We start from the raw sequence: 124,469 nt of genomic DNA on the forward strand, positions 1-124,469 counted from the left end.
ACTCGTATGCAATCCCACTGAGCTGAGTTTATTGGTGTTGGGTCATGCAGTTGAGAAGCTTGCACTGCACCCTTTAGTTCTGGTAGGATAAGGATAATCATTTTTCATCATCCTTTAGACATTAAAAAGAAAAATTCAAGAGGTCACATTTAGGGCCTGTCAATCTTCAGTGACCCTACTGACAGCTGAAATGGGTACATTTTCCTTTTTGTCTTATGAATAGCAATACTCAAAGCCATGCAGTGCTGGAATACATTATTTTAGCATCTCAGGGAAGATTTTGGCCTTTCACAAACTTTGTACTCATTTTAGATGTCACTGTTGTATGAATGCCTGCTTATTTATTGAAGAGTGTAAGTGACCTTTAGTAGTTCTTGTTTATAATGGAAACTTTGGACTAGGCAGACGTCTGCTTAAATTTAGGGCTTAATTACAGCAGATAAAAGCCATTTCACACAATAGTATTGAAAAGATTGTAACTTCTATTTGTCCAGATGACCTATAGAATTTGACTGGCTTTTCTAATTAAACTATTCCAACAGTACAAACAAAATAATTGCTCATTTCTCAACTGCAAACTGAATGGATGCGAACAGATTACTTGTACTTTAAATCAGCTTTACAAAATGGTCATGAAAAATTATCGGGCACAAGATCTGCTTTTCAACACTTTACCTTGATGATGGTGGGGTGGGGGGAGAGGAATTAAATTCTACTTGCCGCTGGCATGTGGGAGACTATATTTTTGAAAGGCTGATATAAATGTCAGTTTTCTGCATATTTTAGGCTATGAAATCTTAAGAATATCATGCTAACAGCATTTCTAAAGCCCCTGGCGCCATAATATCTAAGAAGTGTATTTGAATTATACAAACCCAAGAAAGAAGTGCCCAGAGAGCAGTAAATTCTCCATCCCATGTGAGATCTAATAATGGGCCTCTAATTTGAGATTGATGAGAGTTCTCTGTTAGTTCTGACTTGTGGAAAATAATAAAATTAAGATATTACTTCCAGATACAAAAGGTGTCTGACTATGTACATGTACAGGGAGTTATGTGAATAATTAGTAGATGGAAAGTGCCTTGAAAGGCTTGTCTATATGAGATCTTAATATTCAGATAAAAATTAGTTATGTAGTTGTTGGACTAGACTATCCTATATCAACCTTGGTGTCAGTGCTGTATTTTGCTCAGTCCTACCCAAACCTGCATTTCAATTTCTTTTAATTACTAGACCATTACCAGGCATCTAAATCCTGCTCCAGTCGCTGTAGAGCTTGGGCTCCAAAGTTCAAACATCCCTGCTGCAAATACTGTTGCACAAAAGGTATTATCAGGTCTTGAGGGCTGCCATTCACCATCATTTGAATAACCAACAGAGAAGGTTTTGAGGAGAAGCAACAGGGGGCACTACAGGAGAGAGCAGAGGACAAGCAAGAGGCAAGAGAAGTTGCCAAGTATGCATTCTTGCAGGAAGCAGCTGACACAGATAATAGAACATGGGAAAAAAGTGTTTGCATTTTTGAAACTGCTTCCCCACGTATTTGTGTGTGGCTTTTCCTTCCACTTCCTACATATGGGCAATACATATGGGGAGGCCCCCACATGCCCACGATTGAGATTAGCAGCACAAACTGATGTAGAAACTGGCCAGAAACATTGTTTGGGGGAGAGGAAAGTTCAAGAGATGTGAGCCACCAGGGGAAGAAGAGCAGCAACAGCGTCAGAGAATAATGTGGAGGAAGGAATCGTAGACTCATAAACTTTAAGGTCAGAAGAGACCACTGTGATAATCTAGTCTAACCTCCTGCACGTTGCAGGCCACAGAACCTCACCCACTCCTGAAATAGACCTCCAACCTTTGGCTAAGTTATTGAAGTCCTCAAATCATGGTTTAAAGACTTCAATTTACAGAGAATTCACCATTTACGCTAGTTTAAAACTTCAAGTGACCTGTGCCCTATGCTGCAGAGAAAGGTGAAACCTACCCCCCAGAGTCTTGGCCAATCTGACCTGGGAGAAAATTTCTTCCCAACCCCAAATTCCAACCTTTTGACCAGTTAGACCGTGAACATGTGGGCAAGATCCGCCAGCGAGAAACTTTGGAAAGAATTTTCTGTAGTAACTCAGTCCTCCCCATCTGGTGCCCTTACGAGCACCACCAGATGCTTAGAGGAGAGGATAACAATGTGGTGGTGTGAATTCAGATAGATGTACTGAGTGGGTAGCAAAAGGTGCAGTGCATGGAAGGAGAGTTCTTACTATATTAGTTAGTGCCAAAGATGGCGTGGCACCTTACAAGTAGAAGATAAGGCAAGATTCCTGCTTCAATCTGGTAATAATTATTTTATTTTATTTATGCTGACGTAGTGCTCCCATCAGGCTCTGGGTGCTGTACAGATATAAGTTTTGTTTCCTGCTCTGAAAAGCTTGATGTAAGGCTGTTTCTACAATTGAATTGCATGGGCAGATTCCCGTGCCCATAGAGAGAACCCCATAGATTAGTGGACCTTTGGGTGGGAGTCGGGGGTGGGTGAGGGGAGGATCAGGGTCTAACAAGGTCTATAAAAGTAGGAGGGAGAGAGGGAGGATGAAGATAACAATGGTAAGAATAGGTAGATTTGTGAATGTCTTGGTAGGTTTGAGACATTTAAATCTCATTGGCAGTACTCACGTACACAAGTTGTTGCAGGATCAGGGCTTATGTCTGTCTTTAGTGTCTTTGCATTTTATGTTTGTTTCCACTTGACATCTCTCTATATGCCTTGGGTTAATGTTGCTCCTGTCTCTGTTTCATTCTTAGTTCCCCATCATCCTAGTCTCTGTTCCTTTTGAGTAATCTTAAAAATTCTTCTCCTTTTTGTTTACTTTCTTCCTCTTTCTAATTTCTGCTTCTCTTTTTTTTTGACTGATCCTGCTGTAGATAAACCAGTCATCTGAATATGAACACTTGTTTTGTGAGACTCTGCCAGCTAACATCTCCAATATTGAATTTAATCCAAATTTAGTATTTTACCTCAAGATTTCTAAAACCTGGTTCATACTAAGTCCTTTATAATGGGCAATTGCCCAGCAACTCCTTTTTTGTTTAGAGAGACAGTGGATCTCTCAATATATATTGGTGCTAATACATCTTTTTGTCTCCATTGCTTTGAGAACAAACAGACCAGAAAGCAAGAAATAGAGAGCTAATTAAATCATGTACAGGAAGCATGAAGGAAGCTATTTAGTAATTGACATCTCGAGTCAAATTTTTCACTGCTCTGCTTTTAAGATTGAAGTTTTGATCCTCTGACCACACTAGGAACCAGTTTTAAAACCTCCCTGTTTTTTCCTTCTCTGATTAGCCATTCAACAGCTAGATATAAAGTAGGTAACTTTTTAAACTTTTGGTTTGAAAGAAAACTTAATTCAAAATCTTAATGGACTCACCCCGGACCATGCTACCAATAGAACAAGAAAAGCTTGAGAAAGTACACAAAACAGGATCAATATGACAGCCCATTTATGGAATTTTGGAGATAGTGTGAAATGTGCATTCAGGAAGATGGGGCGGGGGATTCTAACCAGCAAAACACATTAAATAATTCTAATGTCTCCTAGGTTGAGAGCACTCAGCTTTATATGCTCCAGAGCAGGGTGGCCCAATGAACTGAGCTGGGAATACCTACAACAACTGCACTGGTGGTAGCAATAGTGAAAGTGCTGGTATGCCAGTCTTTTACCAATGTATCACCTGGCCCTGCTTTGCACAGTGTTAGAAGACAATGATTACAATACAGTTGGCTTTTCTACGCTAGTGCTATCGCCAGTGGAACTACATAAAAAGTATCAATAATGGGTAATTTTACACAGAGGGGAAGCTACTGCAGGTAGTCAGAAGGTATCTATGCTCAATTCAGCCTCAAACTCTACCATTGCCTCAGATAGTTTCCCCTTTTTTCAGCTTCTCAAAAACTTTACCGAACTACTTGTGAGTCAAACAGCACTTCTAGTTCTTGGAATCTGATTTATTAAAACATCACAGTTCAAATGTCAATGTAAATCTAAACAAGACTTTCCCTCACTCCACATTTTCATCAGTCCCTTACTGGACTGAACATTCTTTCCCCAAACCCAGGTCCTTCCACCTGGTGTTTCCTCATTCCTCTTTGGGATTCAGCACCTCCCTGCAGCTTTCGCTAGGCCTTTTCATCTGGCTGGTAGGGAGAACCTCTTTCCCGTGGCTTAAAGGTTGTGCAATATTGTTCAAAGCTCAGACTAGCTTCAGTCAGCGGATTCTCACCCTTAAAGCACCCCCTTTCCCAGGGGCATTTCCCCTTCTTCATTACTCATCTTGCTAACCTGTTTTCTCCTGTCTCAAGTAAGCAGCCAAAAGGTGTTTTTCAGCCATCTCTACTTCCTTATCTCACTAACGATCCCCACCAACAGCTCTTTTACTAGTCACAGTATTGCTCTAAAATCTTTATTTTTAAGGCACAACTCGTAACCTGCACAGTTCTACAGGTATTCTAAGCATGATTCTTAACAGAAGGTTACCAAATATTCTATGAGAGAGAGAGACCTTGCTAAAGGAGCTTGGTCTAAAAAAGAAAAGAAAGCTTGCTCAGGTCTGTGCCTCAGTTTCCCTACTCCACAGCAACTACTCAACAATTACCATGTGATTAGGGTCACGTCTTGCCCACATTTCCCCACCGATTTGTTACCAGATTTGCCTGTTACTTTGGGGTACATTCATTTATTAGGGTTACTCTTCAGGGTGTGTGTGTCCGTAATTCTATTAATGTGCTGCTTGTGTCACTTGTGTTTCATACGGAGCTCTACTTCTCCTTTCTGCAAGTCCCCTCTCAATGGAGCTATCCTGCAGGGCCCAGGTTCCCCAGGACTGGGTTCCTCCAGAAACACACACACACACACACACACACCCCTGAATGGACCGGGTCAATCACCCTTATATGCCCCTGGACTCAGTGGGCTGGGTCAAGCAGCACTTTCAAGCTGCAACCCTTATATGCCACAGGTACTGCACCGGAATATAGTACACCTGAGCAGGCTGGATCGAGCAGCACTTTCAAACTGCCACCCTTATATGCCCCTGGACTCAGTAGTCTGGGTCAAGCAGCACTTCCAAGCTGCCATCCTTGTATGTCACAGGTTCAGCATGTCCCTATCCCCACTTTCACATTACAATTGTACTGGTAGTAACCCACTTGATGAGCAAACCCCATAGTATTTTTGGGTGCTATAGGGATCTTTAGCTTAGGTAAGACAAGCGTTGCTGCAGAGTAAATGGGGAAGCTAAAAACACAAAAGAGTAAAGTTCAGAGAGAGAGAGAGGGAAGCAATCAGCTTAACCATAAAAGTTATTTATTGAATAATAGTGATAACTACACAAGGAGAGCCTAAACCACCATAACAGTTACATTATTAACAGTTACAAAAGTCATATGTAGAAAACTATACCTGATCAAACAACTATACCTGATCAGGGTTAGAAAGTTATACCTGAGGTAGAAAAGAAAACTGACAGAGAGTGGGATTTTACCAGTCCGTGAAGCTTGAACTGGTTGGGGTTCCCAGGTGATGGTGGTAGCTCAGGGTCCTGAGTGCTGGAGATAGGCAGAGCCCCCAGCACAATCAGTCAGGAGAAGATGAAATCCCAGTGGAACTGTTGCAGAGAACACTTACTTGAACATAAGTAGGGGTTTTTGTAGAGAAAGAACAATGGTTCAAGAGAGAACACTAGATTTGTTTAGGTAAACTGATGACTCAAGGGTTTTCTTTAGGCTAGACAATAGAGGCTGATTATTCCTAGCTATGGGTGGTGTTCCCTTCAGGGAGCTCACAATGCAATTAGGTTGCTTCAGTATTTTGGATATCAATCAAGGATTCATTACTAGAATTGGTCTGATAAACTGCTGAGCTGAGTATGTGCAGGCGTAGGTTCATTAACATCTCAAGCAGAGATCCCTGCTTTTCTGGTTGCATAGTTCAGTGGGGTTCTTGCCTTGGAATCTCTGTTCTTCATTCTGTATGTTAATGGAGATACCTCCCTGTCCCATCTTTGATGCAGATGAGGCAAGGGGAGTTGCCTTAATCTTATCACCCTTGTCAGGAGGGTTCTAGGTGTGTCTCCCACCACCCTTCACTGTTCTCTGCAAGGGCTTGGCTACACTTGCAGATGTGCAGCGCTGGGAGTTACAGCTGTCTTCGTACAGCTGTGTAGGGAAAGGGCTGGGGTGTGGCCACACTGACAGCTACCAGCGCTGCAGTGTGGCCACATTTTCAGCATTTGCAGCGCTGTTGGGAGTGGTGCATTATGGGCAGCTATCCCACAGAGCACCTCGTCCCATTTTGGCGCCGTGGGTTGTGGGAAGGGGACGGAAGGGTGCGGGTCATTCCGCTTCCTGTCCCAACGCCCCGTGATGCATCGCTTCACATCCCAGCAGTCACTGTTTTTCCGTCCACGTTTGGCGCCATTGTGACTCTCCCAACAGTTTCTGTGCAGCGTGATTTCTGTGGGAAATGGAGCCCGAGCTGCTGAGGAATATGCTGATGAGTCTCGCCAGCACATCACGTTTGGCAGTTGAACTGTGCTTCCCTCCTTTCCCACCCCTCCCGGGCTACCTTGGCAGTTATCCCCCCATTTGTGTGACAAATTAATAAAGAATGCATGAATTTGAAACAACAATGACTTTATTGCCTCTACAAGCAGAGATCAAAGGGGGGAGGGGAGGGCGGTTGGCTTACAGGGAAGTAGAGTGAACCAAGGGGGTGAGTTTTCATCAAGGAGAAACAAACAGAACTTTCACACCGTAGCCTGGACAGTCATGAAACTGGTTTTCAAAGCTTCTCTGATGCACAGCAGATTTGCATCAACCTCCCACCCCGCCATAAACGTCTCCCCCTTACTCTCACAGATATTGTGGAGCACACAGCAAGCAGTAATAACGATGGGAATATTGGTTTCGCCGAGGTCTAACCGAGGTCAGTAAACTGCGCCAGCGAGCTTTTAAACGTCCAAAGGCACATTCTACCACCATTATGCACTTGCTCAGCCTATAGTTGAACTGCTCCTTACTACTATCCAGGCTTCATGAGCCATGAAGTAGCATAGCTAGTGGGGTGCAGGGGACGCAGTCGCTTCCCCTCAGCACATTTTCCCAAAAGCGGTGCCTTAGTTAGGGGTTACCATGGTGCCAGCGGGCAGGGCCCACGCTCAGCTCTGAAGCTTGGCCTTCCAGGCTGGCAGAGAGAGGGCAGTGGCAACAGCGAAGATTACTGGGCATGCTCAGTTCGGGTGGGCATGCTCAGTACACCCAAAGTAGGGAATTGGGAGCAGGAGCTGTTTGTGTTGTTACACCGGCACTGGGCTCCTGCAGGCAAGGGGGGGCGGTGTGGCTGGAGGAGCGAGGGGGGGGCATAGTATGGCAGCCCGCAGCGTGGCCGGAGGAGCCATGGGGAGGTGGTGCGGCTGGAGGAGCCATGGGGGGGCGGGGGAGCAGCATGGCAGCCCGCAGCGCAGCCGGAGGAGCCATGGGGGGGCAGGAGCACAGCATGGAAGTCTGCAGCGTGGCCGGAGGAGCCATGGGGGGGGCAGCGCGGCCAGAGGAGCCAGCCATGGGGGCGGGGCAGAGTGGCCGGAGGAAGGGCCAAGGGGGCAGGGCCAGAGGAGGAGCCAAGGGAGGGGGCGCCTTTTTTATGTTTGCTCCCCCTGCTTTTAGAACCTGGCTACGCCACTGCATGGGACCAAGGGGTAGGCTGGGGTAGGTGTGACCGTGTGGTGCTGCCAACTGGGAGAGCAGCCTGAGGCAGAAGCCTCCAGCTGCCATGATATTCCAGGCAGGACTGAATCTCCATGAGACAAAACTTAAAGAGGATGACCTGGAGTCATTCCCATTTTTGTCCAGGTGCCCCCAACCGACCTCACTGAGGCCGGCCAGAAGCACCCTTGTCTGCTCAGGCGCCCCCGACTAACCTAACCTTTCTCCACCTTCTGAAATAAAAAACTGTCTCCAATACATTCCAAGCACTTGTTAAATAATCGGTGCCCTGCTTTGTTATTTTCTTAACAGATGTCTGGGTAGTTGAAGTCCCCCATCACCATCAAGTCCTGTGATGATCATGTTAGGCCTGGTCACCTGACCCAACCACTGGCCTAAATCCATCACCTGGGACCAGATGACAAGGCACAGGTGGGGCTGAGAATAAATCCTGTAAATGGCCAGTCAATCCTGTGACACAGGATCTGTAAAATAGGGATAATATTCACCAGTGTTATAGGTGCAGTAAGTGCAGTAAGGCCCCTGAACATACAGGAACTGTTTAAGGATCATATTTTATCTTTGTATCAGAGGGGTAGCCGTGTTAGTCTGGATCTGTAAAAAGCAACAGAGAGTTCTGTGGCTCCTTATAGACTAACAGTTGTATTGGAGCATAAGCTTTTGTGGGTGAATAACCACGTCTGACGAAGTCAGTATTCACCCACGAAAGCTTATGCTCCAATACATCTGTTAGTCTATAAGGTGCCACAGGACTCCTTGTTGCTTTATATTTTATCTTTGTTCAGCATGTATAACTCTAATTGAAATACGTAGAAGTTGTGTGAAAGATTATGGGAGATAGTAGAGCCTTAGCTGTGAAAGGCCAAATTTCACCTCAAATACACGTTCCCAAAGCATATGAAAGCTAATGGGAGGTATACGTATGTACATATCTGAAAAGAGAATTTGTCTCTAAATATTATTCCAAGTAGACATTCTGGGAATTCCAGAATTATAATAAAAGGAGACCTTTTTGTCTAACCAGAATGTAAGGGAATAACAGTCATTGTATTATGGAATAAAATGCTTCTTATAACTTTATCCACAAGAAAGTGACTGGTGTGATATCAAATTGTTCAACATTCTAGAGTGGGCTCCATTCTCCGTGTTGCAGATAGAAAACAAAGGACACTTCTCACTTTATGAATCTACAGCTATTAAAAGCAACCTGCAAAGGAACAAAAAAGAATATTGCCCTCTTTTTTTCTTTACAGTATATAAAGAAGGCCTGACATCTTTGGGGTTTTTTATTTTTATTTTCCCCCTCTTTTTTCAACAATAAATTCAGATCTTGGCTGCTCTGTTTTCCCTAGAAGACTGAATTGCTGACTGGAAAATTAGTATGATTATGACATCACAAGTATTATGCAGACCAAACCTGCTTAAATGTGAAAGGAAATAACTTTTGTTCACTGTTTTTAAAAGTTAATTTTATTTAACTCCAATATCTTACAAATGGAATAAAAGTTCTTGTTGGTAAAGAGGAAATTCCTAGTACTCTGAGTCCTCCAAAGCAGACTTGATATTCCTGATATTCTACGGTTAAAAAAAGGAGAGTTAGGGATTTTTTTTAATTTTTTTTTTTTTAAAAACCACCCTTACAGGCTTCTTTATACATCATAAATAAGGCTACTTTTTATTCAGGTATTCTAGTAAAAGTCATGGACAGGTGATGGGCAGCAAACAAAAATTCACAGCACATGACCTATCCATGACTTGTACTATACCCCTGATTAAATTTTGTGAGTGCCACAGGTGCTTGGGGGGGCGGTGGCTCGGGGTATGCCACAGGTGCACGGGGGGTGGGGTAGTTTGGGGGGCGCCATGTGGGGTGGGGTCACAGGTGCTTGAGGGGGGCAGTCCAGGGGGCACCATGAGTGCTCACGGGGTGGTCCAGGGGGCGCCATGGGTGCTTCGGTGGGAGCAGCTCGGAACCCCCACTGGTTCTGGGTGGGGGTTGGAGGGGCTGACAGGCTTCCCACCCAGCTTCTCGGAAGCGGTGACATGTTCCTTCCTAAGATCCTAGCTCCGCATTCTGCCAGCTCTGCAGCTCCCATTGTCTGGGAACCGTGGCCAGTGGGAATTGTAGGAGCGGTGCCCATGGGCAGAGGCAGTGTGTGGAGCTAGGAGCTGAGGGAGGGACATGTCACCACTTCTGGGGAGCCCCACAAGCTAAGCACCACCCAGAGCTCTCACCCACTCCCATGCCCTACCCCCAGCCCTAAGCCCCCTCCCACACCCAAACTCCTCCTGCTGCTACTGGGTGGGGCAGGAGGCGCAGTGACCCGAGACTGCCCCAGCAGCAGCTAGTGCGACTGGCCCATGTGCTGCCCGAGCTGCTTGGGCAGCCCTGGAGCCAGCCACACCTGCTGCTGCAGAAGTCAAGGAGGTCACGGAAAGTCACAGAGTCTGTGACTTTCCGTGACCTCCATGACAGACACGCAGCCTTAATCATAAAGAAATAAAAAAGGGCAGGTTAGTTTGAGATCCCTGAGTGTGGGATAGTGTAGGAGTGTAACAAGGCCCGGCCTTGGGCTTCTCAGTGTTGCCAACTGTCATGATTTTATCACAAATCTCGTGACATTTGGTGGTTTTCTTAAAGTCCCAGTTCAGGAATAATGCACTTACATGAACGTCTTAGCTTTTATTTAAAAAATAGTTTCTAGCAGTGATGGTTGCTGAGAAAAACTTAAAAATGTTAAATAATAGCACCTCAAAACCCAGAAGGCAAATAAAAAATCCCCCAGGTGTGTGTAAGTATATATATAAAATTTAATCTTTTTTTTTTTTTTTTTTTTTCCGGGAGGGGAGCAGGGGGAAGGCATCCTATTAAGTGCCGGGCAGGTGCTCAGGGCTGTGGAGGGGAGAGATTCCTCTTCCCCAGCCCCAGCCCAGACCTCTTCCCCAGCCCCAGCCCCAGCCCAGACCGGCCCGAACCTGCTACGGCTGTGGGAGAGACACCTCTCCCGTGGCCCCAACTCAGCCCTGGCATAGACCTGCTGCAGCCATGGGAGAGGTGCCTATCCCGTAGCCTCAATCCAGCCCTGGACCTGCCACGGGAGAGGCATCTGTCCCATGGCCTCAACCCAACCTTGGCCCTGCCGCAGCGGTGAGAGGCTCCTCTCCCCACCAGCCAGGTGCTGCTGTGGGAAGAGAGAGCTGGGGGGAGTCCTCTCTCCCTGCCACAGCCCCGGGGCAGCCTGCACCCCAAACCCCTCATCCCCGGCCCCACCCCAGAGCCCCCCCTCTCCCTCACCCTCTGCCCCAACCCTGAGACCCTCATCCCTGGCTCCACCCCAGAGCCTGCACCCCCAGCCAGAGCCTTCACCTTCCCACACACCCCAACTCTCTGCCCCAGGTCACACATCACCTCCATACTGGTGCACTTAACAGAATTCATTCCGCATGTGGATGGGAAAAATTAGAGGGAACACTGGTACTGACCCATAATTTTTGAATACTTGGGCTTGGCAATGCTAGCTTCTTTTCTTAGCCCTGATCCTGTTCTCCCTGGCTGGGATATAAATCAGGAGTAACTGCACTTAAGTCAGTGAGTTGGAGCTGGCTTGGTTTGGGCCACAAGGAACAGTTTACTGCATTTTAAATTCACAACCTACCTTAATCAGCATTAACTTTGGGAACTGGGGTAGGTGGGTCCATAGATTCATAAATTCCAAGGCCAGAAAGGACCATTGTGATCATCTAGTTTGACCTCCTGTATAATACAGACCATAGAACTTTCCCAGAATAATTCATAGTGCACATCTTTTAGAAAAACATCTAAGCTTGATTTTAAAATTGTCAGCAATGGCAAATCCACTGTGATCCTTGGCAAATTGTTCCAATGGATGAAACTGATAAAAATGTACACCTTATTTTCAGTCTGAATTTGCCTACCTTCAACTTCCAGCCATTGGATCATGTTATACCAGGAGTGTGGAACCTATGGCCTGCAGGTCAGATCTGGCCCACTGCTTCATTTCATACGGCCTGCGGCAAGTCTCTGCGCTGTGGGGAGAGAGTCACTCCTTAACCTTCTCTTTGTTAAACTAAACAGATTGTGCTCCTTGCATCTGTCAATATAAAGCATGTTTTCAAATCCTTTAATCATTTTCGTGGCTCTTCTCTGAACCTTCTCCAACTTATCAACATTCTCCTTGAACTGTGGGCACCAGACTGGTCACAGGTCAGATTCCAGCAGTGGTCGCACCAGTGCCAAATGATAAAATAATCTCTTTGTGAGTCCCTTATTTATGCCTTCTAGGCTCGCATTAGCCCCTTTGGCCAAAGCATCGCACGGGGAGTTCATGTCCAGCTAATTATCCACCACCAACCCCATGTCTTTTTCTGTGTCGCTGCCCCCCAGGACCAAGCTCCCACCGCATCTGTACGTAGGGTGACCAGATAGCAAGTGTGAAAAATCGGGGGTAATAGGAGCCTATATAAGAAAACGCCGTTCGGGTTGCGCGTGTTGTAGCCCCATCACTGCCCCACTGCCTGGCGCTGCCGAGAGGCCCTGGCTGCAGGGGGCACGCGGGGCAGGGCCATGGCCCGGCTGCCAGGTGCGGCGGCGGGGGGGGGGGCAGAGTGACGCGGGGTCCCGGTGGTGGTGATGCTGCTGCAGCCCCGAGGGGCGGGGCAGGGGCACGCGCTGCTTTGGGGGCTCCCAGCCGGGGAAGGGCCTGCACCGGTCTCGAGCCTCACGCCCGGGTCGGGTTAACCACAGCGCGGTGCTTCCTTCCTCCCCGCCCAGCCCACTGTGACGCCTCGCCGCGGCTGCTGATTGGGCAGCGGCGCATGTCAGTCTCCTCGCCTACCCCTCCTCGCCGGCCGGCCGGGCTGTGGCAGCAGGAAGTGTCTCACGCAGGACGGGGTAGGTTCGGTGCCTGCGTCCCCCTAGGACCGGCCCAGCGCGCGGGGAGGGGGCGAGCTCGCGGGAGAGGCGGGCGAAGCGACCCCTCGCGAAGGGAGGCGGCGAGCAGCTTGGCGGCTGCCGCCTCCCGCTGGGGGAGGGGCTGTTCCTGAGAGAGCGCTCCCTCCCCCCGCCCGCTCTCAACCGCCCCCCCACCCCGCCTGCTCCACGTGCGGCAGGAGACCCCGCGCGCTGCACGGGAGCCCCTCCTAACGGCCGCAGGCCAACGGCCTCCGCGCGCGCGGGTGAGGGTGAAAAGCTCTCGTCGCTCTCTGCGCTGGGGGGGCGCTGCCCCTTCACCTCCTCCCCCTGCTCCCAGGGCTGGGGGATGGATGCGCCTTAAAAGCGGGGGGAGGGGGCACCGGCACCCAGAATGCGGCCCTGCCCCGCCCCCCAGGACCATCCACCCCCTCACGCCTCATTGCCCCCTCTGTCTGCGTCACAGCCCGTATCTTGTAGCATTGTGTGTCAGTGGGTGAAAACCTGAAAGTGAAACTGCATGTAAAATAAGTGATGATAATGGGCTAGTTCAGGGATTCCCAAACTCCTTTATAACATGTGTGTATTTTTAACTGTCTTTAGCGTGATGTTTTACCCTTTTGAAAGACATTTTTGGATTTAATTCCTTCTCCCCCGCCTATCGGTTCTTTCTCATCTGAAAACAAGGAGCGCTAGCACTCTGCAGCGACACCAGAAAGTGCAGAGACCACGTATACTGGATTTTCATTGTGCAAACTTTAGGAAATGCAAAAATAAATGAAAAGCATAATAAGTATTCTTTTTCCCATTCTTTCATGAGAGACAGTGTAGCCTTTGGGACTGGATTTCAGATGGAACTCCTCAGTTCTAGTTCCATTTTAGGACTTGTCTATACTTCAAAGTTAATGCCAGTTAAGGTAAGGTGTGAATTTAAAGGGCAGTAAGCTGTTCCCAACCAACTCCATGTATGTACACTCATATTCCGGAACAAGCGTGCCTTGTTCCTGTTTAGCATTGCCCCCAGTGACGCTCTTGTTCTGGAGTAAGGGCACATCTACCCTGGAAAAGTTACAGTGCTGGCAATTACAGCGCCACTCAGAGAGTGCTGAAGGGAAACCGCTGTTGTGTGTTCACACTGTCAGCTGCCTGCGCAATAGCGTGTTCACACTTGTGGCACTTGCAGCGGTATTTGGAGCAGTGCACTCTGGGCAGCTATCCCACAGAGCACCTCTTTCTTTTCTGCCACTAAGACTTGTGGGAAGACGGAAGGGGTCACGGGGCATCCTGGATCCTGTCCCAATGACCCATGATAAATTGCTTTGCATCCCAGCAATTGTGTGCTTCCGTCTGCATTTGGCGCCATCTTTCAACGGTTTGTGTACTGCGCACCCTGCCTCTTCTGAATGCAGGAATGGATCCTGAACTGTTGACCAGTGTGCTGCTCGCTCTGACCAACTCATCACGAGTGACAGTGGAGTTATTCCTTAAACTACAAAGGCAAGAGGAGTGTGACATTGATCTCGCCATGTGTAGTAGCTATGACACAAGATTGCGTGTGGTATTCATGGAGGTGCTGACCACAGTGGAATGCCACTTTTGGGCTCGGGAAACAATACTGAGTGGTAGGATCACATTGTCATGCACGTCTGGGATGACGAGCAGTGGCTGCAGAACTTTTGGATGAGGAAAGCCACATTCATGGGACTGTATGATAAGCTCGCCCCAGCCCTGCGGCGCAAGGACAGGAGAATGAGAGCTGTCCTGCCGTTGGAGAAGCGCGTGGCGATTGCACTGTGGAAACTGGCTACTCCAGACTGCTACCGATCGGTCGCTAACCAGTTCGGAGTGTGAAAGTTGACCATTGGACTCATGTTGACTGAAGTGTGCAGGGCTATTAATTGCATCCTGCTCTGAAAGACTGTGACTCTGGGCAACGTGTGTGACATTATGGATGGCTTTGCACAAATGGGCTTCCCTAACTGCAGAGGGGCGATAGATGGCACGCATATTCCAATTCTGGCACCAGACCACCTAGCCACCAAGTACATTAATCACAAGGGGTATTTCTCAATGATTCTCCAGGCACTTGTGGATCACTGTGGGCATTTCACAGACATTAACACAGGCTGGTCCGGAAAGGGGCATGACGCACGCATCTTTCGGAACACTGGTCTGTTCAGGAAGCTGCAAGCAGGGACTTTCTTCCCAGACCAGAAGATCACCGTAGGGGAAGTCAAAATGCCCATTGTGATCCTGGGAGACCCCGCCTATCCCTTAATGCTGTGGCTTATGAAGCCATACACAGGGCAACTTGACAGCAGCAAGGAGCAGTTCAACAACAGGCTGAGCAAGTTCAGAATGACTGTTGTGTGTGCTTTTGGACATTTAAAAGCCCGCTGGTGCTGCCTCTATGCGAAGCTGGACCTGGCCAATGACAATATTCCTGTGCTTATAGCCACATGCTGTACGCTCCATATTTGTGAAGGGAAGGATTAAAGCTTTACTCAGGGTAGGACTGCAGAGGCTCAGTGCCTGGAGGCTGAGTTTGAACAGCCAGAGACCAGGGCTATTAGAGGGGCACAGCACAGGCTATAAGGATCAGGGATGCCGTGAGGCAGCAATTTGAAGCTGAAAGCCACTAATATTTGTTGCTATGGTCGGGAGTGCAGTGCGTGTAGTGCTAGGAGGTGATTGGTGCACATGATGTAATAAGTGGGTGTAACATATGTTGCTTTGCAGTGCTCTTTTTGCTTTCAATTAATAGAATAAAGATTGCTTTCAAACCAACAATTCTTTTATTAAAAGACAACAACCGGAGGAGAGAGTTAAACAAAAAAACCCATCAGCAGTGAGAGGGATAAGGGTAGGTTCCAGGACGAGGAGGGGGTCCCAAGACGGCTAAAGATTTGTGTATGTCCAGGGATCATATCCAGCCTTCTCTTTTGGAATACAATGCAGCGGGTACTGTACTTCATCAGGGCCAACTGCAGAGGGATGGGTGTTGAGTACAGTTGGAGTCCACAGTGCTGGACTGGGCGGAGGGAGGAGTGGAATGCCTCAGTTATGGACTGGAGCCAAGAGGTTGATAAGAGTGTGTTGGTGGTGTCTGGGGGGTGCATGGGAAAGAGTTTTGCGACAGCAGCTACAGGGGAGGGCGGGTATGGAGCTGCTTCATTTGAAGAGCTAGTATCGCCTGGAACGTGTCTGCTTGGTGCTCCATAACCTTTAAGAGCTGCTCTGTGGCTTCATTCTGGCATGCCGCATTCTCCTTTTGGTCCCTCTTCTCGCTGTCCTGCCACTCCTTCAATTCCAGTTTTTCAGAGGCAGAGTACATCATAACATGCAGAAAGTCCTCTTTAGATCTTCTTGGCCGCTTTCTAATTCTGCGCAGCTGTTCAGCTGCTGATAACAAAGAGGGAGGCTGGGCTCCCAAGGTCATCTTTGTGAAGTTTAAACGGAACAGTCTACAGAAGCAGTATTGTTTGCAACACAGAGAACACTGATTCAGTGATTTAAAACACAGCCAATACTCTCACACCTGTCACTAACTGGCTGACCCCAGGCAAGCACACATGAGCCACAAGACCCCCAAAATGGTGGGTAGCCACAGGGAAAGGGTATCACTCTTCCTGGACCCTGCTTACATTGGGCACGTGGCTCTTGGAGAGAGCCAGCACCGTAGTGGGGGCCTGATAATTATTCCTGTCCCCACACTTTCCACAGGATGTGATCATTATGGAAGATATCTCACTGCTGAGGGTGAGCAGGGAATCAAGGGAGGGTCTTCTCCAAGCCTGCGGCTTCTGCCCTGGCCCCTATGTGGCTCGCCTGTGTGCAGCAATGGTCTCCCACGCCCATGACGGCACAGTAGCACGGGAAAGTTACTATTAATGGGGCAAGAAACAAAGCACCTCTGCCCAAGAACTTGCGGCAGCAGATTGCCCAGTATCTCCATGAGAGTTTCCTGGAGATCTCTGAGGAAGATTCCTGTGAAGTGAGGGAGTCTGTCAACAACCTGTTTGGCCGCTCAGACTAGGCATGTGCTGGGAGACAAGCCTGCTTTCTGCAACCCTTCTGACCCCAACAACTCGCTTCAGGAATTCCCCAAATCAGATCCACTTACCAGGTGCCTCCTCTCCTGTTTGCGCTTTGCCAAGCTCCGACAGCTGTGACTGGCTACCCTCCTCTGGGGTAGAAAAGAGCTCCTGGCTGCATGCACCTCTGGCCTCCGAGTCATCCTCTGCCTCTGGGTCCCCCTACCCCTCCACATCCTCGTCCCAGATTTCCTCTTCCTGGCTCGGTCCACTCTCGACTGGCACGTGAGCCACTGAAGTATCCATAGTGGTCTTCACAGTGGAGGTGGGGTTGCCACCAAGTATCACGTCCAGCTCTTTGTAGAACTGGCAGCCCATGCGCGTAGCACTGGAGTGGTGGTTGCCTCCCGCACCTTGTGGTAGGTGTTCTGCAGCTTCTTCACTTTGACCCTGCACTGCAATGTGTCCTGGTCATGGCCTCTTTCTGTCATGCAGCGTGAAATCTGTCCGTAGGTATCATAATTCCCACGGATGGAGCACAGCTGGGTCTGGACAGCCTCACCCCCTCCCACGCAAATACTGATGAGGTCCAGCAGCTCAGCATTGCTCCAAGTGGGGGATCGCCTGGTGCGTGGAGTAGGCATGGCCCCCTGGAAAGATGTGCCGAGACCACTGCATGCATTACCGAGCAAACAGGAAGGGGACTTTCCAATTTCCAAAGGAATGTACGGGGTGGGGATGACGGTTGGTCACCTGAGGGCAGGGCAGTAGAGTTCAAACTGATGACCAGAGAGGTGAGAACAGGCATTGTGAGACACCTCCCAGAGGCCAAACGCAGTGCTGTAATCGCCACGGTGTCTATACTGGCACCGCAGTGCTGTCGCCCTGGTGCAGAAAGCTCTACGCCTGTTGTTGGGGTGTGTTCTTAAAGTGCTACAACTGCACAGTTTCTGCGCACTTAGTGGCTTGGCAGTGTGTACACCTCGGGAGTTACAGCGCAGAAAGCTGCTTTACTGCACAGAAACTTGCCAGTGTAGACAGGACCTTAGTTTCTTCATCTGTCAAATGGCTGTAATAATGCTTTGCTCCTGGAGGCATTCTGCGCCAAAAAATTAAAAATTCTGCACACAATATTTTAAAATTCAAAATTTTGCAGATTTTATTTGTCAAAATAACACTACATAATCATGCCAGTTTCAATTATTTTGGTAATTTATTTCAAAATACCTGTCAGCAAGTATATCTGTAACAATACAGATGCACACAAAAATTCCCCCAGGAGTAGAGAGTTAAAGAAACCCCTATGACAACCCAGTTCCTGTTTCTCTGCCCCCTTCCCCTCAGAGCCCAGCCAGGAGGCCAGACACCCACAACTCCTCCCCCCAGAGCCCAGCTGCGGGGCCCCTCCAGCTGACACACCCAAACCCCCTTCCCCCACCAGAGCCCATCTGTAGGGCCCCCACCCTTGCCCAGCACCCTCCTCCCTCCAGACCCCAGGGATCCAGAGGGGGAAACAGCCTGATGGTTGGTCCCAGACTTGCACAGAGTTTCCTGTGCACTGCCCTCTCCTTCCTTCAGCACATGCTGGGAACTGCAGCTGCCAGGAATCCTGTAGCTCCCTTCTTCTCCCCCCAACAGTGTATTTTATGTGTGAGCTGGGCTCTGCCTGGCCCATCAGCCTTTAGTGGTGGCTAGCAGCCCATTTCTGTGGGGGGGAAGGAAATTCTGCACGCACAATGTTGATTTCTGCAAAATTCTGCATTGTGCAGTGGTGCAGAATTCCCCCAGGAGTAATGCTTGGTTCCCTCCTTGAGATGTTGAGGATGGGTTAAAAGTTTTGAAAACAAAGTACTATCTAAAAGCTAATTATTAATAATCTAGGATATTAGGCACACAAGTATATAGTATTCTATACATCTGTGGTCATACATAAGTAACTAAGGAAATGTTTAAAAATTATTTTTAACTTTAAGTGAAACTCCATATTTGAATTCCTATAAATATCATTGTCATAGGAAAGTTTGAGGCTTCCTGTTTGCAGAGTTCTAGGTACCTTCCATGCTCAAATTATGTTAGAAAAATGGGCTGCAGCTTAAAGCAGATGAGCTCCTTCTGCATCATTGAAGGTTTGAACTCTGGAGCAGGGCACCCAGGGTTAAATTCACACTGAAGTCAGAGCTGGTCTCCAAAGTAGACCCCTATATAAATATCTTTCTTTACTTATTCTGTAGAATCATAGAATATCAGGGTTGGAAGGGACCTCAGGGGGTCATCTAGTCCAACCCCCTGCTCAAAGCAGGACCAATCCCAACTAAATCATCCCAGCCAGGGCTTTTTCAAGCCTGACCTTAAAAACCTCTAAGGAAGGAGATTCAACCACCTCCCTAGGTAACCCATTCCAGTGCTTCACCACCCTTCTAGTGAAAAAGTTTTCCCTAATATCCAACCTAAACCTCCCCCACTGCAACTTGAGATCATTACTGCTTGTTCTGGCATCTGGTACTACTGAGAACAGTCTAGATCCATCCTCTTTGGAACCCCCTTTCAGGTAGTTGAAAGCAGCTATCAAATCCCTCCTCATTCTTCTCTTCTGCAGACTAAATAATCCCAGTTCCCTCAGCCTCTCCTCATAAGTCATGTGCTCCAGCCCCCTAATCATTTTTGTTGCCCTCCGCTGGACTCTTTCCAATTTTTCCACATCCTTCTTGTAGCATGGGGCCCAAAACTGGACACAGTACTCCAGATGAGGCCTCACCAATGCCGAATAGAAGAGAATGATCACATCCCTCGATCTGCTGGCAATGTGCATACTTATACAACCCAAAATGCCGTTAGCCTTACTGGCAGCAAGGGCACCCTGTTGACTCGTATCCAGCTTCTTGTCCACTGTAACCCTAGGTCCTTTTCTGCAGAACTGCTGCCTACCCGTTCGGTCCCTAGTCTGTAGCAGTGAATGGGATTCTTCCATCCCAAGTGCAGGACTCTGCATTTGTCCTTGTTGAACCTCATCAGATTTCTTTTGGCCCAATCTTCTAATTTGTCTAGGCTCCTCTATATCCTATCCCTACCCTCCAGCATATCTACCATTCCTCCCAGTTTAGTGTCATCTACAGACTTGCTGAGGGTGCAATTCACTCCATCCTCCAGATCATTAATGAAGATATTGAACAAAACCGGCCCCAGGACCGACCCTTGGGGCACTGCTTGATACCGGCTGCCAATTAGACATGGAGCCATTGATCACTACCCGTTGAGCCCGATGGATAGAAAGCTGGCTAGATCATCTTGTAGGCCCATGCTTGTAGGCCCATCATCCAGCCCATGCTTCATTAACTTGCTGGCAAGAATACTGTGGGAGACCGTATCAAAAGCTTTGCTAAAGTCAAGGAATAATATGTCCACTGCTTTCACCTCATCCACATAGCCAGTTCATTTGCAAACTATTCTTTATTGCTTATTTATTCTTCATATTTATATTCATGTTCTGAAGAAGCAGGAAAATTGTGTTGTCCATTATGAGCTCTCATTGTACAAAAATGCTACCTGCTGGCATTTTTATCAGGTCTACTCATGTTCATTGTTGCACTATCCCTCTGGCCTGGAAAGTGAAGTTCAAACAAAACACGTTTCAGAGCCAGTTCTGAGTATCAGGAATGCACTCTGTAATAAAGAAAATAATATGCATTGGCAGCAGATTGTTTTGCATTTCAGCTAGCAAGGGCAAGGTGGCAACAGCTTCCCTGATTTCACTATTTTGCCCATAATGTTAGTATTAAAAATAGAATCTGATGTGTGTGGATAGTTACTGAGAGAAGTTCTGTGTGAGCTTTCAGATTTCCCGTGTGAGCTTTCAGATTTCCCAAGTGAGCCAAACATTCCTAATTTGGTGCTCAACTTTTTGAATGTTAAAAAATTTAAATATATCTTTTTGCAAGTGTAGACTGTATATACATATTTCTATCACCACCAAATTACTTGAGTTCTGACAAGTTTTACTAGGGTTAATGACACATGTTGTTTTGAAATTACAAATCTGCATAGTTACTCATTTTCCTAATACCTCAGGATCGGAAAAATACAGCCTACATTTCCATCTAAGTCCTAGGAAAGAGAGAATTTTTGTATTTCACGTTGCCCTTTTGACTAAAGTTTTTTTTTTAAAAGGAAAAAAATGATTTAACCATATGAATCTTCTTAAGAATTGGATGTTGTAGTCATCTGAAAATCTAGCAGGCATTCTTTCAATGAGAGGGTGACCTCTTAGAAAAGCAGAACAGAGAGGAAACATTGATCCTTCTTAGTGGGAGGCAGATCAAATTAATAAATTGGGTAAAGTTATTGTTATTTTAAGTTATACTGTGTCTGTAACTCCGACATATCTGTCTTTAAAGCAGTAATTTTGTTTGGATTCTGAGTTGTATGCTATTTCCCTTAACATGTCCACTGTAGCATATCATCAGTAATATTACTTCTCTCTGAAATGTTTGAGTAATATTGGGAAAAGGGAGAAAATATCAGGTAGCATTCTTATTTTCTCTTGTTTTTAGAACTCTTTAAAAAAATTAATTAATAATCCTTGAGAAAGTAGTTCTATTTGAAGAAAATGACTGGCTGTGGCTAATAGCTAGATGCTTTGCTTCTAGCCTTCTTGGTGAAAAGATTGCTTAATTTTCATGAACTTCTAGCATTCTAAAGTAAATGTGACCTGTTTAGAACTTGACTACTTATTTTCTATTTGGCAGTTATTGAAAGTGTAAATATGATCAGAATGATTACTTTATCTATACATAATTGTGAAACCCCATAGAGTATTTGAGTTTATTACCTAAATATTCCCCAATATCCTTTCTTTGTGAAAGTAAATATGAAACTAATAAGTCTAGTCAGTTTCACTGATGATATTTACAGTGCTGGGCAATGTGAAACTGACAATCATGTCAATTTCTCTCCTGCTGTTTGGGCAGGATGTGAGGTGCAGTGGAAGCAGGCACTGGAATATTGATCACAGGATGACTATGAGTCGCCAATGTGATATGGCTGTGAAAAAAGCTAATGCAGTTTTGGGATGCATCAGATGAGGTATTTCCAGTAGAGATAAGGAGGTGTTAGTACCCTTATACAAGGCACTGATGAGACCTCATCTGGAATACTGTGTGCAGTTCTGGTCTCCTGTTTAAGAAGGATGAATTCAAACTGGAACAGGTTCAGAGAAGGGCTACTAGGATGATCCGAGGAATGGAAGACCTGTCATATGAAAGGAGACTCAAAGAGCTTGGCTTGTTTAGCCTAACCAAAAGAAGGATGAGGGGAGATATGATTGCTTTCTATATCAGAGGAATAAATACTAGGGAGGGAGAGGAATTATTTAAGTTTAGTACCAATGTGGACACAAGAACAAATGGATATAAACTGGCTATCAGGAAGTTTAGGCTTGAAATTAAATGAAAGTTTCTAACTATTAGAGGAGTGAAGTTCTGGAACAGCCTTCCAAGGGGAGTAGTGGGGGCAAAAGACATATCTGGCTTCAAGACTAAGCTTGATAGGTTTATGGAGAGGATAGTATAATAGGATAGCCTTGGCAATTAATTCATCTTTGACTACTAGCGGTAAATATGCCCAGTGGCTTGTGATGGAATATTAGATGGGGTGGGATCTGAGTTACTACAGAGAATTCTTTCCTGGGTGTCTGGCTGATGAGTCTTGCCCACATGCTCAGGGTTTAGCTTATTGCCATATTTGGGGTCGGGAAGGAATTTTCCTCCAGGGAAGATTGGCAGAAAACCCTGTGGGTTTTTCGTGTTCCTCTGCAGTGTGGGGCCCAGGTCACTTGCTGGAAGTTTCTCTGCACCTTGAAGTCTTTAAACCATGATTTGAGGACTTCAGTGGTTCAGACACAGGTTTGATACAGGAGTGGGTGGGTGAGATTCTGTGACCTGCATTGTGCAGGGGAGGTCAGACTAGATGATCATAATGGTCCCTTCAGATCTTAAATTCTATGATTCTATGATTTATGAGGTGGGGTTAAAAAAACTGGGTGAGGAATAGAGTTGTGTGGACCCAGCTCTTGTGGTAACCAGTTGATTGGGAAAAGACTAAAGTAGCAGACACCCCATACAGCCAGGAGGCTCTGGACTTGGGGTCCGAATGAAGATGAATCTGCTTCTCCCTTCCAGGTGTCAGATGGGTATAGGAGGGGCTTCACATTTATCATGCACTAAACCCATTAACAAGAGGGGGAGCAAGTCTTGGTACCAAAATCTTGGTAAGAATCTCAGCAGCTTGGGGGTAATTGCTGTGCTTCTTTAGTACCAACCTATGGCAGGTAGATTTACTCCTCTGACAACCAGGTGTCTGGTAAATTGTCATGCCCCGACTAATAATAACTGCTGTTACTGCTCAGGAAAAAAGAAAAATATTCATATGCAAACCAATTCCATGAAACCTATTTAAGGTAATCTCAGTATCAGAATGAATTTAAGTCTTCCATTTGGGAAAACCTGACATTTTTATAAGGAATTAACATTACTGGAGAGATGTTGGATCATGCACTACAAACCTTTGCTGAAGTTTAATTTAAATGATAATTATATTATTTCCTAGATTTTAAATTTAAGCAGGTTAGAGATTATAGCAGGAGATCTGTATTATATGTGCAAAATGCCACTGGCAAAGACATTCTTGCATCATAAATATGAATAATTCATACCACCCACCTAAAATCTATAAACGTATTAACATACGAATGTAAAACCTACAAACCTCAGAGGAAATAAAGCAAATCTGGCAGGGAGAGAAGAGTATAGGTTTCACTTTATCTATTGGAGTGTGGGCAAAACTCTGGGGGGAATTATTGACAGCCACATAACTCTGCCTTTAATCTTTATGTACTATGTTATGAACAGTTGTGTGGATCCTACAATTGGTATATTTTCATTCTCTTTCTTTTTTGTTGAATGATAGCTATTCTGTTAAGCTCTTGCATGCGATTTCTGGGCAAATATAGTACAAAGGTTTATATCACTAGACTAAATATATTGCAGTCTCTATGTATTGCCTCACTATGCTCTTGTTTGTTTCTCAAGCACAACCACTCAGTGATGCTTTCAGTTGTCTGTGGCTTTGTCCTACTCAGTCATGCCATAATTCTTAGTCCTCCCCTAAAGATGATCTGGTTGAAAAGTGAATGTATGTGAGTTACTAATGTTGCAGTCCTTTTCATACATGCCTGATGGATCAGCCTAAAGTTCTTCCTTCCTTTCTGTATTTGTGCAGTAGCACAATATATTCTTAATTTTAGCACATACCATGCTGCTAGTTGAAATGTGTTGCAAATTGTATGAATTTACACTGTAGGTTTTGCAGAGTATTTATACAGAAATTGTTCTGTTTCCCAGTATTTCAGAGATTAATGAGCTTCACCACAAAGATCCAGTGATAGTTAGGCAATGGTACTTTACACACCACACTCACCTCAAGGAGAGTGGCTAGTGTCTCAGTAATCAGAGTAACTGAGAGAGAATTCAGATATGTACATATTCAAAACCTGCCATTTTATTAATGTCATCTAGTCATGATTTTTAAAAGGTGATCATTTACACCCATTAGTAATGATAGGGGTTCCCAAACTTTGTTCATGGCTTGTTCAGGGTAAGCCCTGGTGGGCCACGAGACACCTTATTTACCTGAGCTTCTGCAGGTATGGCCGCTCGTTAGTCCCAGTGGACGCAATTCGCCGTTCCCGACCAATGGGAGCTGCGAGCGGCCGTACCTGCGGACGCTTAGGTAAACAAAGTGTCTCGTGGCCCACCAGGGCTTACCCTGAACAAGCCACGAACCAAGTTTGGGAACCCCTGAGCTAATACAATTAAAATAATGTCAAATCTGTTATGTGATGGAAAAAGTCACATTGCATAGGTTGAATTCTAAAATTCTCTACAAGTCTACTAAGTGGGGTGGCATAGCGTTTCCTAATTCGGTTTATTATTATACATCACAATTAAAAGATGTGATGAGTTGGGTTAACAATAGACCATCCAAACACTGGATAAAATTCAATCAAGAAAGGAGCTCAGATATAGCTATTCACAGTAATTGTTGGTTTAAAAAGAAATTTAGGTCACCATAAATAAAATGTCACTCACTCATCCAGCCCACATTAGCAGCTTTGGACAAATTTTCTAAATTCCTGTCACCAAGACCCTCTCCCTTAGCTACTTTAATAATTAGGAAATTATTCCTATATCAACATGACTATCTATTGAGGGTAAAATCTGAGATTATTTAATTCAGACAGCTGTTTCTGGGTCCTGATTGCATACCAAGGGGTATGTAATAATGTAAATAATATAAAGATCAGGTATTTACCAGTCATTTTTACTGTGAAACCTGGATATGAGGTGGCTCTATCTAGACCTTTATCCACATTTGTGGAGTTGACGTAAGAGAAAGGTGGAAAAGGTTTAAATATCCAAGATATATACAATGTTGATTTTAAAAAGATGTTAAGAAACAACCCAGATGAAAAGATGGGACAGGGATTAGTGCAAAGATCTCTATTTGGGAAAAGGGATATACCTCTTCAAATTGTATAGCTCATAATTTTTTTTTATAAATTACTGTAAAGATGGCGTTTAGCTCCAGTGAAGATCCATCATATTTTTGCTACTAGGGTGGCACTCTGATGGAGTAATTATGGGGAAAGGATAACCTACTTGCACATGTAGTTCTTGTCAGGGAATTAGATAGTTTGGGCAGGAAATTATTAGAGAATCATCTTATAACAAAATGTCAGTTTGTTAGAGATCTTTTTTGTTAGCAGCTAGACTCTGTATTGCACATTATTGGAAATGTGACCCATTCTCTTGGGAACAGTAGTATAGAAAAATGTGGACAGTCCTTCTAATGAAAAAGCTTTCACACCAAGTATGTACACAAGAAAAGTGCCAAAAATGGGATAGGTGTCTAGAAATTTGCTCACCCTTTCTAGTGTATTCAGGAGGGAGGCTTCCCGTCAGCAAGCCAGAATCTTTAGCCAGGATCTTTGAATATTAACTGGAGCTTGAATAAGTAACGTATGGTGTAGTATGTTAACGTTTTATTGTAACTTTGCCGTAATAAAATGTTTTTTTAAATGTTGCATGTTTCTGCATGTGCCATTCTGTTGTAGTTAATGGCTGCAATATCATACACAAAGGAACCTGTGGTTCATGGAGAAAGTGGTAATGAGATGATCAGAGATGGACCAGACCTTCTGATAGGGAGGTCAGTGGAGGAGGGGGAAGGAAACAGGAGCCACAGGGAGTTGAAAGGAAATGAAGAAATTACAGGAGGAAAATCAGCAACTTAAAGGTGCGGTGGAGAAGGAAGCACAGTAGGAGCCAGTAGAGTTGTGATACAGGGAGGGAAGCACAGAGGGAACTAGTGGAAGAGTTGGAAGGAATGTGAATCTTTTGGAATCCTCTAGCTAAGAGCTGGATCTTGGACTAGTATCCATTACTGCTGTTTAATTTTTTTTTTTAATTGTGCCATACATTCATTTGGAAGTTATGGTTGACTACCCAATTGTTCAAGGGTTGCTTTAGTGGTTTAAGATGTCACCATAACCATTGATGAAATCATAGTTCTAGATTCAGAATTGCTTGTTTCTTCTATAAAAATCTAAACTACAAGAAGTGCCCTTTATTCATGTGTAGGCTGATACTGAGTATTTGATTTCATTTTCCTTTGACCTTCAATGGGGGATTTTTCTTGATAACAATGGAATTTAAAAACCTCCCCAGCAATCTTTCCTGTACTTTGATTAAGATAGTTAATTGTTAATCATAATGTACAATTAAACAGTATTTGTAGATTATTCTGTATAGATTAGGGAAATGATTAACTACAATATTAAAACAGAATTAGATATCAGGCATGCTTGTTGTGAATTGCTAATATGCTATGTAAATCTTGTAAATATTTGAACTCTTAATACCACAAACAAACAAACAAAAACAAATAAATAAATAAAGCTAAAACCAGGTATACAAGCCTGTACCATATCAAATATAAGGATTGTGCAAATGGAGGATATGTTATAAAGATTAAAATGTAATAGACTATGAACAATAACATAGTAGTTAAGAAACTTTTATAGTTAGTGATCAGCCAATAAAACGTTTGAGGCCCAATTATTTCATTTCTGTTTACAGTTATTTATAGCTTTCTCTTTAATTACCCCTGCTTTAGCCTTCTGACTTTTAAGATTCTGCAGTGATGCACCTACCTCCTTGGTCTAGAAGGACTAAATAAGACACCTTTCAAATTTTATTAACACTATTCCTTAGCTGAATCAACAAGTTTATTACCTTCTCTCTGTGGTGTGAGTGCAGTACTCCCCAAGCATCTTTAGTCCCTGAATACAACTGGTATCAGGAATCTAACTTAATAGATGCTGTGATGTAAAGGCCAATTATGCGTTTACCAGAACTTCTTAAATCCCCTTGCATCTGTGATATTTCTCTTTTTGTGTACAAGAGTATTTGTAGTGGCTGAAAGATGGTTGTGCCTCTGAAGTGACACTCTCAGGTTAAAAGTCATATTTAGTTTTTACCACTTATGTTGTTTTGCTTGCTTTTTTATTTTTGCATTTCTGTCAGCTTGGATGATGAAAATAGAGAATTAAATTTCTAATCATTTTTAAGTTCTTGAGCTAGCATAACCCTTCATTGTTTGGGTTGTAGGTTTTAGATTTTTTTTTTAATTGTGGCTATATTGCTGTTAGACTTAATTTGTAAAAGCTTGTTCTTACAAAACCAAAATGTTAGCCCAAATTTGATTTGAGAAAAAATGTTTTTTTTAAATGGATGCTGTCTTTAACAAACTTGTCAAATATATATTTTTAAGGAAAAAAATCGTGAAGTTTCTAAATTGTCTGGCTGTTCTGTTAAATTATTTAGGATTCAACAATTAAGGAAAAATTCATGCAAGAGTACAGATAAAGAAGAAAAATCTAACCATTAGAGAAATGGCAGGATTCCTAGACAATTTCCGATGGCCAGAGTGTGAGTGTATTGACTGGAGTGAAAGAAGAAATGCAGTTGCTTCAGTGGTTGCAGGTGTACTGGTAAGTATTCAAACTACACAAATGAATCCAGATTTGTCATCTTATTTAATGTGGTGTTAATACTTCATTAATCTTTGAAAATAAAATGTTCCTAAATCAAATTTTGTTAAATTGCAGTGCTAACTACATTCTTAAACCAATATATTTCTTCATATTTTTCAAGTTTGTTTAGGAAAACCTTTGCAGTTCACCTGGATGTGTACACTATGTTTGAATTTGATGTTCCGATACTACTTTTTCTTTTTCCGGTATTGATTTTCTTTTAAAAAGTGTTAAATTGTTGGAAGGTATGTATTCACGTTCAGAGACCTTCATGGCCCTATCCCCATCCTACCTATCAAATCTAATGTAGTATTGAAAGGTAGACTCCTGCCTCTGATCTGCCTATTATGCCAGCTGCCATCGCCTACTTGTTGACTTTTCAAACAAGCACCTTCATGCTTTCTCCCATGTTGCCCCTTGCACTTGGGAGAAGCTCCGTATAAACATCCGCAAAACTAACTCATTATCCTCCTCCAAATCTGTCCATAAAACTCTCCTTTGCTGTGAGGCCTACAAAATGCTTGACAACAGCTAGATCGTTTGTGTGCTAAGACCACAGCCCATCATACTGACCAGTATTGTTTCCTTGTATTCCCCCTTTGGTCGGTCGATCTGTCTCCATCTGTCGTCTCTTGTCTTATACTTAGCATCATAAGCTTGTTGGGGCAAGGCCTTGTTTTTTTGTTCTGTGTTAGTACATAATCTAGTACAGGGGGTAGGCAACCTATGGCACATGTGCTGCCTTCGGCACATGAGCTGATTGTCAGTGGCACTCACGCTGCCCGGATCCTGGCCACCAGTCCGGGGAGCTCTGCATTTTAATTTAATTGAAGCTTCTTAAACATTTTAAAAATGTTATTTACTTTACATACAAAATAGTTTAGTTATATATTATAGACTTATAGAAAGAGACCTTCTAAAAACGTTAAATGTATTACTGGCATGCGAGACCTTAAATTAGAGTGAATAAATGAAGACTCGGCACAGCACTTCTGAAAGGTTGCCAACCCCTGATCTAGTATAAGTCCATGACTAGGACTCCTACGTGATATGTGTGTGTGTCTGGCATAACAAAGTATGTTACAGTAGTTACATTTTACCTGGCTAAATCCTGCATATATTGGGAATATATGTTCAAGTTTTTAAGGCAATGAAGGTAATCTAGCCATACCCTTTTCTTTAATTTTAATAGAAGATTTATGGCTAAATCCCAAACACTGCTTTGAAAATGTCAGCAGTAAGTTTCTTTTCAGCTTCACTGGATTACAGAATATACATGTCAGCAAACTTTTTTAAGAGCGTATTTGTGAAAAGAAGAAATTAAGTTAGCAATATGCATGAAGTGTTAGACAAAGAATACATGCTGAGAGTTTATCTTCACACACCTCCAGCTTCATAATACTGTGTGATGGTGTCATTGTTTCTCTAGTTTTTCACAGGCTGGTGGATAATGATAGATGCTGCAGTAGTTTATCCTAAACCAGAACAAATGAACCATGCATTCCACACCTGTGGAGTGTTTTCCACATTAGCTTTTTTCATGTAAGTATGCTAATGATAATTCTATATTTAAAAGGGTACTTCCTTCCTGTAAATGCATAGATGCATAATTTTACAGAGTGCAAAATTTAACCAGCATTCTATATAGTCTAAATTTGAACCATCAGCATCATTACTTTTCGATAATCCACCAGTACCTCCTTCGCGTAATACACAAAAGAAGGCAAAGTTCTTGGTCTCTGCTTCCTTTTCTCTTGGATAGTTACATGGTTATTTGTTTCTTCTCTCTGCTGCCTTTAAGTTTTATCTTTAAAAATTATATATATCTTGGCTTAATATAAGGCATGATCTTTTCATTTTATAACAAGTGCTCATATTTGGGGGGAGGGATAGCTCAGTGGTTTGAGCATTGGCCTGCTAAACCCAGGGTTGTGAGTTCAGTCTTTGAGGAGGCCACTTAGGGATCTGGGGCAAAAAAAAAAAAAAAATTGGTCCTGCTAGTGAAGGCAGGGGGTTGGACTCAATGACCTTTCAAGGTCCCTTCCAGTTCTAGGAGATTGGTATATCTCCAATTATTACCTTTTATATTCCTGGAGAAAAACCTCTGATATATTATGCAATAATGCTAACACAAAGCATATTAGGCCAGATTGGTCCATGGTGTAGCTAACTACTCCTACAGCTCTTTCTTTGGGTCTGAAACTTAATTTGATGACCATTTTTTTTCCCCCAGGGTTGCATCAGAGGTGAATTTAGATCATTAGTAGTAGTGGGTAGTTGAGTGATTCATGCTACTGTCTTCATCACAATCATCCCACAAATCTATTTGGAATGTCTTTAACTTTAAAAAATGCATTTAACTTAAGCCAGGAATATATTACAGATATTTCAGTTATTTTTAAAAAAGGCCACTTAAACAAGGCTCAGATGCTTGTTGCCTTGGAGCAGACCTTGCACCTGAGAAGATACCATGGACTTCACTGAAGCTCTGTGTGGGTGTAGAAATCTGCCCTTCTGGATCCAGTTGCAAGATCTGGTCTAAACAAAGAGTTTACAAACTGTGTGACTGGAAGGGAACAACCAGCCTAGTAACTTTTTCTGAATATTTTTCACCTCTCTTAAAAACGTTAATTTTGTTTATAACCATCATAATTTTCAAATGGCTTTTCTAGTAAAGCTTTAGACTTAAACTTATATATTTGAGTTTGTTTTTTGTCCCAGGATAAATGCTGTATCAAATGCACAGGTGAGAGGAGATAGCTACAGCGATGGATGTCTAGGAAGAACAGGTAAATGGTTTATTTAATCAGCATTAAAAGACCTGCATGAAAACAACTACAGTTTGTAATGAATTTCATAACCTCAGAGAATTTACAAAAAATGTTCTTTGCTCATTAACCTCTGAAAAAAAAATATATATATTTTGCCATTTTTGAGCCTTAGAACATGAATTCTGGATTTCCTACTAAAGATGAAATTCAGGAAATACATATAACTAGCTTGAGTAACTAGCATTTATCTGTGCATCCTGCATGAGCACTGAGGGAATGAAATCCCAATCCACAACCTGAGATGGTTTGATGAGGCTGCAGTACAGCCACTCTGAATCTTACACCAGTCTGTGTAGATGTAGGTTGGAAAAGGGGCTGCTGCCCCTCCATGCTGTCTGTGTGGGGAGTTTCTGTGGCTCCAATGGCCCTCTCTCCTGTTCCACCCCAAACACTTCCATTAGTGCTAGGCTACTTCAAGCCAGCATAAAGCCCATCTAATTGGCCTTGGAGAGTGTAGAAACTCCCTGGCATGGTCATTTTGTATCATCTGTTTGCTCAGAGCTTCTACATGGAGGTAGGGCTGCTATGGGACTCCTGTGTACAGGTTTTAATTTCACTTTGTACCCATCTATGCATTTTTTTTTTACACAGGGCATGATTTTTTAAAACCAGTCCAGATCCCCCAAACCTTCTATCACCTGTCCATGTACCCACTGACTATTAATATTGGCCTGGAGTGACCCATATGTCTGTGCATGGAGGAGATCCTTTGCATATAGCTATACCTTCTCCCACTTCCACAAGGTACTGTTCTCCCTCCTTCAGAACTTCCAGAGGCTGTTTTGTGTCTGGAGTTCCCATGGGGTGGAGACTGAGTGGGCACGGACATGATCCCCTTGGAAAAGATAGCACAGCTTAGGGGTTCTGCTATCTTTTCTGTTGGGATTCCTCTCCCACTGCAGGAATTCCATGGGCTGCAGTGGCCGAGTGGAGTCTCTGGCAACATAGCTCCACTTGGAGATGCACTGCTAGGAGATGAGGAATGCTGTTGGGTCCAGAGCCATTGTGGAGGCACGGGGCCTGTCCACAGATGGCCCTGGACTTCTGTGAATACCTGAGGGATCCCCAGATTTGGTGGCAGACCCTACAACTTATTACATCAGGAGAAGCAAATCCTGCCTTACTTCTCTCTGGTGGGATGCTGTGGTAGAAATTCTGCAAGGGTATCCTGGTGGAGATTTTTCCCTTCAGAGCCTCCTCCCATGGTCAGGATGGGATGATTTGGGCCACTCTGTTTTATGATACATTATTTCCTACTGATCAGAAGATTATTTTTAATGCTTTTAATATATTTCTTACAGGTGCTCGCATCTGGCTCTTTATTGGTTTCATGCTGATGTTCGGTTCACTTATTGCTTCAATGTGGATCCTTTTTGGAGCATATGTTACACAAAGTAAGGCTCCTTCCGTATTACATTTTAATGGAGGGGAGGGGACATTTCCAAAGTGGCAGCAAAAAAAAAGTCTACACATACAGTGCAAAGTGACCTGCTCCAGTTTGTACTGTTGACCTCAGTGGCAAATTCTACCTCCATTACACATGTACCTCTTGTGTTGATGTTGTTATTGAGAGTTTTGCAAGTTCAGAGAATAGAGATCTGGTGAGTAAAGTAAGGAGCCATAGTGCTGCTCAAATTAAGAGAAACTGTAAATGAAATTCTTAACTCTTTACTGTACTGATTTTAGTGACTTATTTTGAAGAAGAAACTATACATATACATGTGCTGCTATGTAGTCTATAGTCTTGATACTTGAACTGTAGTCTGTCTGCTAACATAAAACTCTCTATCCCTGTGGAACTTCAGATGTCATTTAAGCATACAAAACCAGTATTTACTTTTCAAGTACACCTCTACCCCGATATAACGCGACCCGATATAACATGAATTCGGATGTAACGCGGTAAAGGGGCTGGGGAGGGGGCGGAGCTGCGCACTCTGGTGGATCAAAGCAAGTTCGATATAATGTGGTTTCACCTACAACACAATAAGATTTTTTGGCTCCCGAGGACAGCATTATATCGAGGTAGAGGTGTATTCTAGTGAAGCCTCCATTTCTAAGGGTTTTGTGAAACTCTATTAACCAATTCCTTTTTTAACTAATACACTTATGGTCATTACTCAAGTTCACTAACTATCTCTTATATTTTGCATATGAATAAAACTTTCTCTATCCGATTGGAGGGAAACCCAGAACAGAACAAGTCATGGAATCCGTTATGGTTCTGGAGACTTTTATAAGAATTTGAACATTTCCATTTATTTGTTGTGACCTTGTTTTTTTCTCTTCTTACATGGTCATCCATGTAACAAATTGAATTGCAATGGCTATGTTCTAATTTACAATCACTTGTGTAAATACTGGAAGTGACAGTTGCTCTCTACCTTTGGCACTTATGTGGCTTCATTACCATAGCCTCTGAGTGCTTCACTGTCTTTAATGTTTTATCCTCACAACAGCCCTGAGAGATAGGGCAGTGCTGTCTTTCACTGTCCATTCCTCTTCAAAGCAATGTATGCTTGGTTTGTGTCAAGATGGTGACTCCATGAATAGTCTCAAATACACTTTTCCAATATGAAGCTACTAAACTTAATATATCTTGCACTTTTATTTTGTAGACACGAATGTGTACCCAGGATTAGCTGTGTTTTTTCAAAATGCATTGATATTTTTTAGGTAAGTTGTTTTTCTCTTGTGCCCAAGTATTTCAAACCATTGCTGGCATCTATCTTCTTCTACCCACAGTCATGTTATGAAGCAGGTAACTTACATGTTTTCATGCCAAACTGAAGGCCATTTCTGTTTTACTCATTAAGTATGTTTCTCTCTGCTCACAGGAATACAAAGCGTGTTTGTTTTCATACAATTAAATGCTGTTAGTAAACAAATGTTAAAGGCAGACGCTAAAGTTTTTTTTAAGAAGCCTAAAGTTGGGCTCTCACATCCATATTTAAGCACTACAGTAAGTGGCCTGATTTTTAAGAAGGTTAAGCCACTCCTGTTGACCTTAGTGTAGGCTACTACTCTGTCAGCATCCACAACCAATGTTCACCCTGGCCAGGGGCGGCTCCAGGCCCCAGCACGCCAAGCACGTGCTTGGGGCGGCATGCCGCGGGGGGCACTCTGCCGGTCGCCGGGAGGGCGGCAGGCGGCTCTGGTGGACCTCCCGCAGGCGTGCCTGCGGAAGGTCCGCTGGTCCCGCGGCTTCGGTGTAGCATCCGCAGGCAAGCCTGCGGGAGGTCCACCAGAGCCGCGGGACCAGCGGACCCTCTGCAGGCACGTCTGCGGGAGGTCCACCGGAGCCGCGGGACCGGCAGAGCGCCCCCCGCTGCGTGCCGCCATGCTTGGGGCAGCGAAATGGCTAGAGCCGCCCCTGGCCCATCCCTCACCCTATGGCCCATCCTTGCCCCTTCCATACTTGAAAAATGAAATGTGGAGGTCTTTCCTAGTTTTTTTTTAAACCTGGTCTCTTCACATTCTAGCTGGTGAAATCCTTCTGACACATTTGTTAATGAAAACTTCTCTAAAATGGGATTTACTTGCCAAATCCTCCTATTCTCAAAATATGCAGGTTATGAAACGCAGTATAAGGGCTCATCTCTCTCTTCTTCAAAAGAGTCTTGCAAACCTGGAGCTGGCCCAGCTGTAGCTGATTACTGAATCTGGGCCATTCGAGTCCTGAATCCTCTTTCCAACCATGGTCAGTGTCAGAAGCTTCAGATGAAGGTGTGAGAACCCCACAGTAGGCAGATGTGGGAGTAATCTGCCCCCCCCCATTAGATCTCATCCTGATCTTGAATAGATAATTAGGCCTAAGCCCTGAAGCCTGGGGTTTAATATCTCTTCCAAAAGTGCATCATTAATTATGATAACTGTATATTCTTGCATCTGATGAAGTGGGTATTCACCCACGAAAGCTTATGCTCCAATACATCTGTTAGTCTATAAGGTGCCACAGGACTCTTTGTTGCTGGATATTCTTGTTATCAATATGTCCTAGTTCCTTTTTGAATCTTCCTAATTTCCTGGCCTCAATGACTGCCTGTGGCAATGAGTTCCAAAGTCTAATAATATACTGTGTGAAAAAGTATTTTATCAGTTTTGAATTTCTCGCCTTTTTAATTGCAGTAAAAGCCCGCTTGTACTTGTGTTATGAGACATTGAAAACAGACGTTCCTGATCTATCCTCTCTAGACCATAGTCATCTTTTTTCTAAGGTCAACAGTCCTAGTCTTTTCATTCTCTCATCATAGGAGGCTTTTTTCCCCAGGTCCTTGATCATTTTCATTGCCTCTTTCTGAACCTCTCTAATTCTGCAGTAACCTTTTTGAGATAGGATGACCAGTACCGCACCACTGATATTATGTAAATATATAATAGTGATTGCTGTATTATTCTCCATCCCACTACTGATACAGCCTAACATTGTGTTTGCTTTTTGGACTGCAGCTGCTCATTGAGCTGTCTACAGTGACACTCAGGTCCCTTTCCTGAGTTACTAGTTAATTTAGAGCCCTATCATAAGTATGAGTAGTTTAATTTTTTCCCTTCAGTGTGAATTACTTTGCATTTGTCAACACTGAATTTCATTTGTCATCATATTGCCCATTCATCTGGCTTGTTTTGGTCTTTCTGAAGTTCCTCTCTGTCTTCTCTGGTCCTGTCTAACCTAAATAACTTTGTGTCATCTTCCTCATTGCTCACCCCTTTCCAGGTCATTGTTAAATGTTGAATAACATGGGACCTAGTACAGAACCTTCAGGCATCTGCTAGTGACTTTTTGTCATGTGGGAAAGTCACCATTTATTCCTATTCTGTTTTCTCTGCCCTAGCCAGGTTTGAGCCATAACAATGCTTGTCATTCTCTTGCTCCAGGAATGTTTAGCTTTTTTTAATAGCCTCTTGTGCAGGGACCTTGTAAAAGCGTATTTGGACACCTAAATAAATGATCAGCCAGTTCTCCTTTATGGCTTGTCTATTGATGTGTTTCAGAGAATGCTAAGAGATTGGAGAGGCACTATTTTCCTTTGCAGAAACTGCTGGTTAGCCCCGGTCATAACATGATCTTTCACATATTTTGTTCTATTTTTAATTTTCAAGCAGTTTGCCAGTTACACCTGTGAGGTCTAGAGTTCTGTGGATCACACCTAGAACTTTTTTTTTTTTTAAATTGGTACAACATTTACTACCCTCCAATCCTCAGAACTGTGGCTGTTAAAAGAGATTCCATAGTAGTGTTAGCTCAGCCACTTCATAGTTAAACGCCACCAGAACTCTTGGATATATAGCCTCTGAGCCTGGTGAGTTATTGCTTAAGGGGATTAAATATATGTAAAAGTAGATTTTCAAATGAAAGATGTTAAAGTAGACTGAACTAAGATTAGTAGAGGGAGTCTAAATGTACTGTAGCTAAAGAATTAATATTTTACACTTTGTTTCTTTCATCCCAAATTATAAGTGCAAAACTTGAGTTTAAAGTATCCTCTGTTCCTATGTCAAGTGACCTTTTTCCACATTACATGTAAACTTCTATTTTTTTACAGTACTCTGATCTACAAATTTGGAAGAACCGAAGAGTTATGGGGATAATATAATTAAAGTTAGCATTAAGTCCATGCCCTTTATAGTGTATCCAGTATCTAGACATCTTTGTTTTGTTTGTTTTTTACATTTTGCTAAATATTCAGATGTTGCATTAAATCTTTGTTAATGTTCTTTTGCTTTCTCTAAATTGAATGAACTATGAGATTTTCAAAAATGGTTTAAGTTTTCTGTAATTAGTTCCCTTTTTTCATAGGACAGATTTGTGAATATGTACATTATATGGCTGTGTATGTATATATCTTAAAGCGAATGTTAAATTTTTTTATTTCTGAAGTCTTTATTTCTGCTCTCATACATGAACTTGCAACACCATGTAGGATCTGATCCTGCAAACCCTCACACATGTGAGACAAACGTCAGTTGAACTACTCAAGCAAGTAAGAGTTTGCAGGATCAAGCCCACACTGTATCAGATCAACTATTACTTTTATGTGCTGGTGAGCTGTAGCTGATTTTACAAGCTATGCAGCAATGCCTAGGTGGATACCTCAAAGCAGAAGTGAGTCCTTCAAAGTGTCTCAGCTAAAATTCTAGATAGCTAAGAGGAAAAAATCTTGATTAGATCCTGGGCTAAGAGTGAGATTTTAAGAAGAATTTTATATAAAGGTTTGAAAAAGTCAAATACAGAATAGCTTTTGAACTATTTTTAAAAGGTGAAGACTTTTTAACAAGGTCCCATAATAAAAAGACAATTTGAGTGACCAGTTTTATTTTCAATCCTGTCATTATTATAGCACAAACACAATTTAATGACATGATTCTTGTACAATTAAACACTAATGTCTAGTGTTCAGTAACTTATAATCATTAGCTATATTTACCATTACATTCAAGAAAAACCTAAATTCATCTGAAACTGATATTTTAAGTATGACGAATACATGAAAGACATTAACTTTTTAAAGTTACATTAATGCAGCTTTTCTTCGGGAATCATTTTGCTGATGAAATATATGTGGCAGGATGACTTTTCTTCATTTTTATGAATTTTTTTTCATGTATATTTCTTAGATCTAATGAGTACACACTTAGAAAAGAATTGAGTTGAAATGGTTCCATTATTATTGGAGTCCGGTGTGTTCTAACTGGAGAAGACAAAAAGGGAGAATTATGTTTTTATATCTATATTGGATGACCTTGTACATGTTCTACAGTTTTGGTTACATGTTTGACATCCTTCTCTTATCAGTTCTACCTACATCTAAAGCATTTAGCATAAAGTGAAGTGAGATTACTTCGTCTCACTCCCAGCTTTTATAATTTTTTTCATATACCATAAGCTTGCTCCACAAATAGTATTAATATAACTTTGACAGCGTGAAAAAATATTCCACATGTATGGCAACTAATTTTCCTGCTAATTTGGTTTCTTCCCATCCCACTCCTTTCTGGGAGTCTTTCTAGTGAGCATAATATGAAGCAAATGCCATAGCTGAGTTGTGCCATTGCCTTGACTGTTACTTCTGACCTGATTTGTCCACTAAACTGTGCAAGTTCATTCTGAATCGGTTACATTTGATGATGTTAAACTGTGTGAATTGTACATAGCTTATATTTGCTCAGTTATAACTTCACTGAAATACAATAAAGGCTTCCTGAGACTAATCTCTTGTTTGTACAGATCTTACATAAAAATTGCCAAACACCACTATACATTATTTAAAAAATTTAGGATCCTGTTTTATGACTGAAAAGTAAGTATGGCAGGGGGACTTTGCATAAGTCAGCCAATATTAAAACAAGTTATTTTCCAGACCTCTTGGCTTCAAGCTTATCAGACCAAGTGGTGGTAGCATGTCAGAACTGAAGCTTTCCATGAGCCTGTGGCTATAGCTGGTGATTTTCTTGCAAAGTGAAAACATCTAGCCTATTAATGCTTTTGTATGGTCTCCTTTTAAATTCTCAATTATATTTCATCTGCAAGACAGTGTGGTTAGCTCCACTTGTGTGTTTGAAGTGGCATTCTATGTGCATCCTAGCTCGGGGGCACAGAAGGGAATGTTATCCTGATCCTGCTGAAGCTCAGGTTCCCACCTGGGACAGTGCTGTCTTGAATACAGCTGTGGCTGTGGCTGCCTCAAGGCAGCAACTGGAGCTTAGGAAGGAGGAGCAGCAGCAATGGAGGGGCCTAAATCGAAGCTAGCTATGTTGTGTAGCTGTTTCTAGCTCCACTAATGTTCTTTTGCTTTTGAGTTTAAGCCCTCTCCCACCAGTGGGTGATCTCCTTTACTTCTTTCTACACTCCTATATCACAGGAGCAGCCCTGCAGTGGAGTATCAAGATCAATGCATCTCTCCTTTTCATACCATCCTCACTAGGGCATTTAGCCTCATAATTCTAAACATTATAAAACTGGTTTAAAATGTCACTGGATTAGCTGCCTTTGTTTTTGTTTTTAAAAAGATTGATGAAGAGAGGTAAATAGTAGTATCCCCCAGGAGTCTGCACGGGCTGGGATGAATGTTCAACATAGACATAAAGGACCTGGAAAAGGGTAGGTACTGAAGTGACAAAATTACTCAAGATAGTTAGTGCAAAGTATACTGGGAAGAGTCAGAAAGGGATCTCACTAAACTAGGTGACTGGGCAACAACAGGGCAGATGAAATTCAATATTGATAAATACAAAGTAATGCAGAGTGGAAGTCATAATCCTAGCTACAGTACACATACACAATGTTGGCGTGTAATTAGCTGTTACCACTCAAGAAAGAGATCTTGGAGTCTCTGTGGATAAGTTACAGGGAATCCACCATTTACGCTAATTTAAACCTTCAAGTGACCCATGCCCCATGCGGCAGAAGGTGAAAACGCCATCTCTCTGCCAATTTGAGCCAAGGGAAAATTCCTTCCAGACGCCAAATATGGTGATCAGTTAAACTCTAAGCATGTGGGCAAGACTGACCAGCCAGACCCCTGGAAAAGAATTCTCTGGAGTAACTCAGAGCCCTCCCTCTCTAGTGTCCCATCACTGGCTGTTGGAGATCAGCTACATGCCATTGTAGGCAGTCTCCTCATACCGTCCCCTCCATAAACTTACCAAGTTCAGTCTTGAAGCCATATAATTTTTTTGTTCTCAGTGTTCCCCTTGGAAGACTGTTTCTAAAGACAGTGCAGGATACACCAGTCAAAACTGGTAGCCCTAAGGCTGACCTACCCCGTTTCTGTAGCACTTTGTATATGCTTAGAAACTGACAGTTAAGGCGGTACCACCCCTGCCTGTGGACACAATTCTATTGCTATAAGGTGCCTTTCTACCACGAACAGAAATGATGCTATAGACATCTTATATTGATAAAATTGTGCCCAGAGGGGACAATACTGCTGCTTTAACTGTCAGCTTCTAAACATATACAAAGTACTACAAAAAAACATGTGCCCATCCCCAGGGCTGTCCTAATGGAGGTAGTCTACAGCTTGATTGAACTGTTCTGACTACAGATTCTACCATATTATAAAAATGGTGTAGACAAGCCCCCTGCAGTGGGAATAGAGACCCATCTACCCTTCACTTGAGAGAAGACCAGCAGCTTAATACCATTTACTCCCACGTACATGCCCACTGATCAGACAGACTCCAGAGTGTGGCTTTACAGCAGCTTCAGAAAACAATTGGAGAAGTAACTTATTTCAGAGGTGATAGGAGGGGTCCTGTATGTGAAACACTTCAAGATTCTCAGATGAAGTGTGGCACTGTGGAAATGCAGTGTTGTCAAGCTTCAGTACAGTCACCCCCAGGACTGGAGCAGCCCCTCCCCTTTCCTCTCCCCCCACCCAGGTCCCCCCCACCCCGAGAATCAAGGCCCTAGAAGTAGAGATTTAGCCAGGGGTATTTTTTGAGAAAAGTCATGTACAGGTCACGACTGTGAATTTTTATTTATTACCCGTGACCTGACCATGACTTTCATCCAAAATACCCCTGACTAAATCTTAGCCTTAATCAGGAGGATAATTTTAACATAGACCACATTACTAGAACTGGAAAAAAAAACAACACTATCTTGTTTAAAGCAATAAGTTAAACATGTGAGGTGAATGTATGGAAAATGTTTTATGAAGTCATTGAATTTGAAAGTGATGAGTCACATTTGATCATATACAGTTTAAAGTGAATGGAATTTTAGTTTGGAGCCACAGAAGCACTTCTCCTCATCCCAGACAGGAGCAGAAAGCCACTGTGCTTATTTTTAAATTCTGTCAAGAAACATAACTGAAGCTTATTTTCATATGAGTAAAGGGTCAATCTGGAAAATGAAGAAGGAAGAGTGGCACTGAAAGGGCATTCTATAATGCTAATTTACCATATCTTTGCACATGAAGCTCTGCTCTTCATACCTCTCATATGAAAGAAGTCCTTTCTTCCTAATTTAGGCACTGATTAGATTGTAAATGAACAGCAAATGACCACATGGAAGGAAAAAAATCATATGGAAACAAAACACATTAAACTACTTTTTCCATATTTAAATTATTTCTATTAATTGGCAATACAAATAATATTTCAGTACACATTATAGAGTTTTTAACAGCAAGATTTTCATGTATACAATAAAGTGGTGTCAAGAATTTCCAGATGCTTCATTCCCCAAACAGCCACACTCCACATCCTGGGTCCTCTCTTCACTAGCAGTCACAACTTGCTTGAGCAGGTGAGGGAACCATGGCTTTGTTCTTAGTGTCTACTAGTTGTGGGTAAACCCTATCTTTGACACATCTTGCCCATGTGTTCTCTGACTACACAAGAAGGTTTGGTTCTTTTGCATCAAAACCTGACAAGTTCAGTTGAATGACTGTAGGAAGGGCTCTTCAGGTAGCCAAACCTATTATATTTTAGTGTCTGATACAAGCTTTAGGATTTCATTTCATGGTAAAGGATGTGATGCCTACAGAGAGCGCGTCTCCACACTGCAGTCCTAGAAGAAATTAATGCCATTGTTGTGCAAGCATCCGAAGGCTCAGGGGAGAAATGATCGAACCTGTCTGTCCCTGTAAGCTCTCCTTCCATGACGGTTCCTTAACTGGGAGCGAATTATGTGCTGGTTTCTCTTCAGCTCATATAAATCTTTTGTTTTTTTTAAACTGGAACTTACTTTCTTTTCTTTTTTTACAAAAAAAAAAAAAGGGGGGGGGCACTTAAAATGGACACCTGAAAACAGGCTATTTCCATCAGACATAGAGCACCATGCGCACAGAGCAATTTTTCACATATGTAAAAGCTGAAGTGTAATTTTCTAAGTGCTAACTTACTGTGTGTTAAGGGACAGACTTTATATACAAGTACTGATGGGCCAAGACCAATACAAATTCATGGTGAGATAATCCGCTAATTCACTGAAAAATCTTTTCTACTACCATATCCTACCATAAAGTGCTACAGTCCACTAAGATTTGTTAGAACCCAGACAAACTTAACAATGTTCATAGTAATCGTGCAGTCTTTTCTGCAAAGATGTTAATGCAAATGCAGCCATTTTACTCCAGTCATGTTGTCTTTTTCCTGCCCTTTTAGTGTTCATTTCCAGTTCATATTCAAATCAGTTTTTAAAAAGTCTCTCCTGGAGAAGGTACTTTATATGGTGAAGTGCAGTAGAAACCATTAAAAAAACACCTCACCCAAGGTTACACAATGTTCTCAGGAAGTGAAGACTCCCACAACGTGGTTTGTTGATAGTGACACTATCATCTTTCTAGAGCATCAAGACAATGATGCTGGTACAGTGCTTCTACCACAATGTAATTAAGTTTTTTCACTTTCAATGGATCTGCTGTCTGAATGCACATTTGTGTTCAGAGTGTCTCTTATTAGGGCTTGACTTCCTTCTGCATTGGAAACAACTGACAAGGAGTCCCAGGGATCTTCCTCAGCACAATTATTCTGCAATTCTTCTAAAACAGGCATTTCAGGATCCTCTAAATACTAAAAAAAGCAAAAAACAGTAATTAGTTATAATTCTCTCTGCAGAACAAATGCTATAAACAGACCAATCTCATGCTATATGGTTTAGGAATATGTGTAATTACATGAGGAGCTGATATGCCACCCATAAATTAAGGTTACCCAACACTTCTCCATTATAAAACCCTATTTTCCGTTGTTTATAATTTTGCTGTACTTTAATTGTGTCAACCTCAGGCTGATTATTTGGTTGGGGTGGGGGTGGGGTTAAAAAAAATGCAGCCATTTCCAAGAAGGAGATTACAGAAAAATATGTAGAAGCAGCAAAGAATCCTGTGGCACAGAAAAATATGTTTTACATGTGTTAAAAATGTTCTTGCAACTGTTCTGCTGAGATGCTCTAGCCCAGAGGTGGGCAAACTACAGCCCATGGGACTGTCCTGCCCACCCTTGAGCTCCCGGCCGGGGAGGCTAGCCCCCGGCCCCTCCCGTGCAGCCACGCCGCCATGCAGGCAGTGCTCTGGGTGGCAGGGTTGCGCACTCCTGCCAAGCAGCACGGCAGTGTGTCTGGCTCCGGCCGGGCGGCACAGCTGTCAAACATGCTGCTCTGAGCAGCATGGTAAGGGGGCCGGGGGGAGGTTGGACAGGGCAGAGGTTCTGGGGGGCAGTCAGGGGACAGGGAACGTGTGTGTGTGTGGGGAGGTTGGATAACCGTGGGAGTCTCAGGGGGCAGGGGTGTTGATAGGGGGCAGGGGACTGGTAGCAGGGGGGTGGGATAGGGGGTGGGGTCCCAGGGGTGGTTAGGGGTCAGGGGTGTGGCTAGGGGGCAGGGCAGTCAGGGGACTGGGAGCAGGGGGGTTGGACAGGGGTGGGGTCTCAGGGGCTGGGGGTCCTGGGAGGGGGTGGTTAGGGGACAATGAGTGAGGGGGGTTGGATGGGTCGGAGGTTCTGAGGGGGCAGAAAGTGGGAGGAGTCAGATAGAGGGCAGGGACCAGGCTGTTTGGGGAGGCACAGCCTTCACTACCCGACTCTCCATACAGTTTTGCAACCCCAATGTGGCCCTCGGGCCAAAAAGTTTGCCCACCCCTGCTCTAGCCCCCTTCTGTGCTTTGGAGCAGGGACCTGAAATTTGGCCCGGAGGGAGGGGTTGCCTTGGTGCCAGGGATGTGCCTTTTGCAATCCCCATGAAAATTCACCCAAATTTGGCCAAGATATAAGCCTCTGAAAAACTGTTTGCGCATGCTCAGTAGAGGCTTGTTAGAGTCTGGCAGCTAAATTCTCTGATGATTACACCTGCTCAGAGCATGTTCCATCCCAAGGGCTGCAGAGGCTCTGCAGGACTTTCCCAGCAACGGCTTCTCCTAGCTGTTGCTGTGGCTCTGAGCACCAGAACGGCAGGGATGTTGTGTCTCAGTGTTCTTCCTGCTGGCACCGTGTTGATAGGGGGAAGGGGACTGGTAGCAGGGGGGCTGGATAGGGGGGTTGGCAGCATGGAGAAGGACAAAGCAAACACTGGAATGCAGATGGATGAGGAATCAAGGGGAAGGGAGCTAGAGACAGGGAGTGGCAGGTGGGCTGAAGCTATAGGGAAAGAAGGGCCTAATCATTAGACTACAGAATCCAGACTCAAACCAGGATTCCCAAATATCTACATTCCCCTGCTGTCAGAAGATCTCTGTGAAACCCACTGGCAAAATGTGTGGCTCATCCCCCTCTAATGACTGGCTCACAGAGAGGATAACAGTTACCTTAAGTGATAAAGTTCTGTGCTATGGATCTCAAGGTCTGAACCCAGCCCATGACCCAGCTGGGGGTAAATTGCTTCCACATGATGGGATTATTTTTCTTCATTGTTTAAAGATTAGGAAAATTACATTACAATACTACTTTAAAAGAACATTAGGGTGCCTTTGAAGTCAAGCACTCAGAAGTTAGGAAATCCCAGGATGAAGGTTGCCTGTACCCTTAATTCAGCCTTTCTATACATATGCGTTCTGATACAATATTTAATTACATGATCACATGCTATGTTTTCCACCTCAGTCCCTTCCCCATTCAGTGCACAGGATGGCCCTGCTCTGGAAATGAATCAGGGTTGTGTAGTGCATGAGACAGTTGTTTATAGGACCCGTGCCTTGTTTGTAGCAGAAGTTGGAGGGTCCGTGGTGAATGAAGCAGGGGATTTCATGAAGAGAAAGGATGGTCTCCTGTCCTGGTTAGGGACGTTGAATATCATCCTGGAGAACTAGATTCTTTTCCTGCCTCTGCCACAGAGTTCCTATGTGAAACTGGACAAGTCACGTAATCCAAAAATTTCACCGGTGGCCACTGTGATCTTGTCTACACTTACAGTGCCAGTGTAATGCTTAGTGAAAATGCTCCCTACGCCGACAGGAGAGCTTCTCCCAGCAGCGTAGGTACACCACCTCCCCAAGAAGTGATAGATGCGTTGATGGGAGAAGCCCTCCTCTGTTCATATTACTGTCTATTCTGGGGTCAGGTCAGTATAACTATGTGGCTTGGCAGAGGTAATGGATATATATCTATGGGGGGGGGGTACGTGGGGTCGCATGCCCCTTCCAGATTTCTGCCAGGGTTTATGTTTATATATTTTAAACAGGAGTAGGTTCAAAATATCACCTCTGTTGCTTGGGGCTGTGGATTTTCCATACCCTTGTATGACGCAATTTACTCCTGAGGGCATTCTGGCCCAAAAAATTAAAAATTCTGCTGACAGTATTTTTAAATTCTTCAAAATGTTATTTGTCAAATAAATGTGGAGGCTTTAGCATGGCATTGGGGAGCACAGGCCACTGGCTGCACAGAGATGGGAGATCACTATGCATTCTCCCCCACTCCTGGACACAGACTCAGCAGTGAGGCTGCAGCCATCCCTGACACAATGCAAGGACCGGACCTGTCCCAGAAACACCCCAGGGCCCTGGCCCTCCGTGCCAGGTGTGGGCAGGCAGGCTTAGCACGGCAGGATCCAAGTGTGCAGGGGATCCAGGTGTGAGTTGAGAGGGTTCTGTGTGGGGCAATCTGGGTGCAGCTGGCTCAATGAGGGATCCAGGAGTGGGGGGATCTGGATGCACAGGGGCTCTTTAGGGGGTTGCGGGTGAAATGGTAATGGGACTCTGCAGGGGGTCCAGGTGAAGGTGATTGGAGCTCAGTGGGGGAGGCTCAGTGGTGCAGTCCAGATGCTGGGGCTCAGTGGGGTGGGGAACCAGATGCAGTAGGCTGGGGCTCAGTGGGGTGGGGATCTGGGTGGCTCGTCATGGTGGTCCAGGTGTAGGGGGAGGGGGGCTAGGCTGGGGGGGTTCTATGTGTGCAGGGGGGTGAGGCTCAGGGTCTTGAACTCCCTGTACAGTGATCCTTCCCGCCTACAGCTGAGGAGCAATGGGCGCAGGAAGCGGGGAAGAGTTTGCAGAGCTTCCTGGAGCCTAGGCAGAAACCTGGAGGTAGGTCTGACCTGACTCTGGGTGCCGGCCGTGCAAGAAAAGAGGAAGTCCCATCCTCCCCAACTCTGCTGGGACTAGCAGCTGAGCCCAGCGCAGGGTAGGAGCCACCAGCCGGGTCTTCCCCAGTCCCCCCCTCTGCCCCATAGTGATTTACCTCTCTGTCGGCTGCCCTAGGCACCCAAAATATAACTACTGGGGACGGTCACTTGAAAGCCACGAGAGCATCTTTTGCTTCCCCATCAGAAAGTCATTTTTCTGCAGGGAAGCAAAGAAATCTGTGGGGGACATGAATTCTGCGCATGCACAGTGGTGCAGAATTCCCCCAGGTGTAACAGTTATACCAACATAAGCTGGTAATGGAGACCAAGCCTCTGTGTTCCACTTCTGGATGCCTGAAATGAGCCACTTGGCACCAGAGGTGCAGAAGTGCTAAGCATTCACACCAGCAATTGAAGTCAATGGGAACTGTGCTCTCAATACATAACATGTTATAAAAATACCAAGTTCTCTGAAAAATCAGGCCCTCAGATGTCTTCAGTTAGGCAACCAAAATTAGTGGACACTTAGTAATTTTGGCCTTATTCTCTCTGTACCTCAGCACCCCACCTGTAAAAAGGGGATATTACCAGGGACGGATCTAGCTTTTTTGTGGGCCCCAAGCACGGCAGTCAGGCAGCCTTAGGTGGCTTGCCTGCGGGAGGTCCCCGGTCCCGCGGCTTGCCTGCGGGAGGTCTACTGGCCCTGCAGCTTTGGCGTACCTGCTGCCGAATTGCCACCAAAGCCATGGGACTGGCAGACCTCCCAGATGCAAGCTGCTGAAGGCTGCCTGACTGCTGCCCTCACAGGGACCGGCAGGATGCCCTCCATGGCTTGCCGCCCCAGGCACGCACTTGGAGCGCTGGTGTCTGGAGCCGCTGCTGGATATTACCCTTTCATCTCAGGTGTGCTTGGCAGATAATTCATTGACGTTTGTGAAGCACTAAAGATACTATGGGGGAAAGCAGAGTTTGAAGGGTGTGCAGTAAATGAAGTGTGTAGGGCCACACACAGAATGAGGGGGATAAAAAGAAATACTGAATAACCCAGTCATTGAATGAGACAGAGAGTCTGTGGAAAAAGTCATGTTTGATCATGTAATTAAAGACTGTAACATCAGAATGCATACATACATGGGAATTTTGGGTAGTTCCCAAATTCTAAGTGCTTGACTTTGCAATATTAATAATGTTTCTTGCAATGTAGATTTTTTTTAACGCAAACAAATCCTCACAAACTAAAGAGCAAACCCTGCAGTCCTCAGTCACTGACTTTCCACTGAAGTCACTAAGAATTTTGCCTGAATTAGGATTGCAGAATTTGGCCTTCAAGTATTTTCATGATGACAGGAATAACTCTAAGAAGTTAATCTGATATATGATTAATCATATTTAAATGATCACAAATGTCCCAATGTACTTTTCTGTTAAATTTACTGGGATTCTGTTGCTTACTGGAAGATAGGAGAAAAAAACCTGCAGCATTTTTCATTTCATACTGAACTAGGGAATTTCCATTCTATTTCTTATCATCTGTTGATATCAGCTGAGAAAACTTGGCAAGGCAAAATGAAAGTAAATTCAGTAGGGATTTTCCAGCCTCTAACTACTTCGTAAATTTAGCCACGTATGCATCAGGAGCATTCTGTAGTTTCTTACCACTTTATCTACCCAGAGTAGGAATTTCTCCATGTTAAATTATCACTTTAATATAGAAGCATCCGAACTTACTTTCACTCTACCTACATAGTTAACGTACATTCCACGACTGTACTGTGTTTGCAACATATATATGGAGCAATTTTTAGTGCCATAATTTGGAGAGGGTGATCTTAAAAGTTGGCGCTATTTAGCAGTCACATTACAAAAACGAAAGCTACTATCAACAGTCCTTTCAAAAATGCGTCCATCACACAGAACTTGAGACTGCTAGGAAACATCAGAATCACACGTACACAGGAATCAGACTCTGTTCTTGTGAGCATAGATGCACACCTGTGACTCATGAGCTTTTAAAAAAAAACCAAAAAAACGAACAAAAACAAAAAAACCCCACTAAATCAAAGGTCACATAGCTATTTAAACTAACAGTACAGCAAACTAACTTTTTTTTCCTAATTTGATTATCTCAGACTTGACTGTTAAGTCATTTTCAGCAAAACACAGTGTTCTAATTGGTTTAAAAGGTTTCCTTTATGACAACCAGTTTCATCAATACACAGCATTAAATGTTTTTAAAGCCTGTTTCATTTCCCATCTTAGAGACACTTGTTTGAAAGTTGTGTTTCATGACATGACCTATTCTATCTATCTTTTAAAAGCAAAACACACCACAAATTAACCATTTGGCAGCCTGTCACCTACGAACAGAGTTCTGACATCACCAACAAAACTTTAAGTGTGACAGCTCTAAGTTGTAAAAGCAGCAAAGAGTCCTGTGGCACCTTATAGACTAACAGATGTATTGGAGCATGAGCATGCATCCGACGAAAGCTCATGCTCCAATACGTCTGTTAGTCTATAAGGTGCCACAGGACTCTCTGCTGCTTTTACAGATCCAGACTAACACGGCTACCCCTCTGATACAGATCTAAGTTGGAAACTTTTAGTTGCTGAATTAGTCAAAGTATCCAGTGATAGATTCTTCATCAATATAATGCAAATCAATAGAGTACACTATATGTTGATTAATCACAGCATTCTATTAGCTAGAGTTATCTAATTTCACAGGTATGTATTCAAGTTGGCTGACATCTCAAATGTTAAGACTGGGTGGGTCAAGTACAGGAACTGGGCTGTAATATACCTACTATATTTTATACACAGTATAAAGCACTATAGAATTGCCATCAGGCTGCATGCCTGCCACCAGAAATTCACTTCTGGATGTGGAGCAAACAAAAGTTTCATGCACTTTACATCAGTGGTGTAGGTAGGACAGGAAAACTGGCTGGGTCCTAGCTTTTGGGCAGGTGGGCAGGCAATGACCAGGCGGGGAGGGCAGCAGGGATGGGGGGGCCCACTCCCCCACATCACCCCTTACCACTCAGCAGGCATCTGGGGCACACAGGCTGCAGGGCATGCCCATGGGGCAGAGGGGGAGCCCCACCAGGGCTCAAGCTCCATCCACCCCTCCCAACCTTAGGTCGGTATCTGTCAGACTAGCTGCGTCCCCTACCTGCTGGCGACGCACACTGCTGCCCAGGTCTCGGCTCCAGCACTAGCGCCCCCTGCCTCCCACGGCACCCCCCCGCAGGGCTAGCACTGGGACCGTAGACCAGGGCAGCAGTGCATGGCGCCGGCAGGAGAGGGATGCGGTCGGACACTGAGCTGGGATTGGGATTCCCAGCCTGTGGATTCAGTGGGCTCCATGGATGGGCCTGGAAGCTAAGTGGGCTGGCTGTGGCCCACTCAGACCCATCCATGGCTACACCTCTGCATTCTAAGGGAAAAAGACCTGTGTCTTTGAATACATTTCAGTGGGAACAGAGGACGCTCAGCACCTCAGACAGCTGAACACAAGATTTTTATTGTTGAAGAGTTATTCCAGGGCTAGTTAGAAAGCCTAGAAGTCAAAAACTTTCATAACGTTACAAGCTACAACATGGCATAGCATTTTAGTTGGCTTCTATATTAACACAGTTTTAATTATAGATACAGGTGACAGGGCAGGGACAAGGAATAAGTTATTTTATCATGACACTTATCTCTGGCATTAATCGGATTCAAATTATTTTTTACAGGTAGATTTTAAAGACAGAGCAAATAAGTACATTTTAATGAACTCAAGAAATAATCAGTTTGTGATTTTTTTTGCTACACCTAAGGAGTGGGACAATATCAGATCTGCTTCCTGTAACTCAGATGCTGAAAGCCTGGAATTTGCTCTAAAGGAGGAACTGTGTGACTTTCTGAAATGCTAAAAAAATACATATGAAACAGAAGCCACTGCCATATATTAACTATGGTAACTTGTTCTAATGACAATCTTTTCACATATCCATAGCTGTAAGACAGGGGTGGGCAAACTTTTTGGCCCGAGGGCCACATCTGGGTATGGAAATTGTATGGTGGGCCATGAATGCTCACAAAATTGGGGGTTGGGGGTGCGGCACAGGTTTAGGGCTCCAGCTGGGGGTGCGGGCTCTGGGCTGGGACCGAGGGGTTTGAAGGGTGGGAGGGGGAATCAGGGCAGGGCACGGGAGGGAGTCAGGGGTGCAGGCTCCGGGTGGAGCTTACCTCAAGTAGCTCCCAGAAGCAGCAGCATGTCCCCCATCCAGCTCCTATGCGGCGGCATGGCCAGGCAGCTCTGTGCGCTGCCCTGTCTGTAGGTGCCACCCCTGCAGCTTTCATCGGCCGCAGTTCCCAGCCAATGGGAGCTGCAGGGGCAGTGCGCAGAGCCCCCTGGCTGCCCCTACGCGTAGGAGCCAGAGAAGAGACATGCTGCTGCTTCCAGGAGCTGCACATAGCAGGGAAAGTTCCCGACCCCGCTCCTGGGCTGAAGCGCCGGAGCAGGGCAAGCTTAAAACGTCTGGAGGGCTGGATGTGGCCCCTGGGCCGTAGTTTGCCCACCTCTGCTGTAAGAAGAAGAAAAGCACTGGGCCAGCTAACCCCTCTTGGAAAACAAATAATACAAGCAGAATCGTTTCTTAATATGTATCATTATCAGTGTTGTTTGCCTGAAAACAGGTTCACTGTTGCTGAAGCATTTGCCTGATTTCTGCTGCTTACTATCCAGCTGAAATTCTAATGACCTCCACACCAACTGAGGGTTATAAATTCTAATGGAGAGTAAGCATTAGAAAACAGATTAACTCTTACCATCCTTTCCATACTATACCGTGTATTTTTAATAAGTGAACATATTTAGGTACTTATGTGTCCCCCCGCCCATCATCATCATAATATCTAATTGCATAAAATTATTAAACTTATCCTCACAAAACCCTTTTGAGGTGGGAAATCATCATCTTCATTTTACAGATAGGAACTGAGGCAGACACAGATTAAGTGACTTGCTCAAGGTCATGCAGAAAATCTATAGCAGACTTGGAAACTGAACCCAGATCCTGAAGTCCTGATCCAGTTCTTTAATCACAAAAGTACCCTAGCTCAAAGGATTGTTTTTGATAGTAGAAGTGTTTAACCCATGATGTGGAAGATGTCTCAAGCCATAACTTAATTCATGATCAATGGAAAAACATTTCCTGTTTAAAACATTAAAAAGAGGAAGATGAACAGAGCTGAAATGTTCTTCAGTACAGAGACGCATGAGCTGCCAGAAAAAAAGTCACATGCATCTTTCGTCATTCATCTGTGAATTGCAAGAAACCATAACAAACAAAAGAACCCCACAACACCCAAGACCAAACCCTCCATCCCGCCAGGCCCTCAGAGATTCTGATATTCGGTCTCTACTCTTAAAATGGCATGTGCTCACCTGTAATTCAGTACCTGGATCCTTAAAAAGTCTACTTAACTCCCAAAGACACTACTAATACTGTACCACCTGCCATTCAGTCTCAGTTCTGTAATGAAGAATTGGTCTGCATCAACCCTGATCAATCAATATTATTTATTTTAAAACAAAAAATTGAGTATTTTTTCATATTCCGACAGTTTCACACAAAGGAGCACCACAATATCTGTACTTAAGTAGAGAGTGAGCAAGGGATTCCAGCTAAGTAAAATGGCATAAACTGGAGTAACATTACAGCCACACTAACTATGAAAAATAACAAGCTATACTGCATTTATGGACTTCAGATGTAAACTCAGAAAGGCAAGAGTTTAATATTTTGTAGCTTCTATGTGACCTCAACTAACCTAACCAGTTCACTCCAGTCACACCGCTACCTCTTTTGCTAAACAGAAAGATAAAAAAAAATACATACCTCTTCAATATGTGGTGGAATTTTAAAAGGAGGTTGAAACCAATATTTAACAACTTGATGAAATTTCTGAATAAAAAGGAAGCAGACAATTGCTAAGATCACCACAGTAACTGTGGCTGCAACAAATATTACTACTACAAATCCAGCTCTCATTGCATCTAAAAAGAGAAAAAAAAATAGTATCACTATGTAATGTACATATCAAAAGTTTTTTCTTTTTATTCCATTGGTGTCAAGTTTATAAACAAGTTTTGATAACTTTTTAATGTGAAAACTAATCAATTGTCTTGGATAATAATTTAAATTGCATCATAATAAGCAAGAGGCTTTTATAGACTTCCTTTGTTTAACACAATGATATAAAAGCTTCACCTATTGTGCACTGCAGTATAACTGCATAACTTATATGTCATGCGTAGCTTCTGCCAGAGGTGGTAAAAGTGTATTTAAGGCACATGTAACAGTTTTCCTAGAATCAAGGCTTAGACATGACAGTGACGGACACTATCAAAAAACAAGATAAAATAATACTCTCCAGCTTTAACATGGGAGTAAAAAAAAGCTATGGGAAACACAAACTTTATCAAAAATTGTTGGGAAGAGGAGGAGAAACACATCAATAGCAAGTACATCATGCTACGTCTCATACTTCTCAAAATTTTGTTTGAAATGAACACTGCTATCTTAAGCCAAACAATGCAGAAATTCACGGGCTGAGATCCAAATCCCACTAAGCAGAAGAAATATTAATATTAGGGTATTTGCCCTGGATAATTTGCATTGTTCTATTAAACAATGATTCAGTGTGAGATACCAGAATGGCAGACCCAGAGGCTTAACTCTTATTTAAATTCATCCACCTTGCCCTCCTAATGCACTCTCACACTGAAGCATGTACTTAACATATGAGTAGTTCCAAAGGTGTGCACATTGTTAGGTTCCAGGGAAATTTTTTTTGCCAGACAAAAGACTACATATACACACATACATTACACACGCATATACACAGTATAAGTTTTAAACAATTTAATACTGTACACAGCAATGATGACTGTGAAGCTTGGTTGAGGTGGTGAATTCAGTGGGTGGAAGAGGGTGGGATATTTCCCAGGGAATGCCTTACTGCTAAATGATGAACTAGCATTCGGCTGATCCCTGTTGTTAATGTAACCATATACTCTACAAGGCAGCACGAATGGAGGGAGGGGAGACAGCATGGCAGAGAGAGACAGAGACACACACCGTGCGTACGTGAGAGAGAGCGACCGTGTGAGAGATGCGCATTGCACCTTTAAGTACGCTAACCCCACTCCAAGTAAACTGCCTTTTTAAGTAGATCAGCAAGTTGAGACAGCAGCTGCTGCCAGCAAGCTCCCCCTGTCCTGAGCCCTGTCATGTCCCCTCATTGCCCTATGGAGATGGGGTACAGGAGTGGGGGAAGGGGGACACCTGACATTAGTACCCCTCTTCCACGACCCCCCCACCCCCAGCAAGCAGGAGGCTCCCGGGAGCAGCTCCATGGCAGAGGGCAGGAGCAGCACATGGCAGTGGGGGAAGGGACAGCTGAACTGTCGGCAATTGATAGCCTGCTGGGTGGCTGCCACACAGGGAACTTAAGGGAGTGGGGAGCTGATAGGGGGGCTGCCAGTCCACCCTGGTTCCAAGCCCCCACCACTAGCTCCAATGGGCTGCTCTTCCTGCAAGCAGTGGACAAAGCAGGCGGCTGCCAAACAACGTTATAAGGGAGCATTGCACAACTTTAAACGAGCATGTTCCCTAATTGATCAGCATCATAATAACAAAACAACCTTAACCGGGATGATGTTAAGTGCGTAGTTAGTGTGTTTTAAGAGCTTTGCTAGGTTACAGCCAGAGTGCTCAGCATCTTGCAGGATCACGCCCTAAAACAGCACCTTGTTTGACACATTTGTGTAAGGAGAGAAAAAGGAGTACATGAGCATGGAGCCTATACTGCCTTCTCATGCCTAGAGGTGATTCCTCCAGGTTAAAGTATGAGATGTAACATGAGAACCTAAGTCTACACAGGCCTTACAACAGAGTTTAAAACCAGGCTTAAGCTCAGATATAGCCAGACCAGATTCTAACATTGTGGCCAACAGTATAGATGGGACCAAACTTTACCGGTTTCTGAATTGTCCTTGCCCTCCCCAACCTTGTCTCACCCCTCCCCTCCAATCTCTCTCTCTCCTGCCCCTGTTCTCCACACAATGGCAGAGCAGGCGATCAGGTGAATGGGATAGGGCAGAGAGGGACATGGTGAGTTTGGGAGAGTACCATCATTTTCCCTCAAACAAATTTGACCCAAGGTGAGAAAAGGAATTACCAGCAAGTAATTTTCCCTTAGAATACATATATATACATATACATATATATATACATATACATATATATATACATATACATATATATATACATATATATTTGTACCTTAATAGTCCCATCAACAACCACCCAAAAAAAAAAAAATCTAGGAGGGGTGGGGAAAGGGAAGCAGATGCTCTGTTTTACTTTCTCTTATTTATTGAGCTGCTGAAAAAAACCTCATTATGTGAAAATGAATGTGAATATGCTCTTGAACTACTAAAAAACAGTGCCCTTTTAGAACTGAAGACAGGTACTGGTTGTGTGATACAGTAAATTAAAACAGCCAGCCATTTAAGACTCAAGTTTTATACCAGTTTCACTACACAAGAGATAAAAAAGGTGTTCATGAAATAAGATTTATACCACTAGCTGCAGTTTTGTGACAATTTGTTTTGCTTAATGGTCCAATGTTGTCATCGAGTACTTTGACTTTTGCTCGTATTTGAAAACAATACATCGTCAGTTGCTTTAGATTCAGAAGTCCAATTCGGGTATTCTTGGTCCATTCTGTTTCCTGTTTTTTGTTTTTTTTTAAAAAAAAAGTTAAGTTCTATGTTAGTGCAACTAATATTATTACAAAGATTTCTATTAAGAGTTTTCTTCAATACAATCAACTTGAAATCACGTTTCCATTCAAAAGCTTCACAATATTATTTTTCATAACTAACATTATGCAAAAGTTGTACACCTCTATCCCGATATAACACTGTCCTCGGGAGCCAAAAATATCTTAACGCGTTATAGGTGAAACCACAGTGTATATATATATATATTATATATAATATTATATTATATATACAGTATGAGCTTCTTATTGCAATGCATTTTAAATTCAAATTTTATTAGAGGCATTCTGCTTCAATGAAACAAAATCTGGCTATTTACTCTCCCCATCTACCACGGACATGATTATTTATTTTGTGAATGCATGTAGGTTAATGTAAAATTTCACTGTACACGAAACACCCTTAGAACCTCTGAAAGTCTGCAGTATATTTGTACCAATTCCTGCAGTAAAAGGTGATTTGGCAGAAGAAGTAGGAGTTGGAAAAACAACAAAACAAAAATATCGTCAAAAACAAATCTGCTGCTTTAAAATACCAGCTTGTAGGCTAGGATGCCCAGAACCATTATCTAGGGATTAAAGACAGACGAAAGTATGGTGTTCATGTTTTGCATCAACCCTCCACTCTTGACACTAGAGCCACTGGCAGCAAGAACTGAATTAGATGAAGTTCTGTCCAGTGAAGATCAAGACTTTCACCAATCTAGCAGAGAGAACTGTAGGGCAACGCTAAATCATAGAATCATAGAATCTCAGGGTTGGAAGGGACCTCAGGAGGTCATCTAGTCCAACCCCCTGCTCAAAGCAGGACCAAACCCAACTAAATCATCCCAGCCAGGGCTTTGTCAAGCCTGACCTTAAAAACCTCCAAGGAAGGAGACTCCACCACCTCCCTAGGTAACCCATTCCAGTGCTTCACCACCCTACTAGTGAAAAAGTTTTTCCTAATGTCCAACCTAAACCTCCCACTCTGCAACTTGAGACCATTACTCCTTGTTCTGTCATCTTCTACCACTGAGAACAGTCTAGATCCATCCTCTTTGGAACCCCCTTTCAGGTAGTTGAAAGCAGCTATCAAATCCCCCCTCATTCTTCTCTTCTGCAGCCTATTCTTCTTCTGTACTCTTATGTCCACAGTCCTAGCAAAGCTAGCGCTGGGTAGCTCAGTTAAGAACTTGATTCATTCTTAATGTCAAAGCTAAAAGCTATGACATGAGGGTCTGAGTTCTGTCTCATCTGTATGTCAGCTAGAGGAAGAGGAGTACACCTCTACCTCAACATAACACGACCCGATATAACACAAATTTGGATATAACGCGGTAAAGGGTCTGGGGAAGGGGCGGGGCTGCACACTCAGGCGGATCAAAGCAAGTTTGATATAATGCGATTTCACCTATAATGCGGTAAGATTTTTTGGCTCCTGAGGACAGCGTTATATCGAGGTAGAGGTGTATGTTAAAGGTGTGCCAGAAAACTCAATTTTTCTGGGAAAGGAGGGAGGTGCATTAACCTTGGCACTGTCTTTTTTAAAAAAAAAGCTCAGCTAAGCTTAACTGAAATGAAACAGGTAAGTAGTTGGAAAACCAGAGGCAGGGCCGTCCCTAGGGGAGGTGCAGGGCCCAGGGCAAATCAGCCTGTCTGGGGCCACCCTTAACATTTTTTATACAGATGTAATCTGGTTATAGTGAACTTCAAGGGCAGCTGCTGGCCGCAGGTTAAATATTGATAGCACCCAGCTGTATAATTATAGTGTTGTTATAAAAAAGAACTACAGTATAATAATGAAATTCATATAATTAAAAAAAAAAAATCAGTGCCATACCACTTACATTCTGAAATCCACCTTCCCTGACTTCCTCACAGCAAAACTTACTTCCCAGGTACATATGGTCTTGCTACCCTCAGTGGATTTTTTTTTTTTTAAATGCAATTACACATTTGCAACACTGAGAGTTCATGTCTCGGGAACTGGGTGACTCTTGGAAGGCCTATGTGTGCCCTGGTGCTGGGGGACCTCAGGACGCCCCAGCATGGAGGAGGGGCTCTAAGATCTGTTTTCTCTGGGGGCTGGGAGGGGAAGCAGAAAAGCAGATGGATGGAGGACCCCAGTCCTGGTTGGTGGTGGAGAGAGCAGAGTTGTGGGACCCCAGGTCCTGGTACTGCAGGGAGGGGAACCCCAAGGCTGGAGAGATGAAAGGCAAGGAGGACCCTGAGGCAAGGGGGTGATAAAGGCTGGCCCTGGCCTGGAGGTGGCACTGGAGAACCCCACACAGTGCTGGGAGAGGGGAGAAAGGGCAGTGGAAGGGGGAAGTGTGGGGCACTGGGGGGACACCTATGCTGGGTGATGGAGACTACTGGCTGGCACTCACCTGTGCTAGGGAACCCCCTGTGCTGGTGGAGGGTCCCGCTGGAAAAGGGAAGGGTCAGGGTCAGCCTGCCCAGGCACTAGTGGTTGGGAGGCGCTCGGACCCTGCGGCAGGAGGCGACACCGAGCCCCGGAGGAGAGGGTTGAGGCCGGGTCGCTGGCTGCTACCGCAGAGACTGAGCCCAGGGGGCTGCAGGAAAGGAAAAGAAACAAAACGCCTCGGCCAATGAGTGCGGGGGATGGGGCCGACCCCTGCTGCCAGCACCAGGCCCCCTGGGCCGTCCTGGCCTCCCCACATTCCCCTGAAGCACATGGCCCGGGGCAGTTGCCCTGATCTGCCCTATGGATGGGATGACTCTGGCCAGAGGCAGATAATTTCATAAATGAAAAAAATGGGTCAGTCTATGTCTTTAAAACAAAAATTCCTCATTTGTGGGCAGTTTATTCACCCCAAGGCCAGCCTGTCTAAACTGGGAATTTGCCCTGCTTATAGCCACTGGTAGTCCAAACAAAAGTATAACTATACTAGTGACTTGGAGTACACCTTATGTTTGCAAAACCTCTATAGATAGAGCCCTACCAAATTCATGGCCATGAAAAATGCATCACGGACCATGAAATATGGTCTCTCCCGGTGAAATCTGGTCTTTTGTGTGCTTTTACCTTATACTATACAGATTTAACAGAAGAGACCAGTGTTTCTCAAATTGGTGGTCCTAACCAAAAAACGAGTTGCGGGGGAGGGGAGGGGTGTGTGTCACAAGGCTATTTTAGCGGGGGTCGCAGTATTGCCACCCTTACCTCTGCACTGCTGCCTTCAGAGCTGAGTGGCTGGAGGGCAGCAGCTGCTGACTGAGGGCCCAGCTCTGCAGGCAGGAGCACAGAAGTAAGGGTGACAATACCATACCATGGCATCCTAACTTCTGCACTGCTGCTGGTGGCAGCTCTGCCTTCAGAGCTGGGCTCCTGGCCAGCAGCTACTGCTCTCAAGCTGCCCAGCTCTGAAGGAATTGCCGCCACCAGCAGAGTGCAGAATTAAGGGTAGCAGTACCACAACCCATTTCCCGCCCCCCCACCCCCCCCGCCCAATAACCTTGCGATCCCCCCACAACTCCTTTTTGGATCAGGACTCTTACAGTTACAACACCATGACATTTCAGATTTAAATAGCTGAAATCATGAAATTGATTACAGTTTTTAAAATCCTATGACCATGAAATTGACCAAAATGGACTGTGAATTTGGTAGGGCCCTATCTATAGGCCATGATTTGAACTGGCACAGCTCACCTTACTTGATACTGAACAAATCAGGTCTTGTAGCAGTTTTTCCCACCTGTCTACATTAAGGCTTTGATTTGAACCAGCACAGCTACTCCAGTAACTGGACACAAGTGGCTGAAATGCCCAGTGCAAACAAGACCTGAGATAGAGAGAAAAATCTCAGAGGTCCTAGGTAAAATTTTCAAAAGTGCCTAAGTGACTTAAGAGTCTGATTTTCAGAAGTGACAAAGGTGTTTAGGAGCCCAAATCACTTTTGAAAATGGGACTGCTAAGTGCTTTGGAAAACTTTACATCCATTCAATTATTAAACACACAATACATTTGAGTCTAGATTAGATTAACTTCCCTTCAGTTAACTAACAAGCTTCCTTTCTGCTGGAAAAAAGGTCAATATTACAACTTTGCCCTCCATTTCTGTCTAGCATTTTACCAAAGAAAGGAGAGAGAGAAGAATTCTTACATGTTGTTTATTTGTTGATTCCTCCCAGTAGCGCACAAGATATTGTAAAGTATCTTCTTTTACAGTGTGCAAGAAGTTAAGGAAAAGTGAATCATGCGTTGAATCCACATTTACTATAACAGGAGGCCCTATAGTAGCTGAAAATGAACAAGAAATAGATGAACATTTGGAATTTTAAAAAAATGAGCACATTTCCTACTAGTTTTGATCTGATACATAATAAGAAACTACTGAATACAACAGCCTATCTGGAAGAGATATAAAGTGTTCAAATACCATTTACTCTATTTCAAATAGCTCCATAGCACTAAATATTGGCTTTGTCATGAATATAGGGGAAAGGGTTAAGCAGTTCAAATAACCGAGTTAGCACCTGATTAGAAGGACCAATGAGAAAAGATCCTTTCAAATTGGGTTGGAGGGGGACGTGGGGGGAGAAGGATTTGTTTGTTATTCTCTTTTGTTGTTCCCTCTCCGGATGAAGGGAGAAATCAACGAGGTACAACATCTCCTGAAAATATACCTGGAATAATCCATCTAAAACCATAGAGATTGTAAGTAGGGCAAAGAAATGCGTTAGGTTATCTTTTGTTTTGGCTTGTGAATTTTCCTATGCTACAGAGGTAGTTTTATTCCTGTTTTTGTAACTGTGAAGCTGAGCCCAGAGGGGAATCGTCTGCATTTTAAATCTTTTTATTACCCTGTAAAGTACTTTCCATCCTGATTTTGCAGGTGTGATTCTTATTTGTTTCTTTATAAATAAAGTTCTTCTTTTAAGAACCTGATTGTCTTCAGGACACTGAAATCAAAGGGTCTGATCGGTGCTCACATTGCTAAGGCAATTGGTTAGTATATTATTCTCAAACCTCCCCAGGAAAGGGGGTTAAGGGGGATATTTTGAGGGATAGGGATTCCACGTGACCGTCCCCTGAATATTTGTGTAAAATCACTTGGTGGTGGCAGCATACCATCCAAGGACAAGGAAAGGAATTTGTGCCTTCGGGAAGTTTTAACCTAAATTACTAGAATATAAGCTTAGGGGGTCCCCACATCTGTACCCCAGAGTTCAGAGTGTGTGTGTGGGGGGGCGCGAACCTGGCAGGCTTTTTATGTGAATTTAAATGATACAAAGAATCATTTTGTCTACTTTATCTTGAAAAATTATCAAGCTGTAGTAGAATCTATCTGCAGTTCACTCTGAGTTTTGCATAGCCTTGTTGACATTAATCTGATTTAAATTTTTCCTGCAAAATGCCAGATCAGTTATGCATTCTGGGCCTCCCATATTGCCTCCCAGCAAAGGAGCCTCATCTGTTCCAGCAGATAGAACACTGGACTTAAAGTCAGAGGATGTGGGTTCTATTACTGGCTATGCTACTGACTCATTGTGTGATTTTGGGAAAATCATTTCACTCTATCCCTCAGTTTTATCCACAGTGAAGTTTACCAGCATTTACAAAGCACTGACAACTACAGATAAACACACACCATATATGTGCTTCTTAATTATCATCATATCTTATTGGTAGTCTCTCTCACACACCCCTTCAACAGGCAATCAACTCCACAGTAGTGTGTCTCACGTCCAAAGCCTACGTACAGGTGGAGAATGCCGCAAAAGGAAACTGACGAGGATGTTATAACCCCACTCAGTTTCAATTCACAGCCAGCTGCATCTGTGAAGTGCTCCTGTATTTCAACACGGCACTACTGTTATATGCTGCAGTTGCTAAGAAGAGAAAAAGAAAACAAAAAGATTCTAGAGGAAGAAGGATGAGAAGACTGATGCAAGCAAGGAGGAGAAGTTAGATGCATGCAACACAGTGGAAGGAGAACCAAGGCCTTATCTATTGCTAGAGATTTATCCTGGTTCTAGCCACAGGTGTGGCTGCATTGGTACCACCTCTGGTATAGACAGGCAAAACTGCTATTTGCACTACCGCTGGTTACCTTTATTTCAAGCAAGGCTAGGTCCCACTAGTGTGAATAGCAGCTATGCCTGCCTACATTAAGAGTTTGCACTGCTCCAGCTACATCAGTGACTAGTTTCCAATGGCTAGGACTGGAGCAAACTCTCAGTGTAGCCGAGGCTTGAAGAGGAAAAGAAGTGGGTCTTATTGTGACATTACACTCCATATGATTTTATGAAAATATTCTAATGAGTGTGAATATAATGCAACTGGAATATGCTTCATGCAAAAGGTCTCTTGTAAGGTATTATTACAAAGCTTATAATTGACTGAGTGTGGTCATCCAATTTGTATAAGTGTATCACTCTTGTATCAAACTAATATATAAAATACAACTCTGAGGTCTATGTACTTATGCAAAGTGTGGGCCATTAATGGTGGTTTAGAATCTTGATGGCTCCCATCAGCTAGAACAACTGACTGTAGATGTCTCTGTTTACTTGCAAGCCTTCCTGTGAGTGAGGCCGGGAAGAATGAAGGCGTGGGATCTCACAGGACATGCGACCATTTCACCTGGTACTGGAATCCATCTTAAACCAGGTGTTTTTCCATTTAGAAGTAGGGGTGGGGACCCAAAGAGACAAGATTCCTGCCTTGTGCCAGAGGTATATAAGGGGTTGGAACAGAACAAAGGGGGCTGCAGTCATGAGAAATCCACTAGCTACAACCTGAGCTGGAACAAGGACTGTACCCAGGAAAGGATTGGGCCCAGACTAGAAAGGAGTCTAGTCTGTGAAAGAAGCTTATTGGAACATCTCTGAAGGTGAGGTTTCATCTGTAATCAGTTTCTTACTGTATTAGGCTTAGACTTGGGTGTTTTTGTTTTATTTTGCTTGGTAGCATACTTTGTTCTGTCTGTTATTACTTGGAACCACTTAAATCCTACTTTTTATATTTAATAAAATCACTTTTTACTTATTAATTAACCCAGAGCAAGTATTTAGTACCTGGGGGAGCAAACAGCTGTGCATATCTATCAGCGTTATAGAGGGCGAACAATTTATGAGTTTACCCTGTATAAGCTTTAGACAGAGTAAAATGGATTTATTTGGAGTTTGGATCCCATTGGACACTGGGTGTCTCGGTCCTAGAGACAGGAGTACTTCTTAAGCTATTTTCAGTTAAGTCTGCAGCTTGTGGGGGACAAGGTTCAGACCTGAGTCTGTGTTTGTAGCCGGCTAGCGTGTCTGGCTCAGCAAGACAGGGTACTGAAGTCCCAAGCTGCCAGGCTCAGAGGTAGTCTCGGCATATCAGGTGGCAGTCCCAAGGGGGTCCCTGTGACCAAACCGATCACACTTATATTCATGTGTTATATTTTAATTTTCCTATTGAACATTTTGTTGGTCACCAAAGTTTGGAAGTGAACTGCTAAAATGTACCTTCCAGTATAAATACAAGACTACCAAGCAATTAGTTTATCCCTAATTATTGTTATAGCATGGCAAAGAAAAAAAGGTGAGTTGCCCTGGACTCTAAATTGTATTACAATGAGGTTCTGAGCGCTACACACTTCCATTTTACAAATTCCATTTTACAAATATATTAAAAAAATGTTAAAAAGACCAGAACAAAAGTCAGACAGCCTAGCATAACACAAGAGAAAACTGATCCTTTCCTGTAACCTCTGCTTATTATTTTCACTTATAATGGCAGGACATGTTTACATTTATTATGCTGCAATGTCATCCCTGCTATGGTAACAGACAAACAAAAATAATTAACTTTACCCTGCTTCATTCAAATGGTTCTGCTCTGCTCAAAATTATTTTGGGGAAAGTTGGCCCTCTTCTTAATACACTGGATCATGAACTTTTTAGTTTCTTCTTGCATCATGCCCTATTACAGTTGCAACTGCTGTCTCTCCTTTAATGTGTCCTCTCTTCTGTAGTTTCCCTTGGCAGGTAACTCTCCCCCTGTACATTCTCTCTCTCACGCTCAGGGTGTGAAACATGATCTGGGGTGTGATCCACGTGGCTGATTTGAATGCCATAGGGAATAATACACACAAGCTAGAAGGCTAACATCTGAGTTTACTTGAATTGATTTTAGGATTGGTTACATGAGGTGCCACATGAGAAGGCAGAGAAGACTGCTGGCTTTCAAGGGGCCAATTGAAACTATCCAGAGCACTGGATACACAACAGCTGGGAAAGGGTAGGTGTGGAATCATGCAGTCCCTCCCCCCCGCCTTGCGCTCTCTTTGAGCTAGCCGGATGCTCCCACCCACAGGATCCATTCCCCAGGTTGGGAAATAAGAGGGAATAATGAATGAATCTCTTCTGCTCTAAATATTATTTCAAACTTAACTTTTGAACAAAGGAACCCCACAATAAGGGGAAGCATAGCTCAGTAGTTTGAGCACTGGCCTGCTAAACCCAGGGTTGTGAGTTCAATCCTTGAGGGGGCCATTTAGGGATCTGGGGCAAAAATCTGTCTGGGGATTGGTCCTGCTTTAAGCAGGGGGTTGGACTAGATGACCTGAGGTCCCTTCCAACCCTGATCTTCTATGAACTGAATCTCCTCCTAGCCCAGAAACCAACCATAACAAGGGAACTCATGGATACTTCTAAAAGTTAACATTAAATGTGTTCACACAGCCACCAAATTAACCTGTATTTTGTCAGCATGGTATACTCCTCGTTATCTGAATAGCACATGGGACACTGATTTTATGTGGAGCCATGGCCAGGGGCTCGTCTTCCTCCTCACAGCCCTGGCTGGGGATGTCTGCTCTATTATCTGAACCCCTGCCTTGTCTCCCAGCATGAGCTAGAGGCTGCAGAGGTCAGGTATCTCATGCTGGGGGACAAGAAAGGGATTCAGATAACGTGGAAGTTCAGCTAATAGGGTTTTGGATAAATGGGAGTATACCGTATTAGTACTCCCTGTATATCCCCGACCCCTTTATACTACAGAACTAGGGCATAATGTAGGTAACTTTGAAATGGTGTGTGTTTGGTGCTAAAATGTGTTTAGGAGTTATCATAAAATTAGGTGCACAGAAAAGCCTGAAATCTACAGGAAAATAAAAAAAAGTTAAGTTATTGCTCTCCTGGGCTCTGTTCAGTCTAGGAAAATTAGTTGTAATCAACAGATTCCCCCATCAACTGGTACTGAAAAGAGCTCAGTTGCTAAGTGTAGATGAGAAACTTGTTTTAATATCATTACAGAAAGTTGACAGATACTAGTTTCTACTAGGTCTCTGTATCTATACCACTGGCATAGCAATATAAACTGAAATAGATTTTAAAAATAGATTCCTAACACAGCAGGTCCCATCACCTCTCTTTTCAGTCCTCTCATATATTATACAAAGTGAAGAAAACGAAGACACAATATAACAACAATGACCAGAAATATTTTCTGTAAGGGGGTGAGAGGCTGAGATCATAAAAGACTTACTGTTTTGGTCTGCTACAAATGTGTTTGTTTCCACCCAGTCAGATTTCACTTGTCCTAGCTCAGCCCTAACACGTAAAGTAATTGTCCAAATGCTTTTGATATCTGGATTTGTGAAATTACATTCAGTCTTCGTAATGTTTGTGCAGTTAATTTCTTCCCAACACTTATAGGCCACTCTGCAATATAAAATGATGAAAGAATAAATCAGTGGAATCGCCTCACTGCTGCATCTAGCACAACTGATTGATGTTTCAGAGAGTTCTCTTTCTTTACACCTAGCCAGTTTCTAAAGAATCAACATTTGATATAAAAGTACAACTTTCAAGCAGTTTTACTCTATAACCATGCAACACCTTCTCTCAAAGCATCTGAAACTCTTTTCAAAATGTAGCCAATTAAAAATTTAATGATATAGGCAGGGGACATTCTGTAAGCCCAGAGGCTGAATGCGTTCAACTATTACAGGCTGGTAAGCCTGACTTCAGAACCGGGCAAACTGTCATGGGATCACTAACTGGTTAAAAGATAGGAAACAAAGGGTAGGAATAAATGGTCAGTTTTCAGAATGGAGAGAGGTAAATAGTGGTGTCCCCCAGGCATCTGTACTGGGACTGGTCCTAGTCAACATATTCACACATGATCTAGAAAAAGGGGTAAACAGCCAGGTGGCAAAATTTGCAGATGATACAAAACTACTCAAAGTAATTAAGTCCCAAGCAGACTGTGAACAGCTACAAAAACTGGGTGACCAGCCAACAAAATGGCAGATGAAATTCAATGCTGATAAAGGCAAAGTAAGGCACATTGGCAAACATAATCCCAAGGATACATATAAAATGATTGAGTCTAAATTAGCTGTTACCACTCAAGAAATAGCTTGGAGTCATTGTGAATAGTTCTCTGAAAACATCCACTCAGTGTGCAGCAGCAGTCAAAAAAAGCAAACAGAATGTTGGGAAACATTAAGAAAAGAACAGATAAGATGACAGAAAATATCATATTGCCTCTATATAAATCCATGGTATGCCCAGATCTTGAATACTCCATGCAGATGTGGTTGCCCCATCTCAAAAAAGATATATTGGAATTGGAAAAGGAACAGAAAAGGGCAACAAAAATTATTAGCGGTATGAAACGGCTTCCATATGAGGAGAGATTAATAACACTGATTTTTCAGCTTGGAAAAGAGATGACTAAGGGGGGATATGATAGAGGTCTATAAAAATCATGACTGGTGTGGAGAAAGTAAATAAGGAAGTGTTATTTACTCCTTCTCATAGACTCAGACTTAAGGTCAGAAGGGACCATTACGATCATCTAGTCTGACCTCCTGTACAATGCAGGCCACAGAATCTCACCCACCCACTCCTGTAACAAACCCCTAACCTATGTTTGAGTTATTGAAGTCCTCAAATTGTGGTTTAAAGACCTCAAGGTGCAGAGAAGCCTCCAGCAAGTGACCCGTGCCCCACGCTGCAGAGGAAGGCAAAAAACCTCCAGGGCCTCTGCCAACCTTCCTTGGAGGAAAATTCCTTCCTGACCCCAAATATGGCGATCAGTTAAACCCTGAGCATATGGGCAAGACTCAGGGGTCAGCAAGTAAAATTAATCGGCAGAAGATTTAAAACAAACAAAAGGAAGTATTTCTTCGTACAACGCAGTCAACCTGTGGAACTTTGTTGGCGGATGTTGTGAAGGCGAGAACTAGAACAGAGTTAAAAAAAGAACTAACTAAATAAAAATAAATAAGTAAATAAATAATTGGAGATATACCAATCTCCTACAACTGGAAGGGACCTTGAAAGGTCATCGAGTCCAGCCCCCTGCCTTCACTAGCAGGACCAATTTTTGCCCCAGATCCCTAAGTGGCCCCCTCAAGGATTGAACTCACAACCCTGGGTTTAACAGGCCAATGCTCAAACCACTGAGCTATCCCTCCCCCCTCAGATAAATTCATGGAGGATAGGTCCATCAACGGCTATTAGCCAGGATGAACAGGGATGGTGTCCCTAGCCTCTGTTTGCCAGAAACTGGGAATGGGCGACGGGGGATGGATCAGTTGATTATTACCTGTTCTCTTCATGCCCTCTGGGACTCCTGGCATTGGCTACTGTCGGAAGACAGGATATTGGGCTAGATGGGAATGAACAGAACAGGTAATCACTGCGTGATCCAACCCGTCACCCATTCCCTGCCCATCCTGAATAATAGCCATTGATGGACCTATCCTCTATGAATTTATCTAGTTCTTTTTTTAACCCTGTTCTAGTTTTGGCCTTCACAACATCCTCCGACAAAGTTCCACAGGTTGACTGCGTTGTATGAAGAAATACTTCCTTTTGTTTGTTTTAAACCTGCTGCCTATTAATTTTACTTGGTGACCCCTAGTTCTTGTGTAAGTGAAGGGGTAAATAACATTTCACTATTTACTTTCTCCACACCAGTCATGATTTTATAGACCTCTATCATATCCCCCTTAGTTGTCTCTTTTCCAAGCTGAAAAGTCACAGTCTTATTAATCTCTCCTCATATGGAAGCTGTTCCATACCCCTAATCATTTTTGTTGCCCCTTTCTGTACCTTTTCCAAATTCCAATATATATTTTTTGAAATGGGGCGACCACAGCTGCACACAGTATTCAAGATGTGAGCATATCATGGATTTATATAGAGGCAATATGATATTTTCTGCCTTATTATCTATAATAATGTTTAAAATAAGAACTTCCTGAGTATAAATAACCATGGGATTCAATAAGAATATTAACAAAGCTGGTTTGGAACAAGAGTGAAAAAAAAATTGGGAAAAAGGAAGGATTTCAGTCTTTTCCTTGTTTAGTGGAAATAATTCAGTCCAAGAACTTTGCTTTCCCTGTTACTTTCACATGTACCTGAAAACCTTTTTATTAAAAACCTCATTTTGTACATATAAACTTATACTTTTCTATTAGAATGAAACCAATTTAGTGTACTGCAACTATTTACTTACGTACTATACTGGACCGTATATAACACTGAGCCATTGTCCACTTTAACAGGAGCCCATGTCAATAAATTCTGATAATTATATGAGTAAATTGTCACATTCTGTGGTGTTGGTAACTGGAGCAGAGATTCTAAAGGAGAGAGAAAAAAACATCAAAACAGTAAATAAAACTTTCAACACACAGTAACTACAGATTTGAAATCACCTTTCCTCATCTCCAAAACTCAGGGCCACATATTTATATAGCTTTGCCACAAACTTGCCCCTTTCTCCCAACTGCTGTAGAACAAGAGACCTCCCCACCCTCTGTTTCCAAGTTTACTATGCACCAATGCCCTTACATCTCTATTACCCACTATTATTGTTTTCTGCACTATTGCCCAATACTAGATACAAGTTACAGTTTGCAATAAATCCAAAATCCTGAAGGGCGGCTTTGGGAGAGGAAACTATAGGGGGAAAAATTCACCTATAATAAAAATAAAGTGATTTAACTGACAGCACCACTCAGATACACAGGTTACCCAACACTTCCAGTTATAGAACCCTGGACCAGTTGTTTATAACTTTGCTAAACTTTAATTGTTTGGGCTGACATTTTCCATGCTGGGTGTCTGGCTCAGGCTGAATCTGTTGGAAAGTTTCAGGCAAAATGGTTCAGCCATTTTCAAAAACAAGATTAGGAAAAATTCATGCAGCCATTTTATTGAGAAGCTCAAGTTCCTCCATGCTCTGGAGCAGGGAAACTTGAAATTTGACAGGGGATGTCCTTTTGCTATTCTCATGGAAAAATGCCCAGATTTAGCTAAATTACAACCCTTTGAACCATCTCAGTGTCCACATGGTCAGCAGAGACCTATTAGAATTCTGGAGCTAGAAATCACAGACTCATAGGACTGGAATGGACCTCGAGAGGTCATCTAGTCCAGTCCCCTGCACTCATGGCAGAACTAAATATTATCTAGACCATTCCTGACAGGTGTTTGTCTAACCTGCTTTTAAAAATCTCCAATTATGGAGATTTCACAATCTCCCAAGGCAATTTATTCCAAACTAACAATTTGGTTTTTTTCAGTTTGCTTTTTTTAAAAAAACTGGAATGTTCCATGAAAGAAAAATCACCACCACCCTAACATTAAAAGAACATTAACATTGCAAACTCAAGCATTCAAAAGTTAGGAAATGGCAGACATAAGGTTGCTTGTGCAACCTTTAGTCAACCCCTTGTGTATTTACAATACAGTATTTAATTATATGATCACATTTTCCAAAGGACCCTGCCTCAGTCAGTGCCCATGCACCAGGCAGATCACCCTCATTCAGTGCACAAGATAGATGGATGAACCAGGGTTGTGTAGTGAAGGTGGCTATTATCTGTAGGACCCCTGCCTCATTTGCTGAAGAAGTTGCAAGTGTGAAATGTGGTAGGGGATTGGGAGGAAGAGAAAGGGCAGTTTCATGGTTAAGGCAGTTGAATGGTGCTCTGGAGAACAGGATTCTGTCCCTGCCTCTGAGTTCCTGAGCGATGCTGGGCAAGTCACTTCATCTAAACTTTTCACAGGTGGTCACTAATTGTGTGCTCCTCATTTTCTGGGTGCCCAACTTGAGACTAGGGTCTGATATGAAAAGTGCTGAGCACTCACAGCTGCAAACCGAAGTCAATGGGTGAAGTGCTTTGGACGTTAAGTACTCTGCAAAAAATCAGGTCCTAGGCATCTCAAGTTAGGCACCCAAAATTAATGCATGATTTTCATCTTAACCTCTCTCTCAGTTCCCATCTGTAAACTGGAGATAATACCTCCTCTCACCTCACAGCAGTATTGTGCAAATTACTTAATTTATCTTTGTAAAGCACTTAATGAATGCCACAGAAGAACCATAAGGAAATCAATAATTCCCCAAATAACTCCTAGAACGTATCTTTTAGAAAAAGATCCAATTTTGACTGAAAAATAGTCAGTGATGGAGAATCCACCACAACCCCTGGTAAATTATTCAATGGTTAATTACCCACACTGCCAAAAATGTCTGCCTTATTTCCAGTCTGAATTTGTCTAGCTTCAACTTCCAGACCCTGCACTCTGTTATACCTTTCTCATCTGGATTGAAGAGCCCATTATTAAATATTTGTTTCCCGCACTGGTGCTTCTAGATTCTAATCAATTCATCCCTTCACCTTATCTTCGTTAGACTAAATAGATTGAGCTACTTAAGTCTGTCATTATATAAATCATGTTTTCTAATTCTTTAATCATGCTTGTGGCTAATATGCCTAATATGTATTTGACAATTTCAGAGCTGTATTCATTTTTATTTTATTTAAGAAACCATTTTCAATAAATATTTAATACTGATCCGGGGAGATAACTTGTTTTATTTTGGGTAATCATATCTTGCCATAACCTTTCTAATGACAATATACTAAAGAGCATTATTTTTGTGAGGATGGATATTTTAAACCAAAATAACTATTGAAAATCCCATATGATTGCATAATACCCCATGTATTAGGCCAGTTCCCATAAGATAGTTTATGTTGTGCCTACATATACTTCTTCTAAAGTTCCAGTTAGATGTGTTATTATTCACTTCCTGTTTTAAACTTGTATTTTACTACATGCGGGCAACACGATACAAGCTGCGTACTACTCTAGAAGTGGCTCCAGAGGTAGCTCATCAAAATTTGAAAATCAGTTTGGGATCTTCTGGGATAAAGAAATTCTATGCAAATTATTAATCTCACATTCATATAGTCACTTAGGCTGCGTCTACACTTAAAACATTACAGCGGCACATTTGCAGCACTGCAGCTGATTCAAAGTAGCACTTCAGTGTAGACACTTACTACAGCTACAGGATGGGTTCTCCTGTTGCTGTAGTCAATGCACCTCCTAGAGACCTGGCAGCTATATCGATGGGAGAATTCTTCCATCGACCTTGGCCAGGTCTAGACCAGGAAATTAAGTTGGCATAACTATGTCACTCAGCAGTGTGAAATATCCACACCCCTGAGCAATGCAGTTAAGCCAACCCAACTCCTAGTGTAGACATGCTAGGCTGATGGGAAAATTCTCTCATTGATGTAGCTACCGCCTCTCAGGGAGTGCAGTACCTATGCTGGGAGAAGCTCTCCATCAGCACAGATAGTCTTCATTGAAGAAATGCAACAGTGCTGCTGCAGCATTTTAAGTGAAGACCTTCCTCTAGTGCTCTCTACACTGGGGGGCTACGTTGGTTTAATTATATTTCTCTGTGGTGTGGATTTTTCAGACCCCCGTGTGAAGTAGCTAAGCCAATGTAAGTTTTCAATGTAGACTAGCCCTTAGATAGAAAACAATATACGGGCAAGTTAAGCTAGGGAAAGTTAAGACAGGACTGGCAGCCTTGTGTTATGAAAGTTTTTTTTTAAATATCAATTTTTCATTCAAGTTCATATGATTTTTCTTATTATTAAAACAGATATAAACCTAGATATATTACAGAGCCCAGGCTAAGCCCAGACTCTGCACATAAATAAAAAGCACTGTATAAGGCCTAGTTTTATCAGAATGGATTTTTTTCCTCTGGGTAGTTTACTGCTGTTTTGGCTCTGAGGACCAGAAATGCAGCTCAAGAACTTCAAAACAAGTCAAAAGGAACTAAGGGATAGTTATTGAGGGAGAAAAAAATAGTTATAAAAGCCTATTAGGCTTGCTAACAATTAGCATTTTTCCTCAGCACTTTGAAGACACTGGGAAGTACAATACAACCAGTACAAAATGTGTTGTAAAACAATTCCCATCCAGTTTTAATGAAATTCCAATAACTTTGTGTAACATGCCAAATGGTCCTATTAGTCAAGAACTTTAAGCATATTAGCATAAGAAGCCCTTCTTTAAAATAAATAATAATTCCTTAGTGCCCAGTCTCACTGCAATACCACAGAGTACATTTTTCCTGGTGATATTAACCACAAAACTTACCTATAGGGCCTCTAATATGTATAGAATTTTACTACATTTCCTGGTTTTGCGATGTTGTCGTTTTAAATTTGCAAAACTGGACAATACAGGGGGAAAACATCTCTGGCCTGACTGCAGTTCATTTGATGTCACCAATATAGCACACTCTGGGCAGACATGCCAAACCCATGAAAAAAATGCAGAAATTGGGCTTGTTTGTGGCTTAATTGGCTTGTGAATTGCTTATTGTTTAGTTTTTGGCTTGTAGCTTGTTGCTTCTTTTTTTAAATCGGCTCCTGGCAAGCAGGGGCAAGGAGGGGCGTAAGGGGGAGGCAAGGGTGGTGGGGAAGAGTTGGGGTGCACAGCAGGCCCATCACAGTCCCAGACAGCATGCCGGGGGGAGGAGGGGGAGAGATATCTAGTCACAGAGTGTTGGGGTTTTTAGGGATTGGCTTGTTTTGGTCTTGCTCTGAAATGGGATTAGCTTGATTTTTGGCTTATTTACCAAGTGAAAGTAAGCAACTGTGACTTTGGGGAATCATGCACAATATGAACTCGCCATCCATGGCAGGGCTGGCTGTCATAAGATCAATGAAAAGTAAGTTTTAAATGGTGTTCACAGCATAGTTACATTTGCTATTTAGTGTCTATTTCTAAGGTTGCTGAGAATCCTTTGCGTAAATATAAAGAGGAAACTTTTCTTGAATCATGGTATCATGCGAACTCCTGAATACTTGAACAGCTAGGGCTCACTATTAGTCTGATGCACATGGCAGAGTATCTTATATAACCAGTTAATTCACTTAACCAACCATCGATATCTGAGCAGATATCAGGTGTCCTTGCTGGATAGGGGCCATGATCGGGACGCACTGCAATGCAGGGTGAGAAAGCTGGGATGGGGAAGAGACCCCAGAGTGGCATGCATGCAGGGATCTCTTCTCAAGCCAGGAGGAAGTACTTGTCGCAGCAGCCAGCAGTTGCACAACCAGCCCTCTAATCAAGCCCCCACTTCTCCTTCTATAAGCACCCCTCACTCACCATTTCGTGAAAAGAAAAGTGCAAACTCCCTCAGTGTAACAATTCATGTCTGGAGTGGGGATAATGCTGCCCTGCCTAAATGTTCATTTTTTCAGTGACCTTTGACCCTGGAGTGGGCAGTGGTTCCATGTTCACAGCACACAAAAATTTGAGAAGAAAGAAAAAAGAGAAAAAAGAGAGAGGAGAGAAGACTGACTCTTCAGCACTCTGCTGCAGCACTAGAGAGCCTGATCCTGCTGCTGCTGATCCTGGACTGTCAAAAGGACTGTCTCAAGGCAGCAGCAGCCATGCAGGGCCCTGCCCCCCCCCCCCCCCCCTGTTTTCCTTGTGCCCCCCATGTCCAGCCCAAAAACCGCCCCCCTTTCCCAGTTTTTTACCACCACACCCACCACCAGCTGCCCACAACACTTTTTCACCAACCAGCCTACCTACCCTACCACCTACTCTCTGCACTCCCCCCCAACCCCCATGCAGTATATGCACCCTGTGCAGGGGAATCGTTAAACAGCACTCCAGACAGGACATATGCAAACTTGTGACTGTAGTGTTCAAATGTCTTGTGTGTGTCTGTCTTTTTTTTTTTTTTTTTTTTACACAAAACAATTCTTTGCTTTGTCTTATTTCTTATATTATAGAAGATAGAAAGATATACTTAAAAAAGAAAGAAAGAGGGCACTGCAATTCATTTAGGATAAAATAATAACAGTGTAGTTGCAATTCAACCCTCCACAAGTCAGCAAACATTACTGTTGGCTTTCAGCCTCAAATTCTTCATCACAATGGGCATTTCCCCGTCCCTACTGTGATCTTCCTGGGAAAAAAAAGTCCCTGCTGCATCTTCCTGAGGCCACACTGTTCCGAAAGATCGTGCATCATGCACCTTTCAGGCCAGCCTGATGAGGTAACTAGTTCTAACTAGATAGGTGCCAATTCAAGAATGCTGATGGCGTGAAATGCACAGTCTAATTTTTTTCTGCACTGTTACTGAAGTAACAAAAGAGGAAGGAAACTAGTTCATCTCTTCCTGGCACTAGGTTCACATACTGCTGGTATGAAGCAACACCATTATTCAGAAGCAGGACTGTCCCAATCAGTAGGCTCAGAAAGGACTACTTTAATCAAAACCTTTAACTTGACAGTTGATACATAGTAAGCGGTCATTTCTATACATGAGTCTTCTGAGCTTTGTGCCAAATAAGTTGGGTGTAATTTTCAAGGTGGATATAAACTGAATGAGGGCGCAGGAAGAGAAATTTTTTTTATTTAAATTGGATTTTTCATTTTTATATTTGAATTATTTATTTTTAAAAATAAACCTATTTAAAATGAAATCTGAATTTAATGTACAACAAATTAAGGCCCAAATCTCCCAACATTTAAATAAAAACTAAATATGCTGAATCCATGAGTCTCTATAAAAAAAACCCTGTGAATTAGAGTTAGAGGCTGCTTTTCCGAATAATGAATCGGGGGGAAAACATCTAATTTTTGAGGTCAAGCTTTATAATATGGCATGATACGTATGTACTATATTAAGGGCTCGATCCTGTGGGGGAGCCAGGGGTTGTGCTACTGGGTGCAACAGATTGGCAAAGTTATCATAGGGACCTGGACTCTGACTCATCAGGACCATCCACTGACCACACCCGGGTGGTTTAATACTCCTGTTTTATAGGTTCTCCCTACCTCAGCTCCGATTGACTCAGTCATCAAATTATGATTATTTATGACTCCACTCACCATGAAAACTTACTCTCCTGCTCATGGAAAAACACTGAAGTTTATGCATGCAAAACATTTAGGGGTGTTTTAATAAAATTGTATATATTGCTTTATGTGTTTAATTAAATTCCAATTACCATCCTAATGCAGACTGAGACAAATCATGAGCAAAAAGTTAATTATCTAGTAAATAAGCAATACATCATTCACCATTTTCTAACATACTAAAAATGTACAATTAAGAATCTGAAAATATTAAGTTATATAATTGCTTAAATAAATGTACACAGGAAGGTATTCTCTAACTCAGTGGTTTTCAAACATTTTTCTGGAGACCCAGTTGAAGAAAATTGTTGATGTCTACGACCCAACAGAGCTAGGGATGAGGGGTTTGGGATGTGGGAGGGGCTCAGGGCTCTGGGCTGGGGGTGCAGGCTCTGGGGTGGGACCAGGGATGAGGAGTCTGAGTGCAGGAAGGGGCTCCGGGTTACCTCAGGCAGCTCCCAGTCAGCGGCAGTGATAAGGCAGCCTTCCAAGAAGCGGTCAGCAGCAGGTCCGGATCCTAGGCAGAGGCACGCAAGTGGCTCTGCACGGCTCTCGCCCACAAGCACCCTCCCCTCCCCCCGTGCGGAGCCAGTGCTTGGGGCAGGGGCAGCACATGGAACCCCGTGACCCCCTTGCCTAGGAGCTGGACCTGCTGCTGGCTGTTTCCGGGACACAGCGTGCTGTCAGAACAGGTATGGACTAGCCTGCCTTACCCAGGCAGCACCACCAATGGGACTTTTAATGGCCCGGTCGGCGGTGCTGACCGGAGCAGCCATGACCCAGTGCCTTACATTCCATGATCCAGTACTGGGTCAATACCCTCAGTTTGAAAACCACTGCTCTAACTAGATAGCAAAAAAAATGTAACAAATCGAACGTAAAAACTATTTAATTGTAAATCAACATGTTGTAATGGTTATATCAACCAATGAGAATGCATCTTTCTTTAGAAAATAACTGAAATACAAGGAAAAGCTGATTTAAATCAAGTGGAAAGTCTTGATTTAAATCATTTGATTTTTAAACACAGATTTAAATTGTTTTAAATTTAAATAATTTTCATTTAAATCTGTGGTACTTCTGTGGTACTTTTCATTTCCATGGAATTGACCATTCTGTGTTTAGCATTTTCTTTTTAAAATCAAATACAAGGTTATTAAAATATAATTCCAAGCATCCAGTACTTAAGTCTTCTTGAAAAGGGAACGTATGAAGAGAGTTCAACTTAATTTAGATTGCAAGATGCTGCAGACAGGAAACCTTGACTTGTTATATGTTTGTAATGTGCCAGACCCACATTTAGTGTCATTTTAAAATAACTTTTCTCTCAGAAAAAGGAGCATTTTCAAAGGAAGGAACAAGTTATTTGTTTCTGGACTTCAGAAACCTCTGACATAGTCCAGATACAATTAAAGATTTATTGTTTCCCTCAAAAGTAATTCCCCATGTTCACCACTGAGAACACTAAAGATACTACAAGATAAATATGAATAAGTGAATGTAAGAGTAAAAAAAAGAAAGATGGAGAGTTTTGGGTAATAGTTAAGGTTGAGTTTAGGTTTGAAGAAAGTACTCCAACATTATCACCTGGCAGCAAATCCATCAAAATAGAATAGTCTAATTCTAGATCTTTATATCAGACAGATCATGAACTTGATCATGAAGCAAAATAATCACCTTTGAGAAGCAATACGGCAGAGTACAGTTAGATTTAGGCAGTGGCACAAAATAGAAATTCAGGAGTCAGAAATCTATGCAACATAGTTAGGCAGAGTTCAATTTTTATTTTTTGAAAATTTCAATAATAGAGAGGTAAAGCTTTTTTTGAATGTTCATCAATTTAAATTTTCATAATTGCAGAAATTATGAGAGATGGGGTCAGACAATAGTTATTTATTGACAGATACTGAGATTCAAAAAGTTAAAGCTGTTAAAGTTTAAAACTGTAAAAACACAAACTGTCAACATCACACCAAAAATATACTAAGTAAATATCCTCAAATCAAACCGTAATAATTTCTCAAATCATTTCCCCCTACATTGCCTATCTGTAAATTTCAATTATTATTGAGGGAAATATTTTTTGTTGGTTTGTGTTTATATGCTGAAATCAGTGTTTGACATTTACTGATAAATTCTTCCAACCCTAAACAGTCAAATTTCATTTTTCACTTATGTTCTCTCAGAACTAGAATTTATCCACATTTAAAACACTGTAACAAAGTTTCAATAGCAATTCTTCATGTATCTAACTGCTCTCTCTCTCTCTCTCACACACACACAACCTATTTTAAACTACAATTTTGCAATTGCACACCAAGCTAAGGGGGCACATGCCAAATGGCAAATTATTGCGAAATGGAACTGGTTCTATGGAACACTGTAAAGGAAAATACCCAGCTCAGATGACTGAATTTAATCATCTAACAGGTCTCAATTTCTGTGGCACTTAATTATCATTATTCAAATTTTAGTATCTGATAACTCACACATAAAACAAAACAAAAATCCAAAAAACATGATCACTATACAAAACTGCCTCTAATTTCAAAGAATATTTTACTGGTTTTGTTTACTACAGTCTGAGATTGTGAAGAATGCAACTGCAAGTCAACTGGGTTAAAACATCTCAAATTAATAAATGCAAAATAAGTCTGCCATCCATTATTGAAACAGATGAGGGGGGGGCCCCACAGAATGAGAGAGAGCTAAAACAGAGAAAAACACACTCACAGCACAGACACACACAGCTAAGTATAAAACAGAATAATGAATTTCATAGGCAAGACAAACACCATTTTAAATAGCCCCTTTGTGCATGTTTTGCATTTATTTGAGTCATCATATGTTGTTACATAATACAGTGTAGCAATACTTGAATAATAACACACAAAATGTCTGATCAATGAGTTCCTTCCAGTATTTAAATTTCTTTGATTTCTTCTATCAAAATGTATCCGACACTTAGCCTGTATCCGACATTTAGTCTGTTAGCGAGAGGAGTGTGTTCTAGTTTGCCTGCCAGCTGTCCTATGCTTCCCAGGTGTAATTTTGCTTTATAAAAAATGCTTTCTAGCCCGTGAGGATACTGGAACAGCTTGCTGCAAGGCAAGAGTTGCAGCGGGGGTTTCCGCCCCTGATGTTGGGATAACCAGGCGGCAGCACTGTGACATAACATCACAAGTAAGAATGACTTAATTCAATTAGTAAAATGTTTACAGACAAGTTGAAATCCAAAGAGATACATAGCTTAGCCGTTTAAAAAAAAAAAAAAAACTTAGACAGGGGAAAGGCCTATCTACCACAGAAGGCCTGGCTCTACCATAGTTTTAGAGCAGCAAAAATCCATCCCCCAGGGGTACAAGCACGGTGCGTCACTGTGTATAGAGACGTAGCATTTTTATAAATTAGCAACTGTCAAGACGTCATAAGGGAGGAGAGTTGCCCGTAGCGTATACGAAACACAGTAACACATTTTAAAACCAGCCATTAAGTTTGAAAATAAAAATAAAGGCGAGCGATGTCCCCAGAACATACAACCCCCTTCCCTCCCTCCAAACGATTGTCCCTAGGCGTGAACTGAAAGTCAGGGGAGACTTTCGCTCACCGTAACAAATCACTGGCTTCATCTATCGCTTTTCATAGTCTTCGCGCAGGGAAATGCGGTCCCCAGCGGCTTTCCTACTAACCACTATCTGCGACCTCCCCGAGGGGCTCTCTCACCCCAGCGCTGGAGCCCCCCAGCCAAGGACTCGCCCCAGGCAGATCGCTACTAAGGCCTGGTTTCCCGGCGACCAGGGACTCTGCAGCAAAACAAGCCCCCCGCCCCCCTTGCCTTGGCCGGCCACGCTGGCTGCAAGGGCCAGCCCCCCCGGCACCTACCTGCGGCAGCGGGCTCGGGCAGGCTCAGCAGCAGCAGGCAGAGGAGCAGCGCGAGGCCGGGGCCGGGGCGCGGCATGGCCGAGGTCGGGGCGCTGGTGTTGACCGGGGAGCGGGTGGGCTCCGCTCACAGTGCGCGGGCTCCGAGCCCAGGCGGGTCACTGCTCTCCCGCCGCGGCTCCGGGATCTGCGTGCAGCGCCTGGGTCCCACCTCTTCCCGGAGCTCCGGCCCTGCCCTGCCCGGCCCACGGGCGGGGCGGGGCGGCGGCCAGCAGTGCCCCTCGGCCGGGAGGAGCCAAGCAGAGCCCGCGGCGGGATAGGGGAGCGGGCCCCGGGGAGGCTCGGCCCAGCGCCCCCTTGGCAAAGCCGGGGACCCCGCGCGGGCTGCTCGGACGCCCCCGGCGGCGCGGTGTGGGGGGAGCGGGGCGCTCAAGGGCTCCCGCCCCCAACTGTGACGCGGCTGCGGAGCCCGGGCCGGGCTGTTCCAGCGGAGGCTGCTGCTGCGCGCCCGCCCCTGCCCTTCGCCTAATAACCCTGCGGTCGGGCACAAGCCGGGGCCCAGCGCGGGTCCCTGCTGCACAACAGCCCCCTCCCGCCCCGGCCTGGCCTGTGGTGGCTGAGAGACCTGCGGCCTTGCGGTATTTCCTGGTGCACCAGCTACCGCAGCCCTCGCCCTCAGCCCAGCCAGAGGAGCGGGCGGGACTGGGACACACCCAGCTTGCCGAGCTGGGCCACTCGCTGGTACTAACCCGCCTCAGGCACGTTCGGAACAAACCCGGCTCCGAGGGTGCTGAGCCCTTGGGGAAATGACCCTGCCCGCGAGGAAGAGCACCAAGGCCTCCTGCGGCTTCTTCGCCCGGTTATTTGCTTGCTAATTGCGGTTGCAGTAGTCCCGGTGGGCACGTGTAACCCTAAAATTAACCCTCTTCCTGTTTACAGAGACACCCGGCCAAACTCCCGCTCGTAAGGCCCAGGCGCCCAGCCAGCGCACTAGACTACATTGCCTCGCCTTTTATTAAACAAACAAAAGAGTGTGAGTTTACAGGAAGGTTCAGCTTTAGACTAAAACCAAGCATGGAGCAGTATAGTCTGAGCAGGTGAAAGCCGGGGGTGATAGAATAGAAGTCTGAATAGTAAGTTCAATAACAAAATAGTGTTTATAGGGTATTGTTTTATATTATAGCACACCATATAACCTTGTAAGATGAGAAAATATATAATGGGTGAAGAATAAAATTGTAGGCCCCAATCCTAAAATAAGCAGATCCAGTTCTGTGGATGACATCCCTGTGGTGTGCAAAATCCCATTCCAGGTCCACCTCAGGTAGGGGTAGATTTTTTCCTTTAAACTGGCAGAAAACCAAACTTTTGAACAATCTGGAATGCACTAAATGAACCTGATTTAATAGAAGCAGTAGTAATGAGGAGACCAAAAGTGCCAACTATATGCAACTTATTTAGCAGTTCTATAGTTATTCTATGGTTTGAGAAATAAAGACACACATGCTCTGGTTATCATGACCACACGTGGTATAAGCTTACAGAGGAGTGTGCAGTATTGTGTATAGATTTGTGGTTTAAGTGAGAAAATCTTGCATCAGGTGGTTAAAAAGTCCCTTTGCTTTCACTTGTTGCATCTGGCACACTGCAAACACGTGGTTATATTTTAACCACACACCTTCACTAATGTTATTGATTACACACCAACAGTAAACAAGGGTGCTGGAACAATTTTTATAATGGGGGTGTTGAAAGCCACCCCCACACCGCTAGTTCCAGCACCCATGATAGTAAATTTATATAAACCCTGGGTAACTTTGAAAATCGGAGTTCCTCCCAACTCAGATACTATATTGCTAATTGTAATAAAAATAACAATTATAAAAAAATAAATTCACAGAGCAGGAATCTGAATTTTGCAGCCTTAATGTACTTCTAGCATCTTCATCAACTTTAATAAAACCCACTTAGACTGCACAGGTCAGGTTTATAGGTACATCCATTGAGTAGAGGCATAACGCTCTTCAGAATAAACACCAACAATAATAGTGAATAATAGGCATTGCTTGATTAAGAAAAAAAACCCAAGGTTTTGCTGAGACACAAGTCTATCTGTCTATAGGTAATTAACTCATATGGCCGTCACCATTCTCCTTCAATGGTCCCTTGAAATATGTGCTAACTACTTATGCTAAACACTCTGTTCCACCTTGTTTTTATCTGTGACACTCTGAGGGCTTGGCTTCATGTGCAGTGCTCCAGCTGTGCCACTGTAGCACTTAGGCTATGGCTACACTTGCACTTCAAAGCTGCTTTGAAGCGCTAAGTGTAGTCAAAGCGCCAGTGCTGGGAGAGAGCTCTCCCAGCACTGTCCATACTCCACCTCCCTGTGGGGAATAACGTACAGCGCTGGGAGCCGCGCTCCCAGCACTGGGGCTTTGACCGCACTGGCGCTTTGCAGCGCCGCAATTTGCAGCGCTGGAGAGGGTGTGTTTTCACACCCTGCTGCAGCGCTACAAATTTGCAAGTGTAGCCATGGCCTATGTGAAGAAGCTGCTACACTGGTGGGAGAGCTTTGCCTGGCAGCATAGTTAATCCACCTCCCCAGGAGACAGGAGCTATGTCGATTGGAGAAGCTCTCTCATTGACATAGTGCTGTCTACACGGGGGTTAGGTCAGTATAACTACATTACTCGGGGTGTGGATTTTTCACATTCTTGAGCAACGTATTATACCGATATAGGTCTGTAGTGTAGACCTGGCCTGAGTACACTTCCCAGATATGAAGAGCTCTGTGTGAGCTGAAAAGCTTGTCTCTGTCACCAACAGAAGTTGCACCAGTAAAAGATATTACCTAACCCATCCCCTCTCTCTCGCTAGTATCAGAGGGGTAGCCATGTTAGTCTGGATCTGTAAAAGCAGCAAAGAATCCTGTGGCACCTTATAGACGCAGCATGAGCTCTCTCTCTAATATCCTGGGACCAATGTGGCTGCAACAACACTGCATTAATGAGTATTAAATGACAGTCATGTGCCTAAATACACAGACAGTACCATAAAATGTTTTGCCTGCTTCCCCTGTCTGCTCTGAACGCCCAATGAACAGTAACATAAGATCAAATGCAGCACCAGCACCACCACCACGAGCAGACGCAACACTGACTTCAGTAAGAGTTGCAACTGCTTAGGAATTTGACAGGATCTAGTACCTCATAGGTGAACGATCAGCATGTATTTATAAGGAAACTATATTTGTAGGTATGACACTCCTGTTCTTACTACAAAAAGGACCCCATCTCTTTGAATCTATTTAGTCCAAGGGCATAGAAGCAAACCCACACAACAGATGTACAAGTAATGACAAGAGCACAGCAGCCAAATTAACAGAGAGTATCCTGACCCATCGGGCAAGAATAACCCAGAGGTGCTTTAGTTTTATTGAAACAGCATTGCTCTCTCTACACTAAAATAGAAAGCTGAGCCAGTTTTGAAAGCTATGTCCCAATGTTGGGGATGCAACTTTTAAAGCTGACAGTGTACTAACACTGCCCTTCCAGGAGCCATTTTAGAGGATTAAAAAAAAAAAAAAAGACCAATTCAAGAACACAAGAAAACCCAGTGCAAGTTACCAAATGAAATATAGCCCTGGCCAATAGTGTCAGAGTTTCAACAATAGGAAACAGAATGATGAGCATAGAAGGACAGTTTTATGGCTAAGGCATTGGACTGGAACTCAGGAGAACTGGGTTCAATTTTTGTGTGACCTGGACTGAACTTCTCTACATTTCAGTTCTGTAAAAAAGGGGATGAGAATCCTTCCTGTCTCCCACCCTTTGTCCTGTCTATTTAGATAATAAAATCATTAGGACTGTGATTGTCTCTTACAGTGTGTTTGTGTAGTGCCTATCACAATGAGGCCTCCATCTCAGTTGTGACCTTTAGGCATTACTAGCCTACAAATGATAATGGTTAGAGAGCTCCAGTTTTGTGATGTTATGTTCTTGTGAGATTAAATACAGCAGGACAGTACAAAGCAACTGCTGAAGAGTCATCAGCAACCGCATCAGGAGTGGATGATAGGAATGAGAACCACTCCGTGATGTAGTGCAGCTGCCTTGAAAGATGCAGGATTTCCCCTCTGCTATGTCTCCCCAAAGCATTTTGTCTGACCTCTTCTTGAACCCTTCTAAGAAGAGTGACTCATCTATCTTCTTTGGTAATTCATATCTACATAAACTTCTCTTTTCAATTTCTTAATGCAAAATTGCATTTGTTCTGTTCAGCTTATAGTTCTTAAAAAATTCCGTTGAACTTCTGAGTCAAGGAGTTGATCTTCAACAAACCTGTAAGCGAGTTTTGCATCACTTATAGACGATCACTTCTTTAATCAATTGATTACTATCGTTCAAGGAAGATACAAGTATAAAAACAAATATGGTCATGTGCACAACTGTAGAAACAGGGACTGACCAGTCCTTGATGAATTGTACAGAGTAAGTATCGGGGGTAGCAACGGCTCATTCGCCTGCATGTCTACTAATGTTATATATGCCATCATGTGCCAGCAATGTCCCTCTGCCATGTACATTGGCCAAACCGGACAGTCCCTACGTAAAAGAATAAATAGACACAAATTGAACATCAAGAATGGTAACATACAAAAGCCAGTAGGTGAACACTTCAACCTCCCTGGACATTCTACAACAGGTTTAAAAGTAACTATTCTTGAACAAAAAAATTTCAGAAACAGACTTCAAAGAGAAACAGCAGAACTAAAATTCATTTACAAATTTAACCTCATTAATTTGGGCTTGAACAGGGACTGGGAGTGGCTGGCTCATTACAAAAGCAGCTTTGCCTCTCCTGGAATTGACACCTCCTCATCTATTATTGGAAGCGGACTACATCCACCCTGATCGAATTGGCCCTGTCAGCAACGGTTCTCCACTTGTGAGGTTCTCCCTTCTTTTCATGTGTCATTATATAATGCCTGCATCTGTAACTTTCACTTCATGCATCTGAGGAAGTGAGGTTTTTTTATCCATGAAAGCTTATGCCCAAATAAATCTGTTAGTCTTTAAGGTGCCACCGGACTCCTTGTTGTTTTTGTACAGAGTAAGAATCACTCAGCCAAGGTTCAGTGACAGGTTAACTCAATAACTTAGTTGGTCTCTTCTATCTTGACAAACACATTTCCTCTCTAAGGACCCAGTCCTGCAAGCTGCTCTGTGTGAATGCATGGGTCTGCCCTATGTGGGGTGACTTGCAGGACTGGAGCCCAAATCAGCAGCAAAGAATAAAACCAGGGCAAAGCCAAAACTGAATCATCTCTCTACAGCCAGATTCCAAGCTAGAACTTCACAAAAAAATGGCAGGCCCAATGTAAAAAACAGGATTAATTCAGTTAAGAAGCCCCCACTGCTTGGTTTCTTTGCTGACAAAGCTGGACGGAGAGCAGCTAGCAAGTAGTGCTATTGCCAGGGCCATTTCTACCTCATGATAGTACTAGGAATCATGGTTCCTTTTGGAGCCATGTGTGATAGATCTAGCTGAGCTCCCTCAGCAGGGGCGGCTCTAGGCACCAGCAAAGCAAGCACATGCTTGGGGCAGCCCATTTACAGGGGCGGCAGGGATCCAGCATGGGAACTGAGAACAAACAGGGCACTCTGGGACCTGTAGTTCCTTGGTTAGCTCCCTGCCTATAGAGCCAGCCCTGGAGCTGAAGAACTACATTTCCCAGCATTCCCTGGGACACTACCAACTGGAAAGGAAGGAGGGGGACCTCATGTGGCAGCCTGCTGTGAGTGGAGAGTTGCACTGTGAATGGTAGGGTACCATATTTTAACATTCAAAAAACAGGACACTCCACGGGGAGAGAGGGTAGCTCCACCCTGCCACCATCCACTCCCTCTGACTGCCCCCCACAGAAACCCCAACCCATCCAACCCCCCCTGCTCCCTGTCCCCTGATCACCCCCTCCTGGGACCCCAGCCCCTAACTGCCCCCAAGCACCCCACCCCCTATCTAAGCGCCACTGGTCCTTGTCCCCAACTGCCCCATCCTGAGACACCCCCCCCAACTTCCCCCTTAGGACCCTACCACCTACCTGTCCCCTGACAAACTCCTGGGATCCCATGCCTATCCAACTGCTGCCTGTCCCCTGACTGCCCCCCTGAACCCCTGACCCATCTAACCCCCCCTTCTCCCTGCCCAACTGCCCCCCCGAACCTCCACCCCATCCAACCCCCCCTGCTCCCTGTCCCTTGACTGCCCCCCCAACCCCTTCTCCAACTCCCCAGCCCCCTTAGCGTGCCACTCAGACCAGCGTGCCTGGCTCCGTGCAGCACCAGACACACTGCTGCATACATGCTGCTGTGCTCCCCTGTGGAGCCACAGCCCCCACCCACCCCCCAGCACCTGCCTTCCAGTTTTGAACACCTCAAAATTCAGGAGTGCTCAAGCTCAGTTTGGGCAAATGATACTTCATTTCTCCCAAATCAAATATACTGATCCACTGTAACTCGCTGTAGAAAAAGTAAGATAAAATTGAGCAAGAAATGCTTCCCAGTGGTTATTAGGACTGGTATTGCTATTTTCAACAGCCATTGCCTTTTGTTTGTTTGTTTGTTTGTTTGTTTAAAAGGAAGACAGTGATATTGCATTGGCAAATTCACCTTAGAAAAAAAGAATGGAACAAAAGAATAATAAAGGCACCTCAACTTTTCCTCATTTATGGAGGACAGTCTTATAATATGCATCCAGATATCCTCTGATCACACAAGCTGAAAATTGTTCCACTCTACTGCAGTTCTGTAACCACATGGGAACCAATCCTGAATGTGTTCTGTGTACATCTAAAATTCCTGCTGAATGACCTGCCCTGAGAGCGAGTTACCAGTGACCCAGGGTGCAGGTGGGGGTGGGGAGGGGAGAGACCAAGGCTGGGGCAGCAGGAGGTATGTTTAGGGGGCGCAATGGTGGGGGGGAACCCCAGAGCTGGGGCGGCAGGGGGTGTGGGTGAGGGGCGGAGAGCCCAGGGCTGGGGTAGCAGGAGGTTGCGGTGAGGAGCCCAGGGCTGGGATGGGGCGCAGCCAACATTTTTTCTGCTTGGTGCAGCAAAAAACCTAGAGCCAGCCCTGTCCCTCAGGCTGCCATGTAGCGATCCATCCTGCTTTAAGCCTGTGGAGACTGAAGAGAGTCCAAGCATTTTGTCCGACCTCTTCTTGAACCCTTCTAAGAAGAGTGACTCATCTACCTCCCTTGGTAATTCATATCTAAATAAGCTTCTATTTTCAGTTTCTTAATGCAAATTTACATTTGTTCTGTTCAGCTTAGGGTTCTTAAAAAACTCTGTTGAACTTTCTTCAACAAGCTGGTGAGCCAGTTTTGCATTTTGTATTGACTAAGGAGGAGGAAATAAATTACAGTATGGTTATCGTGACTCTTGGAACAAATGGTCTGGCTAAAGAAGATGTTGGCAGAAGGCAGTTTTTAAAACAAGAATACAAAAGTAACATCAAAGCCAATAGGTGGGCATGTCAGGCTGGCATATTTACTCAGAAGTCATTAATTTTATCCATGTATTAAAGAAGTTTGCTGTGCAGAAAAGATAAGCTATGTTAGATTAATTACTTAAGTTAAAATGGCTTATTTCCTCCAAGAAGGGGGCAGGGGAAAAGACGTCTCCTGCTGACGGAAAGAAAGAGTGAACTGGAGATAGGTTTATATAAGTGGGCATGAGGATGATACCTAAAGAAGAGCTGGACAAAGAGATAGTAAAATAATTCAGCCCAAAGTACAATTTAGATCAGAGAAAAGAGATAGGAGAAGGTTCAACTAGTAAAAGGAAAAGTTCACAATGTGATCATTGCCACCATGGAGCCATAAAGAAGAGAACAACTAAACAGGCCATTACATCTTTTGAAAAGCTGGAGATCGGAAGCATAAATGTCTTTGTTGTCATTTCCCCCTTTAATTGCAGGTGAGAACCAAGCTTATCAATTATAGATGATCACTTCCTTAATCAACTGATTTCTATCTTGCAAGGAAGATACCAGTATAAAAGCAAATGTGGTTGTGTGCACAACGGTAGAAGCAGGGACTGTACAGAGTAAGAATCACTCAGCCAAGGTTCAGTGACAGGTTAACTCAATAACTTAGCTGGTCTCTTCTACCTAGACACAAACAAATTTCCTCTCTAAGGACCCAGTCCTGCAAGCTGCTCTGTGTGAATGCATGGGTCTGCCCTAGGTGGGGTGACTTGCAGGACTGGAGCCCAAATCAGCAGCAAAGAATAAAACCAGGGCAAAGCCAAAACTGAATCATCTCTCTACAGCCAGATTCCAAGCTAGAACTTCACAAAAAAATGGCAGGCCCAATGTAAAAAACAGGATTAATTCAGTTAAGAAGCCCCCACTGCTTGGTTTCTTTGTTGACAAAGCTGGACGGAGAGCAGCTAGCAAGTAGTGCTATTGCCAGGGCCATTTCTACCTCATGACAGTACTAGGAATCATGGTTCCTTTTGGAGCCGTGTGTGATAGATCTAGCTGAGCTCCACCAGACTGCCATGAAGGGATCCATCCTGCTTAAACCTGTGGAGACTGAAGAGAGTCCAAGCACTGCCACTGGCTTGGTGTCTCTAGGCAAACTCTCACGGTGCTGATCATTTAGCTGATCATTACACTTTTTGCATTCACTGGGTCATGCTGTCTGAAATGTCTCACACCTGAGAGTGCCTATCTCATAGCAGATTGCCAAAAACAGGGTAGATGCCCCAAACTATTGGCATGTTCTATAAGTAGATTTCACCAACCCAGGCAGCTACATCTTCTCCATTTTGTCTTCAATCTCACTTCCTACCTCTGTAGCAACTTCTTTATAAACTGAAAGAACAAGAAATATCTGGGGCACCTTAGAGACTAGCAAATTTATTTGAGCATAAGCTTTTGTGCACTAAAACCCACTTCATCGGATGCATGCAGTGGAAAATACAGTAGGAAGATATATACACAGAGAATATGAAAAAATGGGTGTTGCCATACCAACTATAATGAGAGTGATCAATTAAGGTGGGCTATTATCAGCAGGAGAAAAAAAAACTTTTGAAGTGATAATCAGGGTAGCCCATTTCCAACAGTTGACAAGGAGGTGTGAGTAACAGTAGGGGGAAAATTAGCATGGGGAAATAGTTTTGTGTAATGACCCATTCACTTCCAGTCTTTATTCAAGCCTAATTTAATGGTGTCCAGTTTGCAAATTAATTCCAATTCTGCAGTTTCTTGTTGGAGTCTGTTTCTGAAGTTTTTTTGTTGGAGTATTGCGACTGTGAGGTCTGTAATTGAGTGACCAGGGAGGCTGAAGTGTTCTCCGACTGAAGCATTGAACGAAGGACTGAATGACTCAATCCGATGTGTTCTAGAGGGACTTTCAAGCCAGCCAACTCAGTAAGAATCTGAAACATGGACTCTGAAGTCTTTGTATAGGGCAGGGGTCGGCAACCTTTCAGAAGTGGTGTGCCAAGTCTTCTTTTATTCACTTTAATTTAAGGTTTCGCATGCCGGTACTACATATCAATGTTTTTTAGAAGGTCTCTCTCTACAAGTCTATATCAGGGGTCGGCAACCTATGGCACGTGTGCCAAAGACGGCATGCAAGCCGATTTTTAATGGCACCCTGCTGCCTGCCAGGACTCCGGCAGGCAGCAGGGTGCCATTAAAAATCCTGCCCAGCCCGGCCCGCTCTCCTCCGCCCTCTGCTCTCCCCGCAGGGGCAGGGAGCAGAAGCATAGGCGTGCACACGGGGTGGGCAAATGGCCCCACTCTCCCGGAGCAGCAAGCTGTGGGGTCTGTGCTCCCAGGCCGGAGCGCCAGCTGAGTGCAGCAAGCCACTGGCCCCCGCCCACATTTCCCCCTCCTCTGGACCCATGCCACCGTGCACGCAGCGCTCTGGGGGCTGGGGCTGCGCACTCTGCAGGGCAGTGTTTGGCTCTGCGGAAAGGCAGACATGCTCCCCCCCCCCGAGCCATGCCGCTGCATGCACAGCGCTGTGAGGGGCGGGGCTGGGTGCTCCCATGGGGCAATGTGTCTGGCTCTGTGCAGAGCAGAACATGCTGCTTGGAGCCTCATGGTAAGGGGTCCAGGGCTGGGGGGGTTGAATAAGGGGTGGGGGCAGTCGGGGACAGGGAGCAGGGTGGGTTGGATGGAGGTGGGATCCTGGGCAGGGTGGTTAGGGGTGGGGGGGTCTCTGGAGGGGGCAGTCAGGGAGCAGGGGGGGTTGGATGGGGCTTGGGAGTCTCGGGGTCTGTCAGGGGGTGGGGGGTGGATAGGGGTCAGGGCAGTCAGGGGACAGGGAGCAAGGAGGGTCCTGGGGGGGCAGTTAGGGTGGGAGGGTCTCTGGAGGGAGTGGTCAGGGGACAAGGAGCTGGGGGGGTTGGATGAGTCGGGAGTTCTTGGGGGGGCTGTCAGGAGGCAGGGGTGTGGAGAGGGGTTGGGGCAGGCAGGGAGCGGGGGGGTGGATGAGTTGGGAGTTCTGGGGGTCCTGTCTGTTGTCAGAGCGGTACCGGTGTGGTGCTCTGCTTTCTCCTTGTTGATATCACTCGGCTGCGTGTGTGAGTTCCTTCTGTGTGCTGCCCCAGCTCTGCAGATAGCTGACACAGCAGACCCGACAAGAATCCCCAATGACCACAGAGTCCAGTAAGATGCAAAGCCACGTCGGCTAGGTTTATTGCGACCTCGGACACAATTGCAGTTCCCTGTAGGTTTCTTAGCCTAATTCAGGGCATACTACGAGAAAGTGCCTCTTGGCAAGGACCCGGCTTAGTGGCGGGACTTTCCACTCCCCCTACGGCCGGACAAAGGCACCTCCCCAGGGATGCATTCTTATACACAGATACAAACAAGTTACACATCACACCTGACGTATTAAGGTACAACCTCTCTACGTAGCAAGTTACAACCCTTCTACGTATTAAGGTGCCGCCTCTCACCTTGTACATGTTGGTTCGATCAAAACAACTCAATCCATCATTTTACCCTTTTGCCCCTGTCATTGGGATGGGTCGGCCTGTCCTTTCGTTATCTATGAAATGTTTCAGTATAATATGTTCTAATACTGTGTTTATTTTTTGGTATGCTAGGTGAATATGTATTTCTGCAGCATCAGCCCTTTTCGTGCCAGCTTCTGTGAGCAGGGCCTACCTCTGGCTCACAGCTTAACTTTGCTTTATGTTAGCAAAGTCTTGTCCATTACTTTAGTTCAGGCCTCATGCCTCATACTGGGCCTTTATCAGGGCCTGCACTTACTACACTGTTAGGGGGTGGGGAGTGATTGGATGGGGCGTGTGAATCCCTGGGATCGGTCTGGGGGCGGGGGTGTGGATAAGGGTCGGGGCAGGCAGGGGACAGGTAGGGGGTAGGGTCCTAGGGAGGCAGTCAGGGGATAAGGAGGAGGGAGGCTTAGATAGGGGGTGGGGTCCTTGGAGGCAGTTAGAGGCAGGGGCCCCAGGAGCGGGAAGTCAGGGGACAAGGAGTGGGGGGTTGGGAGTTCTGAGGGGGGCAGTTTAAGAAGCTTCATTTAAAATTAAATTAAAATGTTGATCTTACGCCGCTGGCCTGCTCAGCCCGCTGCTGGTCTGGGGTTCTGTTCACCTAGGCTGGCAGCAGGCTGTGCGGGGCCGGCGGCTGGGACCCCAGACCGGCAGTGGGTTGAGCTGCTCAGCCCACTGCCGCTCAGGGGTTCCATCCGCCGGCTCCTGCCAGCCGGGATCCCGGCTGCTGGACCTGCTCAGCCCGCTGCCGGTCTGGGGTCCTGGCCCTGCCCACATACAGTGGGTACCTACCTTCTCCCTGGTTCTGGCCCGTTCTCTTCCTCTCTCTGGACTGAGCTGAGAGTGGGAGTGCACTGAGCACAGGGCTGGGGGTGAAGGTCTGGCCAGGAGCTAGAATGAGGGAGGGGGATCAGGGTTGGGGCAAGAGGTTTGGGTGTGGGGCACTTACCTGGGCAGCTCCCATTTGGTGCGAGGGGTGCAGGTGGGAATGGGGGGGGTGCAGGAGCTCTCATTTGGTGCTCAGGGTGGGGATGTGGGGGGTGCATGAGGGGTGGGGGGGCTGGGGATGTGGGGGGTTGCAAGAGTCAGGGCTGGGGTTGGGGGGGGTGAAGGAGTCAAGCAGAGGGCTGGGTGTGTGTGAGTGGGGAGGGTCAAAGGTGTGTGAGTGGGGAATAAAAAATTCCTTTGCAGGAGTACGAGAGGCCGAGAGAGGGGGAAAAAAAAAAAACCACGCAAAGAATGGGTTAACAACACTGCAGCTAGCAAGCTCAGTCCAAAAATAAAACACTGGTCCCCACCCAAAAACACTGCTCACAGCCAAAACTTGGCTAACAGCCAAAAAAACTGGGGGGCTTAAATGTGCCCAAGTGGCCATTAAAAAAAAAACCAAAAACAAACCCTAAGTAAAGCAAAGCTGCAAAAATAGCAGCAAAAACAAAGCAAATAAGGCGGCAACAGTAAAAACCAACAACAAAAACAAACTCTTCAGAGCCAGTGTGTTTTGGGCAGCCGAGAAGGCCACAGCAAGCCAATTGGGACTGGTACAAAAAGCACCAGGCACAAAGGGCCCTAAACGACAACACCCCCGAAAAAACCAAAAACTTAATAACCCTCCCAAAAGCTAAAGCAATTCAAAAATTACAGTGGAATCCCCGGACGACCTGGGCCCAGGGCAAAAACTCCTGTTCCCCCCTCCCCCATTTCTTCTTACGTTACACCCAGGCATAGCCAGCCTTGGGTAGTGCGTGTGTGAGTATGAAAGTGGGTTAGGGCTTGGGGCTCTAATGCTTTCTTCCTTCCCCTAAGTAATGTAGTAGCGTTCCCAGCACTCTCTGCTGTATTTTATTATTTTATGAATAAAGCTTTAAAATTTACACACTTGGTGTGCCTAGTCATCTCCTCCCCAAAAAAATCCTGTGGCCCAGCCTAATCAACTATGGCCCAGGCAAATTGGTAACAAAAATCTGTCACATTTTTCAGTGAGGGCTGCCCTCAGCATCCCAGGTCACAACCTTATCTTACATTCCAGGCTGTTGTCCATCGTAAGTGGTTCCCTGGGTGTTCCCCCTTATCTTAGCTGCCAAAGGAAGGCCTAGGGGAAAGAAATCTGACAGTACTAGAAACTTATAATGTTTCTTTTTACCTATTTTTGTTTCTCTCCCTATATAGGGATATTAAAGAAGGTTTATATTAGACATGGTTTATATGAAGAATAATTTATTGTTAGAAATGATTTATTGTTAAATGATACTTTATAACTGAAGGTTTATATTAGAAGTGAATGTGATTCCCAACATTTAGCCTCTAACCTGCAAGCCACCAGCTGTGTCTGTGTGAAGCCTGCTCAAAGAAATACTTTGTATAAAACTTGTTAAACATTAATTAACTCTAAGTAAGCCAAAACAGTAGCTGTTATAGTATATAGATAGAGACCCCCACCCTCTGTAAGTTTTCATCTCACTTTATTTTTGATTGTTAAAAGACAGGGAGTCTCACATAAATTGGTAACACCCCAAAAGGTAAAGAGACAATGAAATAGATGTGATTAAGATAGAGAATGTATGTGAATGAGTGCCTAGTTTAAATAATGAATGAATGGTTAGGGAGTTACCAGCCTGAAGAATTCAGGTCGGACGAAGAAGGTGTCAAGTGGGATCAACCAGATGACCCCCCAGAGGGCAAACTGGAATCCACCCCACCACACCTCAAAGGAAGGAAAAACAAATATCTGATAACATGGAGCCAGCCATCTGCTGATTGATTTAGCAACAGCAGAATGAAGCAACTGTCATGGACTGACACAGGAATAAATTCCTATAAAACTGGACTCTGAAGACTGAGGACTTTGAGTCTATGGTTCTGCTGCCAGCCTCCAGGAGCATCAGTTGCATCTGACACAGACTCGGCTCCATCCTCATGACCAAGATACCTGGCCAGTAACTTGGCATGAGCAACATCTAGGCTGGTAACTATAACACCTATACAGACCCTGAATGAATGAATGAATATATATATATATGTGTGTGTGTGTGTGTAATAAGTAGTGATAGAAATAAGTAGTAAAACAATGTTGTTTGCTTTTGTCTTTTGCTTTACTATTATATTTACAATAAATGTGGCATCTTTGCCTTATCCCTCTTAATAAGATCCTGCTAGTTTTGATTGGTATAACACCTATTTGGACATATTTTACCTATTTTTAATGGTTAGGATGTTTCCATTACACCCCCATTTGTGCACGAACATCCTCAATGGTAGTACAATCTAAGGAATGAAGCCCCAATCTTGCAAACTGGTCCATGTCGGGAGACCTCCGCCATTAGGTGGAGCCTTATTTACTTTAATTCAAGTTTGCTCATCTGGGGCAACTTTCAGGATTGGGACTTATAGACTAGAATTTTTCAAAGGAGCCTAAGGGAATTAGGTGTCCAATTCTCATTGGCTTTCAAAAGAAACAAAAGCACAAGGCTTTATTTAAAAAAACAAATCTAAATCCTGCTGAGATGTATTTTTAAAGGGTCCATAGTGACAAGGTCATGAATTAAAGGAAAAATATTTTTGAATACCCACAGGAATATGAAACAGCTTCAAGATACCATAGTTTGTTTGTCTCTCTTTCAGATTTGGTATCTTTCAAACTACGTATCACATGAAATTCTCAAATTATGAGGTTAGACCCTTGAACAGAATTTCACACTCCAAGATATAACTAAACTGTGTTTATAAGTGTCAAGGCTGATTCCCCACTCTGACACTTTGAGTGCAGAAGGTGGGGGACCGCAAGGATTTAAAAAAATTAATACTGGCCCCTCCAGGCTTGTGTTAAACTCCCGAGGTTACAGCTTTTCTCTGACCTTGTATAGGTAGATGCTGCCACCACCCAAGTGCAAAAACAAACAAACAGAACAGAACAAAACAAACCCTTGGGACCCAGGAAGGCGCACTTGGGAATTCTTCCCTGTGGGGTACCCTCAAGCCCTTTCACCCCTGCTCCAGGGAAGAGCTGAGAAAGAAAACAAAGGAAATCAGCTGTTGCCACCAGCTAATTAAACAACATGCACAAACCTCTTAGGACACAAAAATTCAATCCTGTTCTTAAAAAAGGTAAATGTTATTAAAAAACAAAAAGAAAGAAAATACATCTGGAACTTAGGCTATTGCCAGATTTTAAAAGAGCAAATATCATAATTAAGCATCAAGAATGGTTTTCTTGAGGTCCAGCTTAATGGTTACCAGCAAAAGAAAAGCATTTAGGGGTTAGCACAGAGGAGTCCACAAGCCAATAAGAAATAAAAGAAATGACCCTAATCTCATCTTCCTAGACCGGGGTGGGCAAACTACACCCCGTGGGCTGGATCTAGCCCATCAGGGCTTTGGATCCAGCCTGCAGGATTGCCACCCCCATGGTGCCATGGGCCCCTTGCCACTCCTGGAAGTAGCTGGCACCAGATCCCTGCGGCCCCTGGGGGGGGGGACAGAGGGCTCTGCGTGCTGCCCTTGCCTGCAGGCACCACCCCCTGGAGCTCCCATTGACTGGGAATGGGGAACCATGGCCAATGGGCACTTCAGGGGAGGTAACCGTGGGCGAAGGCAGTGTGTGGAGCCCTCTGTCCCTCCCCCAGGGGCTGCAGGGATCTGGTGCCAGCCACTTCCAGGAGCGACACGGGGCCAGGGCAGGCAGGGAGCCTGCCTAAGCCCCGCCGCCATCCTGGAGCCGCTCCAGGTAAGCGGTGCCAGAGCTGACACCCCAAACCCCTCCTGTACCCTAACCCCCTGCCCTGAGCTCCCTGCACTCTCCTGCACCCCAACCCCCTGAGCCCCCTGCCGCACCCCAGCCCCTCCTGTACCTCAGCCCCCTGCCCTGAGCCCCCTGCTGCACCCCTGCCCTGAGCCCCCTCCTGCACTCCACAACCCCTCCTGCACCCCAACCCCTTGTACATCCCACACCCCTCCTACACTCCAACCCCTTGCCCTGAGCCCCTTCCTGCACCCCGCACCCCGTCCCACACTCCACACTCCCTCCCGCACCCCAATGCCCTGCCCCAGCCCTACATTCATGGCCCTGCATGCAATTTCCCCACCCAGATGTGGCCCTCGGGCCACAAAGTTTGCCCACCCCTGTCCTACACATTCCCTGATTTACTTACATATCTGGGGTTTCAGATAAGTAGTTCTAGGTATGATCTGATGATTTTCCATACCTGTCTTAAAGCTTCTTATAGCATTGCTGCTCTGTCTCTCCTCTCTCCGGAGAGCAACAGACAGACAGACAAAGGGGAAGTTTTTCCCCCCCCAATTAAAAAAGTTCTAGCCCTCCCATTGGCTCTTTCGGTTAGGTGCCCACTCCCTTCCTTTTACCTGTGGACTTGTTAACTCTTTACAGGTAAAGCAAGTAGAGAACAGCTACTAACAGGGTTTTTGTAACTAACTGGCTGGCTGGCTGTCCATAAAAGGGAACTACCCCCCACCCTTCATTTATCACAATTATCTTTATCATCACTTTCAGGAAGGGAGATACCAACATACATTTCTGATGACTCTCCTTACTACCCCCCAAATCCAACTTTGCAAAATGTACCAGATACCTCTCCATTAATTGATGCGAGTCTGGGAGCATGCAGAATTGACTGATTGTGGAGCTACTGGAGGGTACAGCTTTAATTGACATGGGGGGTAGGGGTGATGCAGATTAATTTACTGATATGTGTGTTGGAGGAGCTGAAAGCCTAAACACCATCAAGCAATATTTTATGCAAATGTATGTAATTATATGCAGATAAAAATGTTTTCCCCAAAAGATGTTTACAGCTACGCTCACCCGTACCATCAAACATGGTCAACTGGCCAGACCAGTAGGGTACAACTGCTCTAGACAGCTCAAGGGTTGGGCCCAACTACTTTAGCTGTACAGCATAGCTCAGTACGTGTGTTTGACTGGCTGAATAGGTCTCTTAACATACTGTAAAGTTATAATGTACTCATCTTGTTTTTAAAAAGGGTAACTAACTCAGCTGGAATGCTGAAATCAATTGCCAGACTCAGTTTAGCTCATCTCTATTCTCCTGCTATGACCATCAAGTTTCAAGATAGATGTGCTGGAGTTTCACCTTGGTTATAAAACCAATACAAGAAAAAGTTTGAGGCCTGACTCCAGATAGGCTGTACAAGGGATATTCAACTTTTTGTGCTTGAAAAGTGCTGACAAAAGAGAAAAACATACAAAAGGAAGGAAGGAATATAGATCATATAGACACATGGTGGCCTGCCCAGCCCTGTGCTGCCAGTATGCCCTTTGAGAGGGCAGGCCTGCACCACACACCATATCGACCCCCTGCCCAGAGCCCCCCCGACTCCCTATGCCCAGTGCTCCTCTGCCCAGAGACCCCCCTACAGACCCCTATGCCCAGCACCCCCCACCCAGACAGCTCCACAGACCCTACCCAACTGCATAGTGCCCGCCCAGCACCCCCTGCGGAGCCCCACCACCACAACGGCCCATTGCTCTAACATACAGGCCACCCTTCACAAACCCCTTACTGCCCAGAGCCCTGCCACAGACCCCCTCCCCACTGAGACCCACTCTCCTGCGCCCCAGCTGCACTCATCAGCCCCGCTGGGAGGTGACTGTGTCCACTGGGCTGAGCCGGCAGTGTGGCCGGGGCTGATTGGGGATCGCTCTTGCCTCTTGGGAGAGGCACAATCAGCCAGGCTGGAGCAGGAGTGGGGCCTGCCCAGGTCAGGGTTCCTCAGGACCCACTTGCCCAGCAGGACGCTCTATGTTGGACTACTGAGCTTTTCCTGGGCCACAGGGGGCTGCTTTGCCTTCCCTGTTGGCAGGAAAGCTCCAGCAGGGCTCCAGCATGATGCCATTTCCCTCTCAGCAGGCCCTGCCCCCTGCTGGACTGGAGCAGGAAACTTTGAATTTTTTTGAGCACACTGCTGGGCCACAACGGGGTGCTAATTGGGGCACATGTGGTCCATGGGCCAAGAACCACTGCTTTAAACGGAAGAGTGCCAGATCAACTAACAATTTTTTTTTAAGTACATAGTTTATTTCTCCTATTCTTTTCAAGATTGAAGAAGCTACTTTGTAGACAAGCTAAACAGAAAGTTTGCTAGGTGTAGTTGTTTTGAAGAGTTATTTTCTGGTAAAAAAATTCAAATTTGCATGCTAAAATTAGCCATCTAAAACCATATGTAACCACTAAGTAAATGTGGCTTAATTTTTCAGATGTGCTGAGCACTCACTTCTGTGGGCACTCATTTGAAAACTCTGACTACTTTCATTTAGGGTACGTCCATACTACCCGCCCGGGTCGGAGGGGAGCAATCGACTTCTCAGAGTTCGATATATCGCGTCTCATCTAGACGCGATATATCAAACTCCGAATGCGCTCCCGTCGACTCCAGAACTCCACCACCGCGAACGGCAGTGGCAGAGTCGACGGGGGAGCCGCGGACTTCGAGCCCGCGCCATGAGGACGGGTAAGTACTTCGAACTAAGGTACTTCGAGTTCAGCTACGCTATTCACATAGCTGAACTTGCGTACCTTAGTTCGAACCCCCCGCCCCCCAGTGTAGACCAGGCCTTAGTGCCTACATGGGGATTTAGGTTGCTAATTTTATGGAAATAAGCTCTAAAATGCTGGGGCTAAATTTCTGATCAGTGAAACAACTCTCTTCTTAATTTGAAAGTTAATTTTTAAGTACATGAAAAACCACTCCAGGCACTTCTGTGCAAGGGTGTGATATGGGAATTAAGCCTAGCAAACATTGTATATGCTATCTAGAAGTGCTTTATAAAGGCGGGGGCCCCATCACTATTTTACAAAGAGGCAACATGACTTATTGCAAGTTATACAGCAGGTCAATGACAGTGGAGAGGTCTCCTAACTCCCAGTCCAGTGGTCTATCCACTGGAGCACCCTGACTTCCAGCTATAAGCTGCACAATTATTAGAACTGCATATTCAGTGCATTTACTACAGTATGAGGTACTTTTTAGTTAGCCACTACTTAGACTGTGAATATTAGGGGTTATTGGCTGGATTGTTAAGCAACTTTATGACATGGAGAGCACCATGTACTTACTGTATATTGGTGACTAAAAGTTATTCTGAGTCTCTGATAAGCCTCCCACAACAGCATCCATGGCAGGAAAAAAAAGCACACAAAGCTGGAAAAAAACCAGATGATTGCAAATGAAAGATCTATATACCCTAATAGAGTATACTTTTCTTCTTCCCCTTCCATATTTTTGAAGGCACACTTACAAAACATTTCACAGACGTAATCTTGAGAGCCTGTTTTGAGCCAGAGCTCTTTATAACAAAGTCTTATTGTGTCCCTAGAACACCATTTACTTACCTGTATATTTTGCTGAACTACTGACTGAAACAAATAAGAAGAGCCATAATCAGAACAGGAAAAATATTGATGGCATCTAGCATTTTTCCTTGAGTGTCTGTTACTGGAAACTTGCACACAACATGGCTGGAAGCAGTCTTCCAGCCAGCTCTAGCCTCATAAATATATCTTGACACATGAGAATGTTAAGCCTAGAGAGAAATCAGCCCTTTAGGATGTGAAAAATGACTTCAAAAGACAATTCCATTGTTGGTTTTTACAGCTTGCCTGCCAACAGTTTTTCCATCAAGAGCCTCTACTGCTGTCTCTCGTCTATATGATAAATGACACTTACTGATGTATATAACAAACAACCAGTAAATATGTTTCAAAGTAATATCTGTCCTGACAACGATTTAAGGAAGCTTTGCTTGATAAGAAAGTCACAAAAATGTCCATATGAGAAAAGACTGACATTTCTCAATGGTGACCTGAAGAGGTCTGTAAAACTTAAAAGCTTGTCTTACACCAACAGAAGTTGAGACATAAAAGAAATTACTTCACCAACTTTGTTTTTCTCAGTTAACACAGTTGGAAGGTAGAATCATGTAAAATACTGACAATTTCCTCAATGGAGGTGCAAACACTAATAAAAGTATAAAATAGGCACCTTAATTGTTGTGAGTATAAAAACAACCATCATGAAGGTATTTTGAATATTACATGGGGGATAACATTATGCAGTCAGCCGCTTAACGCTCATTCACTGGGGTTCTGAATGATTGACAAGTCAGTGTGAAATGGTGGTCAGGTCAGATGTTGGTTTAATTCTTATCATTGGTTACCCTATCAGTTTGACTGGTATTTTTTGTTGGTTTCAACATGCAAAATGGTGCTAGAGACTTGAGGTATTTCCTGGCGATTAAGTGACCTGGGAGTAGCTGATAACCTACATCAGTGCTTTCTGACTCAGCTGCTATTATGCACAAAATATTCAAGAATAGATTATGTTTTCTGTTTGGTTTTTTGATAATTACTTATACGTGGGGTAAGCACACTTCAAGCATATTGTGCTGGGCGCTTCTAGAGAATGAAAGCCCAATTTGTTAGCACAAACACTCATCAGTGTTTCAATTAGCTGCTCATTAATTCACACCTGCCCAAGAAACATTAATAAAGATGAAATATTGATTTAAACAAAGATGAATGTTTTCAAATTCACTATTTTATATAATGGTGCAAAGTAATACAATACTTTTTATATACACTCAAGTAAACAGATACATAAACAGGATCTGTTTTATATGGCAAGGGGGAAAAAAAGACCAGGTTAAGCAGGTACAAATATTTTGCTTTGAACTTTCAACTTTTCCCCTTGTAGGGATTGGAAATCAACTCTCCACATTTATAGTAGTTGTGCTTCTCTGGTCAGACCCTCATTCGACATTTTTAATGGATCTGAAATGGAATGTCTCTTTACTGTCCTGTTTGAACCACACAAGTCCATTGTCATAGCTTTGAAGTATGGCTTGTTAGTATGTTGCTGCACGGCCAGCAGAGGGAGCTCAACACATCAGTCTCTCTGTGGTCCTATTAAAAATGGCTATTTGATTAAAAGTGTCATTTTATCCTGTTTGCTTTCCCCAGCCTGAGAAGGAAAAAAACACTTTATTATAGTTTCCTGGGAACAACTCTAGTTTTAAAAACTTTAAAAATGTCCTCTGTTTTCTTCAGCTGCATCCCCAACACTTTCTGATTTCATGCAAGGCTGCCAGTTGCCTTGCTGTGGCTGATGTCTAGCACTCAACTTGTAGCATTTCACTGATCAGTGACTGCACAGGACTTTGTGGGGACCAGAAAGCTTTTTGCAGGCGTGAGTGAGGGATATCACTGGGGCAGGAGGTCTACTATCCAACTACAGTTGGATACTAGAAGATGACAGCACCAATGGTTATATGGTTGAAGAGAGGGACAAGTGGGAAGCGGGAGCTGAGAGAAGCTCACTAGGATCTCCCCTCTTCCTTTTAAGAGGTGCTCTGCACATCCTGGAGGCAGCAAAAGTGATCAGCAAAGATCATCAACAAGGAGACCTGTCACTGTTTGCTATACTTGCATTAGGAATGCTGAAGACTCTGCAGAAAAACATTATATATAATTTTAAATAAAAGGATTAGGGTTTTACTCATATGACGCCTCAATGACAAACTGGATAGTAGAGCAGAAATTTCTCTGTGACAGTTATTGATTCCCCATTAGATTAAGGTAAGTCTGGGATGTGTGAATGTAAAGGTATAAAGGAGTGAATATGTAATGGATAAATGGTGCAATGGGATGATATAACTATAGAATGCAATGCAAATACATGAGTCTGTCTGGGCAATGGTCACAATGGGGAAAAGCTCTACTGTGAGACAGATAGGTGATTGGGAAATGTTTTTAAGGACGATAAGGAGCAATTCTAGCTTTGGAGACAGATAGAGAGCTCTTTAATGATATATAGTAAATACTAATATAGGAGTAATAATAAAATAGGAAAGCTTTAATAATATAGATATTTAACAAAAGCTATTAATAATAATTGGGCTCAACTTTTCCTAGGGCAGCTAAGCTATTGATTGATCATGGTGAAGTAATTTTTGGTGGATGATTGATGCCATTTGTTGTTTGATTTGAGGTTGTTGTGAAATTTTTGAAATTGTTAAATGGGAGAATAATCAATAGTGCAAATGAATAGAGGATAAGAATGGAATAAAAGGGTGGATTTATAATCAAAAAAGGGCTAACTTTATTAGGGTTAAATTACTAAGAGGGTTTAGGGATCTAATAGCGATGTTGGGGACTAAAATAAGTTGGCATTTAGTTGGGACAGAGGCAAGGGGGATGTATTCAGAGGTTACTGAAGAGCAAGAGAGGAGATAGGCATGCATGGATAAGAGGAAGCAGTTGAGGGTGGTAGCTAGAAGAAGGCAGATTTAGAAAATTAGAAGAAAAAGGGAGGGATCAAGAAAGAAAAGAAAGCATACCAGGAAAGGAAACCTTGAGGTGATCAGAAAAAGGAGGGAAAGAGAGAAAGAGGGTGAAGGAGGAGGTAACGAAGGAAGAAGAAAAGCGTTTGGTAGCGATTTTTAATAATAAAAATATAAAGAAAAACCAAGAAAGAAAAATTGAAGAAAAGTGGCTAAAGAAAGAAAGAAGAGAGAGGGAAGATAAAAAACGATTGGAATAATTAAGATTATATTTAAATAAATCTAAATAAATAAGGCTAATGAATAAGGGAAAAGGATAAATGAATGGAAAGGAATATGGATAGAGGATGATGGGAAAGAAGATAGGAATTGAGAACTCAACGTTGGTAACTGAGAAAGAAATAAGGAAGTAAATCGGGGCATATCCTAGAAGATCCTAGAATATAGAATAATAAAGAATTTGATAAATAAGTCTAAATTTTAAATAAATTTAAAGCCTAAATTTGTACTGCTGAAATTGTACTGGTTAAGTGGCTAATTAGAGATGGAAAAAAAAAAAATGAAGAAGTAACTACAGACAGGTTAGTTAGTCAAACATCTGTCTGTTAGTTTAAATGGAAAAAAAAAAAAGTAGAGTGGTTCCGGAAATGGATAGAGTGATGCAATGGGACATGATTACTTTTTGATTTTAGAGCCAAAATGAGGATTCAAACCAACCTGATTCTTTCTTTGAGAATTTAGACAGTTTTTTTTTTGTAACAAGGGATTGGAAAAGATATGGGATCTGATGATTAGGGTGATGCGTGTGATATTATGAGAATTAGAAATGAAGATGATTTAAAAAAAATAAAAAAAAGGGGGAAAGGAAAGGTGAGGGGAGGATAAGGAGAGGGGAAGGGGGGAAGGGTAGTATTTGAAGGGGAAGGGAGGAACTGGGAGGTTGTCAGGAGAGTTCCTCAAGGTTTTTATTTTTTTTTTTTTTATTTCGATTTATTGATGCTTATTTATGGAAGGGGAAAGTGAGTGGATGAAAAAGTTTGATGATGACAATTGATTGGGGAAAGGGATGAAATTCGAAAAGGGAGATATGGATGACCAGGGAGATTTGGATGACCTTGTAAACTGGAGTATTAGTAACAGGATGAAATTCAATAAAGGTTATAAATTTAGATTATTTTAATAAGATTTTTAGTTATAAGCTGGGACGAAGTAGTTTGCAGTTGTTGGAGAGGAAGGAGGAGAAGGACCTAGAGGTGATGGAGGATGACTATGTAGGATGGGAGTATGCAATGTGGTAATAAAATCTTGGGATGCATTAGGCGGGAGTATTTCTAGTAGGGATAATAAGTAGGGATAAGAGGGTGCTATATAATTAGATAAGACCGTGATTGGGAGTATTGTTGATTGTATTGTTGTTCCATTTTTAGAAGGATGGGAGGAAATGATGAATTCAAACTGAAAAGAAGGCAGAAGGAATGATCCGAAGAAAAGGGAAAATGAAGGAAAGGAGGAGACTGAAAGGAGTTTTTTTTTTTTTTAACCAAAAAAGGATAAGAGGAGATATGATTAGATTATATTAAATATATATTTAAATAAATAGAAGGGAGGAAGGAGAGGAATTATTTAAGCTGAAGTGTGCTAGTGAGACACGGGACAAGCGGATATATTGTCAGTCAGGAAATTCAGGCTTGAAATTTTACGATTTCTAACCTAACAGGGTGTGGAACATCAGGGAGAACAGCAGGAAACAGGAAACAAGGGGCGAAGGGACTTTGCATTAAGAGAGATTAAGCTAGATAAGTTTATGGAGGAGATGGTATGAGATGATGTCAGGCTTAAATAATAGGTCAATTAAGTGCCACACTGGTAAATAGTACAAAATGATATGATATGATATTTAACCTTTTCCAGAGGGTGGAGAGTCTTGCCCGCATGCATGCTGTTCAGCTGGCCGCGCCATATATGGGTCGGAAAGAATTTTTCTCCAGAGGGAGGGCAGTGGCCCTGGAGGTTTTCGTTTTTCTCCGAAGGGGGGGGGGGGCGCTTTGCTTAAAGGAGGTGGTGATCGGGCTATGTGGCCTGCATCTAGCAGGAGGTCAGACTAGATGATCATAATGGTCCCTTCTGATCTTGAATTCTATGATTCTATGAAATTCTGGGGCCCACATAACTTATCTGGAAGCTTTAACTATTACAATTCTTCCACATTACTAACCAATGCTTAAAAGAGCCATTCTGGCACTCTTAAATAGTCATCATCATGAAATCATTACTTGCCCATATCTGGCTCTACTGCTCTACTTACAGTGGAGACTGTTGAAATATTAAAATGTCTTGTAAAAAGTCAAGGATATCAGCATTCTCATTACTGTTTCCTGCAGAGGAAGAGAAAAAAACCCTCTCTGTTCATCAGTCCCACATTTTGATGGGTTTTGTTGTGAAATCAAGGCCCATTGGCAATAAGCTGGCTTGGTACAGATTCTGCCAATACATGCTCTGAAGAACCTAAATTCAAAAGTGACAGTTTTGACTGTCTAAAACTTCATATGTTTTTTTAAAAAAAGCAATTTCTAGTGAAAAACAACAGTTTTGAGATTCTGCCCCACAGGTTTTAGTTGGAAAAGCATCCTATCAAATATAACCAATCAATTTATATGTGGAAAACAAGCAACTAAGGACCCAAGGCTGCATCCAGATCACAAGGGAAATCACTTTGCAATCACTGGGAATTCTGCTTGCTAACTGAGCTGCAGAATCAGGCCTGTAGGCTACATTCCCTAGCTCAGTGGTCCCCAACCTTTTTTGTCTGGTGGGTGCCAGACAACGAGCCACCGAGGACCGTGGTGGTGGACGTGCATCCGCCGAAATGCTGCCAACAAGCAGCAACATCAAGACATCAAAATTGGGTTTCCTCCTGTTTAGGGACATCCATTACTGGGATCAAGGACTCTCTTTCACAGCCCCATCAACAAGTAACATATGGCCTGCTTTGGAAGTTTGCTGCTGTTACACTCTATGTAAAAGCCCCTGATAGAGAGATTGGAATAGGTGATAGAGAGCATAAAGAGACTAATTGCACTTCTATTGGTTTACTATAGATCCAGATACGGTACCCAGCAACACTGCATCTGAAGTTAATGGAGAATTTCGGGCTGTAGAAACAGGTCAGTTTATTTCACACATCATAGTTTGCTTCTTGCTGGAAAACTAGCAGATAGCTTTCTTGATACTTCTAGAAAATTACTCACATGAGAACAGGTTACAGAGCATGGGGATGATTATAAAAGCAACAGACTAAGAAATAGCGCATAACATTGACTTGAAATAAATTAAGCGATAATGAAAGAAGACTCCATTAGTCAAATACAGAGACACTTCTGACAAACAGTGATTGTCAAAACCAGCTACTGTACTTTACTCCTTGCTAGTGGGTGGGTTGGGTTGTGTGAGAGGGGAGACGGCAGCAGGGGCAGAAGGAAGCACAAATTAACAGTGTAATTTTAAGATGAGTCTTCTGTGTATAGAGTCTGTATTTATTCCGACTATTGTCAGTATGCAAGCACTTAAATATCCTTCCCACAAATGCCCAAGTTGGTTGTAGATCCCTCAAGACACCTTGCCACAAACCTATCAGCTGGGAGATATTGGAGTGGAACCCTTAGGCATACCTGGAACATTCCCTAGCTCAGTGGTCCCCAACCTTTTTTGTCTGGTGGGTGCCAGACAACGAGCCACCGAGGACCGTGGTGGTGGACGTGCATCCGCCGAAATGCTGCCAACAAGCAGCAACATCAATAGGCATCGCCGCCGAAATGCAGCATCATCCAGAGTTGTCGCCGCTGAAATGCTGCAGATTTTCGGCGGCGACGCCTCTGGATGATACTACTTGTTGGCGGCATTTGGCAGATGCTCGTATGCCTGCCAGTACGCGGGCGCACTTAGATGCCCTGGCGGGCACCATGGCACCCATGAGCACTGCATTGGGGACCCCTGCCCTTGCTAGTGCAGTTAGCAGCGAGACATCAAAATTGGGTTTCCTCCTGTTTAGGGACATCCATTACTGGGATCAAGGACTCTCTTTCACAGCCCCATCAACAAGTAACATATGGCCTGCTTTGGAAGTTTGCTGCTGTTACACTCTATGTAAAAGCCCCTGATAGAGAGATTGGAATAGGTGATAGAGAGCAGAGGGCCAAAGACAGAGCACTTTAGCTTGTTAATATACTCCTTTGGCTCTACAGCAAATGCTTCGGTAACACTAAATTATTTGAGCCAAAACAATTAACATGCAAGACTACACGAGAAGGGAGATAAACATTCATAAAAATCACTAGTTCTCAATAGTCAGTAATGCATGTACTCAAAAAAGTGTATTGCTTGCACTGAAATGAATACAAACAATAATAATTAATAATAAACAAACAGCTATGCTCTCTGGTTCCTTTAATGTCACTACCGTTCCTTCGCGCACACCCTCACTTCTTTCTCCCCAGAAATGTTAAGTCCTTTCTGGGACAGCGCACAGTACAGACGCCCCCGCCCCGACTTACGCAATCGTTCCATTCCAGAAAGCCTTGCATAACTCGAATTTTGCATGTCAGAAATGTATACCCATATGTTACACAAACATTTCTGCAACTTGAAAATTCTATTTGAGGCTTATGGAACTTTTCCCGTAAGTGTGAATTTGCATAAGTCAGGTCTTGCATAACCCAGGGAGCGTCTGTAAAGGAAAGTGAGGGATAATTCCACAATGCCACACCTTTATGTTTTTTTTTATTTTGAAGTGAACTTTTTGTTAGTGCCAAACATTAATACATGAGATACCCATAAATGAGGCACTTTAGTTACCAGAAGAGAGTTCAAGTTGTGATGACATTGTCCAGTAGATCAGAACTCTTTAATAATTTAAAAAATGGCTAGCAACCTGTTCTGTAACTGTTGTTCAAGATGTGTTGCTCATGTCCATTCAGGTATGAGCATGCCTGGTGCATCAGAGCCAGAGATTTTTCCCTTAGTTGAATCTGTTGGGGCCGCTTATGCCCTCTGCTGCCTTGTGCTACTGCATGAGGGGTATAAAGGGTGCAGCCACCCCCGACCTCAGTTCCTTCTTACTGGACAGAGTCCAATAGAGAGGGGAAGGAGGGTGGGTTGTGGAGTAGACACCTGCAACACATACTGAACAATAGTTACAGAACAGGTAGCTGTTTTTTCTTCAAATGATTGCACATATCCATTCTACTTCAGATGACACACAAGCAGTTCAGTATGGAGGTGGGTTTTGGAGTGTACTTGAGTAATGTCTAAAGGACTACTCGTCTGAACTTGGCATCATTCTGGAATACTAAGACGTGGCACGAGTAGTAAAGGTGCATACCGATGACCAAGCTTCAGCCCTACAAATGTCTATTATAGGCACCTTAGTTAGCACACTCAGCTTCTATTATCACCCTACTTGGCAAGGTTATGTTGGCAATGTGATAGCACATATATATATGCAGGAAGAAATCCATGATGAGACTCTCTAAATTGAGACTGGAGCACCCTTCATCCTGTCTGCAATTACTGTTAACTGTTGGGATGATAATCTAAACAATCTGCCCAAGTAAAAAGCTAACACACTTCTGAAAGGTATGGAGTCTTTCTTCATCCTTATGAGAATGAGGGTTATGAAAGAAAGTTGGTAAGTACATTGCTGGACTGAGCTAGAGGGATAGCTCAGTGGTTTGAGCATTGGCCTGCTAAACCCAGGGTTGTGAGTTCAATCCTTGAGGGGGCCATTTGGGGAATTGAGGTAAAAATCTGGGGATTGGTCCTGCTTTGAGCAGGGGGTTGGACTAGATGACCTCCTGAGGTCCCTTCCAAACCTATGATTCAACACTACTTTAGTCACAAATTTCAGATGAAAACATAAGTAAACTTTGTCTTTATAAAAGACTTTGTAAGGAGGGACAACGACCAACACTTGTAATTCCCTCACTCTTCTCATTGAGGTAATAGCTACCATAAATGCTACTTTCATGGACAGATGAAGTAAAGAGCAGGTAACCATCAGTTGAAAGGGTGGACCCATCAACTCAACACCAGATTCAAGTCTCAGAGAGGGATAGGATCCACCTCTTGGGGATATAACTTGTCCAGACCCTTTAAAAACCTAATTGACATCAGATTGGAAAAAACAGAACATCCCATGATTAGAGGTTGGAAATGGAGATAGCTGCCAGGTGAACCCTCATAGAACTAATGGATAGGCCTTGTTGTTTCAGTTAGAATAGTTCAGGACACTGCTGTATAGAGGCCCAGGGGGATCAAACACCTTTTTGCTGTGACCATAAGGAGTAAGTACATCTAGTAGAAGGCTTTCTGCTCTTCAGGAGAATGTTTTGCACATTCTCTGAACAGACCTCCTCCTGAGGCGTTAACCATGGAGAAGCAGCAACCCAAGAAGAAGTGTCTGTAATTAGAGTTAATGTGGGTAGGGAGAGGCGAAGGGAACTCCCATACACACACTGGCCTGATTCGTTCACCAATTCAGGAAGGCTAACACTCCTGCAGGCACTCAAATCAGCATGTCTAATGGGTGACAAGCCAAGAAGTACACTGAGCTTACCCAGCTCTACTACTTCCCGAGACTAAGTCTGACACACCAAACCACATATGTGCATGAGGCCACTTGCCTCAGAAGTCAGTTTCTTCTAGTGGTGACTGGATAGGCTTTTAGGTCTGTGGAGATGGTTAGCATTGTCTGGCTTGAGGAAGGAAAGCCCTGGCTACTGTAGAATCCTATAAATTCTATCCTCTGAACTGGGAGAAGACTCATTTGTCCCCATTGATTGACAGACCCCAGAACACTGAAGACAGACCAGAATCTTGGACATACTGAATTCACCCTGGCTCTTGGACCAACCTCACACCAGCCAGTCCTCCAGATAGAGGGAGAAATACTTGCACCCTATGTTCCTTAGGAATTTGTCCACCACCACGACGCAAATACTTGTGGTGCTTTGGGAAGGCCAAAGGGCAGGATTGTAAATGAATAATATATATTGATGAGGAATTTTAGAAATTGCCTGTGGCTTTGATGGATAGCCACATGGAAATATGCGTCCCTCAAGTTGAGGACAGTGTATCAGTCGCTGGGTTCCAGGGAGGAGATAATGGAGGCTAGGGTGATCATAATCTGTATTTTCTTTATATATCTGTTTAGCTCTTGCAGGCCTAGGATGGATCTGAGACTTTTACCTTTGGAATCAGGAAGTAGCATGAATAAAACCCTTTCCCTTGGTGAAGAGGAGGAGCCTGGAGGACAGCCTCGTGAAAGTGGTTCCTGAAGAGGGATGGGGTTGTGAGGGAGGGACTGAAAAACTCCAGTTCCCCTTGCTTAGAACCCAATGATCTGTGTTAATATGGGCCCAAGCACATAGGAAGTGGGATAACCTGCTGGAAAAAATCAGGCTAGGAGGAACTGGTGTAAGAGAAACTGGTACACTGCCCTCAACCAGATAGTCAGACTGTTTGGCATTCCCAGGCTGCCTAGAAGAACTCATTGAATAAGAAGAATGAGGAAGTAGAGATCTCCTCTTATGATTTTTCCCATTCTTTCTGGGCTGGTCAGATTGTCTAGGAGTGAAAGGCAGCTATCACTGAAACAAGTGAGAGCAGAATTATTTCTTTTTAGGAAATGGGGTGTAAATCCCAAAATACTTCAACATAGCCCTCAAGTCTGAGATTGAAGTTTCTTATCAGTCTGCTGTGAAAAGAGGGTTAGACCCTCAAAGGGGAGATCCTGTATAGTCTGCTGGACCTCCTGTGGAAGACTCGATGACTGAAGCCATAAACATCTGTGCATCATTATTGTGGATGTCATGGCCTTGCCTGCCACATCCACTCCATCCAAGGCAGCTGGGAGAGAGGTCCTAGCCACCAACTTGCCCTCTTCCAAGATGGCCTGAAACTCCTGCCTGGCATCCTCTGGTAATTTGTCCACAAACTTGACAACACTGTCCCAGGGGGAAAAATTTTATCTGACCAGAAAGGCTTGCTGGTTCGAGATATGAAACTGCAGGTCAACCATAGAACAAACCTTTCTACTGAAAAGGCTATGTCTATTTGCACCTTTCACCTGTGTGGTAGAAGGCTGTGCTGATGTTCCCCTTCATTTACTGCTGAGACAACCAACGAACCAGAGAAGGGAAGGTGTAGACTTGTTCATATCCCTGTGAAGGAATGTGGTACGTCCCATCGGTCCTCTCAGCTGTTTGTGGTAGAGATGATGGCATTTGCCCCAATATTTTTCTGGGCTCCAATATGGCATCATTTATAGGCAGAGCCACACGGGGAGGTCCTGCTGACCCCAGTCTATAGGAGCTCTTTTCACTACCTCAACCTGAATGTCCAGAGAGGAAGCAACCTTCTTTAGCAGGTCTTGGTAGGCTCTGAGGTTGTCCTGAAGAGGGCAGGATACCCCAGACACCATTGCCTCATCAGATGAGGAGGAGAAGCACAAAGGAGGCTGAAATGGAGCCTCTTGTACCTCGTCTGAGGAAGGCTCTGGTAGGCAAGGTTGATTCTGTTTGGTACCAATCTCAGTCCCTGTATTAACATCCTAAGTCTCTTCAAGATAATATCCTGACATATGCTTAGGGACCTAGAAGGAGGAAGAACCAGGGAGGACCTGGTGGGAGGAAATCCCCATGTGTTCCAGTACTGCCAGTGGTAGGACATAGGATCCCACCTCTACCAGAGGAAGGATCTGGGTCCCTAGACCACAAGGGGACCTTTGCCCAGTACCGAGGGCAGAATCCTCTTGATGCAGGAGAGGCACCTTCTAGATTGGGAGCAAGTGGCATAGCAGCCTATTTCCAATTCTGACCAAGAGTCCAAGTTGCCAGAGCAGGGAGTTGTGGTACCCTGCAGCACCAAGGACCGGTCATGTGTCTTTGGAGACATCAATACTGACAACAGCATGCTGGGCTTTTCTGTGGGTGGCACTGGGTGAAAAGATGCAGGACGGTATGGAGTCAGCTGCAGTATTGAAGGCTGGATGCTACTCACAAGTAAGCCCGAAGTCTGGGGAAAAATTGGTACAAGACAACTTGTCTCATACAGTTGGGGAATCTGGTACCAAGAGGCACAGGAGATTCTCTGATGATGTTGGTGCTGAAAGGTTACCTGGTATTGCTGATCTTGCGCTAAAGGGGTCGACCTCAATGGCACAGGCACTGTTGCTGGAGCAGAGGACCTTGTGTGAGACAAAGCATCTCTTCTTCAAGGACAGTATGTCCTGCCTTCCAGCCTGTTTGCTGATCAAGGTTCCTGGTACAGTTTATTTCCTGGAGGAGGTTGGCGCCTTTGAAGCATGTTGTCTATGCTTCTTACTTCTTGCTGTCTATTGCTCCCCTTACCTGATACTGAATCTCCACAATGTCCAGAGTGGCACTTCTGAATGAGGTCCTTGGTGCCCACCCCAAGCAGGTAGGCTCTGATGATGGACATAACACTGTTTCCATGAGAAGGTGACCTCTCTATCTTTCTTAGTCCGGGGCTTGAAGTTTCTACAGATCTGATACCTGTCCCAGATGTGATCCTAACTGAGGCACTTCAGAAACTTAGAATGATGGCCCTTCACCACCATTCACTTTTTGTAGCCATTGCAAGGCTTAAAGCTCAAAGACCAAGGCAATACTGTGAACCAGTACCTAGAACAAACAGGAACCAACTAAGTAAAAGTAAATAAAATAACAAAATAAACTTATTCTAAAGCTCTACTAACTGTCTGATGAGTACACTAACTATATACACAAGAGAAAAATTCCCTGAAAGGGAGAACACTTGCAAATCAAGCCAAGAAGCTCTGACGACTGATCACGGGAGCTAAGAAAGAATGAAGGAGGGCTGGGAGTGGCTGTGCCCTTCATGTCATTGTGCAGCAGTGGATGCAGGCGCGGCATGAATGGGCATTGCTAAGGTAAAAATCTCTAGCTTCAGTGCAATGGGCATGCACACACATGAAATTGAATGGACATATGCAATCACTTGAAAAAGGTAGATTTATCATTAAAAAGACTCCAGCATTGTGGAAAGATTTGTTACTAATACAATTCTTGATAGTCGATATACTTGTAGAACTACGTATTTCTTTAGCTTTCAAACTCAGACATGAGATTCTGAAGTGGAGAGCAAGCAAAAAATTAGAACCCATGGTAAAAATCATAGTTCCTGTGACCGGAGGGTCTTGCTAGATCAGAGCCAGATGCTAATTCCCTTTCAACCAATGACCCCCCTGACAGTAATCCTTCCCCCACAAACCCATTTCACCACACAGAATTCTTAATTTCTAAGAGGAGACTCTAGATTAGCATAATTACTTAGAAATTAAGAATTTCAGGCACAGTAATCCAATCCAATCTCCTGCAAACTACCATATATTGAGAGGTCTCCTTATATTACTAAATATTTAGAAATGAAAAAAAGTAGTCAGGAAAAACATTTCCCAGGGAGACTAGAAAAATCATTCCCTAGAATGTTGGCATAGTGTAACCCAGGGGTTCTCAAACTTCATTGCACTGTGCCCCCCTTCTGACAACAAAAATTACATGACCCCAGAAGAGGTCAAACATATGATACTAAGGGCTGCTCCATTGTTTTTGTATTGCGTAAGTTTTTTTAAAATTCCAGTTGCATGAGAAAATGTCTTTTTTGGAAATGGGTTTGTTACCACTTTTCTTTGCCAATTTTTGTTGAGAAATAGTAATGTTTTCATTTAGCAAAAATTGGCAAAGAAACGTGGTAACAAACCCATTTCCAAAAAAGACATTTTCTCATGCAACTGGAATTTTAACATAACTTACGCAATACAAAAAAAGAAAGCGATCCACTACAGAGTAATAAAATTGGAAAACAATGGAGCAGCCCTTAGTATCGTATGTTTGGAGACACACTGGTCATGGATAAAATTACATGCCCAAATTTTTCAAACCTAGGTGACTAAAGTAAGGCTCCTAAATCAGAGCGGTCTGAATCTCAGATGTACTGAATGACTCCAGTAGGAGCTGTGAACAATGGTAAGAGGCAGAATGCAACTACCTTTTCACATCTGGGGGGCGGAGGGGGAGCTCCTTCCAAATAAGGGTAGAAACATTAGCAGTACCATGCGGCAAAGATAGTACTGTTATTCACAGTATTCCTGTTCTGTGGATAGCAGACTCTAATGCCTCTGATGCAGTGTCTTGCACAAGCATTAAGTTCACTAAATACACCATGCTATACATGAACATTGTGTTTGTAACATGGCAAACTAGTTTTCAGAGAGATGCAACTTGAGAAATTATTTTGAGAATAAATTGTGGGACATTTTTCTCCACATCTCTATGGCTTTTTAACACAACAGATAAAAACCCTGTAGCTTCCAGTTTATTGATATGAAATTAAGAGTCTGGAAGTCTGTTTGAATTCCTAATCTTTTGGACATCTGATTTCTAGAAGTCAGAAATATCCCCACACATCCTCATTTCCAAGATAGTAATATGGAACCTGGTAATATTAAATTCCTAAAGAGAGTATCCATGTACATGGGTTTTCCAACCTTTATAGAATGGATCTGAATATTCATTTGGACAGGCAGTACATGAAAGTATATGCCTCAACTGAGATTATCTACTTGAATCCACCAATCATAGAATCATAGAATCTCAGGGTTGGAAGGGACCTTAGGAGGTCATCTAGTCCAACCCCCTGCTCAAAGCAGGACCAAACCCAACTAAATCATCCCAGCCAGGGTTTTGTCAAGCCTGACCTTAAAAACCTCTAAGGAAGGAGATTCCACCACCTCCCTAGGTAACCCATTCCAGTTCTTCACCACCCTACTAGTGGAAAAAGTTTTTCCTAATGTCCAACCTAAACCTCTCCCTCTGCAACTTGAGACCATTACTCCTTGTTCTGTCATCTTCTACCACTGAGAACAGTCTAGATCCATCCTCTTTGGAACCCCCTTTCAGGTAGTTGAAAGCAGCTATCAAATCCCCCCTCATTCTTCTCTTTTGCAAGCTAAACAATCCCAGTTCCCTCAGCCTCTCCTCATAAGTCATGTGCTCCAGCCCCCTAATCATTGTTGTTGCCCTCCGCTGGACTCTCTCCAATTTATCCACATCCTTCTTGTAGTGTGGGGCCCAAAACTGGACACAGTACTCCAAATGAGGCCTCACCAGTGCTGAATAGAGGGGAATGATCACATCCCTCGATCTGCTGGAAATGCCCCTACTTATACAACCCAAAATGCCATTAGCCTTCTTGGCAACAAGGGCACACTGTTGACTCATATTCAGCTTTTCGTCCACCGTAACCCCTAGGTCCTTTTCTGCAGAACTGCTGCCCAGCCATTCGGTCCCTAGTCTGTAGCAGTGCATGGGATTCCGCCGTCCCAAGTGCAGGACTCTGCACTTGTCCTTGTTGAACCTCATCATATTTCTTTTGGTCCAATCCTCTAATTTGTCTAGGTCCCTCTGTATCCTATCCCTACCCTCCAGCGTATCAACCACTCCTCCCAGTTTACTGTCATCTGCAAACTTGCTAAGGGTGCAGTCCACACCATCCTCCAGATCGTTAATGAAGATATTAAACAAAACTGGCCCCAGCACCGACCCTTGGGGCACTCCACTTGATACCGGCTGCCAACTAGACATGGAACCATTGATCACTACCCGTTGAGCCCAACCATCTAGCCAGTTTTCTATCCACCTTACCGTCCATTCATCCAGCCCATACTTCTTTAACTTGCTGGCAAGAATACTGTGGGAGACTGTATCAAAAGCTTTGCTAAAGTCCAGAAATAGCACATCCACTGCTTTCCCCTCATCCACAGAGCCAGTTATCTCATCATAGAAGGCAATTAGGTTAGTCAGGCATGATTTGCCCTTGGTGAATCCATGCTGACTGTTCCTGATCACTTTCCCCTCCTTTAAGTGGTTCAGAATTGATTCCTTGAGGACCTGTTCCATGATTTTTCCAGGGACTGAGGTGAGACTGGCTGGCTTGTAGTTCCCTGGATCTTCCTTCTTCCCTTTTTTAAAGATGGGCACTACATTAGCTTTTTTCCAGTCATCCGGGACCTCCCCTGATCACCATGATTTTTCAAAGATAATGGCCAATGGCTCTGCAATCTCATCGACCAACTCCTTTAGCACCCTCGGATGCAGCGCATCCAGCCCCATGGACTTGTGCTCATCCAGCTTTTCTAAATAGTCCTGAACTACTTCTTTCTCCCCAGAGAGCTGGTCACCTCCTCCCCATACCGTGCTGCAGAGTGCAGCTGTCTGGGAGCTGACCTTGTCTGTGAAGACAGAGGCAAAAAAAGCATTGAGTACACTAGCTTTCTCCACATCCTCTGTCACTAGGTTCCCTCCCTCATTCAGCAAGGGGCCCACACTTTCCTTGACTTTCTTCTTGTTGCTAACATACCCGAAAAAACCCTTCTTGTTACTCCTAACATCTCCGGCTAGCTGCAACTCCAAGTGTGATTTGGCCTTCCTAATTTCACTCCTGCATGCCTGAACAATACTTTTATACTCCGCCCTGGTTATTTGTCCAATCTTCCACTTCTTGTAAGCGGTTTTTTTGTGTTTAAGACGAGCAAGGATTTCACTGTTAAGCCAAGCTGGTCGCCTGCCATATTTACTTTTCTTCCTACACATCGGGATGGTTTGTTCCTGCAACCTCAATAAGGATTCTTTAAAATACAGCCAGCTTTCCTCGACTCCTTTCCCCATCATGTTATTCTCCCAGGGGACCTTGCCCATCAGTTCCCTGAAGGAGTCGAAGTCTGCTTTTCTGAAGTCCAGGGTCTCTGTTCTACTGCTCTCCTTTCTTCCTTGTGTCAGGATCCTGAACTCGACCATCTCATGGTCACTGCCTCCCAGGTTCCCATCCACTATTGCTTCCTCTACCATTTCTTCTCTGTTTGTGAGCAGCAGGTCAAGAAGAGCTTTCCCCCTAGTTGGTTCCTCCAGCACTTGCACCAGGAAATTGTCCCCTACACTTTCCAGAAACTTCCTGGATTGTCTGTGCACCGCTGTATTGCTCTCCTAGCAGATATCCGGGTGATTAAAGTCACCCAATGAGAACTAGGGCCTGTGATCTAGCAACTTCTGTTAGTTGCTGGAAGCCTCGTCCACCTCATCCCCCTGGTCTGGTGGTCTGTAGCAGACTCCCACCACGACATTACCCTTGTTGTTCATACTTCTAAATTTAATCCAGAGACTCTCATGTTTTTCTGCAGTTTCATACTGGAGCTCTGAGCAGTCATACTGCTCTCTTACATATAACGCAACTCCCCCACCTTTTCTGCCCTGCCTATCCTTCCTGAACAGTTTATATCCATCCATGACAGTACTCCAATCGTGAGAGTCATCCCACCAAGTCTCTGTTATTCCAATTACATCATAATTCCTTGACTGTGCCAGGACTTCTAGTTCTCTCTGCTTGTTCCCCAGGCTTCTTGCATTTGTGTATAGGCATGTAAGATAACTTACTGATTGTCCTGCTGTCCCAGTATGGGGCAGGAGCCCTCCCCTCTTGCACTCACCTACTTGTGCTTTATCCCGATATCGCACTTCCCCACTTACCTCGGGGCTTTGGTCTCCTTCCCCCAGTGAACCTAGTTTAAAGCCCTCCTCACTAGGTTAGCCAGCCTGCTTGCAAAGATGCTCTTCCCTCTCTTCGTGAGGTGGAGCCTGTCTCTGCCTAACAATCCTTCTTCTTGGAAGACCATCCCATGGTCAAAGAATCCAAACCCTTCTCTCCGACACCATCTGCGTAGCCATTCGTTGATTTCCACGATTCGACGGTCTCTACCCTGGCCTTTTCCTGCCACAGGGAGGATAGATGAGAACACCACTTGCGCCTCAAACTCCTTTATCCTTCTTCCCAGAGCCACGTAGTCTGCAGTGATATGCTCAAGGTCATTCTTGGCAGTATCATTGGTGCCCACGTGGAGAAGCAGGAAGGGGTAGCGATCAGAGGGCTTGATGAGTCTTGGCAGTCTCTCCGTCACATCGTGAATCCTAGCCCCTGGCAAGCAGCACACCTCTCGGTTTTCCCGGTCAGGGCGGCAGATAGATGACTCAGTCCCTCTGAGGAGAGAGGGGGAGAATTCTATCATGATAGAGAGAATTCTATCATGTGAAAGTTTGCTTTCACATGATAGAATTTCCACCAAATCCAGCCTCTGCTGGGAATTCTATCATGTGAAAGCAAACCGTCTGAGATGGTTGTGACCACTGACATCCTTCACCTGTACTGTAGAATAGAGTTGTCCTGGTTCAATCCAAAAATTCAAAGTGTAATATTCCCATTGTCTTTGAGCAGGTCATAAGGCATTTCATAAGCCTTATGTGCTGATCAGAGTCCAAAACAGGCACACAAAATTAAAAGATGTCTCCTGTGACAAGCATATGCCTCATTCTTAGCTGGCTATGCCAGTATGTCCATATGAGTATTAGGCCTGGTCTACACTATGATTTTAGATCAAATTTAGCAGCTTTACCTCAATTTAACCCTGGACCCGTACACATAACAAAGCCCTTTTTTCGACTTAAAGGGCTCTTTTAAATCGATTTATCTACTCCACCTCCGACAAGGGGATTAGCACTGAAATCAGCCTTGCTGAGTCAAATTTGGGGTAGTGTGGAAGCAATTTGACAGTATTGGCCTCCAGGAGCTATCCCAGAGTGCTCCATTGTGACCACTCTGGACAGTGCTCTCAATTCAGATGCACTAGCCAGGTAGACAGGAAAAGGCCCACGAACTTTTGAATTTCATTTCCTGTTTGGCCAGTGTGGCGAGCTGATCAGCACAGGTGACCATGGAGTCCCAGAATCATGAAAGAGCTCCAGCATGGACCGAATCGGGAGGTACAGGATCTGATCGCTGTATGGGGAGATGAATCCGTGCTAGCTGAACTCCGTTCCAGTAAACAAAATGCCAAAACATCTGAAAAAGTCTCCAAGGGCATGAAGGACAGAGGCTATAACAGGGACTCACAGCAGTGCCGCATGAAAATTAAGGAGCTCAGGCAAGCCTACCAAAAAACCAGAGAGGCAAATGGCCGCTCCGGGTCACAGCCTGAAACATGCCACTTCTATGATGAGCTACATGCCATTCTAGGGGGTGCAGCCACCAGTACCCAAACCCTGTGCTTTGACTCCATCAATGGAGTAGGATGCAACACGGAAACAGGTTTTGAGGACAAGGAAGATGATGATGAGGTTGAAGATAACTCACAGCAAGGAAATGGAGAAACCGGTTTCCTAAACAGCATGTGTTTCTCCTTCCCAGAGGCTAGCAAAGATTAGAAGGCAAAAAAAAAAAAAAATGCACTCGGGATGAAATGTCCTCCGAGCTCATGCTGTCCTCCCACACTGACAGAGCACAGCAGAATGTGTGGAGGCAGACAATGTCAGAGTGCAGGAAAGCACAATATGAATGCGAGGAGGTGGCGGGCTGAAGATGATAGGTGGCATCAGCTTGCTGACAGAAGACAGGAGTCAATGCTCAAGCTGCTGGAGGATCAAATTCATATGCTCCAGTGTATGGTTGAGCTGCAGGAAAGGCAGCAGGAGCACAGACCACTGCTACAGCCCCTGTGTAACCAACCGCCCTCCTTCCTCAAGTTCCATAGCCTCCTCACCCAGACGCTCAAAAATGGGTGGGGGGGGGGCCCTCCGGCCACCCAGCCACTCCACCCCAGAGGATTGCCCAAGGAACAGAAGGCTGGCATTCAATAAGTTTTAAAGTGCAGTGTGGCCTTGTCCTTCCCTCCTCCCCCACCCCTTCCGGGTTACCTTGGCAGTTATCCCTCTATTTGTGTGATGAATTAATAAATAATGCATGAATGTGAAGCAACAATGACTTTATTGCCTCTGCAAGTGGTGATTGAAGGGGGGCGGGGAGGGTGGTTAGCTTACAGGGAAGTAGAGTGAATCAGAACTTTCACACCGTAGCCTGGCCAGTCATGAAACTGGTTTTCAAAGCTTCTCTGGTGTGCACCGCGCTCTCCTGTACTCTTCTAACCGCCCTGGTGTCTGGCTGCACGTAATCAGTGGCCAGGCGATTTGCCTCAACCTCCCACCCCGCCATAAACATCTCTCCCTTACTCTCACTGATATTGTGGAGTGCACAGCAAGTAGTAATAACAATGAGAATATTGGTTTCGCTGAAGTCTATCTGAGTCAGTAAACTGCACCAGTGTGCTTTTAAACATCCAAATGAACATTCTACCACCATTCTGCACTTGCTCAGCTTATAGTTGAACAGCTCCTGATTACCATCCAAGATGCCTGTGTTTGGCTTCATGAGCCATGGCATTAAGGGGTAGGCTGGGTCCCCAAGGATAACTATAGGCATTTCAACATCCCCAATGGTTATTTTCTGGTCTGGGAAGCAAGTCCCTTCCTGCAGCTTTTGAAACAGACCAGAGTTCCTGAAGATGCCAGCGTCATGCACCTTTCCTGGCCATCCCACATTGATGTTGGAAAAACGTCCCTTGTGATCCACCAGTGCTTGCAGCACCATGGAAAAGTACCCCTTTCGGTTTATGTACTCGCTGGCTTGGTGCTGTGGTGCCAAGATAGGGACATGGGTTCCGTCTATTGCCCCACCACAGTTAGGGAATCCCATTGCAGCAAAGCCATCCACTATGGCCTGCACATTTCCCAGAGTCACTACCCTTAATATCAGCAGCTCTTTGATTGCGTTGGCTACTTGGATCACAGCAGCCCCCACAGTAGATTTACTCACTCCAAATTGATGACCGACTGACCGGTAGCTGTCTGGCGTTGCAAGCTTCCAGAGGGCTATCGCCACTCGCTTCTCAACTGTGAGGGCTGCGCTCATCTTGCTATTCTGGCACTTCAGGGCAGGGGAAAGCAAGTCACAAAGTTCCATGAAAGTGCCCTTATGCATGCCAAAGTTTTGCAGCCACTGGGAATTGTCCCAGACCTGCAACACTATGTGATCCCACCAGTCTGTACTTGTTTCCCGGGCCCAGAATTGGCATTCCACGACATGAACCTGCCCCATTAACACCATGACGTGCACATTGCTGGGGCCCGTATTTTGTGAGAAGTCTATGTCCATGTCTATGTCCTCACCACTCTCGTCAGCATGCTGCCATTGCCTCCTCACCAGGTTTCGCTTTGGCAGGTTCTGGTTCTGTATATCCTACAGGATAATGCACGTGTTTACAGTGCTCATAATTACTGTGATCTGAGCGGGCTCCATGTTCCCAGTGCTATGGTGTCTGCGCTGAAAAAAGGCACGAGACAATTGTCTGCCACTGCTCTGACAGAAGGAGGGGCGACTGATGACATGGCTTACAGGGAATTAAAATCAAAGGGGTAGCTTTGCATCAAGGGGAAACACAACTGTCACACAGAATGGCCCCCTCAAGGATTGAACTCAAAACCCTGGGTTTAGCAGGCCGTTGATTTCAAGGAGGGGGGGTGGGGAAAGCAAATAATAAAAAACAAAATCAGGTCTATTTCTTGTTTTGATCCACTCCATCTATGTTTTACATCTTAGGCTGGCAGCAGACTGTGCAGTACGACTGCTAGCCATCGTCATCTCCTGGGTGCTCGGCAGAAGATGCTGTATTATGGTTGGTAGCCATTGTCATCTACTGGCTGCTTGCCAGAAGACGGTACAGTACAACTGTTAGCCATTGTCATCTCCTGGGTGCTCAGCAGAAGATAGGAATGACCTGGCTGAGTCACTCCCATGTCCGCCCAGGTGCCCCTGACCAACCTCACTGAGGTTGGCTAAAAGAGCACCCAGGAGTATGATGACGGATACCAGTCATAATGCACCATCTGCTGCCAAAAGACAATGAGCTGCTGCTGTGTAGCAATGCAGTCCCACATCTGCCAGCACCCAGGAGACGTACGGTGACGGTGAGCTGAGTGGGCTCCATGCTTGTCATGGTATGGTGTCTGCACAGGTAACCCAGGAAAAAAGGCGCAAAATGATTGTCTGTCATTGCTTTCACAGAGGGAGGGGGGGCCTGACGACATGTACCCAGAACCACCCGCAACAGTTTTTGCCCCATCAGACATTGGGATCTCAACCTAGAATTCCAATGGGCAGCAGAGACTGCAGGAACTGTGGGATAGCTACCCACAGGGCAATGCTCTGGAAGTTGACACTAGCCTCGGTACTGGGACGCAGTCCACCGACTTAATGCACTTAGAGCATTTTGTGTGGGGACACACAATCGACTGTATAAAAACGATTTCTAAAAAATGACTTCTATAAATTTGACCTAATTTTGTAGTGTAGACATGCCCTTACATGCCTATTGCACATAACTATTTCAAAGGAAATGCTGCTGCTAGAAATTAAAGACTTGTTGTGACAACTCCCTAGGTGACCATGATGCCAAGTTTAAAAAAAGCCTTATTGCAACCTATTATTGCACCACATAAGCCATTGAAAGCACAGGTAGTTCACAGTGTGCCAGGAAGTGTCAGCCTTTTGGTTCCAAAACCCATAAGTGTACCTCAGCATAGAAAGCAGGAACAGTAAAGTGGTGTCAGTGCTGCTGCAAGAAAAGTGCACTGAACTGCGTTTAGACATTCTGATATTTACTGAGCTGAGAAGGCACCAGAACATCTGCATACACCAGCATGTTAAGAAAAGCAATGAAGCCAGCACAGGCATCAAGGGGCTTGTATTGGGCCATCCATGTAAGAAAGTTCTAAGTCAGCCTCAGGCAACAACACACCTTGCTGCACCTCAGCTAGAGAAGATGACAACCTGAAAAAAAAAGTTGGCAAACCTTTGAGACAGCATGAAATTTCTTCACCATTCAAATCTAATGTGCCACTCTGTATGAAGTCCCTGGTATTCAAAGGAGCTCTTCCAGTTCTCTGAAGTTGCATTCATCTCTCCCTCTCCAATGCATAGTTTAGAACTGCATGCTAACTATCCAATTTCAGCTGGAAGATGACAAAGCAATAATGCACCAGACTGCAACAAAGTTTTGCAGGTTGTGACAAACTAGAAGATGTCATTTATGAATAAGGTGTATGGCTATGGGTGTTTGTTCATGATGGATTACTTGCTATGCTACTTCAAAAGGTGTGTTAGAGGAACCAAGTAGAAAAGATCAAACAATAGCCAAGAAAAGGAACATCCCACACAAACAAAAGCCAGGATATCAGGGAAAAGGCAACTCCTTGGCCCCAGCCCTGGCGACATAACTGTTTGGCCAAAGCTGAGAGGAGAGGGACCAAAGGGAACACTAAAATATTAGAAAGCTTCAAAGATCCTAGAAAAGGGAGGGGATTGTATTAGCTGGGGGACATTGTCAGGAGGTGGGGCTCAGTGAAAAGAGGACAGATGACAACTGACTGATACACATAGGGTACAAGTACACAGCAAAACAAACCCCGTGGCAGCAAGTCTCAGAGGTCAGGTCAACTGACTCGGGCTTGCTGGGCTCACACTGTGGGGCTAGAAACAGACATTTGGGCTTGGGCTAGAGCCCAAGTTCTGAGATCCGAGGGGGGGGGGCAGAAGGTCTCAGAGCCTGGGCTCCAGCTCGATCCCAAACATCTCCATGGCTAATTTTAGCCTCAGAGCCTGAGCCCTGGGAACAAGAGTCAGTTGACCCACACGCTGAGACTGACAGTTTTTTGCTTTTTTGTTTTTGCTATGTAACATGCCCAGAGTGAGAGAGGTTTGCTGCAAATGTGCAATTTGCATTCTAGGCCAGACCAAAGAGAGAGCTGCCTAACTAAGCAAGGACAGTTATACGTTGAGATTTTGCTTTACTATTTTAACTCAATGTACCTAAAGACTGTATTCCTGTTGTCTAATAAATCTCCTGTTTTGAAAAGGCTGTCCTGCGTCAGTGCAAACATCTGCTGTTTGCATAGCTCCCAAATGGCTAAGTCTCCAACCGGTGTCCAAATGCCTTCGGACTTGCTGAAGGTCATGGTGAGAAAGAGGTGCTGAAGTCAGGGAACCAGTCTTGGAGTAGTGGGGCTTCCTGTGGAAAAAGTGGAGGCAATACACTTCCAGAAAGTCTGCACAGAAATCAAAAACTGATTGTTACAGCTGGGATTGGTCCCTTAAGAGGCAACAGGCCCCACCCATCTGTGATCAGCTAAGAGCCTCCTAATGTGGGGCATGCATCATAAAAAAATCAGATAGTTATTCAGAAGAGAAAGAGGAAACAGACACTGCCAGCATGGTGGGAAAAATAAGTAATCTTGGGATCAGTAAAGGAGTCTGCCTCTGGGGACAGCGTGGGGAGGCACCACTTGGGAAGGGGTGGCTGGATCTGCCATTTATTAATTTTGCTGGGGACTGTACTTAATACTGTCTGAGGAAAAAGAGCCCAGGAAGAGCAGATTTAAAGAGGATCTGTGGATTATTGGTTTGGCTTAGGACTGTTCTTAAAGTGGTCTTAGAAAGAGGACACTGCAGAGGGCAAAAGTCCCAAGGGCCAAATTATTCTGGCTGGGCAGTTGGGGATTAGGGAATCTGTTGGGGAACTGGAAATTTACACTTGTGCCAATAAACAAGCCCAGCAACGGTGTAATAACAACAAGAGACTTGTGAAGCTCCTGCTCAGAGATTTGAGAAGGGAGAAACTGAAGCCAACCACAAGGGGGTGCTATAGAGCATCTGCCTCTGATATTTAAAGTGGTGAACAGATCAGCAATACAGTGAATGTACTACCAAATATCCATTAAGAGGACACTATAGTACAAATTTGATGTACACAGGTGCAATTCCCACGGAAGTCAGAGGAAGTTGCCTAAGCTAGCCGTACACCTGTAACTTTCAGAGATTTTTCAGCCATCAACAGTTTGATTATTTACAGTGAAATCCCTCACATTAAACACAATAATGGAAAACAGCCATAAATACATGGAGCCAACCAACTCTGTGTCACTAGTAAATGATCATTTCCGAAAGTAATACTTCACCATTAGCCACTTAAATATCAACTGAAGTGTTCTCCTTAGAAGAGAAAAACAAAACAAAGGGAGACTATCTACAAAAAAATGGAAGAATGTGTTTCAAACTTAAATACTGCTGAAGAAACAGGCTATGATTAAAAAATGCAATTTTCAAAATAACTTTTTTGGGGAAAAGTAGTCCCAGGAGGTCCATCTGCAGCACAAAGCACTAACAGCTGCATAAACAAGAAGAAGAGATGCAAAACTATATCCAATTACAATTTGCATGTACGATACAGTTTTATAGCTCCTTTAATTAAGGATCGCCCAGCACTGTCACAAACTGAGGTACAGCTATTAAGTGATATGCCCAAGGCCACACTAATTGATAAAACTGTACGCTGAACCCAGGCAATTCTGACTCCAAGTTCAAGTTCCCTGTTCCAAAAAGGAGACAACACTGCCTTCTCCAACATCACAGTTATCTGCAAAAGTTAAAGATGTTCCTCCCCCCCACACCGAAATTTTTTTGATCTAAAGCCAAAGAGTATGGCTCTATTACAACAATTAGGTGAATTAGGGATGTTTTATGTCTACTTCTAAAACATTTGGCACTGACCACCATCAGATGCTTGAGGCCGGGCCAATGAATGGGGCTAAAACTGGGCTATTCCAATGCATCTCTTGGAAGCTACAAACTAATTTCTGTGACCTAGCCACCACCAGTGACAAAGTGCCTCATGAGGTGGGCATGGCTTATACATGTATCCTCCTAGACTACTATAGTGAAAAACCAAACAATTCAAAAGCTCAAGGATTGTCTGGTCATTTTCAATTTACCTACAATGTTAGGAAACAAATTTGCCAAACTTTCACAAAAGCATTAAAAAAAATCTGATTTTGGGGGGTGGGGGGGGAGGGAGTAGTAGAGAAGAGGGAGACAAGAAAAAACATTTCTACTCTGCTCAAATTGCCAAAAGGTAAAATAATGAACATTCCCCAAATCTAGACCTAGTTAGAGGAAAATTCATGTCATGTCCAAATGCTGTATTTTCCTTTCTAACTACAGGTTATTATCCTAAGCAATTCCAGCCTCACTTTCACAGGACTAAGCAGAATTATGCTGGGGAAAAAAGAAACTATCCTATAAAACATACTATCCTGTCCAGTAAGTATTGAGGACTGATCTGGGAATACTCACATCTTAGAGATTAAAAATATTCAAATTTTGAAAGAAACCAACAATTACCTACAGCAAGTTATAAATTTACATGAAAGCTGGAAGTGTGTGTCCTGGTTCTTACTCCAAGTCAACTTTCCCCATAAAACAGGAAACTATTTTTAAAATTCCATATGACAAGAATAAGAGTGGAAAAATTATCCACAAGACTGAAGTAAATTTTCTTCAAGTGTCAGTGCAGCATTATCATGTTTTGTATAAACAAGAGCCCACTGATAAAGTAAAATCTGAGCTGGAAAAGTTTGTAAATGGTGACTATTCTTGCCATTCTGTCAGTTAAGAGGAATTATAAATCAAATTAGTAATTGCAGCGCAATCATAATGAGAAAACTAATTTACCCCAGCAACATATAAAAATCATTGAAGCATACACACAGAGGAATTATTTAAAGCAAAGATGATTCAACCATACCAGTATCTAGAGATGTATATGTGGCACCACAATATTAAAATCAGTTGGATTCAGGTTTATAAAATTGTAGTGATCATTTGGCTTTATGGTGGGGGATTTAAAGGATCCAATTTTCCAAAGCCATTTCCTTTTGATGGTTGTGTGTTTGCCCTTCATTTATGATCAGTAGGAATTCAAGAACAAGTTGAAAAAAAACACGTTATTTTCAAATGTAGGAAAATTTCACATTTAAGTACATCTCAGTTGTGGGTAAAAATGTTACAGCTTATGGGTATCTGGTTTCTAAATAGACACAAGTATAAGCTCCCTCACTTGCTTTGGCATTAAAGTGCATAATAGAATTTGCTCTGTTCTTACAAGGCTGAGATTTTGCTTTTATGCACATCTAATTTGGAAGATCACTGTTTTATTCTGGATGTAGTGCTTGTTAGGCTAGAATGATCAAGACAAAAGTTGCCGAAAACTAATTCTTACAACAAGCATCCACTATTTTCCTTTAACAACTCCAGCTAATATTTACCTGAGAAAAATCCCTTTTCTGCCTCTACCTCTGCATGTTAGCTAAGGTAGCTGAATTGTCTGGGAAGAGGGCATATTGATAATAATAAGTTTAAAGTTAACAGAATTGACACCAGCACATACAATGCACCACTGGCACCAGGATTTTCAAGAGCAGGCTTAAGGAAGCCTACATATGTCGGCATCTACTACCAGCAACATAGATGGGCGAAGATTGTCTTTTCCGTGGAGACATCACGGGACTTTTGCTGATGTTACAGGATCCACATGGTAAACAGAAAGACTAGTACCAAATATCCTTTTCCTGGAGGAGCAGTAGTAATATTTG

The 124,469-nt window shown here is 43.9% G+C and overlaps 2 protein-coding genes and 1 long non-coding RNA gene across 10 annotated transcripts; 1 reads left to right on the forward strand and 2 right to left on the reverse strand.

Annotated features, from left to right (window-relative positions):
• Positions 1-9,230: 9,230 nt before the first annotated feature.
• LOC120398157 lies at positions 9,231-13,103 on the reverse strand. Of its 2 annotated transcripts, XR_005594215.1 has the most exons (4): positions 12,640-13,103; positions 11,720-11,830; positions 11,440-11,537; positions 9,231-9,358 (listed from the first exon to the last, which is right to left on the reverse strand). It is a non-coding gene; the product is annotated as an uncharacterized LOC120398157 (long non-coding RNA). The 2 variants fall into 2 exon arrangements; XR_005594216.1 differs by lacking the exon at positions 11,440-11,537 and having other exon boundaries at positions 12,640-13,091.
• TMEM50B (transmembrane protein 50B) lies at positions 12,489-37,933 on the forward strand. 5 transcript variants are annotated; one of them, XM_039525217.1, is made up of 7 exons: positions 12,491-12,695; positions 27,685-27,851; positions 29,323-29,435; positions 30,615-30,682; positions 32,026-32,118; positions 33,343-33,400; positions 36,268-37,933. In XM_039525217.1, the coding sequence occupies exons 2-7, from the start codon at positions 27,753-27,755 to the stop codon at positions 36,311-36,313; spliced, it is 477 nt and encodes a 158-aa protein (XP_039381151.1). In that variant the 5' UTR covers positions 12,491-12,695; positions 27,685-27,752; the 3' UTR covers positions 36,314-37,933. The 5 variants fall into 5 exon arrangements, with proteins under 5 accessions (XP_039381187.1, XP_039381151.1, XP_039381178.1 ...); XM_039525244.1 differs by lacking the exon at positions 12,491-12,695 and adding an exon at positions 12,867-12,979; XM_039525228.1 differs by lacking the exon at positions 12,491-12,695 and adding an exon at positions 13,152-13,292.
• Positions 37,934-40,776: 2,843 nt separating this feature from the next.
• IFNGR2 (interferon gamma receptor 2) lies at positions 40,777-78,382 on the reverse strand. Of its 3 annotated transcripts, XR_005594203.1 has the most exons (9): positions 77,660-78,382; positions 67,032-67,158; positions 66,114-66,176; positions 64,044-64,219; positions 58,672-58,808; positions 54,362-54,512; positions 51,614-51,771; positions 51,160-51,247; positions 42,122-42,244 (listed from the first exon to the last, which is right to left on the reverse strand). XR_005594203.1 is itself a non-coding variant. In XM_039525193.1 (8 exons), exons 1-8 carry the CDS (start codon positions 77,733-77,735, stop codon positions 42,065-42,067), a joined length of 1,068 nt encoding a protein of 355 aa, XP_039381127.1. In that variant the 5' UTR covers positions 77,736-78,382; the 3' UTR covers positions 40,777-42,064. The 3 variants fall into 3 exon arrangements, 2 of the variants coding, with proteins under 2 accessions (XP_039381127.1, XP_039381136.1); XM_039525193.1 differs by lacking the exon at positions 51,160-51,247 and having other exon boundaries at positions 40,777-42,244; XM_039525202.1 differs by lacking the exons at positions 51,160-51,247; positions 66,114-66,176 and having other exon boundaries at positions 40,777-42,244; positions 77,660-78,210.
• Between the last annotated feature and the right edge of the window lie 46,087 nt (positions 78,383-124,469).

Source organism: Mauremys reevesii, linkage group 1 (genome assembly GCF_016161935.1).
Source record: "Mauremys reevesii isolate NIE-2019 linkage group 1, ASM1616193v1, whole genome shotgun sequence".
Classification (NCBI taxonomy): Eukaryota; Metazoa; Chordata; order Testudines; family Geoemydidae; genus Mauremys; species Mauremys reevesii.

Bases quoted from the DNA above. Each gene is read 5' to 3' on its own strand.
- IFNGR2 (XM_039525193.1), bottom strand. From the start codon at position 77,735: ATGCCGCGCCCCGGCCCCGGCCTCGCGCTGCTCCTCTGCCTGCTGCTG. The intron at 51,772-54,361 runs GTATAAATCTTA...TTCTCTTTTTAG, and splicing joins TCACAAAACTGCAGCTAGTG to ATGCAATGAGAGCTGGATTT. The intron at 42,245-51,613 runs GTATGTATTTTT...TGCTTTTTTTAG, and splicing joins TTCCACCACATATTGAAGAG to TATTTAGAGGATCCTGAAAT.
- TMEM50B (XM_039525217.1), top strand. From the start codon at position 27,753: ATGGCAGGATTCCTAGACAATTTCCGATGGCCAGAGTGTGAGTGTATT. The intron at 27,852-29,322 runs GTAAGTATTCAA...TTGTTTCTCTAG, and splicing joins CAGTGGTTGCAGGTGTACTG to TTTTTCACAGGCTGGTGGAT. The intron at 33,401-36,267 runs GTAAGTTGTTTT...ATTTTTTTACAG, and splicing joins AATGCATTGATATTTTTTAG to TACTCTGATCTACAAATTTG.